At 38.4% G+C, this 144179-nt stretch overlaps 1 long non-coding RNA gene across 1 annotated transcript; it reads left to right on the top strand.

Annotated features, from left to right (window-relative positions):
* Positions 1-54153: 54153 nt before the first annotated feature.
* On the top strand, positions 54154-127331 carry LOC132541312 (uncharacterized). Its single transcript, XR_009552474.1, has 3 exons — positions 54154-54324; positions 121710-121744; positions 126968-127331. It is a non-coding gene; the product is annotated as an uncharacterized LOC132541312 (long non-coding RNA).
* Positions 127332-144179: the final 16848 nt, after the last annotated feature.

The raw sequence follows: 144179 nt of genomic DNA, 5'->3' as shown, positions 1-144179 counted from the left end.
GGCATATTAATATTTTTGTTATTTTACTTATTTTTTTGATAGAGAGAAATTGAGAGGGAGGGAGGAGATGAGAGATAGAGATAGAGATGATAAAGATTTGTAGCATTACTCTACCACTTCTGAAGTATTTCTCCTGCAAGTGGGGACCAGGGACTTGAACCCAGATCCTTGTGAATTGTTAATATACACTCTAATGGGTATACTACTGCCTGACCCACATATTTTAAATTTTTGGCAGAGTATTCAGAAGTGAATTGCTTGATCATACAATAGTTCTATTTCTTTCTTTCTCTCTCCCTTTCTTTCTCTCCCTTTCTTTCTCTCCCTTTCTTTCTCTCCCTTTCTTTCTTTCTTTCTTTCTTTCTTTCTTTCTTTCTTTCTTTCTTTCATTTCTACCAGGGTTATTGTGCTCACATAACAAGTCCCTGCCCCTTTTGGTAATGTTATTTTTTTCCTTTTTTTTTAAATATCATTTGATGGAACAGAGAGAAATTGAAAGGGGAAGGGGAGACAAAGTGGGAGAGAAAAGAGATACACCTGCAGAACTGCTTCACTGCTCATGAAGCTATCCTCCTGCAGATGGGTAGCTGGGGCTAGAACCCTGGTGCTCTCAATTGGATGTGCTGCTGCCCACTCCCTCCATTTCTATTTTTGAGGAACCTCTGTACTGGTTTCTGTAGCATCTATACCAGGTTTATATTCCCACATACTTACAAGTACTTTCTATCCCTTCTCTTTCTTCTATTTAAAAAAATATATATCGGATAGAGACAGCCAGAAACCAAGAAGGTAGAGGGAGACAGAGAAGGAGAAAGAGAGACACCTGAAGCCCTACTTCACCACTCACAAAGCTTTCCCCCTGCAGGTGGGGACCAGGGGACCCAACCAGGGTCCTTGTGCACTGTAACATGCATTCAACACGGTGCGCCACCATCCAGCTGCCTTTCTCTTTCTATTGTAGTCACTCTAACATGAACTGTGGTTTTCATTTCATTTTTGTTATAATTAATGATGCTGGTTGTATTTCTCACTGAAAAAAAAATCTTTTGCATAGTGTATTTTTATTTATTTTCTATTTTTTGCTATTTCTCTGGCTTCACCAGTCTGGGTATTTTCAGATAAAAAGACTGAGAAGGAAATACACTATAGCACTAAAGCTTCCCATAATGCTTTGATAGCCAGTCTCAGGCGTAGGTTGCCTTCATGACCCCATGGCGAGCCATTTTGCTGACCATTCTCTGTTCACTTTTTATTCCATGTTTTGTTTTGCTTTGTTCTTGTATGGATTGTATGAATTCTTTATGCATTTCTGTATGCTATTTTTTAAAATTCTGGATAGTAACTACTTCTCAGCTATATGATTTGCAAAGATTTTTCTCCCACTCTGTAACTTCTCTTTTGATGTTGGTTTACGGATTTCTTTGATCTATAGAATATTTTATTTAGATACTCTGGTTTCTGTTCAGATCACATAGATTTTTTGCCTTTTTTCAGAATATTTTAGTTTAATGTAGTAGACATGGTTAGATGTCAGTAGTAGTCACTGAAGATCAGTTAGGTACAGAAAATTTGAGGGGCATAAAAAACACACCTGGACTCACTGTGCTTGCATTAGTTAGCCCTCCTAAAGTAAAGAAAAAGTGCAATCAAGTTAGATTCTGGCTTTGTTACTTCGAACTGTAGCCCTAGGGCAACTAGGCCTTGGAGCCTGTGTTCTAGAAAGGTCATCAATAAAGTTTACAGCCTCTGTCAGCAGGGGCACAGCTCTTGTTGGTGGACATTCCAAAAGAGGACCATCTGTTTATTCAGCTTTTTCCTGAGGGAACCAGAGAGAGACTGCTTCAGTTTGTAGTAAGTTAAAGATTTCCAATAAGATAACACTTTGTGGTTGAGTCAGAATAGTAAAGTTGATGAAATGATGTCATTGCATATCCTTTTAAAATTCATACTTTTCACCATTATAAACATCTGGTTTTCTGGGCATTTTTCTCCTAGTTCATACAATAGTGATACCTTCTGACACATGAGTTAAGGGTTAAGTCTGAGTCTCCAGCAAGCTCAGTGATTTCACTGAATCCATCAATACTTAGAACAACAATAATAATATAGTATGTAGCAATAATAATAAACTTTTAGACACATACATTCTAAATACAGCTTTTGGTACCAAGAAAGGAAATTTTCCATGTAGACTGGACTACAATAATTCATAAAATTACTTTAAAGTTATGAAATAAAATACTGATAGGACTTATAGTAATAATTTTTGGCATATTATTTATTTATTAGTGATTTAGTAACGATAAACAAGATTGTAAGATAACAGGAGTACAATTCCATATAGTTCCCACCACCAGAGTTCCATGTCCCATCTCCTTTATTGGAAGCTTCCCTATTCTCTGGGACCTCTTTAAATAATCATTCTAACTCATTCCTTAAGTGAATAGCTGAACTGGCATGAATTTTCATCCAGAGGTCCTCAGAGGCAGGGGATGGTTAAAATAATCTATACAAAGAAAATTGTTTTCTTTTGGATAATATATGCTGTCCCTAAGTGTCTTGAAAAGTTAATTGCTTATTCTTTTAAAAATATTTTATTTACTTTATTTTAATGAATGGAGAGAGAGAGAGAGAGAGAGAGAGAGAGAGGGAGAGAGAGGCTGGCCAGAGGACTGCTCAGCTCGGGTTTATGGTGGTGCAGGGGATTGAACCTGAGACTTCAGAGCCTCAGGCATGAAAGTCTTTTATAAAACTAATATGCTGTTTTCCTAGCCCATCAGTGATTTTTAAACTGTATTTCTACTCTATTGGTCTCACAGAATTTGGGGCCCCCAGTGTGTGTGTGTGGTGGGGAGGGCACTTTGTCCTTCTCCTTTTCAAAGGTGGAGATTACTGCCCTAAAATAAACTTTGTGTATATTGAATTTCTACCTCTCAGGGAGGTCAGGATGAAATCATAGTAGCATTTACAACTTGGTGGCTGAAAAGTGGTAAGATATAAAACAGGACAACATATTTAATAAACAAGAACCAAAAAGTAGGGACAGAACAGATGAAATAAGGAATTTTAGAATGGATAGAAGATATGAAGTCTATTTTAGGTATGTTATTAGGGGCCCATGACTCTAGTAATTTTTACTTGAGCTTTATAGCTAGCATACAGTTGACCTAAATCTATTGTCTGGCAAGATGTTGTCAGAGTTGAGAACAAAACTAGAAAGCTCGATTATGGCAGAGAGTAGCTACCAAATTCAAAGAAAATATATAAATACAATGAACTGTTCATCCCATCTATCTGACCCAGTGTCCATATATTTATTTTTTAGCACAGGGGCCTGTACAAGCTCCAAGTTCCTGTCAGTCTGAGCTCACAGTTCATGGTCACAGCTGGGAACTATCTAGACTGCACTCATTTCAGGACCAGTCTTCCTCAAGTGGCAGGGTAAGATGACCCAGCCTCCCTCTGGAGAGTGGGGAAGTCCCTACCATTTTATAGTGAGAGCAAGGTCCTACAGAATCCCAAGAGTGGGTTTATGATAATGTACCTGATGCAAGTGACCAGTGATAGTGGAGAGAGTCTACAAGAGGTCTAGGCCCATATTATCTATGTGGGAATGCAAAGACTCCCTGACTAGTGCCCCAGATGGTGAGGTGGCCAATAATTGCCTTAAATTGCAAATAAAGGGTTGCCACAAGATAGTGTAAGGAGGCAACTTATTTTAAAACATTCAAGGTTGCAGGTAAGGTGGCAATGAACTGATAAATCTTTTCTGTGTCTAAGTAAGAAAGGTGAGCAAGAGGGAATTGTTAAAGGACAATCTAATTATTATTAAGATAAGGCCCATTCAGTTAAACGGTCACAACTGGCTTCTACTGATATCAGTGTACATAATGGAAATAAAAAGGTAAGGCACTGAGTTTGTTGGAATCTCCTGTGATTATTGGACTTATTTCCTCAGTGAGTAAGACTTAGAATGTCAGAGAGATCAATTTATATGAATAAATTAAGAAGGCAATTAAGAAATAGAAGCAGCTTGAGAGGATATTGCCTGATAAGTAATAACCAGCTAGAAAGGATGAGGATCATAGGAAACAGTGAATTAAAGATCAGTATGGACATTTTCAATCAATAGAACAAAAGGTAGAGTTGGTATTAAAGACTATCTGCTAAAAATATAAAGTTTAGATTAAACAAATCTTTGTGAAATTATATGAACTAATATTTTATACCCAATAATTTGATGTCATAGAGATCACAAAGATAGCTAGAATAGGAAGATAGTTCAGAATAGGAACAAAGAAGAGGAGAAGCATCACATATTGAAAGAAACAACTAGAGGCTCCTATAGTTTAATTACAATCCATCTCTTCTAGAACTCCATCTTGGGGGCTCAGTCTCTTTACTAGTATAACAGGTTGATTCAACTCTATGACCTCTAGATAACTTGCAGCTCTGACACTGGAATTATAAACATATTCCCTTAACAACGTCAACTGAAAAAGGAAAAAAAGAAAAAGCTAAAAATTGAACACTTAGTCAGAATAATGAGTCATAGTTATTGCCTGTTCTTTATTTGATATAAACAGAACCAGAATTTTATTTTAATATATATGGTGCCAGAAATTTAACTCATATTCTTCTGCATACAAATCCTGTGATTGACTGTTATACCACATCCCTAGGATGAAGACCCAGATTTTTAAGACAAAAAATAATAATAAAATAAAAATATGAAAGAAGTAATTTTATTTTTAAAACATCCATCTGAAAAGAAAATGAAGTATGGAACTGTGCCTTATTTTTCTATGGGGTTTCTGGTACTTGCAACTAGACAATGTATTATTGTGAGAGTTCTACCTACAATAAAATTCCCTCTCATTAAAAAAATAGCACAGAATATTCTCCTCCAAATTTAATTTCTTCAGTGGCAGTGCTCTCTGGAAACTAAAGTTTAAAAATCTCAGGAATTTGTTCAACTAGAATGTTTCCTTATTACTCAAACACTCTGTAGTTAAGTGAACACTTGTTTGATGATAGACATCAAATATTTTGTGTTCACAGAAGCAAGTGAGAAAACAAATACATGGTTGTCTGTCAGGACCTCAGTTTACCTCTCACTTCTAAAAAAATTACGCAGTGCTTGATAATTACTGAAGCTTCTAGACTGAAGCTAGGTTCTTCGCTGTTGGGTGATGCTAGTGGGAAGAGCTGGAGTTGGCCACATTAGTGGAGGAAGTAAACAGAGAAGTATTTCTTCTAATAAGTCTACCATGTGTACATGTCTGGGGAGTGATAGAACATATAGTTGAGGAAAGTTATCCCTGAGATCTGATGTCATCCACATAACTGTAGAACTGAGGGAAAATACCAATTCTGATTAACTTTTGTTATCTGGAAGCAAACTGAATATTTTTAGAGTAAATAGAATAAAGAATTTAAAAAAGTATTACAAGTATCAGTGTGGGAAGAAGTCATGAGATAAATCGAGGAGTTAAACAACTTTGCCTTTTTCATTGTCCCCTTATCCTTAATCCTCCCTGGACAGATGAGACTTGGATATAGATGGGGATTCATGGTCAGGTCCAAAGTACCTCAATGCTGAGTATTTTCCTATGAGGTATTTTTTTTTTGTCTCCAGGGTTATTGCTGGGGCTCAGTGCCTGAATTATAAATCCACTGCTTCTGAAGGTCTTTTTTTTTTTTTTCCATTTTGTTGCCCCTGTTATTATTGTTGTCATTGCTGGATAGAACAGGGAGAAATAGAGAGAGAAGTGGGAGACAGAGAAGGGGAGAGAAAGGTAGACACCTGCAGACCTGCTTCACTGCTTGTGAGGTGACCCCCCTGCAGGTGGTTGTCTGAGGTCTCGAACTGGGATCCTTAAGTCCTTGTGCTTTACACTATGTGCACTTAACCCAGTGCGCTAGCACCCAACCCCTTCCCATGAGTTTTTAATGATATATTCACTTTCTTCTCTCCTCTAAACTCCTGGATACCAGTAGAAGCAGGGATGAGTGAGTACCTAAGCCAGTTTCCCAAGAGTGAAAATGAGTTACTGGCACCAGAAACCTTGCAAATCAATTAGAGAAGGGCAATGGTTTAGGCTTGATGGAAAGACCACTAGACTCTGGAGTTAGGTGGTACTACTGCTGATATCCTGTGAATGATCATAGTCACTTTTAATACCACTTGGCAAGGTGGTCTCCCCTTCAGACTCACTGCACAGACTGATGGCCACCCTAACATATTTCAGAACCAACCAGAGGACTTCTCAAATCATACTGTAGAATCAACTCAGCTTCAAAGTATCACTTGCATTCTTCTCTTCCTTTTTTTCTATCATTTTTATTTCTTTATTATTGGATAGAGACAGAAAGAAATTGAAAGAAGAGGGAGAGGCAGAGAGAGAGAGGCAAACAAAGAAACATCTGCATCCCAGCTTCACCTCTCCTGAAGCTTTTCCTCTGCAAGTGGGGACCAGGGGCTTGAACCTGGGTCCTTGCACCACTGTACTGTCTGTGCTTAACCAAATGTGCCACCTCCTGGTCCCTTCATTCTTGTTTTCTAATCCGAGCAAGGAGGTATGCTGTATACTGCAAGAATGGATTCCTAAATGAAATAAAGCAGGATGTCCCTTTCTAACTATACTATCAGAAGCTTCCCCATCCTCCTACCCCCAGCCAAAGGCAGTCTATTCTTTCAGGTCCCAAACTAGTATAAAGGTAATTTGGGCAGGTGATTATTCAAGAAAAAAAACAAAACATAAGTTTGTAATGAATTACTTAAAGCCTGTGTGGTTATCGTAAGACATCTGGATAGGGAAACATTGCATAAAACACTTGGCAAGTGGTTTTGTTTTCATGTTTTTCAACAAAGCAATTTAAATGTTGGAGAAGTGAGATAACATATAATGACAATACAGAAATAATTATAACTAACTTGAAGGCACCTAGAAGAACAGCCATGGTCACTGTAATTAAATACACTCATCAGGACACGTGAATGTCATATTTTCTTTATGACTCAAGTGTTTGATGTGTGAGCTATGGATTTGGGCAAAAGTTCTGGCTCAAACTACTAGCTTAGTGAGTGACTTTGGGCAATTGTCTTTCTTGGGACTAAGTTTTCTTGAATACTGTGACCTGTAAAATTGCTTCCAGTATCAATTAATATTCTAGTTATTTTGGATCAATATTATAAAACTCATTCAGTAGAGAAGAAAGTTCCAATCGGATAGGAATTTCAAGACCATAACAAGGTTTGAGAAGTCTTTTCCAGATATTCCCCAGAGTAACACTTTGAACAAAAGAAAAGAGCAGAATTAATGTATTGAAAATTTACAATCTTTTTAAAAAATATTTTTAATTATCTTATTTATTTATTTGGATAGAGACAACCAGATATCAAGAGGGAAGGAGGTGATAGAGAGGGAGAGAGGCAGAGAGACACATGCAGCACTGCTTCACCACTTGTGAAGCTTTCCCCCTGCAAGTGGGGGCCTGGGGCTCGAACCTAGGTCTTTGTGCACTGTAACATGTGTGCTCATCCAGGTGCTCCACCACCTAGCCCCTACAGTATTATTCTTGTTAGTTTGAAAATGCTAATATAGTGGTTAGCTGTCAACTAAGGCTATTTCCATCTCCTACTACAGAATACATTGAACGATGTCTGGAGACATTTTGGGTTGCGATACTGAGGTTGGGTGGGGATGTGGGTGGAAGATATTACTGCATCTTGTAGATAGAGGTCAAGGTCACTGTTAAACAGCTGACAATGTATAGTACAGGCCCTTACTGCAATGTCACTACTGCTATGGTTTATATAATCAGTAGGATGGTAACTCAACATTTCCTTAGTCTTCCAGGGAAAATTGTCAAAGAAAAGATGCGTCCATCTGAGTTACTGTACAAGTCTATATGATTAGTTTGCATAGATGTTGGGATCAGAGACCTGCCCAATTCCAAAAGCAAGAGAATCATGTAGAATGATGATGGGGAGCAACAAATGTAATGCCTGTGTTTCTTCTTGAATTTAGCCTGCATTCATATTTTATTTTGCTTTAATGCCAATTGGATTTCTCCTTGAAGTATATTTAATCCTGTTGCCCCAAATCAGCTCAGATGACAATACAAAAGTCTTCTCAAAACAAACCATGACCTTTAATTGTACTGCCTTTAACCTCAACTTCTTGGATGCTATGATTTTCTCTAGAAGAATAATACAGGATGAGTCTTCCTGACTCATTATGACATAAAAATCTGGAGAATACAGTTTTTTTTTTTTCAATTAATGAAGTCCAGAAAGGTCTCTAACATGTCTGGTAGAAATGAAAGATGTCAACAGCTCTTCATTCATATCATTTGTATCACAAATTATAAAACCTTCTGAAGGTAGCTCAGTGGTAGAGGGTGAGCTTTGCATGTGTGAGGTACTAAGCTAGACCTTCAACACAATTACAAAACAAGAAACACGACAAACATTATATAATGAACCAATGTTCTATCTTTTTTGCTCCCTCCTGTTAAAAATAAAATAGATAAAAGCCATCAAATGGTCATGAGTTTTTTTTTTTTTCTTTTCACTGCCTGCTAATAGAATATTTACCTGCCATTTTCCTGGTTTCAGTCATCTGACTTGGACCCTAGACACCATTTGACACTCAACTTTCTTGAATGGCTGAACACTGATGCAATGATTATGTTTTCTATCACACAACTTCATCTGAAAAATTCTAGAAACCAATGTTTTCAGTAGCTTTGTAGGAAAGGTAACACTTAGTTTCTAAAGCATTTAAGTTCCTCCCACTTTGCTGTCACTTCTATTGTGGCCATAGAACAGCAAATACTCTGTGATGTCAGTGGGTGTAGTCTTATATCCATTTCATAAAAGACACAGTGAACCTTTGATCTATATTATCTTTTCATCTATGAGGCAGGTAGAAGGGCACAGACTGTGGAACAAGATTTCCTGGGTTTAAATCTTAGTGTTGTCCCATATCAACTCTACAATTTTGCATGTGCCAGTTTTTTCTCAGTGTTCCAGTTTTGTTACACTAAAAAAAAATGAGAATAATATTATCTCAAAAGTATCTGGCCTCATAGAGCTGTTGCAATAATTAAATGAGCTAATGTCAAGCACTTAGGAATGGTCTATTCCAAAGTAATAAGTATAATATTAGCTGTCAATATCCTTATTTCCTAGATGGGAAAACCAAAGCACAAAGAACTCAGTGGCTTAGAACCATGGCAGTATTAGTAAGTGCTGAAAACAAGGCACGATGAACTGAATAAGTTCTTCCTACTGCAAGGAAATTGAGCCTATGAAATCTAGGTTTCTTGAATGTAAGTCTTGTATTTTTTCACCTTACTCCATAGCTCTTGCTACATAGCATCATAGCATGTGTGAGACAAGAAAGGAAGATGAAAATATCTATGCAAGTACTTGCTTCTGTCTTAGTATGAATAAAGCTAAGAATGTCTTTATGAGGTGTTTGAGCTACAAGAAGACTATGATCCTCTGGACCCAAGGAGAAAGAACGGAATCACTCTGTCCAGAAATGCTCTTCTTTTTTTTTTAATTTTAATTTTTATTTAGGAAAGGATAAATTAACAAGACCATAGGGTAGGAGGGGTACAATTCCACACAATTCCCACCACCCAATCTCCATATCCCATCCCCTCCCCTGATAGTTTTCCCATTCTCTGGGAGCATGGACCCAGGGTCATTGTGGGTTGCAGAAGGTAGAAGGTCTGGCTTCTGTAATTGCTTCCCCACTGAACATGGGCGTTGACTGGTCGATCCATACTCCCAGTCTGCCTCTCTCTTTCCCTAGTAGGGTGGGTCTCTGGGGAAGCAGAGCTCCAGGACACATTGGTGGGGTCTTCAGTCCAGGGAAGCCTGGCTGGCATCTTATGGCATCTGGAACCTGGTGGCTGAAAAGAGAGTTAACATACAAAGCCAAATTGTTGAGCAATCATGGACCTAAACTTAGCACCAAAAAAGCAAATGACCCCATCCAAAAATGGGCAGAGGATATGAACAAAACATTCACCTCAGAGGAGATCCAAAAGGCTAATAAACATATGAAAAGCTGCTCTAGGTCACTGATTGTCAGAGAAATGCAAATTAAGACAAAACTGAGATACCACCTCACTTCTGTAAGAATGGCATACATCAGAAAGGACAGCAGCAACAAATGCTGGAGAGGCTGTGGGGACAGAGGAACCCTTTTGCATTGCTGGTGGGAATGTAAATTGGTCCAGCCTCTGTGGAGAGCAGTCTGGAGAACTCTCATAAGGCTAGACATGGACCTTCCATATGACCCAGTAATTCCTCTCCTGGGATTATACCCCAAGGATTCCATAACACCCAACCAAAAAGAGGTGTGTACTCCTATGTTCACAGCAGCACAATTCATAATAGCTAAAACCTGGAAGCAACCCAGGTGCCCAACAACAGATGAGTGGCTGAGAAAGCTGTGGTATATATACAGAATGGAATACTATACAGCTATCAAGAACAATGAACCCACCTTCTCTGACCCATCTGGATGGAGCTAGAAGGAATTATGTTAAGTGAGCTAAGTCAGAAAGATAAAGATGAGTATGGGATGATCCCACTCATCAACAGAAGTTGAGAAAGAAGATCTGAAAGGGAAACTAAAAGCAGGATCTGACTAAATTGAAAGTAGGGCACCAAAGTAAAAACCCTGTGGTGAGGGGTAGACATGTGGCTTCCTGGGTCGGTGGGGGTTGGGGGTGGGTGGGTGGGATGGGACACAGTCTTTTGGTGGTGGGAATGGTGTTTATGTACACTCCTAGTAAAGTGTAGTCATATAAATCACTAGTTAATTAATATGAGAGGGGAAAATTAATTGTATGTCTCAAAGGTTTTAAAACACAGACTGAGTCTTTTTAATATATAGGCTGTGTATTTGATATGCGGACTCTCTCAAAAGCCTAGACCAAGTAGATCAGAGGCAACCAGTGGCACAGCTATTTACAAGATACTGGGTACTATACAGCACACCCTAACAAAAGGACTTTTCAAAGTTAACCCAATTACCAAATAATGTGATGATAACATTAACTATCCATTGTCTTTTTGAACCCTAAGACAGCAGGAACCTCACATTTCCACTATAGAGCCTATATTTCTCCCAGTCCTGGAACCTTAGGATAGGGCCCACTTTCCTGCATGCCTCTCCCAATCCATATCAAATAATATTGCATCAGCCGATCGCAACCTAATCAACGCAACAATTGCCACCTCAACATGCTTCAGCTCAGACTGTGTCCAGAGACTTCAGGTGTGGAATGACAAGCCTTCAGCTTCATTACTCAGGTGAGACCTTTCCTTTCAAAGCATTCTCTAATTCTATCCCAGGTGTATCACTTTCTAACAAAGTCCCAAAACCTAGATATAGACCAGGTTCTGTGAGAGAGAGCGTATGTTCACATGTATCCATAAACTAGTGCAAAATATATACCTGAAAGCAGAAGTACACTAGAGTTTGCAGTGAGTAAGCCCCCAACACTTCCTCTCCTGAAATGCTCTTCTTATAGACTCATTGATCTATCACCTCTAAGTTATCTCTATAATGTGTGCTCCCACACACTAGAAAAGGAGTTCTCATTCCCCTCAGGGAGTTCTTTGAATTCAACAAATTGCTGTGCTCTAAGTCCAAGTAATTGCCTGTTCTTGCTCTGGAGAATTTCAAGTATACAGGGTCTTTCTGGGTATCTAGAAATTGCTCACTTCATCAGCAAAAGGGCTAGCCAGAGAGGCAACTTTTTTTACCAGTGATATTAACAGGTAAGAAAATGAATCTGTGTCTTATGTTTACAAATATACATTTGCTGTTCTGACTACTAATCGCTGAGGCTTCTCTTCAAGTTCAGAGGCATAGGTATTTTACTGCAGAAAATGTCAAGCCACTGAGCTGTTATTATAATGACTGACCATGCCATGAAAGCATTTCATGACTGTTTTTGTTCTTATGTGGTCAGCTTTATGGATTTTGAATAAATTTGAGCCATTGCTGATCTGCTTTGCAGCAAGCAGCATTATAGGCACTGAAGAAGGCATTAGCTTTGTAGACTGTGAATGTATATTATGAATAATACTAGGGACAAATGCTACCAAAATTTTATATATGCTCTTTGTTCCCTAATAAAACTCTCTTAAGCTCTTCCAAGGGACCTGCTTCAGCTGAATCTCGGAATTCACTCAGCCTATTAAGTTAATATACTAACGTGCCAAGTCAGTGCTTCTCTGATTGTTGCTGCAAGTAATAGGATGTGATGGTTTTTAGAAGCGGCTTGTTTAAAAGCTTTGCACTTCCTTGGAAGAAAAGCTCATGTAATATGACTAAATAATTATTATAATCAGCATACATATTCATTAAATAACATAATTTTTCAAGTAGATACAGAATAAAATAAGCTAGCATTTAATTTTAAAATAGGATAACACCTCCCTTTTGAATGTATGCCTCATTTTAAGTAAAACAGTGACTTACTGAAAAGCTGAGTTTATGTAAAAGGGTTACCTTTTTACCTAAGCAGGAAGATTCTCTCATTGGGTATTTATTCCCTTACTAGCCTGTGTTATTCAGGGCTTTGTTGACTCTAACTTAATTCCTTCCTTAAGCATCAGGAATGAGACTAGACAACTATTTAAGATCACCTAGATTTGACTACATTTTATTCAACAATCTCTAAACAGGAACCTTGTGTCACAGAAATATGTCAGAAAAAAAACTTTTTTGAGAAGAATCAATGTAAAACTAGCAACATATTTACTTGGCATTTAAGTTAAACAAATATCACTAATTACAGCACATACAACCCAGGTGTGGTTTTATTGTATGTCTCCTCACAAGAGAATTAGTAAAGTCTTTTGGCACTGGGTGGTTTGGGTCTGAGTGTCAGTCCCTTTCTTGCATCATTTGCCTTTGGGATTAAGGGTAAAACTCCTTGTAGGGGGTGTCTCAGAGTCCCTCTGGATTCTATCAGCTTTGCCACTCTACCTGGACAAAAAAAAAAGGAGGAGGAGGAGGAGGAGGAGGAGAAGAAGAAGGAGAAGGAGGAGGAGGAGGAGGAGGAGGAGGAGAAGAAGGAGAAGGAGAAGGAGGAGGAGGAGGAGGAGGAGGAGGAGGAGGAGGAGGAGGAGGAGAAGGAGAAGAAGAAGAAGAAGAAGAAGAAGAAGAAGAAGAAGAAGAAGAAGAAGAAGAAGAAGAAGAAGAAGAAGAAGAAGAAGAAGAAGAAGAAGAAGAAAAGGAGAAAAGAAAAGACATTTTGTTTAAGCAAGTGCTATGTAGGTTATTCAGCTAGGACGTTCTGAACATTTGAGACATATAATCAGTTTTCCCCCTCTCATATTAATGAACATTTAAGGACAGTTTTATCTCATACTAATAGTTTTTCTCTCCCAAATAGTACTTTTCTTTGTATACAGTCCCTGGCTTATACATTTTCTTTTCTTTTCTTTTCTTTTTCATTTGGGATTAATGGTTTCTAGTCAGTAATAAAATACAGTAGTTTGTACATGTGTAACATTTCTCAGCTTTCCACATGACAATTCAACTCCCTTTGGGTCCTCCTCTGCCATCATGTTCCATGACCTGAATGCTCCTCTCCACCCCAGAGTCTTTTGCTTTGGTGCAATGCACCATATACATTTTCTTACTGTTAACCTGCTTCACAATTTACATCTCAGACATGGTCTGCAATCCTTCGCAAATGAACTGTAGAACAGCTCCTGAGATCTGGAATGCTGAGGACTATAAAAGTATAGAAAAGATGGTGCTCAGGACTCCTAACTATGTTTCAGTCAAGAAAGTTTGGCTTTAGGTCCCAAAAGGATGACTGATGACCTAGTGGAGGTTGTATTGTTATATGGAAAACTGGGAAATTTTATGCATGTACAAACTATTGTATTTATTGTCAAATGTAAAACATTAATCTCCCAGTAAAGAAATTAAAAAAAAAATAGAAAGTTTGGCTTTGTGCGCTACTAAATAAATTGCTCTAGATAGGACTTCATTACAAGAAAAGATCTCCTGGGCAAACAAATGAAAAAAGAGAGAGAAGCTTTGAAGACTCAATTATCACAAGCTTTCCTTTCTTAATTAAGTCACTATCAGGTCAGGAAACTTACTGTACTTTGATTTTCAGTTGTGTGTTTTAACGCTGTTTATGTCATGACAACTTAAAATATATAATTACATATCCAGAAGTTACAGATCAGAAACTTGGGTATGGGCTATAACAGTAGGGCTTAATTATTTTATTTTATTTTATTTTTGTTCTATAAGGTGCTAAAAGAGTGCATTCAATGATATTCAGCTTGTAGGTGGATCCTGGAGGTTTCACCATAGACTTACTCTAATATAACTTGATACGTATGGCAGGAAGAATGGGTTTTGTTTTATCTTTCAACACAAGTTCCCACACGTGAACTCTCTAGCATAACAGCGTTAGGGAAGCTAGAATTTTTTGGATGAAACTCACTGCTTCCCCTAAAATATGTTCTCTAAAGAGACAGGAAGGTGTAGTATACATACACAATGGAATTTTAAAACATTTCTTTATTGGGATATTAATGCCTTACATTCGACAGTAAATACAATAGTTTGTACATTCACAACATTTCTCAGTTTTCCACTTAACAATACAACCCCCACTAGGTCCTCTGCCATCCTTTTACAGGACCTGTACTCTCCCTCCTACCTACCACAGAGTCTTTTACTTTGGTGTAATTAACCAACTCCAGTTCAGGTTCTTCTTGTGTTTTCTCTTCTGATATTGTTTTTCAACTTCTGCCTGAGAGTGAGATCATCCCATACTCATCCTTCTGTTTCTGACTTATTTCACTTAACATGATCTTTACAAGCTCCATCCAAGATAGGCTGAAAATGGTGAAGTCACCATTTTTTATAGCTGAGTAGTACTCCATTGTGTATATATACCACAACTTGCTCAGCCACTCATCTGTTGTTGGACACCTGGGTTGTTTCCAGGTTTTGGCTATTACAAATCATGCTGGCAAGAACGTATGTGTACACAGATCTTTTTGGATGGATGTGTTGGGTTCCTTAGGATATATCCCCAGGAAAAGAATTGCAAGATCATAGAGTAGGTCAATTTCTCGGCTTCTGAGAGTTCTCCAGACTGCTCTACACAGAGGTTGGACCAGTTTACATTCCCACCAGCAGTGTAGGAGGGTTCCTTTGACCCCACAACCTCTACAGCATTTGTTGCTGCTGTTACCTTTTCTAATGTATGACATTCTCACAGGAGTGAAGTGGTATCTCATTGTTGTCTTTATTTGCATTTCTCTGACAATCAAAGACTTGGAACATTTTTTCATGTGTTTCTCAGCCTTTTGGATCTCTTCTGTAGTGAATATTCTATCTACACCCTCTCCCCATTTATGGATGGGGTCATTTGTTTTCTTGTTGAGTTTGGCAAGCTCTTTATATGTTTTGGTTATTAGCCTCTTGTCTGATGTATGGCATGTAAAGATCTTCTCCCATTCTGTGAGGGGTCTCTTGGTTTGGGTAGTGGTTTCTTTTGCTGAGCAGAAGCTTTTAATTTGATGCAGTCCCATAGGTTTATACTTGCCTTAGTCTTCTTTGTAATTAGATTTGTTTCATTGAAGATGTCTTTAAAATTTATGCAGAAAAGAATTCTGCCAATATTTTCCTCTAAGTATCTGATAGTTTCTGGTCTAACATCTAAGTCCTTGATCCACTTGGAATTTACTTTTTTAAAAAAATTTAATTATTTATTCCCTTTTTTATTGTTGTAGTTGTTGTTGTTGATGATGTCATCATTGTTGGATAGGACAGAGAGAAATGAAGAGAGGAGGGGAAGACAGAGAGGGAGAGAGAAAGATAGACACCTGCAGACCTGCCTGGCCACTTGTGAAGCAACTCCCCAGCAGGCGGGGAGCTAGGGGCTCGAACTGGGATCCTTATGCCAGTCCTTGCGCTTGGAATTTACTTTTGTGTCTGCTGAAATATAGTGGTTCAGTTTCATTCTTCTGCATGTTTCAACCCATTTTTTCCAACACCATTTGTTGAAGAGACTCATCTTTCCCCATTTAATAGTCAGAGCACCTTTGTCAAAGCTTAGATGTCCATAAGTGTGGGAGCCCTCAATTCTATTCCACTGTCAGTGAATACACAATGGAATATTACTAAACTGTAAGAAATGATGAAATCCTCTTTTTTTTTTTTTTTTTTTGCTTCCAGGGTTATTGTTGGGGCTCGGTGCCTGCAATATGAATCTATTGCTCCTGGAGGCCATTTTTTTCCCATTTCCGTTGCCCTTGTTGTTTGTTATTGTATTAATTGTTGTTGTTGTCATTGCTGTTGTTGGATAGGAAAGAGAGAAATTGAGAGAGATGGGAAGACAGAGGGAGAGAGAAAGATAGACATCTGAAGTTTGTTTCACCACTTATAAAGTGACCCCGCTGCAGGTTTGAAGCTGGGGACTCCACTCAGGATCTTTATGCTGATCCTTACACTTGTGCCATGTGCGCTTAACCCACTGTGCTACCTCCCAGGCCCCCAAAATCCTCTTTCTTGTCTCATCTTGGATAACACTTGAAGGAATCATGATAAGTGTGATACTTAGGAAACAGGAAAGGAACAGCAAAACAAAGCTTGAATTAGAGGGGGCCAAGCAGTGGTATACCCAGTTAAGTACACATAGTACTAAATATAAGGACCTTCACAAGGATCTGGGTTCAAGCCCCTGGCTCCCCATCTGCAGAGGGGACTCTGCAGAAGCAGAGAAGCAGGTCTGTAGGTATCTTTCTCTCTCTCTTTTTCCTACACTGTCTCTTCATTTTCTCTCAGTTTTTCTTAGTATGATATACTCATACTAAGCAAGTTTAGTTACATAGTCCTAACATTTTACTGGCATGGTTCATGACTTCTCTCAGTTTTTGTCCTGAGTCCTAATCTATAAAATGGCAAAAAAAAAAAAAAAATACTGCCAGGAACAATAGATTCATAGTGCCAGCACTAAACCCCAGCATTAATGCTAGAGGCAAAACAAATAATAATTTTAAAAAAAGGTAACTAGACATGGTCTATAGCAGCAAGGCCAAGACCTGGGTGGGGTGTGTGTGGAGGGTGCAGGTAAGCGGGCACTGAGAATGCCGAACACTACATGGATAGGCACTTAAACTGTTGGTTGGTTGTGGGAGTGGTGTACTCATACCTACCATGGTAAGATAATAAATTGTACCCATGTGACAACAAATGTCTTGTAAAGCATTATTTCTCTAATAAAACAATAATTAAAAGAGGAAGTAGAATCTAAGAGGACCTTAAAATCGAGACTCAGAAACTGTCAATGGCACTTCTATTCTTATTCTATTGGACTAAGCAGTTAAAGAGCCCTCACAGATTCAAAGGAAAGGCAGTAAACCTCTCTTATTAATGAAAAGAACTGCATAAAATATGTAGATTTCTGTAACCTGCCTTTTAATGATTAAAATGATCATAGGGTGAGTCTATTGTGTGCATGTCTTGTCTGTCTTCAGTTTTCTCCTGGGCTGGCACCCTATTCTGGTTAAAATAATTATTTAGCTGAATTGACCTATACTGGTCGGTCTAAGGGAATAATGGTCTTAAGATGTCTTTATCTCTGAACTGACTAGTCCTCATCAGTCATTCCACTGTGTAGAGTGAAGAAGAAGTTTAATCTCACTTTGGTTAAAGTTGTCAAAACAGTGGATATCAAGTTAATCTGAACTTCAGATAAACAACAAACTTCTAAAAGTATAAGCATATCCCAAGTATTCCATGAGATATACTCATATTAAGCAAATTTAGTTACATAGTCCTAACATTTTACTGGCATGGTTCAATAAATTGTTTAACATTTTTAGATGCGATAAAAGTCAAAGACTGGGAGTCGGGCTGTAGCGCAGCGGGTTAAGTGCAGGTGGCGCAAAGCACAAGGACCGGCATAAGGATCCCGGTTCGAACCCCGGCTCCCCACCTGCAGGGGAGTCGCTTCACAGGCGGTGAAGCAGGTCTGCAGGTGTCTGTCTTTCTCTCCTCCTCTCTGTCTTCCCCTCCTCTCCATTTCTCTCTGTCCTATCCAACAACGACGACAACAACAATAATAACTACAATAATAAAACAACAAGGGCAACAAAAGGGAATAAATAAATAAAATAAAATATTAAAAAAAAAAAAGTCAAAGACTTCCTTAAGTTCTTTATTTTTTCTTGCCCATTCCATGAGGTTTACAACTACAATGACTGGGTAAGAGTGATAAGGAATTTAGTTCTATCTGAGATCAGTCAAAGCTTACAACCACTACCTTGCCAAACCATGTTTGAAAAGCTTTTACTATGCAAGAATTTCTGCCTACCAGATGCTTCTATCATTAAAATCTCTGCATTTAAATATAACTACATTGCAAATTAAAGAGCCAGTCAAAAATATTTATTGAGTGCATACAAAGTGTTATATAAATAATGATTAACATGGTTCTTGCTTAGAGAAGTTCAGAGTCTAGGAAATCTGAACAGATAATCACAAGGCAATGTAACAGGTTTTCAAACAAAACAAGAGCAGAGTTCAGAGGGTGTGATTACTAAGACTTGAAATTTGGCATCACAAAGAAGATGACTTTTGATACTATCCTGAAGAATGAGTAGAAAAGTCTCAGGCAGAGAAGAAAGGATTTCCCTGATGTGGGGGGTGAGGGAGGGGTGGGAAGTCATGAAGTCATCAAGGAGCACTCATATTTGTATAACAGAGAAGATCTTGGATCTTCTGAAACCTGGAGAGGAGAGACCTGGCCCTGTTAATCATGTTAACATTCATACTACAATTACCAAGGGAGGAAGAGGAATGGCTTCCATCCAAATCAAAATTTGGTAGTGGCAAGAGGAGTAATAAGAGCAAGTGAACACATGGCCCATCAGTTAACCAAGAAAAAGCAGGGCAGGGGTAGATAACATAATAGTTATGCAAACGGACTTTCATGACTGAGGCTCCAAAGTCCCAAGTTTAATCCCCTGTACCACCATCATAAACCAGAGCTGAGCAGTGCTCTAGTAAAAAAAAAAGAAAGAAAAGAAAGAAAAAGGAAGGAAAAATAAAGAAAAGAAAATACTTAATGTCTATAAATTACTGTAGTAGCTCTAACAACTTTCTTTTTTAATTGCCACCTGGGGTATTGCAGGTGGTTGGTACCTGTAGTATGAATCCACCTCTCCTAGTGACTGTCTTCCTCCCCACCTCCTTTTATTTGCTGGGACAGAAATTGAGAAGAAAGGAGGAAATAGAAAGGGAGAAAGAGGGAGAAACACTGCTTCATCACTTTATCACTTGAGATGCTTCTCCCCCTGCAAGTGCGGATAAGTGATTTGAACCCAGGTTCTTGTGTATGGAAATGTGTGCTCTCAGCTGGGTACACCACTATTTGGGCCTACTCTGGCAATTTTTAATGCCCTATCACTTGGGCAATGTCTGTCTATGTTAGGCTGGCTTGACAGGCTACAGAAAATAATTGACTACTTTTCAGTTGTGGAGATGATGAACAAATATATTTTCCTGATAAACACTTTCCTGACACAGTATGAAGTGAAAAGGAACTGAAAGCTTCTAATAATTCTGTTCTAAATCCAGTGGTAGCAGGATCCATCCTGTCTAGAAAGCAAAAACTCTGTGTCTGCTGAAGTTACGTATGTTTGAGTAGTTACAATTACGATTAGTGACATCCAATAGCACAGTATGGGTAGGAGAACAGGGCAAAGAGCCAATATTCAAGGCTAAGTAAATAGTAGAAGCTATTTTTCTGAAGTCTGACAGACCTTCAATTATTTGCTATGTCTTTCATAACTGATTTTATGGAGTTAACTATTAAACTTAAAAGATACAATGAGATGCAAGTATATACCTATTAGAATGGCTCAAATTAACAACTCTATGCATAATGATAATAATAGATACTAATTAAGATGCAAAAAATACACATATTGTTGATGGGAATTTCACTTTGACAAAAAATTGGGGAGATTCTTATGAATCTACATGTAAATTCTTACCTTAGAGGCTGGCGTATGTACACGCACACACATGCACACTGCTTAAAAATTTTTGTAGTAACTCTAGTCATAGAAAATAAAAGCTTAAAAAAAGAATTCCATCAATTTGTGAAAGATAAATTATGTTATATCTACATAGCAATAAGAAAATTTTGAAACGTGGCAGCCTGGGTAAGTTTCTTTCTTTTTTTTTTCTTTCTTTCTTGGGGAATTAATCTGGGTAAGTTTCTAAAGCATTATGTAAGGAGAAAAAAGAGTAAGATTTAAATGTCTACATATTTAATATCTACTTCATAGACTGCGGAAAAGGAAAAATTATCTATAGAAGTAGAAATCAATCTGGTACTGCAGCTACAAGGAGGTAGGAGAAGGAGACTTAACTACAGAGAAACATGAGTAATTGTCTTGATTTTGATAGTAGCTACCTGTTTAATTTGTCAAAATTCAATACACCTAAGGAGAGTGAATTTTGTTGTATGTGAATTATATTGACAATAACAAATTTAATGTTCTGTATAAAACAAATGAAACAACTCAAAAGTTAATGGAGTATTGTCTTCTATATTTATATGAATATCAGTTTGCCGTTTATAGCTATGGATGCTTTTAAATATTAACTAAACTTTTATAGACCATAGGCTATCCTGTAGAACATGAAAAATAGAGTTCAAATGTATTAGCCATTTTAAAAAGAATTAATCCCTACTGACGAGAGTACAAGCTTCTCTTCCAATCAGTTTCCATGTATGTACCATCTTTGAGGGAACTTTGGATATAGCGATTTAAATCACTTTTTGTCTTTTATAGTTTAGATGAGGAACTCTGAGTAAGCCTACACTTTATATAGACTAACTAAAAATGTTTCCCTTTTTTTTTTTGCCTATGTTGTTTTATCGTTGTTGTGGTTATTATTATTGTCGTCATTGTTGGATAGGACAGAGAGAAATGGAGAGAGGAGGGGAAGACAAAGAGGGGGCAGGAAAGATAGACACCTGCAGACCTGCCTCACCACTTGTGAAGCGACTCCCCTGCAGGTGGGAAGCCAGGGGATCAAACCGGGATCCTTATACCACCCCCAGCATCTTTGTGCTGGTCCTTGCACTTTGCGCCATGTGCGTTTAACCTGCTGCTTTACCTACCGCCAGACCCCCGACTAAATAAAATTTTTAAGAAAAGATTACTTAGAAATAATGACATAGCAATAGCCAAGTAAGTCAGAAAAACACAATGAAAAAACATGAGAAGTTCTTTATATTGTTTTTTTCTCAACGTCATCCCTTTTGCTTTCCTGGTTTGAACACAGAGAGAGAGAAATCTAAAACTGCAAAATCAAGACCTGCCTGCCAGCACAATCAGTCTTTCATTTTGACAATATAATTAAAAAATAAATCTTTCTTATTTTTACATTCCTGTGCTAAGATATTCAGTTCCTGAGGTGTTTCCCTCTCCCAACCTCAGAAGACTAGCAGTGCTTCTTTTATGAATATCAAATCTAAATGAATAAAATATGTATCAAAAGAGCAGATAAAAAATAGTCAGTAGGCCTTGAGAAACACAACAAAGGAGCAACCCTTAGATTACTTTTCTACAGTAACATCTGAGAGCTGTCAGGATTCACTTGGCACTTGGTTTTCCACAGTGAGAGCTGGGAGAGAATTATCCTTGAAGACCATGTAGTAATGAAATAATAAATCAAAGTCTTGCAGCCTGGAAGGTAGCACAGTGGATAAAGCTCTAGACTTTTTAATGAATCAACTCCTTATTTGAAACCGGCTAACATTACTTCTATCTAGACCCCTTACTCTATTATTTGGCATTCCAGTTTTGTTGTTGTTGTTGTTTGTTCATTTGCTTTGATTTTTTTTTATTTTCTTAAATTATTTTTTATTTATTGGATAGAGGCAGCCAGAAATTGAGAGGGAAGGGGAAGATAGAGAGGGAAAGGGACAGAGAGACACCTGCATCCCTGCTTCACCACTCACAAAGCTTTCTCCCTGCAGGTGGGGACCAGCGGGGTCGAACCCGGGTCCTTGTACATTGTAACATGTGCATTCAACCAGGTGTGTCACAACCCAGCCCCCCCCCCCAGTTATTTTTTAATGAAAATTTTATCACTCTGAAACATTAATCTACAAATCAAAATCTCTCATCTTTAAACTCAAAGCCAGTGGTTTCTAGAACTCTGTGTATTTATTAAATACAGTTCGACTTGTTACTAAACATGGGGGAAATTATGTTTATATCCCCGAGTTATAATATGACTATCTAAGCTTTGCCATGTGCCTCCGCCTGTCCTAAGTACTCACTTATTTGTACTCACTTTTTCTTACTTCACAACAATCTACAGAAGGAGATACAATTACTTTAATGATGAAAAATCAAGTCATGCATCCTTCCGGCACCCATAGCCTGTCTTAGCCATCCCGTTGAACAATTACCAAACACTTACCCCATATAAGACAAGGAGAAACAAAGACTTCCAAGTAGCAATTCGAAATAAAGATGAATTTATTGGATTGCCTGGCATGAGAGATCTGCATTACTCAGGTACAAGCAGTTCTTACCAAGTAGCAACTGAAAGGACTAGATTGAGAGCCAAAAAAGAAAAAAGGCACTATTCCAAGTGCAGGCCTCTGCACTATGGATTCTTTCATCACTTCTTTGCTAATAGGCACTTGCAAGTTTTCTGTCACGGATACAGAGAAGTCTAATTTCCAAACAAATCTAGAATGAGTTGTGAAAGATTCTAGTGGGTCTCCATTCATTCAGCAAACACGATGGATTCACATGCTCAAAGTGTAGCAAGATCTTTCACTCACATCCAACAAATACTACATAGCAACGCAAGCTGTAGACTGTGATGAGTTTAGCAACTGGCCAGAGTAAAATGTATGTGAATCAGATTCTTCTAAATGTCTCTTATTTTCTGAGGACACAAGAGCATATTTTACTACTGAAAGGACTATCAGAAATGAACCCCATGAATTTTTAACTTGTTCACCAGCTTTTATGTTTGAAGACTGTTGTGCATATAGTGCTTTCCCAGACTGATATAAGAGACCTAGTCAACTGAGAAGAAAAGCTTGTCTACTAGAATTTTGAAAACTTGGAAGCCAGGTGTGGTTCTATCACCAAAAAACAAAGAAGTGTAATAAAAGAAAACAAGATAGTTTGCTTGGGCTACCAGAGTTGAGTTCGATTTTTACTCTTCAATCACCAGAAAAAAAAAAAAAAAGATAGCTTTAACTTTTCTTTCAGGTTCCAGATGCTACCATGATGCCAACCTGACTTCTTTGGGCAGATGACCCCACCGTGTGTCCTGGAGCCCCACTTCCCCAGAGCCCCACCTCACTAGGGAAAGAGTGTAGGAAAAGAGTATCATTTACCTCTCTGGGAGGATGGACCAAAATTCTTTGTGGGGTGCAGAAGGTGGGAGTTCTGGCTCCTGTAATAGCTTCTCTGTTGGACATGAGTATTGGCAGGTGGATCCATACCCCAAGGCTATTTTTATCTTTCCCTGGTGGGGATGGACTTTGGAGAGGTGGGGTTCTGGGGGGAAAAAAAGATAGCTTTAGCTCTTCTTTCTGGGAGTATGAAAAGCTGGGAGTATGGACCAACCTGCTAATGCCCATGTTCGCAGGGAAGCAATTACAGAAGCCAGACCTTCCACCTTCTGCACCCCACAATGTCCCTTGATCCATACTCCCAGAGGAATAAAGAATAGAAAAGCTATCGGGGAGGGGATGGGATTCAGAGTTCTGGTGGTGGGAATTGTATGGAGTTGTACCCCTCTAATCTTACGGTTTCTGTCAGTGTTTCCTTTTTATAAATAAAAAAATTAAAAAATGATTTACTTATTTAATATCATGAAAGAGAAAGTAAACAGAGAGAGCACTGCTCAGACCTGGCATATGACATTCCTGGGGACTGGACATGGCGTCTCTGGGGTCTCAGGCCTATAAGTCCTTTGCTTTAGTACTGAGCTGCCTCTGTTTAGGGTTTTCTCTCTTCCAGGATAGGTGCCTATCTTCCTAGAGTGTGAATATAGAAGTATGTGTAGCAAGTCTAAGAATTAAGTCAACAGATGACACAACTACTGCAAAATGTCACTCTAAGAACCATACTTAATCTCAAACATCAAGTTGGAAGCCCCAACAGAATGCCACAGCACCTACAAAGTAATGACACACACAGACATGAGCACATCTGGTTGGATGTGAAGGAAAAAAAAAAAAAAAAAGACCTCACTCAGAGTAGAAATAGAGCCTTCCATTAGAAAGATCCCTTTTCTAACCACAAAAAGGTTTCTTCTGAGTACTCCTTTATATAAAGACATTGTTTCCTAAATTTCTCTTACAAAAGTAAACATAATATTCCCAGAAAGGACAAGTGCCCAGCGATATTAACTCCCTGCTGAAAAAATTCTGACTGACACTGATTTAAGCCAAGCACAAGTAGCACTGACAATCTTTGGATCATTTTAGTATGTGTATGTTTTTATCAGGCCTTATTAGACAACATTGGCTATCATTCTGTACGTGCAGTCTGGTGTGCGTTTTAATATTTTGAAGCTAACACTTGCCTTGTGTGATGCTGCTTCTAGAACTTTTTTTCTGTTTTGACTTCACTAATGCTATTTTTATTCCAATGTCTGTTATGTTTGGCAAGTGTATCATCTGTGCACAAAAGCCTCAAGAATATGTTGTTTGGAAGAAATAATCTTTGTATGAATGACTCTGCTTGATATTAGCATATGTTGATTTTTTTCTTGTCTGAAATACTCAGAGATGTTTGTGTGAGTAAAGATTTGATATACCCAGGTTCTGTAGCATAATATGGAGCAAATTTCTTCTGGGATTTTAGAGTGTGTTCCTGTTTCACTTAGGAAACTAGAAGTCTTCCCATTAGTGAAAAGACAGATTCTGTATTATTGTCAATGTCATGATCAAGTCTCATTTATGAAAATCTGGGTCACACCAAGGGCATAAAGTCCTCAGTGAACCCATTGGTTTAAAGTGTTGTATTGTGCTACTCTTCAATCATTCTCTAAATAGTGTGACATGGAGCAAAGTCCAGTGTGCCCTCTTCCAAAATCACCTTATCCTATGCATACACAAAAGCCATAGTTCATTTTTTACTACATCTCCGTGGGGGGAGGGATAATTCAAAAGAGTTAACTAAAAAGCATTATCATGTTACATGTGCTATTCAAGATGAAAATTCTTTTTTCTCCTGGAAAAAAACAAAGGTAATATCCGTTATGCATTTGAGTCTTCTATTGGAAATTGTTATCTATAGTTGACTTGGATCAGTATTCACCACAGTAACAGACATAGGAAGTGTCTTTCTACTTTGTAGGGAATGTTCTACAAGTAGAGAAACAGTATTGGAAAATGTTCCCCTATTAACTGAGGAAGCTTTCCCCTGGAGAAGTTCATATGCCCAGCAGCCTAAGCAAAGTGTCATACATACACCAATACTTTCTGCTTTCCTTTCCTTCTGCTTCTGGAAACTTAAGAATAAGTGAAGGAGATGGAGCATTTCAATGTAGGATAAAAAACAAAACAAACAAACAAAAAAAACCCACTCCAGGTGGTGCAGCAGGTTGAGCGCACATAGTGCGAAGTGCAAGGACTGGTGTAAGGATCCCTGTTTGAGGCCCTGGCTCCTCTTCTGCAGGGGAGTTGCTTCACAGGTGGTGAAACAGGTCTGCAGGTGTCTATCTTTCTCTTCCCTTCTCTATCTTCCCCTCCTCTCTTGATTTCTCTCTGTCCTATCCAACAACAACAGCAGCAATAATAACAGGGGCAACAAAACGGGAAAAATGGCCTCCAGGAGTGGATTCGTAGTACAGTCACCAAGCCCCAACAATAAATAACCCTGGAGGCAAACAACAACAACAACAACAAAAAAAAACCTATCTTTAGGAAAGGAGTTATCATTATCAGTGCTGACTATTACCTAGAACTTTTTTCCTTTTTCAAACATGTGTGAGTAAGTGACACTGTTGAAACCTGATAGTTAGAAATGTTCAATGAAAAGCTAGCAGTGTGGAATAATAACTTAGTTTTGTCAAAACAAGAAAATGTTATGTTGCTGATGTTTAACCACCTGAAAAAATATTATGAGATAGAATTTTTCAGAATATAATGTAAATTTTTGTATATTATTTTATTAGGTATTGTGAAAGGAAATTTTCTGAGACTGAAAAATGTCCTTTTTAAAATCTAATTTTATTTTATTTATTTTACTGGATAGAGACAGCCAGAAATGGAGATGGAAGGAGATGAGAGGGGGAGAAACAGAGAGACACCTGCATCCTTGCTTCACCACTCGCAAAGCTTTCCCCCTGCAGATGGGGATGGGGGGCTTGAACTCAGATCCTTATGCACTGTAGCCTGTGCAATCAACCAGGTGTGCCACCACCCGGCCTCTGAAAAAAATGTCCTTTTGCGCATAGCAACGTGTTGCTTTTCTTTAAATAGGGACAAGTGAATCAGATTTTTCTCAACTTTCTGGGCATTTGGTGAGGATTGGTTCAGTTGTACCTATGCCAGTCAAATAAAAGCATCCATATAAAAACAAGTGCAGCAGTGTTGGCAGAATTCTGGGAGAAAACTTCTTAATTCCCAAGGTGACTTATGTTGAGAAATCTTACTTCAAAATGGACCAACAATCCAGTTTCTTCACCATGCTTTATGCTTGTGTTTTTCCAAACCACTACTAAGTTTTAAAGAAGAGGAAGGAAAAGAGGAGGGGGATTAGAAGACTCTTTTAGTGCACACGTTACCATGTTTTAGTCACCGGGTTCCCACATGGGAGCATTATTGCAAAGTAGAAACTTGGAGTGGTGGAACCATGCTGTGGTTTCTCTTCTCTTTCTGTCTCTCATCTTCTATTTAAGAAATAAAAAGAAACTATCCAAAATGGTGGCCTTTTTAGGGCATAAAGTCTCATTGAAAATCCCAGGTAACAACAACAACTAAAAAACAAACAAACAACAACAACAAAAATATATGGAGGAAAATGCCACAAAACAATACAGGTCAATGCATGATTACAGAGCAAGAACTCCTCAATTTAAAAAAAAAAAAAAAAAAAAGGAAGTTTAAATTACTTAAACATTTTACATTCTCAACCCTGAGTCACCATGAGTTGGCTGACTCAGTAAAGAGTATTTTAATAAAATAAAACTTACAATAAAAGCAATTATTTACTGAAATTATGCATTAGCAGAAGATGATAAAGCCTATGCTTCAGAAACACACATATTTTAAGTACTATTTTATCATAAACAAATTAAATGGTTCTTCATTTCTTTGTAAGGAGAGGAAATTGAGTCAAACCCCTGAAACAAAATAGACATCTAAGCAAGCCCACTTTTGGGAAATGGTACTGCATAGTCTAAATGTTCAAAAACTGAAAACTACAGTGTTTCCTAGCTCACCATCACACCCCCCGCCCCACATCCCAGCTGCCTTTTGCTCCATCTTCTGAGGAGCACAACTCATCTTATATTCCACGTGAATGGTGATCATTGGAACTTTACAATAGGACTAAATCTGCTGGGGGCGGTGAGGAGTTGGCTAATATTTGCCATCCTTCCTCATGCATACTTCAGTCTTGATTCAAATATTGATGATTCAAGGGGCCAGGTGGTGTTGTACCTGACTAAACGTACATATTAGCATGTTCAATGACCCAGGTTTGAGTCCCTATGCACCATCTTCAGGGCAGACACTTCACAAGTAGTGAAGCAGATCTGCAAGTATTCTCAAAACCTAGTCTCACACAATGACATTAAAAAAAAAAATCTCCACCATAATTATTGCTGAGGGTCAGTGCCAGCACTAGGAATTCACCCACTGCTCCTAAAAGTCATTTTTTGGCTTCATCTTCTCTCTCTCTCTCTCTCTTTTTCTTTCTATTTTATTTGATAGTAGAAAAAGAAATTGAGAAGGGTGGAGGAGGCGGAGAGGGAGAGAGAAAGACACCTGCAGACCTACTTCACACTTGTGAAATGTCTCCCTACCTGCAGGGAAGGAGTTTGGCTTGAACCTGGGTCCTTGCTCCTGGCAGTGTGTGAACTCACCAGGTGTGTCAGTGACCACCCTGATCACACAACTTTTATTAAAAAACAATCTTGGAGGACTTCCAGAGGTGGGGCTATGTAGCAGCAGCAGCTGTGTTTCTCTCCTCTCCTCTTCTTTCCTTTCTTGGGTCACCTAGGAATACCAAGGAGATCATCTGGGACTATAATGACTTCAGGAACCCACTGGTGAGTACAGAGAGGAGCCTAGGGAAAGATTAAGTGACTGGTAAGAGTCCGGCAGTTTTCCACTTGAGACACCACCTCCAGTCTGATTCACCAACAAAAAAGATGACTGAAAGGAGGAGACGACTCCCCTAAGACTCAAAAATGCAACTTTGAGTCTTCGTTACTATTGCCCTCAGAATCTGGAGCAGCAGGGGGAGACCCTGTGCTGACACCAGGGGACAAAGAACTAACCAGGAAACTCAGCAGAAGATCTATACCTCCGTGGCCTAGGGAGTCTTTTTGCATAACCACTGGATTATCTTTGCCCCACCCTGCTTTATCTCTTAGTCAGGAGTCAGTGATTAAGCTAAGAAGCCAATTTAAGAGTTTAAAAGCCCTCCAGCTCCATAGCCTACAAGGAAGAAAAAGAGCAAAAGAGGCTTTTATTTTAAGCTACTGTACTCCAACTCAGGGATTAAAATAATATTGAAAACTGTCGATTTCCACAACTGTGAACCCTTTAAGTACCTTACACAGACACAAGTCAACCGAGGCAAGAGTGTTAGTAATTTGAAAAGTACTGAGAGATGGACCTCATAACATACTATATAGAATGGCTAAACCAAAAAGAAGAAATATTGGAGAAATTAACCAGAACAAGAGTCCAACTAAAAGCCCCCCAAAGGTTGAAGCACAAAATAATGAGGTCAGTACCCAAACACTGGTTAAGGAAGTAATTACAGGAGTGAGTAAAGAGTTTGAAAGAATTGTCATCAGAAATGCAGAAACAACAAATGAGACTCTAGAAGAAAACACTGATTGTCTCAAGGTTATTAAAGAGCTGAAAGCTGACATAACTGAGCTAGAACACAACTAGCTGAACATGCTAAAACAGTCTTGAGAAGAAAGAACAGAACTGGAGGCATCACACTCCCAGATCTCAAATTGTATTATAGGGCCATTCCTTCCATTCCTCTCCTTCAGACAGAATGTATAAAAGGATGAAACAGAAAAAAGCAGAGAAATCTAAGGGTCTTTCTGTCATTTAATTTAATTTAATTTAAACTAATTTAATTTTTTTATTGCCAACAGGGTTTCTGCTGAGTCTTGGTACCAGTATGGCAAAGCTATTGCTCCTGGTAGTGACTTTTTTTCCTCCCTCCTCCACTTTATTTGATAGGACAGAGAGAAATTGAGAGGGGAGGGGAGGAATGAAAAAGAGACACCTGCATTGCCCTTGAAGCTTCCTTCCTGAAGAAGGAAGGCTTGAAACTTAGATCCTTGCACATGAAAATGTGTTTATTTAATCTAAGTCTGCCACTACCTGGTCCCTGTACTTTGTTTCGGAAATGCCTAAGAATTTACATTAAAAGTATTTAGGGTAAAAGAAAATACTTAAAACAAAGCAAAAAAAAATTGCCTTGAATTGTGACCTCTGCCTCATCCATGAAAAGAATAGAAATAGAGAAATAGCCTTCTCTAGTTGGTGACAATAGTACAGGTTTTGGATGGAGTCATGAGACCATGACAAAGATGGACTGCTCTTTGCAGAGTACATATTTCACAAAATTTGAATCATTCTAGTCTCAAAGGATGCTTAGTATTGGGAGTCGGGTGGTAGTGCTGTGGGTTAAGTGCAGGTGGCACAAATCGCAAGGACCGGCTTAAGGATCCTGGTTCTAGCCCCTGGGGAGTCTCTTCACAAGCTGTGAAGCAGGTCTGCCAGTGTCTATCTTTCTCTTTCCTTCTCTGTCTTCCCCTCTTCTCTCCATTTCTCTCTGTGCTATCAACAACAATGACATCAATAACAACAGTAATAACCACAACAATAAAACAACAAGGGCAACAAAAGGAATAAATAAATACTAAAAAAAAAGGGATAATATTTATTATGAAATGAAAAGCAAAAGCAATGGATTAATGGCAAAGAACATCTACTCATAAGAATGTTTAGATACTTGTGTATGAATTTTAGATTGTTATACGATCAATTATTCCCAAACTTAATGACTAAAAGTAATAACAGCTATTTATTACTTCACATAATTTCTGTGGATTGAGAATGTGGGTGTGACTTGCTATATTACTTTGGTTCAAGCTCACATTAGTTAAAATGTCAGTTGAGACTGCACTCATCTGACCATTTGACAGAGTCTTAAGCTCAGTCAAATCTTGAACTTCCAAGATGTCTCAGTCACAAGACTAGCAAATTTGCCATGCCTACTGTCAGGAGATCATTAGTTCTCTCCTCCATATCCAATCTCCTAAAGAGTCCCAAAAATGTGGTAACGGGTTTAGCCTCCAAAAAAGAGACTCAAGAGAAGGTATGGTGGATGACACAGCATCTCCTATGATCATAATTTAAAAGTTGTTTGTTATCATTTTTTACCAAAATTCTACTGGTTGCTTCTGCCAATTTATTGAGGGAATTAGACAAGCTCAAGTTTGTCAGGAGGTAGAGCTCATTAGGCACTATTTCAAAGAATAAATACCACAGCTTGATGCTTTATAACATTTCCACTAGAGAACAAAGAACACTTGTCTTAAGTGAAAAAGAAAACATGCTAATTAAATGTCATCCTTGCCAATCATCTTCGAAATAAAAGAGGAAGATCAGTCACCTTAACTCTCCAAGGGAAGCAGTGAGCAGCCTTCTGTTTCTTTGAACTTGACTTTGAGTGAACTTCTATTTGTCAGTTTCCCAAATTCAAAACATTGGGTGGATATGAAAAGTCTATTTTTGTTGCCCAAACTGAAGAAAAACAAACAAAATTTTATCAGAAAAACATTGAGAAACTATGATGCATTGACACCTGATTTCTGTTTAATTTTATGTTTATTGGAAAATAAAAGGTCATTGCTATAAAAATTTGTATTAATGTCTGTTTCTTAAAATTCTAAAATGCTTTATGAAAAGCATTGCTTTATGAAAGCAGTTAACTAATTTAGGTCCTGGCAAGTAGAAAAATATCTGTATCTACTCAAGAATTTCTGCCAGTGACTGATATGTACCAGTGACAAAATTGTCACACCCACCACTGTGCCCTAGTGTTGTTTAATTCCCCATATTTATATATTACCCTGAAAAGCTAGGTAAGATCTAAAACGACATAATGAAATCTTGAGTTAAAATTAAAATGCAGAAAAACAATGTAGGCTGTTTCTTCCATACATGTTGAAAATACCCAAATGCCCAAGTATTCTGATAAAAAATTTACATCAATTCTTGAAGTAAAAGACAAAAATATTGCTAAAATTTATCTAGTTAAGACAAGACACTGGGGTCCTCAATTGCAAGAAGACATTTTAAGAGTGGTGGAGCAGTGCTGCAGGTGTCTTTTCTTCTCTCTGTGTCCCTTCATACCTTTCTCTCTCCCTCACTCACTCCCTCTCTGTCTCTTCCCTATATCGAAGTAGAGAGAGAGAAAAAATGTGAGAGAGAAATAATGGGATTACTTAATGCATTTGATTACTCCAATTAATCAACTCAAGTATTTTAGTTTATTAAAGAATGTCTTGAGAAAAATTATATAGCAGAAACTAGCTTTTATAATAATAAAAGTTATCAGAGGTTGGTTGGTGGCACACTAAGTTAAGCATATACATTGCCATGCATGAGAACCCTGGTTGGAGCCTCCATTCCTCACCTGCAGGAGGAAAGCTTCAGCAGTGAAGCAGGTCTGTAGGTTTCTCTGTCTCTCTCCTTCTCTATCTTTCCCTCACCTCCCAATTTCTATCTGCCCTATCAAATAAAACAATCAACAACAACAACAAAAAAAATAGGAAGAGGTATGGAGGGCTAGAGGGATGGAAGGGTAGAAGGAAGGGAGGGACAGAGAGATAGAGAGAGAAAAAGGAAAGTAGACAAATGGCTGCCAGGAGCAGTGGATTTATCTTGCAGGCACTGAGCCCCAGTGATAACCTTGATAGCAGTAAAAAGTGAAAATAGAAATTATCATTTACACGTCAAAGTTACATTAGGCACATTTGTATCAAATTTGTCTCCCAATAAAGCTGAGAATTCTGCATTTTACTTTTAGTTTTCAGATAAGAAATCTGAGAATCACAGAGTTTAAATAATCTATCCAAAGATATTTAGCAAAGTCAGGGACAGAATTCCTGACATCAAACTTAATGCTTCCAATAAAGTAGTCTTCTTTTTAGAACCTAAGGGAAATTTTAAGTACCTTAAGTTAAATATTTATAATAAAAATATCATAGGTACAAAAACAGACTAGAATACATTACATTGGTATCAATTCTTTTTTTTAAGTGAAAAGTAAATTTTTTTTCATTGTCTTTATTTATTTAGTGGATAGAGACCACCAGAAATCGAGAGGGAAGGGTGGGATATAGAGGAAGAGAGACAGAGAGACACTTGCAACACTGTTTCACCACTTGTGAAGCTTTCCTCCTGCAGGTAGGGAACCCGGGACTCAAGCCTGGCTCCTTGCACATTGTAACATGTGCACTCAACCAGTTGTGCCACCACCTGGCCCCTACATTGGTATCAATTCTAACAAGTATCCACTATGTCCAAAGTATTTTGTACATTGAATGTGAAGTTAATATAAATCTACTTATGGTTACATAACTGCCATTTTATCACTTCATACTGTGCAATTTTACCACTACTTAGAAAGTTGTGAGTGTGTGTGTGAGTGTGTGTGTGTGAATGTGTGTGTGTGTGTGTGTGTGTGTGTGTGTGTGAATAGGAAGGAAAGGAAGCCTGAAGTGACCATTTTTCAGTGGTTGTAGTTACTCTGAAAATTATTTATTTTTAGTGTTGCTGTACCTCACCAGTATCACATGGGTATTAGTGAGAAAGCAAAAACTATTATCCAACTATTAACAATTATTATAAATATCTGCATTAAATACTACTCATTTCCCAATAAATAAAAAAATAGTTCATCCTTCTCGTGTACTTTCATTTACAGTATTTGAAGACATGCAAGAAAATTTACATTATTTCAATGTATATCTACTTTTTTTGCTTTTAAGGGTCAAATTCAGTTTAAAAGTAAAAATACTTGCCACAACTGGAAAAAGAATTAATGCCATTTGAAACGCAAAACAGTTAAAGTGATTTTTTTTTAGTTCAGCTTATTTATGCTTCATTTTAGTATTTGAAAACACCAAAACCAGAATTATTGCTCAAAATTCCCTCTACTAGAAATGATTTTCTGTCCCTCAAAAGTAATGAAAATCTCCTTGCAGAATTCTGTCAACAGTTTTCAAAGGAGATAAGGATGATTACACTTGAACTAACAATCTTGCAAATTCTCCAATTATTTTAATTTTTTAACCCACAATCGGCCACTACCTATTATATAAATGTGATTATGTTAGACTTGTCTAGATTTTCTGTAGCATCTACAATAGAGGTAGAATTTCAACTTCCTTATATAAAGTGCTTTCTACCTAAATTCAACAGGGGATTAATAGAGCTCAGGACATCAGGGAACCCCTCAACACCCCAGGGAAGAATCCCAGGGCGTGCATATTGGTTTTTCCCAAACATTTTCTTTGTGGGTTCATTTCACATCGATCTCACACCTTAGGGGGGAAAAATACAGGTTTGAAGGGTCACTTGAATGAGAGATTTTATTCTTTTTAACACAGAATAGAAATCAAGGGCTTTGATATTGTCATGTTAATGACTCTTTGTAAATACCACTGAAAGGCTTATTTCAAGCCAGAATGAACTGGAACAATGTTTTCTTTTTCTTTTCAAATTATGAGATTGGAGTAAGGGTTGAGAGAAGCAAGCGCTGGTCAAGATGGTGGGAGGAGGTGGGTGGGTGGGGGAATGTGCCTGAGAGAGAATTCGGATCACTTACGTGGGCAAATTGTATAGCAAAGCTTTGTTCTAAAAAAGATGTCTGCTTTTTTTCCCCCTCAGGTATGCAAATACACATTCTGTTTACTGGAGAGGAAAAGGTAAGGAAAAGAGAAAAGAAAAGAAGAGAAGGGAAAAAAAGAGAAAAGAAAAGGAAGACTTGATGATCTTTTTTTTTTAATTGGCAATTATAGCATACACACAAACAATAGAAAAAACTCTATTTTGCAAAGAAAATAACTTATTTTTAAGTAGACCTTGAGAAAGAAAGATAATGGTTTAGTAAATGTTTAGATGTCTAATTAAATCACTGTTTGATGTTTGTATCCTATAAAACAATTTACTCTAGCAAACTGCAAATAAATAAAATTTTTAATTCACATTAGTAAACAATAAAATAGACTGAAGACAAGAAAGTGATAATAAGCTATTATTTTAAAATACTCTCATGCTGAAACAGATTCCAAAGTTTATAATCTCATTTTTTATCTTAACTTACAGTGTTTTAATTTTTTTTTTAGCAATTTTCAAAAATAAAAATTCAAGTGTCTTCCCCAATTCAGGTAACTAAGAATTTAATTTTAGAGAAACAAAGCTGGAGAAAAATACCTGACATAGTTAAGATTTAAAGCAATTTAAAGTTAGTGATATTGGTTATCGGTACAAAGTACAATATTTTCCAAAGTCAAGATACAATCAATATTTTTTCTCACTTTAGAGACACAACCTTCTAGAAAACTATTCTAATTTGTGTTTTCTAAGTCCTGGGAGCAAGTGAAGAAGATTTATCTATAGCCTTTGTTCACAAACACCACCCAGTTGACCCCTTCTTGACCTCTGAGAGAAAGGTTAATGTCTTACTGTGGCAAGGCAGACCTAGGAAACATATCTGCAGCTAACTCGTGGGCACCAGAAGCTATCCAAAGAGTATTTTAAATAACTTAGAGTAAGAGGTAATGAACCCTTACTACTGAAAATTAGCAATAAAGATTTTTATTTTAAAGTAGCCTGCTTGATGGCGGGAGTAAATGAATCTGAATTTCATTACTTTGATTTTGCAGAATTGCCATCTTAATGCCCAAGGGCATCTCACAGTATATAGAAACAGTCCTCCCAGTTGGAGTTAGTAGTACTCAGTGTCTTAGGTAAATGTGTGTGTGTGTGTGTGTGTGTGTGTATGTGTGTGTGTGTGTGTGTGTGTGTGTGTGTGTGTGTGTGTGTTTTAAAATGAAATCTGTTACAATGGTCTTCTCAGTCTCAATCTGTAATACAAATGTGCTCACCTCAGTAGAAGCATAGAGTAATTTACTATTCTCTCTATTCAAAGACATGACTTCCACTTAGAGGCACATTCATAAATGTTTGAAAAGTGTGCTTTTAACATTAATCAAGAAATTACATAAAACAAACTGAGTAGATCCACTATTGAAGATTAATATTTAATACATAGCACTTATAAAGATAACATAATTCCATCTTCATTAGGTCTGAGAACAAAACAAAGCACTGAGTAATTCACACTTTAAAAAATGCTGTTATTTTTCTAGAAAAGGAAGAACTTTGCAAAGACCATGATAAAACAGAATGTTGGAATTAGGAGTTAGAAAATAACATACACTCTAGACATTTCTGATTCTGATTAATTATTCTGTATTTTAAAGGACATGAACCCTTTCCCAGAAGCCTTATGCCAGTGTAAGAACTTTAGAAAAGTGGGGTTGTTTTTAAGGAGATTAATCATGTAATCAGCAATAATGGGAATCCCTTTTGTTTGAAAGAATCAAAGCTAAAAGCCTTGAGCTTAAACCTATTAACCAATCAAGCCTAAAATTAGAGCCAGATCTTAAATTTTAGTTCTTTTATAGTATATAAACTTTTCAGAAATATTATTCTGCTCAACTACCTTCTTTTCTTCACAGCACATACCAATATCTCAAAAGTGACACATTTACATATTTATTTTCTTATTGCTAAAATGTAAGCTCAGAAAACAAACAAACAAAACAAGATCTTTTGCCTGCATTGCTTACTCCTCTCCCTTGTCTCCAACACCTAGAACAGTGTTTATCACAGAAAATAGGTGTTTGTCAAACAAATAGGATGAGTAAACAGATAACACTATTTCATTTGAGCCTTGAAACCCAGTGTGTGTATGTGCTTCTGTATGTGGGCGCAGTGGGGTGGGGTGGAGTGGGAGATGCAGATTTGTACTTCTTATGCTCTTTGCAGAAGTGAAAAGCCAATACCTTAAAAACACCAAATTATTCATGATAGTGGTAGTTAACTCCTGTCAGAACTGTGATTACAAATATCTCCTAAGTGAAAGATGGGTATAAGATGATTTTGGCCTTTTGTAGCTCATAGAAAACTGAAACACATAGAAATGGAGAAAAGGAAAGTAGTCAAACTATCTTTAATGCTTGATGAGAAGCTGTGGTAATTATCATGGGGTGGGCGGGGCTGGGGAACGGGAGTGGCTAAGGCAGGAAATTATGATGGTAGCGCAGTAAGCAACTATCCCATAACCTTATTCTACTGCATAAAATTATTAAATCACTAATAAATAAAACATATTTTAAGTCTCCTAAATTTTAGCATTATTTTTCTGATTTATACGAAGGGACTAGTGTGGTCAATGTGCTGTTGTCAGAATCAGTCCCTTTTACTTTTCATGAAAAGGGAAAAGGAATAAATAAATGAGCATCCTCCTCTCAAACTACAGTGTTCAATGTCTCCCAATTTTCTTTTCCTTTTCTTCACTAAATAGTCCTGCTAAGGTGTATGTTATAGATCACCTGCTGAATAACTCCAAGGGATTGGATTGATACAATATTTGCAGCGCAATGGAAAAATAGAGGTCTCATGAATACTCAGACTTGTGCCATATTCAGACATATAAGAGATACGTGTCAGAGAAAGACTTTTGTTTCTATGATATTCTTTTTATTTCCCTTTATGGGGGCAGTAATGACTTATGTACAACCTCTCACTTCCCCGTAATAGACATCTACAAGGCACTCTCTCTCCACCAACCTAGGTCCTTCTCCATCATTATACACCAGGACCCTAGAACCCTCTAACCCCATCCCTTTCTAGTGGGGCTTTTATCATTGTTTTATAATAGGCTGAACCTTAATCACACTCTCTGATCCATATATGTGGACACGTTTCACTTTATTTGTGAAACCAATTGCAGATAATTAAGATGTGATTTTATTAGAGGTAATCCATAGTACTGCACAAGCCTACAATTTAATTAGTAAAGAAAGGACGAGGTATATGAACTGCCAAACTCCACAGCGATGCCAGTGGAGAAAAGAGGACTTCTATTCATAAGGAGGGAGAAGCCACTTCTTCTGGGCCTGGATCTTTGAAAAGTTCTATATGAAGGTTTCTGGACTACGGGTAGAGCCTAGAAAGTATCTTAGCTTTTGTTCTACCTGATGCCCAAACATATACTCAAATATATATATTCTATTTTAGAAATATATTGGGAGTTGGGCAGTAGTGCAGCAGGTTAAGCACACGTGGTATGAAGCACAAGGACCAGAGTAAGGATCTCTGTTCGAGCCCCTGGCTCCCCACCTGCAGGGGAGTCACTTCACAAGCGTGAAGCAGGTCTGCAGGTGTCTTTCTCTCCCCCTCTCTGTCTTCCCCTCTCTGTCTTTCCCTCCTGTCTCCATTTCTCTGTCCTATCCAACAACCATGACATCAATAACAATAATAATAACTACAACAAGGACAACAAATAAATACATAAATAGCCTAAAAAAAGAAATATATTATCAGGACCACCTATGGATTTAATTTAGAATGAGTTGAATTTATATCAGTTGATATTGTGCCCTTGCTTCTTCAGCAAGTCCGTACTTTTGACTGATAAAATATTTGTTCTCTTGTTCCCATTTTTGTATCAGTGCTATGCCACTCTCTTCCTCTTAGTGTTCCCCGTCCACTAGGTTGCTGTCCTACTTGGCCTTTATCTCTTCATCAGCTGGTGTTATTAAGCATCAAATCACATGGTATTCTATTCTGTCAGGATTATTGAAATGTCCATACATATGACATTCACTTGGCAATGGAATTGAATTTTGTCACTAAGATTACATAGAAAAATTAGAATGGTCTTATCCTTAAGCTGCAGATAAATTTGGTAGATAAATCTCTTTTTATATTTATTCAGCATCCATTCCTCTTTTGTCTGATATCATATAAATTCCTTATAACAGTCAGAAAAACAGAACCAATATGGTGTGTGTGTGTGTGTGTGTGTGTGTGTGTGTGTGTGTGTGTAAGAGAGAGAGAGGAAAAAAACACATTTACTTTAGGAATTAACTTATATGACTAAAAAATTTTAAATGTCCTACAGTTTTCCATCTGCAAATATAAAAACCAAGGAAAGCTAGTGGCATAATTTAGTCTGAGTCTGAAGGCCCAAGAACCAGATAAGCAGATGGTGAAACTTCTGGTTAGAATCCAAAGATCTGAAAACCAGGAGTGCCAGGTTCTAAGGGCAGGAGAAGATGGATGTCTCAGTTCAAGCAGAGATGGCAGATTTGCACTTCCTTCATCTCTTTGTTCTATTCATGCCTTCAACAGATTGGATGACACCCACCCATACTGGTGAGAGTAATTTTCTTTACTCAGTTGACTGATTCAAATGACCATCTCTTCCACAAAAACCGTCACCAACACACACAGAAATATTGTTTTACCTGTTGTCTGACTTTGCCCAGTCAAGTGGATAAAATTAGCCATCACATTTTCCCTCTCTCACTTTTTTCCACTCTGTGTAGTTTGTGTATGACTGGTCTGCTCCCAATCCATAGTCCCATGGTAAGGGTCATCTCATAAACAGTTGTTAACAATCAATTAACCCACGAGACAATGACTGATTGATCCATGGATATGTGGCTCAACATGGACCTATTGGAGTGTTGTGAGAAACATCCTTTCAGTAATTCCTGATTAAATTTTGGTCTTGTTATAACAGTTATGGTGCTAATGCAGTGTGTGTTGGGCTATAGCACAGTGCTCTAACGTCTGTTTTGTCTTTTTTCTAAAACAATAAAATTTGCACTTGGTAAGTATGACAAAGTCTTATATTAAAGAATAAAATCTACATTTTCCAGGTTTATTTAATTCTTTTTTTAAAATTTATTTTTTATTTAAGAAAGGATAAATTAACAAAACCATAGGGTAGGAGGGGTACAATTCCACACAATTCCCACCACCCAATCTCCATATCCCATCCCTTCCCCTGATAGCTTTCCCATTCTCTATCCCTCTGGGAGCATGGACCCAGGGTCATTGTGGGTTGCAGAAGGTGGAAGGTCTGGCTTCTGTAGTTGCTTCCCCGCTGAACATGGACGTTGACTGGTCTGTCCATACTCCCAGTCTGCCTCTCTCTTTCCCTAGTAGGGTGTCTCTGGGGAATTGGAGCTCCAGGACACACTGGTGGGGTCTTCAGTCCAGGGAGGCCTGGCTGGCATCCTGATGGCATCTGGAACCTGGTGGCTGAAAAGAGAGTTAACATACAAAGCCAAACAAATTGTTGAGCAATCATGGACCCAAAGGTTGCAATAGTGGAGAGGAAGTGTTGGGGGCTAACTCACTGCAAACTCTAGTGTACTTTTGCTTTCAGGTATATATTTTGCACTAGTTTATGGATACGTGTGAACATATGCTCTCTCTCACAGAACCTGGTCTATATCTAGGTTTTGGGACTTTGTTAGAAAGTGATCCACTGTGAAAGGAAAGGTCTCACCCGAGTAATGAAGCTGAAGGGTTGTCATTCCACACGTGAAGTCTCTGGACACAGTCTGAGCTGAAGCATGTTGAGGTGGCAATCGTTGCTCTGATCAGGTTGCGATCGGCTGATGCAATATTATTTGATATGGATTGGGAGAGGCATGTGGGAAAGTGGGCCCTATCCTAACGTTCCAGGACTGGGAGAAATATAGGCTCTATAGTGGAAATGTGAGGTTCCTGCTGTCTTAGAGTTCAAAAAGACAATGGATAGTTAATGTTATCATCACATTATTTGGTAATTGGGTTAACTTTGAAAAGTCCTTTTGTTAGGGTGTGCTGTATAGTACCCAGTATCTTGTAAATAGCTGTGCCACTGGTTGCCTCTGATCTACTTGGTCTAGGCTTTTGAGAGAGTCCGCATATCAAATACACAGCCTATATATTAAAAAGACTCAGTCTGTGTTTTAAAACCTTTGAGACATACAATTAATTTTCCCCTCTCATATTAATTAACTAGTGATTTATATGACTACACTTTACTAGGAGTGTACATAAACACCATTCCCACCACCAAAAGACTGTGTCCCATCCTACCCACCCACCCCCAACCCCCACCGACCCAGGAAGCCACATGTCTACCCCTCACCACAGGGTTTTTACTTTGGTGCCCTACTTTCAATTTAGTCAGATCCTGCTTTTAGTTTCCCTTTCAGATCTTCTTTCTCAACTTCTGTTGATGAGTGGGATCATCCCATACTCATCTTTATCTTTCTGACTTAGCTCACTTAACATAATTCCTTCTAGCTCCATCCAGATGGGTCAGAGAAGGTGGGTTCATTGTTCTTGATAGCTGTATAGTATTCCATTGTGTATGTATACCACAGCTTTCTCAGCCACTCATCTGTTGTTGGGCACCTGGGTTGCTTCCAGGTTTTAGCTATTAAGAATTGTGCTGCTGTGAACATAGGAGTACACACCTCTTTTTGGTTGGGTATTATGGAGTCCTTGGGGTATAAGCCCAGGAGAAGAATTACTGGATCATATGGAAGGTCCATGTCTAGCCTTGTAAGAGTTTTCCAGACTGCTCTCCACAGAGGCTGGACCAATTTACATTCCCACCAGCAATGCAAAAGGGTTCCTCTGTCCCCACATCCTCTCCAGCATTTGTTGCTGCTGTCATTTTTGTTGTATGCCATTCTTACAGGAGTGAGGTGGTATCTCAATGTTGTCTTAATTTTCATTTCTCTGACAATCAGCGACCTGGAGCAGTTTTTCATATGTTTGTTAGCCTTTTGGATCTCCTCTTTCTTGAATGTTTTGTTCATATCTTCTGCCAATTTTGGATGGGGTCATTTGCTTTTTTGGTGCTAGGTTTCTTTAATTCATCGGATAGCTAGCACACATGCTACAAAACTGAAAATCTAATGTGAAAGATTTTATGACTTTTTTTCCCACCAAAGCACTGGGCAGCTCTGTCTTATGGTGCTGCGGGGAATTGAACCTGGGACTTCAGAACCTCAGGTGGGACTTCAGAGCCTCAGGTATGATAGTCTCTTTGCAAAAAGATGATGTATCTACCGTTCCTCCCCTACCCCTACCCTCATGAATTGTTCTTAAGAGTTATGTGTTTTGAATCTTTTGATCTTTTCTCTTTTTTGCATCAGCTTCTTGGAATATGAAATTAGTGGCAGGTTTCCCATTTGGAACTATGGATGTTAGCCCCACTCTACAAGTGGCTGTTCAGAAAGCGGCAATAATAAGTACCTGAAGATTTCAAGGGATATAGTCATTTCACTAGCCCTAAATGATTTATCTCCAAATCCAGATGTGGGGTGAAATAAACTATCTTGTTTAAACTACTTCTACTACATTTTACCTGAAGATGTTATTGACTGCCAACTAATTTAATTCTGGCAGTCTTCATCGGCACTTCTAGCACAAGGAGATGTCTAAAAGTGAAGAAAACATTAAAAAAAAAAAAAGAGCAAAAATGTAAGAGACCAAGTTCTGTTGATATGATTTAAGTTATTTGATCTATCCATGCCTTAAAGCATACTATTTTCACGTACATAAGCTAATACATTGACTTTTTTCATAATCTATTTTAAGTTCAATATTTTTCCATTTGGGGAAAAAGTGTCAATAAATCCAGCAAACATAAGGAAATATGGCTTCTGTGAAGTGCCATTATTTTGATCAAATCATAGGTTGTAGAATTGAGAGTAGAAATCAATTTAATTAGTTCACAAGTGTCAGAGATCTAAACTGGCATGCAGATTACATCATTATTCACATTATTCCTTTACTATGGTCATGTATTTAGTTTGTTTAAATTTTATGATATTTATTTATTTATTGGGCAGAAACAGCCAGAAACTGAGAGGAAAGGGAGTGATAAAGGGAGAGAGACAGAGACACCTACAACACTGCTTCAGCACTCCAAAGCTTTCCCTCTGCACGTGAAGACCGGGGTGACCATGTTGTTTTAGTTATTTTAAAATACTAGTGAGAAAGTTTTAGGGACCAGGCAGTGGTGTAGCAGGTTAAGCACTCACATTACAATGTTCAAGGACCGAGGATCAAGACCCTGGCCCCACCTGCAGGTGGAAAGTTTCACAAGTGGTGAAGCAGGCCTCCAGGTCTGTCTATCTGTCTGTCTCTGTCTGTTTGTTTATCTCTCTTTTTCTCCCATCCAATCTCCCTCTCCCCTCTCAATTTCTCTCTGTCTCTATGCAGTAATAAATAAATAAAATATTTTTCAAAAAGAAAGGCTTACAAAAATTTAGATGTTTCCCTGGAAAAAATGATCATTTTGGAAGTTTTTTTTTCCTACAAGGAAGAACTAAAATACCTTTGACTGGAGAGAAGAAATCAGTTATATATTGGAGCAGAAATGGAAACCTGACATTTGAATGAAAGTTGAAGAAAAAACTGACATTGCTTTGACATATACTCTTCTTACTAGTATTGAATATAATATTTACAGGAAAGTGCTGGTAGTTCATAAAGTATTTTAACATAAGTTGCCTCATTTGACTATCTCCACAATTTTATAGAAGCGGAAACTGAGGCAGAGTACCATTTATGACTATTACCGAGAGTCACATGGGTATCAATACAGGGACCAAAATTCAGATTTTTCTGATCACTGCCCAGTATGGATATACTGAGTCTCTTGGAACACAGACATCTACCTATAAAGTTTTTCTTTTTCTTTTTTTTTTAAATATTTTTTATATTTGTATGTTTATTTTCCCTTTTGTTGCCCTTGTTGTTTTCCATTGTTGTTGTAGTTATTATTGTTGTTGTTAGATAGGACAGAGAGAAATGGAGAGAGGAGGGGAAGACAGAGGAGGAGAGAAAGATAGACACTTTCAGACTTGCTTCACCACCTGTGAAGAGACTCCCCTGCAGGTGGGGAGCCGGGGGCTCGAACCGGGATCCTTATACTGGTCCTTGCACTCTGCACCACCTGCGCTTAACCTGCTCTGCTACAGCCCGACTCCCCGTTTTTTTTTTCTTTTCTTTTTTGTATTGTATTCTATTGTATGTTATTTTCCTCTGACTCATGACTTTTCCTGGGCAGTGATGTAGTTTAAAAGACAAAGCTTCTACTTGTGATGAATAATCATTGTGATGGTGTATTAGAATCTATTAGAATTGAGGAAAGTGTTTTGTACATTGAAAGGGAGAGGAACTAGCAACAATAACAAAGAACCTTAACCTTGAGCCCAGTAGAATGGGTTTATGCTAATTATTCTGGTATGAGATCATCTCTTACTCATTGTGGAACCAGTAGTCCAGGTAGTTTTAATAATTTCTTATTTTGAGAAGCTATGGAAAGAGAAAGAAATTTGCTTTCAGACAGTGTCTTACTCAAGCAAACGGAAATAGTTTCAGAACCACAGAAAACAAATAAACATGCCTCTCCTTGGAACTTCACGAGTGTTTGCATGCTGTCTGGACCTGAAAGACATGGTTTAAAGTGGTTCACTGTGTTCTTGGAGATTCTGGAGACTACTGGGACTATCAAAACTCTAGATGAGGATGTTGACAATGGCTAGGGATGCTGAACTTGGATGAACTCCCAAATGCTGGTGTGAAACCACGTGCTAAATGGTTTTCAATACATCAGAATGAAATGTTGAATCCTTAATGGCTAGAATGATTTTTACAAATTCCAAAGAAGCATATTATATTATTGTTCCAAATATAATGCTGACCACATTTGAGTCCGATTGCCAGCACATTGTGTATGTGTGTGTGTGTGTGTGTGTGTGTGTGTGAATGTTTGTGTGTGTGTGTGAATGTTTGTGTGTGTGTGTGTGTGTGTGTGTGTGTGTGTGTGTGAATGTTTGTGTGTGTGTAGGGGGAGGTGTGTTTTTTTCCCTGTGGTTCTTTCCCTCTCTCCTTTTATCTGTTTCGCTCTCTTTCTACCTAGGAAAAAGCTGGCTTGGAGTGATGAAACCCTGGGTGATAGCCATGCATGTGCATGTGCGTGCTTGTGTGCATGAGTGTGTGTGTATGTGTGTGTTCTGCATATATACTTGGAGTGAAATAACCATCTTGATATCTATCATTGGTGATTTGGTGACATTGCAAAGTCTACAAAATCATTTTCTATTATCATATCCACCAATGTATTTTTCATCTTTTGCTTGTGAACATAAAAAATGCATAATTGGCTGGGAGTATGGACTGAGCAGTCAACGCCCATGTTCAGTGGGGAAGCAATTACAGAAGCCAGACCTTCCACCTTCTGCATCCCACAATGACCTTGGGTCCATGCTCCCAGAGGGATAAAGAATAGGAAAGCTATCAGGGGAGGGGATGGGATACTGAGATCTGGTGGTGGGAATTATATGGAGTTGTACCCCTCTTGTCCTATGGCTTTGTTAATGTCTCCTTTTTAAAATAAATAAATAAATAAACAAACATTTATGCTTTGCAATTCTTTGAGATCCTTCCAAATTCTTTAGGATCATGGTCAAACATAGTTAATTGGTTATCATTTTCCATAGTGTTTGTCTTTTGCAAAGGAAGGAAAACTGACAGGGTGACTTCTTTCTGCAGTGCAGTGCAGGTTTGGCACAAAATATGAAGCACCAGGGATGCAAATATCTCATCTTCTGATACTTACCAGTCAAGATGCAGGAGGAAACAATTTCCTGACAAAACTCAACAACCTGCAGCATGGTGGACCTCACTCCCTTGGACAGACCCTTGCTCAGATGGTGAAAATTCAAAGTAAATCACTGTGATCTGGCAACCTTCAAATCCGAGAGCAAAATGTGTGATCTCTTCTATTCTTATAGAGATCCTTATTTGACTGGGAGTTTATTCCAGGGACAAATTGTTTCCAGATATTTGCCAAGAAATAAATTCCCTCTTTTCAACTTTCTCTATTTCACTGTTAGAATGCTAACAAGAAAATGTGACTATTAACTACACTTTTACAATAGAAATAGCAGACGTATTGATTTCAGCATTTAATAATGTTAATGGTGGCTACTTAATAAGGTTACTGTAAGAATGCAGCACTCATTTTTCTAAGGTGTAGACTACAATGAGATAGTATAGGACATGCATATATGTTCATATGCACATACATTAGAATATGACATAAAAATAATAAAATATATAAATTTTCTGTCTTCTACTATCCATTCAATAAGAGACCATCTCCCTCTAATCCTATATATACAATACCAAGATTTTTTCTAATTTTTACCAGTGATTTATTAATGATTAGCAAAACTGTAAGACAACAATTCCATATAGTTTCTACCACCAGAGATACATGTCCCACATCCCCTCCACTGGAAACTTCTCTAGTCTTTATCCTTCTGGGGATATGGACAAAAATTCTCTATGGGGTGCAGAAGGTGGAAGGTCTGGATTCTATGATTTCTTCTCCAATGGACACAATGTTAGCAGATCAATTCATATCTACAGCCTGTTTCTATCTTTTCTTATTGAGGTTGGGCTCTGGAGTGGTGAGACTTTTGGACACACTGGTGATATTTTCGGCCTAGGGAAGTCAGGATGGCATCATAGTAGCATCTGTAAGTTGGTGGCTGAAAGGCAGTAAGATATAAAGCAGGGCACATTGTTTAATAAACAGGAATCCAAGAAGTAAACAGATGGGAGCCGGGCGGTAGCGCAGTGGGTTAAGCACACTTGGTGCAAAGCACAAGGACTGGTTCAAGGATACCAGTTCCAACCCCTGGCTCCCCACTGGCCTCAGAAGCGGTGAAGCAGGTCTACCGGTGTCTTTCTCTTCCCTTCTCTGTCTTCTCCTCCTCTCTCGATTTCTCTTTGTCCTATACAACAACGACAGCAATAAGAATAACAATAACAACAATGATAAACAACAAGGGCAACAAAAGGGGAAAAAAATAGCCTCCAGGAGGATTGGATTCATAGTGCAGGCACTGAGCCCCAACAGTAACCCTGGAGGAAATAAGAAGAAGAAGAAGAAGAAATAAGAAATAAAACAGATGAAACTAGGGGTATTCATATGGAGAGAAGCTAGAAAGTCTATTCCAGGTGTGTTTCAAAGGGGCCATAACTCTATTAATTTTTGCCTAGACCTGATAGCTAGCATGCAGGTGAACTAAAACTATTGTCTGGAGACCTCCAAACTTCTGTGCCCCATAGAGATCTTTGGTGTATACTCACAGAGAGATAAAGAATAGGGAATCTTCCAATGGAGGGAATGGGATATGACATTCTGGTGGTGGGAATTGTATAAATTGTACCTCTATTATTCCACAATCTTGCCAATCATTAAATCACTAATAATTTTAAAAGAAGTGGAACAATAAGAAAAGACAAAGTAGAACTTGGACTAGGATTGCTTATCGCACCAAAGTAAAAGACTCTGGGGTGAGGGTGAGGGTGGGGGAGGGGGTGTCCAGAACCTGGAACATGATGACAGAGAAGGACCTGGTGGGGGTTAAATAATTATGTGGAAAACTGAGAAACGTTACACATGTACAAACTACTGTATTTTACTGTTGACTATAAAACATTAATACCCTACAATTAAGAAAAAAATATAGTCTGGGAAGATGCAGTCAGAGTCTAGAATAGGCCTAGAAAGCTGGATTAGGGCAGAGAGTAGCTTCCCAAAATAAGGAAAGTATATAAATACCATTAAATGTCTACCCCATGGATCTGACCCACGACCCATATATATTCCTATTCAGCACAGGAGCCTATATAAACTCTGTGTCCCTGTCAGTCTGAGCTCTCAGTCCATGGTTACAGCTGGGAACATTCTAGGCTGCATTCATTTCAGAACGTCTTTTTCAAGTGGCAGAGTAGGCTGGCCCAGCCTCCCTTCAGGGAGTGAAGCAGTCCCTACCATTGCTACTCTACAATGAGGGCAAGTTAGTGGATAGACCCATGAGAAGACTTATGATAATGTTCCTGATGGAAATGACCAGTGATGGTGGAGATAGGGATTTATTAGAGGACTAGACCCATATTATCTATGTGGGCATCCAAGGATTTCGTGAATAAGCACCCAGATGATGAGGTAGCTTGGTATTTACCAAAAAGGTCGTCATTAAATGAGCTAGTCTTTTGCCCTTCTTCAGCTTTTGTAGTCCTTTTTTTTTTCTTTTTCTTTCTTTCTTTCTTTTTTTTTTCTGCCTTTAGGGTTAGCACTGGGACTCAGTGCCAGCACTATGACTCCACTGCTCCTAGAGGCTATTTTTCCCATCTTGTTGCCCTTGTGGTTGTTGTTGCTATTATTGTTATACCTGTTGTTGTTGTTAGATAGGACAGAGAGAAATTGAGAGAGGTGGGGAAGACAGGAGGCGAGAAAGACATCTGCAAGCCTGCTTCACCACTTGCGAAGATAACCCCCTGCAGGTGGGGAGCCACGGCTGCAACCTGGGTCCTTACACGGTCCTTGGGCTTAATGCCCCACCATGTACCCTTAATGGGCTGCGCTACAGCCCAGCCCCCTGTAGTCCTTTCTTTATCTGACAAGGTTAGACTTTCTCTCAGTTGTTAAATCACTGAGTGTCATTTATTGTATCCAAACTGGTATTGGGTTTATGGGATCTGCCATTGAGTTAGGGAGGATATAGACCTAGGGTTTTTGTGGGATCTAAGTTAATATTAAGTTTTACTGCATTTTACTTGTTTGATGATCATAATAGAGGTCGTCATGGGGGACAATAATTGTCCTTTAGTTAATATACTTTTTCCAGGACAGCTCTTGTCCAATTGTAGACAGTATTTCTTCTAATGTTTATCAAGGGAGTGACATTAGTGCTGTTGCTAACAGGAGAGATTAGGGGATATCTCTTACTTACTTTCTTTTGTGTAGTTCACTGAGTAGATAAAGTGATTGAGGGAAGTGAAGTAGGGGGAAGGAGAGGAGGGTGTCTAGGCCTAAGTAGTAAATATTTGATTAGACACTTTATGGTGTCTTCTTTAGGTCTTTCTACTTATTTGCTGAGCTAATTAAGTGTAAGTCTAATCACAGCAGCCAAGTTTTTTTTTAACATAAGATACAGGAAAAAAGAAATCTTAATATGCATTTTACCTTCAATTATAAATATTTCACACTTTAAGTTCTAAAATACAATCTTGACTCAAAACTAGTATTTCCAGTCAACGTACAAGTCAATGTGGGAGTAGTTAGGATGTTCCTCCATCCCAACACTACTGAAAACTTTCTTGATAACAAAGGAAACATCACCAAAACATAGAGACCCTACAGAATAGGAACTATATCCATTTACTATACATCAGACAAAGGACTAATAACCAACATATATAAAGGACTCACAAAACTCAGCAAAAATTACAAACAACCGTATCTGAAAAAGTAAGGGACAGCAAATCATTATTAGCCCACAAATATAAAAATGTATTTTTTAGAAAAAATAATATAATCAGCTTCTGCTCAAATATTACAAAACACCAAAATGTATATGTAACACAACTGATAAAACAAAAGGTTCTTTGGGAAAGAAAAGAAGGAAGAAAGGAATGGAGAAGGAATAAAGGAAGGAAGGAAAGAAAGAACAGAGGAAGGATAAAGAAAAGACAACAGATGACTAACTGGCGTCTCAACAAAAATGCTCAAAACCACAATTATCAAAGAAATGGACATCAAGACTGCAATGAGATGCTACCTCACCTCTGTGAGAATATCATCCATCATAAAGGATATAAACAAGTACTGGTGAGAATATGGACAGAAAGGATCTCTTCTATACTAGTGCTGAGAACGTAAGTTGGTTTAATCCTTTTAGAAAAATCATGGGTTATCAGAAAAGTCATGAAGCATTTTTGCAGAGAAAAAACATAAAAATACGTCATGAATTTTCTGACAACCCAATAGTTTGAGGATTCCAGAAAACATTAAAAATGTGTATCTCGAGTGCCTGAGCAAGTTGTGGTATATATACACAATGGAATACTACTCAGCTGTAAAAAATGGTGACTTCACCATTTTCAGCCGATCTTGGATGGACCTTGAAAAAATCATGTTGAGTGAAATAAGTCAGAAACAGAAGGATGACTATGGGATGATCTCACTCTCAGGCAGAAGTTGAAAAACAAGATCAGAAAAGAAAACACAAGTAGAACCTGAAATGGAATTGGCGTATCGCACCAAAGTAAAAGACTCTGGGGTGGGGATTGGTGGGTGGGGAGAATACAGGTCCATGAAGGATGATAAATGACATAGTGGGGGTTGTATTGTTAAATGGGAAACTGGGGAATGTTATGCATGTACAAACTATTGTATTTACTGTTGAATGTAAAACATTAATTCCCCAATAAAGAAATAAATTTTTAAAAAAAGAAAAAAAATGTGTATCCCTTTCTCTGTCATGCAATAAATATACAGATGTTTGAATATTTAACAGCTTAGAAATATAAATTCAACAGTGACCCAGTTAAGATCTTGAATAATCATCACTCACCAATGGAACTGGAGGAAGCAGTATAAAAGCTAATAAAACTACTCCTTGGAGATAGTGTGGGAAGAATTTGTAGAGGGAGAACTAATAGTGGGGGTGGGGGGGGACTGGCAGTTACCTTAGATATTAGTAAATGAATAACCAGAAAGAATGAAACTGTACAGGGCACATTAAATTTTTTAGGTATATCATTCAGGCCTAGAGAAATTATCTTGATTGTGGACAGGGAGAACTGCACAAAAAATGTTCTTTGCTCTACTGTTTGAAATAGGAGGGGAGTGAGCAATAAAAAAGAGATGAATAGACTGGGATATTCCTATAGTAGAATATTATACAACTGTTGCATCACCTAGATCTTCATGAATACATTTCAGATACGTATTACTGAAAAAGACAAGGCCTGTCTGAAGTTGCAAGGTGGTATATATGCTTCCACATATGTAAAATATTGAAGTACATTATAGTTTTTTATATATTCATAGACTTGTAAATCTCAAGTAAAAGTCTGAAGAGTTCATGGGGATTTTTGGTGCTTCTTCCTTATGGGAGTGCACAAGAGATGGGAAAGGGAGAGAGAGAGAGAGATAGAGAGAGAGAGTTGGAGACATTCAAGTACTTGTTTATACATGTCCCAACAAAAGGAAGGGTGAGATTTATTAACTCTAAGGAGATAGGTGTGGGGGCCAAGTGGTGGCACACCTGGTTGAGTGCACATGTTACAGTGCACAAGGACCTGTGTTCAAGTCCCCAGTCCCCACCTTCCAGAGCAAAGCTTCACAAGTGGGGAATCAGGGCTGCAGGTGTTTCTCTGTCTCTCTCCCTCTCTGTCACCCCCTTCCTCTCAATTTCTGACTGTCTACGCAAGAACTAAAAAAACAGAATTTTAATAATAATGAGGTAGATATGTGGGTGTCTTGTATTTATTTTCTGTGTTTTTAAAATCTTTAGAAACTGTGGCATGGAGGGGTATTGTCAACTGACTATCAAAAGGCCAGACCTGTTTCTGGTCTTCACTAAAAACAATTGTGTGTTTCCTATTCGAATTTATCATCAGTCTCATTTCTCTTATTTGTAGATGAAAAGCAATCACATGTTTCCAGCTGGCTTCAGTGTTTAGAAAAGGACTAAATGAGATAATGCATGTGAAAATTCACTTTGAAAACTGCTAAGAACTAAATAGTTAAATGATTACTAGTGTTTGCATGTTGACAGATTAAAAATGGGTATCTATAAGAATAATGGTGCTAAATTAGGAGGCTGCTATCAACCAACTGGGCATTGTGGGTTTTCTATTACTTTTTCAAGTCTGCAAAGTTACACTGGTCATCTCATTCTACTCAAGTGTCTTACTTAACAAGGAGAAGAGAAAAGGGAATCTCATTATCCCTCCAGTGTTACTCCTAAATATTTTAAGGAACTGAAAGAGTTAAAGTACGAAATTCAGCAAGCACTGGGATAAAAACACATCACACATGAAGATGGTATTTTAAGAAGTGTCTGCAAAGTAAAGAGGAAAAAGAAAAGTCCATTGGCAAAGAAACAATATATGCTTCTCTGTAGAATAAAACCTTATTTTACATAATTTTGGAGGAAAATAATTTAAAGCAAAGAAAGAACAAAAGGAATTTTTTCATATGTACTTTTTTCAATTGTACTCTACTTAATAAATGAACTGTCAACTCTCCTAGAAAACATTTGTTAGATAGAAATAATTAAGGCTGAGGCTCTCCACTAATTAATCACATCAAATGAGCCTATAATGTGCATCACAACAACTTAATAAGCTGGGCCAAACTGTTTTAGATTCTGCCATTCTATTATTTCATCATTGATGGACTATTTAAATTAAATGAGTGATGTATGAACATAAATGGCTTTTGAATTACCTGTGCCCTTCAAAATAAATTATTTGTCTCAAGAAGATGCACTGTTCATGTGAAATAAGTGAGACCAAAGAATGATGTTATAGAAATGAAGACAGGAAACAAAAAGAAAGGTCAAATATGTGAGCTTAGCCAAATAACCATCTTTAAAAATATAGTCTATGTCCCCTTGCAATGTGTCACACTGGTTAACAGGTTGCTATTCCAATATCCAATTATTTATTGGATAGAGACAGCCAGAAATTGAGGGATGGGGGAGAAAGAGAAAGAGAAAGAGAGACACTTGCAACCCTGATGCACCACTTGTGAAGCTTTCCTGCAGGTGGGGACCGGGGGCTTGAACTCTGGTCTTGCCGCGCTGTAATATATGCACTTAACTAGGTATGCCACCACCCGGACCTGACTCTTTATGTTTTTGTTGCACCTGAATACAATAGCTATATTAATTTCTCCTCTTTTCTGACATCATTAGTTATATTATCAATTTTTGCCTCAAATGTCTAACTAAACCTGGATCAAAGTGTGACTAACACAAGCTCTTTAGTAATGTCTCTACTTTATATGAAACTTTAAAGGCAATGAATGACTCACTGAGCCAATGAATAGACTTGGTACATCTGGGGATAGATTGAAATATGGATTACTGTCAGTGAAAGAGGTAAGGGCCCCAGTCCAGCTATGAATTATCTCAGATGCAATTAGCTAAAATGTTAAAGTCCTATGCTTTTTTGTTTCTGAAGTCAATGAGTCTTTGAGGTAGCAGCTGTCACTACATCAAAGTGTTAATTGACCAACTTCAGCAGAAGTCAAGTGTATCCTCATCTCTCCCTTTTTGAATCATAAAGACTTTACTGTCTCTGTAAGAATAGTAGAGGTATTTTCAGAAAAGACTGAGAAAAGTCACTGATCAGAGAGTACATCAGAGACACACAGAAATATCTATCAGGTGGTCTTTACTATTTGTATCAAGATATTCTAAAACACTCAACCTGAGATTTCTTTTCACTGTAGAATGGAAAAGATGATAGTAGTCTCTTAAAATAATGTTGAAACATGAATTGTTTAAAAACAAAGAGGGATATGACAATTTGGCAGACCAGAAGAAACAAGTAAAGATCAGTAACAAGCAGAATTGATCATTGATTAATTGGTGCCCTTACTTTTTATTGTCATGACCATCATCCTATAATCTATGAAAATAATGAGTAAAATGAGGGACACACACACACACACACACACACACACACACACACACACACACACTTTGTTTCCCCTAAAAGCACTGAATAAGAAATACTCTATTTAAAAACATCCCTTGACGTTTTCTCTAAATATGTTTACCCATAAATTTGTAATGTTCTGGGGTGATGACTTTGGCAATGTGTTCTGAATATAGTCAAGACAGTTAATTTTGGCAATTTGTTCTGAATAGATTTGAGACTATGAAACTGGGACCTCAAACTCATTTCTTCTTCCATAACTTATCAACCACCTCCTCCTCTTCTGCAAGATCTACTGAGCATTTGCTAAGATGTCTAATGATAAAACTTTCAAGTGGGCCCTCTCCCAAATTTGACTGTATTCTTAAAAACCTACTTCAAAACCCCAAAGCCTTCAAAACAATCAAATACAGCAATAATGGTAGAATAACACTCACTGAAATGAGATGGTAGATACACATCTGTTGCAGTTTCCAATGGAGGAAATGGGGCCCGAGAACTTGAGTGGTAAGAATGGTGTGGAATTATACCTGTTATCACAGAATTTTGTAAGTCAATATCGAATCACTAATAATAAGAAAGAAAAAAAGAGAGGAAGGAAGAAGGGAAGAAAGAAAAGAAAAGAGGTTACTGGGGCTGGAGACATTATATAATGGATATGAAAAAGGAATTCATACCTGAAGCTAAAAAGTCCCAGGTATAATCCTGAGGACCACCATAAGCCAGAGCTAAGCAGTGCTCTGGTATTTCTCTGTCAGTATTTCTCAATTTATTTTCTTTCTTTTTTTTAAATTTCTTTATTGGGGAATTAATGCTTTCCATTTGACAGTAAATACAATAGTTTGTATATGCATAACATTTCCCAGTTTTCCATATAACAATACAACACCCACAAGGTCCTCGTCATCCTTTTGGGACCTGTATTCTCCCCCACACCCGCCCCAGATTCTTTTAATTTGGTGTAATATGCCAATTCCAGTTCAGGTTCTACTTGTGTTTTTTCTTCTGATCTTGTTTTTCAACTTCTGCCTGAGAGTGAGATCATCCCATATTCATCCTTCTGTTTCTGACTTATTTCACATAATATGAATTTTTCAAGGTCTATACAAGATTGGCTGAAAATGGTGAAGTCACCATTTTTAATAGCTGAGTAGTATTCCATTGTGTATATATACCACAATTTGCTCAGCCACTCATCTGTTGTTGGACACCTGGGTTGCTTCCAGGTTTTGGCTATTACAAATTGTGCTGCCAAGAACATATGTGTACACAGATCTTTTTGGATGGGTGTGTTGGCTTCTTTAGGATATATCCCCAGGAGAGGAATTGCAGGATCATAGGGTAGGTCCATTTCTAGGCTTCTGAGAATTCTCCAGACTGCTCTACACAGAGGTTGGACCAGTTTACATTCCCAGCAGCAGTGCAGGAGGGTTCCTTTGACCCCACAACCTCTCCAGCATTTGCTGCTGCTACCTTTTCTGATGTGTGACATTCTCACAGGAGTGAAGTGGTATCTTATTGTTGTCTTTATTTGTATTTCTCTGACAAACAAAGACTTGGAACATTTTTTCATGTGTTTCTCGGCTTTTTGTATCTGTTTTGTGGTGAATATTCTGTCCATTTCCTCTCCCCATTTTTGGATGGGGTTATTTTTTTTCTAGTTATTGAGTTTGGCAAGCTCCTTATATATCCGGGATATTACCTCTTGTCTGATGTATGGCATGTAAAGATCTCCCATTCTGTGAGGGGTCTCTCGGCTTGGGTATTGGTTTCTTTTGCTGTGCGGAAGCTTTTTAATTTGATGTAGTCCCATAGGTTTATGCTTGCCTTAGTCTTCTTTGTAATTGGATTTATTTCGTTGACAATGTCTTTAAAATTTATGAGGAAAAGAGTGTTGCCAATATTTTCCTCTGAGTATCTGATAGTTTCTGGTCTAACATTCAAGTCCTTGATCCACTTGGAATTTACTTTAGTATTTGTTGAAATACAGTGATTCAGTTTCATTCTTTGGCATGTTTCAACCCATTTTTTTTCAACACCACTTGTTTAAGAGACTCTGTTTTCCCCATTGAATATTCTGGGCATGTTTGTCAAAGATTAGATGTCTATAGGTGTGGGGGCTTACATCTGGGCTCTCAATTCTATTCCACTGGTGAGTGTGTCTATTCATGTTCTAGTATCAAGCAGTTTTGATTACATGGCCCTATAATACAATTTGAGATCTGGGAGTGTGATGCCTCCAATTCTATTCTTTCTTCTCAAGATCGTTTTAGCAATTCAAGGTCTTTTCTGGTTCCAGATAAACATTTGTAGCATTTGTTCTATCCTCCTAAAAAATATGGTTAGGATCTCGATGTGGATAGCATTAAATTTGTATATGGCTCTGGGTAGTATAGTCATTTTGATAATGTTAATCCTTCCTACCCATGAGCATGGAATATCTTTCCACTTCTTTGTGTCTTTTTCAATTTCATTGAGTAGTGACTCATTATTTTCAGTATACATGTCTTCTGTTTCTTCGGTTAGGTTTATTCCTAGATCTTTTCTTGTTTTTGTTGCTATAGTAAAAGGAATTGATTTCTGGATTTCATCTTCTTCTAACTTAGTGTTTGCAGAGAGGAATGCCACTGACTTTTGAATGTTAATTTTGTAGCCTGACACCTTAGTGTATTGACTGATGATTTCCAAAAGCTTCTTGCTGGATTCCTTTGGTTTTTCTATGTAGACTATCATGTCATCTGCAAATAGAGAGAGTTTGACTTGTTCTCTTCCAATCTGTATCCCTTTAATTCCTTGCTCATGCCTGATTGCTATGGCAAGAATATCCAATACTGTCTTGAATAGTAATAGTGATAGTGGGCAGCCCTGTCTAGTACCTGATCTGAGTGGAAATGCTTCCAGGTTTTCACCATTGAGTATGATGTTGGCTGTAGGTTTGCTATATATAGACTTCACTCTCTTGAGGAATTTTCCATCTATTCCCATTTTTTGTAGTATATTGATCATAAATGGATGTTGTATTTTGTCAACATCTATTGATATGACCTGTTGATGATATGATCTATTGATATGTCTGCATCTATTGATATGACCATGTGGTTTTTGGTCTTGCTTTTATTGATGTAGTGGATCACGTTGGCTGATTTATGTATATTAAACCAAGCTTGGTCATAATGAACAATCTTTTCAATATATACTGCTGTATCTGGTTGGCAAGAATTTTGTTCAATATTTTAGCATCTATGTTCATCAGAGATATTGGTCTGTAATTTTCTTTTCTGGTTGTGTCCCTGTATGCTTTTGGTATCAGAGTGATGTTGGCTTCATAGAAGCTGCAAGGGAGTATTCCAGTGTCTTCAATCTTCTGGAAGACTTTTAAAAGTAGAGGCATTAGTTCTTCTTTGAACGTTTTGTAGAAATCATTTGTAAAACCATCTGGTCCATAACTTTTATTCTTGGGAAGGTTTTTGATAACTGTTTCAATTTCATTACCTGTGATGGGTGTGTTCATGTTATCAAGTTCCTCTTTATTTAATTTAGGAAGTTTGTAAGTTATCTACGAAATTGTCCATTTCTTCCAGGTTCTCTAGCTTGATGGCATATAGTTGTTCACAGAAGTCTCACATGATATGTTGAATTTCTGAGCTGTCTGTTGTGATATCTCCTCTTTCATTTATGATTCAATTTATTTGGGTTTTCACCCTTTTTTGTTTTGTGAGTCTGGCTAAAGGTTTGTCGATTTGTTCACTCTTTCAAAGGACCAACATTTACTTTTGTTGATCTTTTGTATGGTTTTCTTATCCTCAATGTTATTTATTTCTGCCCTAACTTTAGTGATTTCTGTCCTTCTGGTTGCTTTAGGGTTCCTTTGTTCTTCTTTTCCTAGGTCTTTAACATGTGCAATCAGGCTGTTTATTTGTGCTTTTTCTTGTTTCCTTATGTGTGCTTGTATGGCTATGAACTTCCCTCTCAGTACTACCTTAGCTGTGTCCCAAATATTTTGATAGCTTGTGTCTTCATTTTCATTAAACTCTTGAAGCATTTTGATTTCTTCCTTTATTTCTTCTTTGACCCAGTAGTTGTTAAGTAGTGTATTGTTGAGCTTCCACATTTTGGGATTATTACTAATATTTTGTTGATTGTAAAGTGTCAGTTTAATTCCACTGTAGTCTGAGAAAATGTTTGGGATGATTTCAATGTTCTTGAATTAGCTGATGCTGTCTTTGTGGCCTTACATATGGTCTATCCTTGAGAATGACCCATGTGTTTTCTAGTTTCTTGGGATGAGTGACTCTAAAAATGTCCAATAGTTCTAGTTTATCTATCTCTTCATTTAGTTCCCTCATGTCTTTATTGATTTTCTGCCTGGAAGATATGTCAGCTTGACAGTAGGGTGTTGAAGTCTCCTACTATGACTGTGTTGCTGTTAATATACTTCTGTAGCTCTTTCAGTAAATGATGTATTTAGATGTCTTCTCATTGGGTGCATAGATGTTAATAATTGTTAAGTTCTCTTGATTGACTGATCCTCTGAGCATTAAATAATGTCCATCCCTATATTTTAAAATTTTATTTATTTTAAAGTGTATCATGTCAGATTGAGAATAGCTGTTTCTGCCCTTTTATGCGGGCCGTTGGCTTATATGATGGTTTTCCATGCTTGAACTTTTATGTCTTTGATGTTTATTGAACTTTTATGTCTTTGATGTTGTCTAAACTAAAGAAGTTCTCAGCTATTATGTCCTGAAGTATGCTTTCTTCCCCTCTGCTGGGCTAGTGTAGCAGTGCCTCTGCCCAGGCGCGTACTCTCTGGGTTCAAGAGAATGTGACTGGAGCCAGCCTGAGCTGCTACTCTCTCAGTGATGCAAGAGAGTTGACTCATGAACCAAGCTCATGGCAAGGTAATGCAATTCTTTATTGATCAGAGAGCCCAGGTTTTTTAAAGGGCAGACCCAGAAGTGGCAAGTCAGAAATGGAAATAGCTAAGAAAGGTGCAGAGAAAGGCAAAAGGGGGCTGGGAAGGTAGAAACTTCCTTAGCAACTGTTGAGAGGGTTTTAACTGGTAGGATTAACATTACCCTGCAGGCAGGGAGGGTCTCAAGGGTAGAAAGAAGATAGATCAAAGGAATGGAATGGGTGGGGAACTTTCAGGCAAAACAATGACTATATAGATAGGCCATAGTATCAAGAATGCAGGGTGCTTTGTGAGGCTCCTCACAATTTCCCGACACCCCTCCCTCTCTTTCTTCCTCTGATAAGCTAATAATGCATATATTATTTCTTTTGAAGTCATCCCATAGGTCTCTATTGTTGTTTTCAGTATTTCTTAATCTCTTTTTGAGATCTCTTCTTTTTTAGTTATATCTCTAATTTGTCCTCGACTAATTAGACTAATTTTTCCTTGGCTAATTCTGTCTTAATCCTCATTTATTCTATTCTCTCTCTCTCTCCTGTACTGTTTTCTGGAGTTCATCTATTTTGTTACCCTGTTCTGATACTGTTTTAGCTTTTTCAGCTAGTTGTGTTCTTAGCTCAGCTATTTCAGCTTTCAGCTCTCTAGTAACCTTGAGATAATTAGTTCTTCCAGAGTCTCATTTGTTGTCTCTGCATTTCTGATGACAATTCTTTCAAACTCCTTACTCACTCCTGTGATTACTTCTTTATCTAGTGTTTGGATGTTGACGTCATTATTTTGTGCTTCAACTTTTGGGGGGCTTTTAGGTGGACTCTTGTTCTGGTTCATTTCTCCAATATTTCTTCTTGTACATTTAACCATTCTATATAGTATGTTATGAGGTCCCTCTCTCAGTACTTTTCAAATTACTGATCACTCTTGCCTGGATTGATTTGTATCTAAGTAAGGTAATTAAAGGGTTCACTGTTGTGGAAATTGACAGCTGTTTCAGTATTATTTTAATCCCTGAGTTGGAGCACAGTAGCTTAAAAGCCTCTTTTGTTCTTTTTCTTCCCTGTAGCCTGAGGGCTTTTAAACTATAAATTTAAACTACAAAGGGTTCTTAGTTTAATCACTGACTCCTGACCAAGAGATAAAGCAGGGTGGGGCAGAGATAATCCAATGGTTATCCAAAGAGACTCTCATAGCCCCACTTCTAGGCCACTGAGGTATATATCTTTTTCTGAGTTTCCCAGTTAGTTCTCTGTCCCCTGGTGTCAGTAGCAATGGAGACCCACAATTGCATTTGGTGAGTGTTAGGGAAGTCCTTACTTTCTTTCAGCTGTCTTTTTGTTGATGAAACAGACTGGAGGTGGTGACTCAACTGGTAAACTGCCGTACTACTACCAGCCACTTAATCTCTCCCTAGGCTCCTCTCTGTCCAGGAGCCACACGTATTTGCACTCACCTGTGGTTTGCTGAGTTCCTGAAGTTGTTCTAGTCCTGTCTTGTTGTGGTTCTAGGTGGTCTCTCCTAGTTGAACCAGGGGAGTAGAGGAGAGAAACACAGCTGCTGCTGCTCCATAGCCCCACCTCTGGAAGTTCCTTAATTATTTAATTAATTAAAAATAAAGACATGGGGCTTCAGTAACCAATTTTGGGGCAAGTGAAATAGTCTTCTCCAACATGGAGTGCCTGAATGTTTTCTAAAACTTCTTCACTCACTGTCATTTGGTTGTTTTTGCTCAGAATATGAAAATGAGTATAGAGTCAGTTTTGCATAAAATATTTCTGTCTCATCTACTGTTTCTCTAATTTTTATTTCCTCAGCTGCCACACTGAGCAGGTGGTTTTCAGCAACATCCAGTGTGCTCCAATCTGTTAGTTTTATGAGTTTATCAGACTCACCTGTGAAAGTCTTCTGATGGTCTGTGCTTTTGCTAGACCTACTTGACTGCCATAGATTTCAGTAATAGAAAAGGTCTTTTCGATAGTAGCTCATCTTATTTAAATTAAATTTATCAATAACCTCAAGTTCAGAACAATATCATCATTTAGGAAGCAAACCCATCAGAAAAAATGTGTTTTAAACTTTTTGTCTCAGCACGAATGTTGACTGTTTTTTGAGGAAGACATAGTTGATATAAAAATGTATTATCTAAAGAATTATTAGTTGCTCAGATTTCAAAGTGATGGTGCATATTTTCCTTTAAATATGTTCTCATTTACTAAATATTAAATAATTTTACTTTAGTAAAATTTCCCTTTTTGCCCTAAGAGTTGAAATCTGTTATTTACCATGTAAATAAATAGTTAAATAAAAATGATCTCATTCATTTGCCTGATAAGTAAAGATTTGATTTCTTCATTATATTATGACAAAAAGTTATTAAAATAATTTGTAAAAAGTAGTTTTTCTATGTGCTAATGAAGTAACCATGTTCAAAAAAGCACCAAACATTGTTTGTAGATGATCAACAAATGTGAGTAAATGCTTAATCTTACAATATGATAGTATACACAGAAAACTCTAAAGGTTTCAGCAGGAAACTCTTAGAAATTATTAAGTAATGTAGTAAAGTGGCATTTTACAAAAATTAATACATTCCTCTATGCAAAAATTAAATTATCTTATACTGATGAACTTGAAAAAAAAAAAGAAGAAGAAGCAAGCAAACCAATCCCCAAGACTTGTGAGAGCTATGGTGTTTATCTTTGGGAGGTGGGATGGTAGGGATATGGAACTTTGGTGGTGGGAGTGGTATAGAACTGTAATCTTACAATTTTGCAACCTACTATTAATTGCAAATTAAAAATGAAAAAAAATAGTCTGGAGAATTCTCAGAACACTAGAAGTTGGCCTACCCTAAGACCTAGAAATTCATCTCATGGGGATTTATCCTACGGAAACAAACACACCCATCTGAAGAGATTTATGTGCACAATTTATAATAGATCAACCTTGGAAACAACCCAGATGTCCAAAAACAGATGAGTAATTAAGAAAATACTGTTAAAAATTATAGAGACATTTGCTTTGTCTTACACAGAACTTGAAGGCATTATGTTAAGTGATATAAGTCAAAAAGAGAAGAAAAATACCAGATGATCTTACTAGAAGGTGGAACTAAAGAAAAAAATCAGAAAAGGAAAACACAAAGCAAAAACTAGACTGGCCAGGGTGTACTAGACCACTAGACCAAAACAAAAGACTCTGGGAAGGGAAAGGATGATAAGATGTGAAAGAGGTCTTGGGGTATTGATATGCCCATATGGCAACAATCATATAGCAAGCCACTAACCTCCTTCCATTGAAATTAAAAAAAAAAGAAGAAGCTTAATCTTAATAGTTACCAAAGTGCAAATTAAATCTACAGTGTTATTTTTTCACGTATACCAGAATGTCTAAAATAAAAAGATGAAAAATATTGAAATGAAAGCACCAGAACTTTCAGATATTACTGGTGGAAGAGAAAATCAGTTAAACTACTTTGGAAATATATTATGCAGTGTCCATTTAAGTTGATTATGTACATACAGTGTTACCAAATAATTCCACTTTCAGATATATTCCTAAAAGAATATATATGCACTTGACTCCATGTACCAGACCATTTATGATAGCAATTGCAATAGCCTTAAGCTGAAATGTTCTCAAGTGTGCAACAGTTGAACTGATAAATACATCAGATTTATTCACAATATATGAAATTCCATAGCTACAAAAGTAAATTATACAAGACTACATGCTATATGAGTAGTGTTTTGCCCAACTCAAAAGCTTACAAACACTATAACTCCATTTATACAAAGTACAAAGACAGATAAAACTAATTTATACCATGCTTATTCTACTTGTTTGGAAAACCTGAAGAAGTCAGATGCCCAGAGGACAGCAGTGTTTAACATCCTTTAAGTTTCTTCTTTCTCCTTTGGGAGGTCTCCAGCCCAAGATCTACACACATGAAAAAAATTAAGATAGTTTCTCAAGTTAATGTTGGTATTAAAATACATGACAAACAGACACATTGTGATGGAAACATACTTGATGTTGCTTCTGGGAAAGAGGACAGGTCCTACTTCCCAGAACACACAACTCCTGTGACCTTGATTATAAACAAAGGTTTTCTTTAATTCTGTCATTTAAATCACCATCAAAGCATAGAAGGTACACAGATTAAGACTATGGGTGGAAATGGAAACTTGTTAGTTATGATCTGGTAGAGAGAACAGGTGAGCATGCATTTGCCAAAATGTATCACGAATATTTACTTTACATATAATACTTATGGACAAAGTTGCTGGTAGATATTTCAGTTAGATTCCTTTCAGTTTGTTTGAATTATACAGAGACCACCTGAAAGCTAAGGAGGTGTAAACAGAGAATACTGCTGCAATTGAATACAGTATATGATAAAATCAACCATGGAGCTAGCGACTTAGCTCATTTGGATAGTGTACTCTTGCCATCCACAACTCAGCTTGCAGCCCTGACCCCTCCACACTAAAGAAAGTTTCTCTGTTGTGTTGCCTTCTCCACATTCTCTCCCTCTGTCTCTCTTCCCGTCTACTTTTCTGTCTTTATCAATAATAATAATAATAATAATAATAATAATAATAATAATAAGACTATAACAGCTAATTGTGTTGGGTATAATTACACATAGGGCAATGCTTACTTGATCAAGAAAATGTTTCTCTGTGTATTGCTTATTCCTTATAATGCAACTTGTGTCACAACAGGCCCCTTTTCCTTCTTTACTCTCTGTGTGCACTTACAGCAAAGGCTATCTAGGCTTATGCAAAGGTTTTCAACAAATGATGTTGAATGGAAGAAATGTCAAAGTTAATAAATGCACTCAAAATATCTCTTCTATCAGGCATTTTTTTAATTTCATTTATTCCCTTTTGTTGCCCTTGTTGTTTTACTGTTGTAGTTATTATTAGTATTGATGTCATTGTTGGGTAGGACAGAGAGAAATGAAGAGAGGAGGGGAAGATAGAGAGGAGGAGAGAAAGATAGACACCTGCAGACCTGCTTCACAACTTGTGAAGTGGCTTCCCTGCAGGTGGGGAGCCGGGGGCTCGAACAGCAATCCTTACACTGGTCCTTGAGCTTTGCGCCACCTGCACTTAACCTGTTGCGCTACTGCCCAACTCCCAGGGATTTTTTTTTTTGTCTTCTTCCCCTCCATAATGATTTTCCCTTACTATCTCTCTCTCTCTCTCTTTCTCTCTCTCTTTCAGTTTCAGACTCCCTGAAATGTTTATCCAACTGCTTATTATTTGCCATACACAACATTATCCCTTTCCACCTGCAATATTTACTTTCCTCATGCCCTGTGCTCAAAAAGTTCAAAAGCAGGATTTGGGGATATATATGCAGATGGTTAACTAGTGAAGACTATATTCCTCAGGTCTGCCTGTGTAAGAGAGTCACTTGAGCAACCTTTTCAGCATACTCATATCCAGAATTCCCTCTCAGAAATTTGAGACAGAGGTTTTGGGTTGGGGGGGGTTGTTTGTTTGTTTGTTGTTGTCATTTGTTAGTTTTCTGGTAAAGTTGTTTCCTGGCAGCTGGATATCCACAAGTGCATCAGTTAATTCTGATGCAGTCAGGGCAGAGAGGCACCATTGCCTAAAGAACATATTCACTAGCTGTGGGGAGGAACCATGGACAAAGTAGGGCACAAAAGAGTTACATTGTAGATTGGGCATCTTAAAGTATAAAGGAGGATAGAGAATGTGATTAGGAGAGAACCAGTTTATAAAATTCATTGTGACTTAATGGAAAAAGCTAAAATTTTTCAGACAAGGAACTTGAGGTTATGTGTACATATTACCATGAGCACGGATATGGATTCAAGCCCACAGTCTGCACCTGCAGAGGGATGCTTCAGGAGCAGTGAATCAGCCTGCATGCCTATCTATCTATCTATCTATCTATCTATCTATCTATCTATCTATCTATCTTTCTTGAGTGCCTGTCTGGAGGTTCTAGCAGGTGAGCGCTGCTACTCATATACCCTCGACCTAAGACCAGTCCATCTCTATCTGGGGAAGGCTGTCCTCTTCCACCCAGCGTGCAGCTTCGGGAGGGAAGCACATGGAGTGGTGAGGGAGGAAGGGGACATCCGCCTAGCTAGCCAGATCAGCCGAATCAACCCTGGCGATCAATGGGGTGACAGATGTTGCAGCCAGATCGTCCTCACATCTTTTTTATCAAATAAAATAAATAAAGTAAAATAAATAAAACTGAGAGTCAGGCGGTAGCGCGGCGGGTTAAGCACGGGTGGCACAAAGTACAAGGATCAGCCTAAGGATCCTGGTTCAATCCCCTGGCTCCCCACCTGCAGGGGAGTCACTTCTCAGGTGGTGAAGCAGGTCTGCAGGTGTCTATCTTTTTCTCCCCCTCTCTGTCTTCCCCTCCTCTCTCCATTTCTCTCTGTCCTAACAAGGATGACATCAATAACAACAACAGTAATAACTACAACAACAATAAAAAAGGGCAGCAAAAGGGAAACAAATAAATAAATATTAAAATATAAATAAATAAATAAATAAAATTAAAATACAAAATTCCCAGACATACCTCTACTTAGCTTAGTGCATCTATTAAACATGTGAGGTTTTATTCATTTGTTTTGTGATTCTATTCAGGGTACTTAAACTCAATGTTATATGATAAAGAAAGGAACTAGTTGGGGCCGGGTGGTGGTGCACCTGGTCGAGCGCACATGTTACAGTGCACAAGGACCCAGGTCCGAGTCCCCAGTGCCCACCTGCAGGGGGAATACTTTGCAAGTGGTGAAGCAGTGTTGCAGGTGTTTCTCTGTCTTTCTCTCTCGATTTCTGGCTGTCTCTATCCAGTAAATAAAATTAAACTAATTAAAAAATTAAAAGAAAAATTTTTTAAAGAAAGGAACTAGTTAGTAAGGGCCTAGCACATGGCTTTGGTTATATGAAAAGTTGAAAATGCCAAATGAGGACAATCTGTTTTTCCCCAGCTGAGTGGTCTCAGCACCCTCCAACATTCTCCACACCAGAGTTCACCAGCACACTCCAATGTCACACTCGTGTTTAACTGTGCTATGTCTGCATTGGACCACACATTCTCAACTCACTCTTTCCTGGAAATTCTTTTTTAACATACAGTAATAACTAATGGGAACATTTTGGCATTTGCCATTATTACTTCTATTATGAATTTAGTTTCTGACTCCTCATCGTAAAGTCTGCTTGCCCAAGAAAACTCCAAACTCAGTCATTAGGATCAAAAATTTAAGAGTTGTTTTAATAGCTTTTTAAATTGCTAATATGTTTATCACTGGGGATCAGTGCCTACAAGACAAGCCCACCGCTCCCTGTGGGTCTTTTGAGAAGGGAGATATGGAAAGGCAGAAAGGGAGACACCTGCAGCACTGCTGTGAAGTTTCCCCCTTACAAATGGAGGTTGGAGGTTTGAACCCAGGTCCTTGTACATAGTAATGTGTACACTTCATGAGTTTTGCCATTATTCCTACCCCTTGATATTTTATTAGCCATGGGGCTTCAGGCAACTGATTCTTTGAGCTTCAGATATATTTATATAATATGGATAATGAACTTGCCTTGAAAGGTTTTGGAACGATTTAGATTATAAAGAGAAATGTTCCTGACAGTTGAAAGACACACAGAAAATATACCTCCCTCACCCTCTTAATAAGAGATATTTTTCAGACCCATATTGTTCAACATGGTAGTCATTCAACATGAATAGTATTTAAATTTACATGAATTAAAAGTATTCAAAATCAGAAATTCAGTTCCTCATTTTCCGTAGCTACATTTCAAGTATTCAACTGTCACACATAGGACACATATGTATAGCGGGCAGTACAAATTATAAACTATTTCTGTTATAGCAGACAGTCCTAGCAATAGTTTAGCTATACCACCAGATAATTCTCATATAAAGATGCAATGAAAACAGCCTTCTATGGAACTCAACAGTCAGGCAGGGAAGTATAAGGTTAAGTCTTTCTATTAGAATAGTCCATGTGGGGCTGATGGAATAACTTCCTCGAATAGTCTGCTGCTTTGTACTATGCACCACCCAGGCTTGAACTTGGGCCCCCACTACACTGAAGGAAGGTTTGATGCTGTAGGCTCTTTCTTTCTCTCTCTGCCTCTCTGTCTTTTTCTTAAATCAAACTAACAAAAATAGTCTAACTATAACCTACCAGTCTCCTTTTACTATTTATTTCTAGAAAGAAATAATTAAAAGAAAAATGCTGAGCCATCTGAAAACAAACAGCTTAATCAGCAAATTTTGCCAAAGTTGAACAGGTTATGTTAGTCTTTGACTCTTCCTAAAGAAACATAGCCAGTCAAGGTAGTCAAACAAAGTCATATTTGCTATTAATTTTATTATTCTAGACACTGACTTAGTCAACTTTGAACTCATTTCCCTAGCAACCTGGCCTCAATTAAGAAACATAGTAGAGCCATGAGGGAATCTTTTGAAAACAACTCAACCCATCATCGCAGACTTTGAAGTTTTCTTTTATCTTAGTTGCTACACCTAAGCCAGCTTGCCAGCAATTGTCATCTGAGGTTTGAAGCCTTCAGGTCAAGAGTTCAGGTCATGACTTGCTTAAACAAAAATAATGAGAATATGATGGGTCACCGGGTGTGGTTGTGCAAGCTATGCACTACACAAACCCATGGTGGACCATTTACAAAGTTAGCATTGAATCATATTTATTCTGACAAGTTTCCAGAATGTGGCACTAAGTATTTTAAATGAGGGATGACTCTCTCGCTTTCTCAGAGGGACACTGGGTCACACTGATGCTACAAAGCAGAAAACAGACAACAATATCAAAATATTTAATAAAGGGCCAATTCAGCTTTGGAGACCAATCATTTGTATATGCACAGCAGTCTTAGTTTCAACAACTACTGGAGAAAATTTGCCTCATGAGTCACAAAATTTGTCTTCTAGATTTAAACACTGTTATATTCTGACTAGGTTTTAATGCTGGCACAGTGGTTTGCAAGCCTTGATCTACAGTCAACGGGGGAGTTTAGCTAAAACCTGTCTCGGAATCCTACTTGAGACCAATAAAATAGAATCTCGATAGGTGAGGCCTGAGCACCATATTTTGTAACTGCTCCTTCAAAAACAAAAAGGGCAGAAAGAAGGGGAATATGAAGTTCCAAGTCTCGGGGGAGAAATGAAATAAGATGTCTTAAAAGTACTTGCATGGGACTTTAAAGACCAACAGTAGGCAGGAAATAGGAAGAAAAGAAAAAAAAAGACAATATGATCTCATACTTGTGATGGCAGAATTTATCTCTGTTACTTGATTTAAAAACTTAGATTGCCACAGTCTGAAGTGAAGCATGCTGCGGTGGCACTCGTTGCGTTGATTAGGTTGTGATCCGCGGATGCAATATTATTTGATTTGAATTGAGAGCAGCATGCAGAAAAGGGGGCTCCACCCTAAGGTTCCAGGACTGGGGGAAATACAGGCTCTATAGTGGAAATGTGAGGTTCCTGTTGTCTTAGGGTTCAAGAAGACAATGGATAGTTATTGTTATCGTCACATTATTTGGTGATAGGGTTAACTTTGGAAAGTCCCTTTGTTAGGGTTTGGGGTATAATACCCAGCATCTTGTATATAGCTGTGCTACAGGTTGCTTCTGTTCTCCTTGGTCTAGGCTTTTGGGAGAGACAACATATCAAAGACAGCCTATGTATTAAAAAGACTCAGTCTGTGTTTTAAGAAGTTCTAGACATATGGTCAATTTTTCCCCTGTCATATTAATTAAATAGTGGTTTATATGTTTACACTTTAATAGGAGTGTACATAAACACCACTCCCACCACCAAAAGACTGTGTCCCTTCCACACCCCCCCACCCCCCGCCGTGCCGGGAAGCCCAATGGCCACCCTCCCCTTCACCACAGTGTTTTTACATTGGTGCCCTGCTCTCAATTTAATCAGATCCTGCTTTTAGTTTCCCTTTCTGTTCTTCTTTCTCAACTTCTGTTGATGAGTGGGGCCATCCCATACTCATCTTTGTCTTTCTGACTTAGCTCACTTAACATAATTCCTTCTAGCTCTGTCCAAGATGGGTCAGATAAGGTGGGTTCATTGTTCTTAATAGCTGTATAGTATTCCACTGTGTATATGTGCCACAACTTTCTCAGCCACTCATCTGCTGTTGGGCACCTGGGTTGCTTCCAGGTTTTAGCTATTATGAATTGTGCTGCTATGAACGTGACCAGAGACTTCTGGTGTGGAATGACAACCCTTCAGCTCCATCACTCGGGTGAGACCTTTTCTTTCATAGTATTCTCTAACTCCATTCCAGGTGGTCCACACCTCAATAAAGTCCCCAAACCTAGATATAGTCCAGGTCCCCTGAGATAGGGCATAGGTTCACCGGTGCCCATAAACTAGGGGAAAAATATATACCTGAAAGCAGAAGTATACAAGAGCATGCAGGGAATACCCCCCAACACTTTATCTGTACTATTCCAGTCTTTGGGTCCATGATTGTTCAACAATTTGTTTGGCTTTGTATGTTTACTCTCTTTTCAGCCACCAGTTTCCGAATGCCAGCAAGATGCTGGCCAGACTTCGCTGGACAGACAACCCCATTAATGTGTCCTGGAGCTCCACTTCCTCAGAAAGCCACTCTACTAGGGAAAGAGAGAGGCAGACTGGGAGTATGGATCGACCAGTCAACGCCCATGTTCAGCGGGGAAGCAATTACAGAAGCCAGACCTTCCACCCTCTGCAACCCACAAAGACCCTGGATCCATACTCCCAGAGAGATAGAGAATGTGAAGGCTATCAGGGGAGGGGATGGGATATGGAGATTTGGTTATGGGAATTGTGTGGAATTGTACCCCTCTTATTCTATGGTTTTGTTAATGTCTCCTTTCTTAAATAAAAATAAATTAATTAAAAAAGCCCTCTATTCCAGGAATATATGTATATTAAATAAAAATATTATGTGCAAAAAAAAAAAACTTAGATTGCAGGGGATGGGGGCTGGACAGGCGGTAGTGCAGCAGGTTAAGCGCACATGGCAAAAAGCTCAAGTACCTGCATAAGGATCCTGGTTCAAGCTCCCAGCTCCCCACCTGCAGAGAGGTTGCTTCAAAGTGGTGAAGCAGGTCTGCAGGTGTCTATCTTTCTCTTCCCCTCCTCTCTCGATTTCTCTCATCGTTGTATCCAACAACAACAGCAATAACAACAATAACAACAGCAAGGGAAACAGAAATGGAAAAAAATGGCCTCCAGGAGCAGTGAATTAGTAGTGCAGGCACCGAGCCCCAGTGATAATCCTGGAGCCAAAATAATAATAATAATAATAATAAACTTAGAATGGTGCAAAGTAATAACAAAATAACATCAAACTTTATGGACCAGTTGTCCTTGAATTGTCAAATAGACTTTTAAGGCATGTTATGAAGAAAAAAAAAAAAGGAAGTGCATGAAAAGAGAGTAGCAAGTCTATTTAAGAATGAAAATGAGTCCTTAACTTGCATGTAGCAACCCAGTCACCCCATAGGCCAAGCTTAGAAAGATGGAACTCACTATGATTTGAAACATAAGTGGCATAACCACAAGGGGAACCAACATTATCTTCCCAAATTGGGCCTTGTTAATTTAGAATGCCTCATAATCACCTGCTGAATAAACTAAGTGTGGCCTACTGGAGCTTGTTTCAGGTAAGAAAAGCTTCATCATCTTTGAAGTGTGCTCAGTGAGACACAGATTCTACTCACTTGGCTCTCAGGTCTAAGAGAGTCAGTTTCTTGAGGTCTCCCTGGAGTGATCTTCCTGGCTTAGCCTCCCTGGACTATTTCACACATGAGTCAGTGCTTCGCTGTCATGTTTTGCCACCCCAAGGTAGTGAAAATTGTTCAAATTTCCCAGAAAAGCAGAGGTATTCTAATTGGTTCTTAGAAAAATAGCCAATCTCCTAAGTGTCTCTTGTAATTTTCAACTGCATGTTCAGAGCCTAAAAATATGCATTGAATTTGAATGCATCTGTGGCTGTGTCTACTGAAAATAGATGTAAAAAATTTAGAGAAGTGAACATATTTTCCCTCTTTCTCATTGCTACTCATCCAGATCCTTTATGGCTTCAAAATCCAGTTCATCTCCTATGTTTTCCACTAACAATCCCCAATCTAGCATAACCTATTTCCTCCTGAGATTCATATTGACTATCTGACACTGTCATTTAGTACTTACTCCAATCTTGTGTTACTGTACCTCTCATAGTCATTTAAAGTATGTGGAATATGTATACATACATATATATATATGTATGTATATATATTACCTGTTGTGTTCTTCAAATATGAGTATAGTACATAGTGGAAGAATATGTACTTTGCAGCACTCACTTAATATTAGACCATTCTTTGTGAAACAATTCAAATACCTGAGCCAATTTTAGCCTCATGCCTACCTATACTATTCATTCTTTATCATTAGAGAACACAATACTGTATTAAGGAAAGATGAGTTGACCTGGCTTCCTAAAAAATTGAAGCACCCAAATATGACTTCCTGAATCTTCTTGATGTGTCATATACCAAAAGTAGGGTCTTCAGTACATCTCCAGTAGAGGGCTATGTTCTTCTTCTTCTAGCGTTTGCCCTTCTTCCATAGCCAGACAACAGCATCAGGTTGAGCCTGATGTAAAGTTTCAAGACCTCCTTTGAATCTGGAGAGGTGGCAGTTGTTGACTATGTGGGTCATAGTCTGTCTGTAGCTGCAGGCACAGTTCGGGTAGTCTCTGGCTCCCCAGCAATGGAACATAGCGGCGCACCAGCCATGGCCTGTTCGATAGCAATTGAGGAGGGCCCAATCATAACGTGCTAGGTCAAAGCCGGGTTGACGCTTGCAGGGGTCTGTGATGAGGTGTTTGTTCTTTACCTCAGCTGACTGCCAGCTCTGTTTCCAAGAGACTGGAACAGAGAAGTTCAGTGTAGGCGTAGGGGACCAGATTGGGTGACGAGACGTCAAGCGTTGGACAGGGTGGGCGAAGATATCCGAGTATATTGGCAGGTCCGGTCAAGCGTAGACGTGGGAAATGAACTTAGATGATGCCGCATCCCGACAAATATCTGGCGGGGCGATGTTGCTAAGAACTGGCAGCCATGGAACTGGGGTGGAACGGATGATTCCAGAAATTATCCTCATGGAGGAATATAATTTGGAGTAGACCAAGTGGACTTGGGGGCTACGGAACCATCCTGGGGCACAGTATTCTGCAGTGGAATAGCATAATGCCAAAGATGATGATCGTAGTGTGGAAGCTCTCGCGCCCCATGAGGAGCTGGCCAGTCTTGCAATGATGTGATTCCTCGCGCCCACCTTTGCTGCAGTTTTTATGAGATGTTCGTGAAATGACAGAGTGCGATCGAGAGTAAGGCCAAGATAGGCTGGCTGGGCTTCATGCCGGATTCTCGTATTGCCAAGCTGCACATTAAGCTCACGCGAGGCCGAGGCATGGTGTAGATGGAAAACAGATGATACCGTTTTTGCAGTGCTAGGGATTAGTCGCCATTTTTTACAGTAATCAAATATCAGAGACATGTCTATGTTCATAGAGAAGATTTCAAAGAATGAGGAAGAATGATACTAGCTAAGGGCTAATTATAAAATATGCCTTAGGGTCAACTAGGAATATTAAAGGAGATCACCATCTACTGCTTATCTTATGGGTTTTCCTCTGTAGATGAGTCTGGTTTTTCTCTTGCAGCCTTCAGGATCCTTTCTTTATCCTTATTCCTTTTGATTATAAATATGAAGTGTCTTGGTGTCTTTAAGTTTGGGCTAATTCTGTTTGGGACACTCTGGGCTTCTTGAACCTTTATGTCTTTTATGTTTTCTAGTCTGGAGAAGTTGTTAGCTATTATGTCATGTAGAATGCTTTCTTCCCCTCCCTCTCTTTCTCCCACTGGTAAGCCAATAATGTGTATATTATTTCTTTTGAAGTCATCCCATAGGTCTCTGTTGTTGTTTTCAGTATCTTTTAGTCTCTTTTTGAGATCTCTTACTTCTTTCTTAGTTTTCTCTAATTCATCCTCGATCTTGCTAATTCTGTTTTCTGCCTCATTTATTCTAGTCTCTCTCCACTCTGTAGTTTTCTGTAGCTCAGTTATTTCATTACCCTGTTCTGATACTGTATTAGCTTGTTCATCTAGTTATGTTCTTCGCTCAGCTATTTCAGCTTTCAGCTCTTTAATTACCTCCAGAGAGTGCTTTCTTTCTGAGTCTTATTTGTTGTTTCCCCATTTCTGATGGCGTTACTTTCAAACTCTTTCCTCTATCCTATGACTAATTCCACAATTAGCATCTGTTTCTTTTCTTCATTCTTATGTCATTCTACCTTTTGGGGGCTTTTATGTATCTACTGTGGACTGTAAAATATTAATCCCCTAATAAAGGGGAAAATTTTAAAATATATGTCTTAATTTCAAAAAGGGTAAAAAAGCCGTGCCTTAAAAATTAATGGTATAAGGGGCTGAGCAGTAGGGCAGCAGGTTATGCACACATGGCACAAAGCACAAGGACATGTGTAAGGATCCCAGTTCTGGGGGTCACTTCACAAGCGGTGAAGCAGGTCTGCCGGTGTCTATCTTTCTCTCCTCCTCTCTATCTTCTTCCCCTGTCCTCTCAATTTCTCTCTTCCCTATCCAACAATAACAGCAATAACAACAATAATAACAAGGGCAACAAAATGGGAAAAATAGCCTCCAGACACAGTAGGTTTCTAGTGCAGGCACCGAGTCCCAGTAATAATGTTAGAGGCAAAATAACAACAACAACAATATAATGGTATATAATAAATGGTTATATATATATTTAAAATAAGATCTCATCTCCTATATTTTTACCTTTAGGTTCCTGATTATTAAACAATTTTTCTGCTTGATACCTTAATTCTTTTCAGCTACCAAGTTGCAGATACTACCATGACACCAACCTGACCTCCCTGGGTAGAGATAACCTCACTGCTGTGTGCTCAAACCCCACCTCCCCAGAGCCCTGCCCCACTAGGGAAAGGTAAAAATAGGCTGTGGGCATGGCAGAACTGTCAATGCCTATGTCCAGTGGAGAAGAAATTAACAGAAGCCAGACCTCCAACCTTCTGTACCCCATAAAAAAATTTGTTGCATATTCCCAGAGGGATAAAGACCAGGTTCCCTTCCAATGGAGAGGGGGGTATATGGATCTCTGGTGATAGGAATTGTATCCCTCTTCTCCCACAATCTTGTCAATCACTAATAAATGTATAAATAAATAAATAGGTAACAAAGCAAATTCAAAACTTTATTAAAATCTTAAAAATACTATCATAAATTAAAGGATACCTTTAATTTATAAATTAAAGGATATAAATTAAAAATTAAAGGAGGTCGGACTTCCGGAGGCGGAGCTACGAGCAGCAGATCGCTTTCTCTCCTCTCCTCTCCTCTCCCGGATCAACTAGGAATACCAAAGGAGACCACCCGGACCGAAACAAGACAGGACTAGAATGACCACAGAAACCCAGTAAATCACCCATGAGTACAAACACGCGTGGCTGGTGACAGAGAGGAGAGAGGGGCCTAAGGAGAGACTAAGTAACTGCTAATAGTTCAACAGTTTGTCAGTGGAGACACCACCTCCAGTCTGTTCCACCAACAAGGGGACAGCTGAAGGGAGGAAAGGACTCCCCAGAGACTCACCAAGTGCAACTCTGATTCTCCATTGCTACTACCCTCAGAATCTGGAGCAGCAACAGGGAGGGACACCAGGGGACAGAGATCTAACCGGGAAACTCAGGAGAAGACATATACCTCGGTGGCATAGCTGAGGGGCTGTGAAAGTCTCTTTGCATAACCACTGGATTATCTCTGCCACACCCTGCTTTATCTCTTGGTCAGGAGTCAGTGATTAAGCTAAGAAGCCTATTGATAGTTTAAAAGCCCTCAGGCTCCCATAGCCTACAGGGGGAAAAAAAAGGCTTTTACACCACTGAACTCCAACTCAGGGATTGAAAAAACTGTTAACTTATATAAAATGGTTAAAACAACAAGAAAGAATATTGGAGACTCGAACCAGGACAAGAGTCCAGCTAAAAGTCCTCCAGAGGGTGAAACACAAAACAACGAGTTCAACATCCAAACATTAGCTAAGGAAATAATAACAGGAGTGAGTAAAGAATTTGAAAAAATTGTAATCAGAAATGCAGGAACAACAAATGAGAAAATGGAAGAAAATTCTAATTATCTCATGGTTATTAGAGAGCTGAAAGCTGAAATCGCTGAGCTAAGAAGGCAACTAGCTGAACAAGCTAAAACAGTATCAGAGCAGGGCAACAAAATAGATGAACTCCAGAAAGCAGTAGAGTGCAGAGAGAATAGAATCAATGAGGCTGAAGACAGAATTAGCAAGATTGAGGATGAATTAGAGACAACTAAAAAAGAAGTAAGAGATCTCAAAAAGAGATTAAGAGATGCTGAAAACAACAATAGAGTCCTATGGGATGACTTCAAAAGAAACAATATACGCATTATTGGCTTACCAGAGGAAGAAAGAGAAGGAGAGGAAGAAAGCATTCTCCAGGCCATAATAGCTGAAAATTTCTCTAGTCTAGACAACACCAAAGACATAAAGATTCAAGAAGCCCAGAGGGTCCCAAACAGAATTAACCCAGACCTAAAGACACCAAGACATGTCATACTTAGAATGGAAAGGAATAAGGATAAAGAAAGGATCCTCAAGGCTGCAAGAGAAAAACAAAGAGTCACCTACAAAGGAAAACCCATAAGATTAGCAGCAGACTTCTCCATACAAACACTACAGGCCAGAAGAGAATGGCAAGATATCTATCGAGTGCTCAATGAGAAAGGCTTTCAGCCAAGAATACTATATCCTGCTAGATTGTCATTCAGACTAGATGGAAGCATCAAAACCTTCTCAGACAAGCAACAGTTGAAGGAAGCAACCATCATCAAGCCTGCCCTGAAAGAAGTTCTGAAAGGTCTCCTATAAACAACCAGACAACCACAAATAGGACATATATCAAAACACTCTAAAACTCTACAAGAATGGCATTAAAATATCTTCAATCTTTGATATCAATAAATGTCAATGGCCTGAATTCACCTATTAAAAGATACAGAGTAGGAAGATGGATCAGAAAACACAACCCAACAATATGTTGTCTACAGGAAACTCACCTAATGCAACAAGACAAACACAGACTTAAAGTGAAAGGATGGAAAACTATCATTCAAGCCAATGGCCCACAAAAAAGGGCAGGAACAGCTATTCTCATATCTGACATGATAGACTTTAAAATAGATAAGATAAAAAAAGATAGGAATGGACACTACTTAATGCTCAGAGGATCAGTCAATCAAGAGGACTTAACAATTATTAGTATCTATGCACCCAATGAAAAGCCATCTAAATACATCAAACTTCTACTGAAAGAGCTACAGCAATATATTAACAGTAACACAATCATAGTAGGGGACTTCAACACCCCACTATCTCAACTTGACAGATCATCCAGGAAGAAAATCAGTAAAGACATAAGGGAGCTAAATGAAGAGATAGATAAACTAGAACTATTGGACATTTTCAGAGTCATTCATCCCAAGAAACTGGAATACACATTTTACTCAAATCCACATGGATAATTCTCAAGGATAGACCATATGTTAGGCCACAAAGACAGCATCAGCCTATTCAAGAGCACTGAAATCATCCCAAGCATCTTCTCAGACCACAGTGGAATTAAACTAACACTTAGCAATCAACAAAAGACTAGTAACAGTGCCAAAATGTGGAAGCTCAACAGTACACTTCTTAACAACTTCTGGGTCAAAGAGGAAATCAAGGAAGAAATCAAAATGTTTTGAGAGTTCAATGAAAATGAAGACACAAGCTATCAAAATATTTGGGACACAGCTAAAGCAGTCCTAAGAGGGAAGTTCATAGCTATACAAGCACACATTAGGAAACAAGAAAAGGCACAAATAAACAGCCTGATTGCACATTTTAAAGACCTAGAAGAAGAACAACAAAGGAATCCAAAAGCAACCAGAAGGACAGAAATTACTAAAGTTAGGGCAGAAATAAATAACATTGAGAATAGGAAAACCATACAAAAGATCAATGAAAGTAAATGTTGGTTCTTCGAAAGAGTAAACAAAATCCACAAACCTTTAGCCAGACTCACAAATCAAAAAAGGGAGAAGACCCAAATAAATCGGATAGTAAATGAAAGAGGAGAAATCACAACAGACACTGCAGAAATTCAACATATCATGTGAGGCTTCTATGAACAACTATATGCCACCAAGCTAGAGAACCTGGAAGAAATGAATGATTTCCTAGATACCTACCAACTTCCAAAACTAAGTAAAGAGGAAGTGGATAACATGAACAGGCCCATCACAGCTAATGAAATTGAAACAGTTATCAAAACTGTCCCCAAAAATAAAAGTCCTGGACCAGATGGTTTTACAAATGAATTCTACAAAACTTTCAAAGAAGAACTAATACCTCTACTTTTAAAAGTCTTCCAGAAGATTGAAGACACTGGAATACTCCCTGCCAGCTTCTATGAAGCCAACATCACCCTGATACCAAAAGCAGACAGGGACACAACCAAAAAAGAAAACTACAGACCAATATCTCTGATGAACATAGATGCGAAAATATTGAACAAAATTCTAGACAAATGGATACAGCAGTATATCAAAAAGATTGTTCATCATGACCAAGTGGGGTTTATCCCAGGCATGCAAGGTTGGTTTAATATACGTAAATCAATCAATGTGATCCACCACATCAACAAAAGCAAGACCAAAAACCACATGGTCATATCAATAGATGCAGAGAAAGCCTTTGACAAAATACAACATCCCTTTATGATCAAAACACTACAAAAAATAGGAATAGATGGAAAATTCCTGAAGATAGTGGAGTCTATATATAGCAAACGTACAGCCAACATCATACTCAATGGTGAAAAACTGGAAGCATTTCCCCTCAGATCAGGTACTAGACAGGGCTGCCCACTATCACCATTACTATTCAACATAGTGTTGGAAGTTCTTGCCATAGCAATCAGGCAGGAGCAAGGAATTAAAGGGATACAGATTGGAAGAGAAGAAGTCAAACTCTCCTTATTTGCAGATGACATGATAGTAAACAAGGAAAAACCTAAGGAATCCAGCAAGAAGCTTTTGGAAATCATCAGGCAATACAGTAATGTGTCAGGCTATAAAATTAACATTCAAAAGTCAGTGGCATTCCTCTATGCAAACACTAAGTTAGAAGAAATTGAAATCCAGAAATCAGTTCCTTTTTCTATAGCAACAAAAACAATAAAATATCTAGGAATAAACCTAACCAAAGAAGTGAAAGACTTGTATACTGAAAATTATGAGTCACTACTCAAAGAAATTGAAAAAGACACAAAGAAGTGGAAAGATATTCCATGCTCATGGGTTGGAAGAATTAACATCATCAAAATGAATATATTACCCAGAGCCATCTACAAATTTAATGCTATCCCCATCAAGATCCCAAGCACATTTTTTAGGAGAATAGAAAAAATGCTACAAATGTTTATCTGGAACCAGAAAAGACCTAGAATTGCCAAAACAATCTTGAGAAAAAAGAACAGAACCGGAGGCATCACACTGCCAGATCTCAAACTGTATTATAGGGCCATTGTCATCAAAACTGCTTGGTACTGGAACATGAACAGACACACTGATCAGTGGAATAGAATTGAGAGCCCAGAAATGAGGCCCCACACATATGGACATCTAATCTTTGACAAAGGGGCCCAGACTATTATATGGGGGAAGCAGAGTCTCTTCAACAAATGGTGTTGGAAACAATGGGTTGAAACATGCAGAAGAATGAAACTGAATCACTGTATTTCACCAAATACAAAAGTAAATTCCAAGTGGATCAAGGACTTTGATGTTAGACCAGAAACTATCAGATACTTAGGGGAAAATATTGGCAGAACTTTTTTCCACATAAATTTTAAAGACATTTTCAATGAAACGAATCCAATTACAAGGAAGACTAAGGCAAGTATAAACCTATGGGACTACATCAAATTAAAAAGCTTCTTCACAGGAAAAGAAACCACTACCCAAATCAAGAGACCCCTCACAGAATGGGAGAAGATCTTTACATGCCATACATCAGATAAGAGTTTAATAACCAACATATATAAAGAGCTTGCCAGACTCAACAACAAGACAACAAATAACCCCATCCAAAAATGGGGGGAGGACTTGGACAGAATATTCACCACAGAAGAGATCCAAAAGGCTGAGAAACACATGAAAAAATGCTCCAAGTCTCTGATTGTCAGAGAAATGCAAATCAAGACAACAATGAGATATCACTTCACTCCTGTGAGAATGTCACACATCAGAAAAGGTAACAGCAGCAAATGCTGGAGAGGGTGTGGGGTCAAAGGAACCCTCCTGCACTGCTGGTGGGAATGTCAATTGGTCCAACCTCTGTGGAGAACAGTCTGGAGAACTCTCAGAAGGCTAGAAATGGACCTACCCTATGACCCTACAATTCCCCTCCTGGGGATATATACTAAGGAACCCAACACATCCATCCAAAAAGATCTGTGTACACATATGTTCTTGGCAGCACAATTTGTAATAGCCAAAACCTGGAAGCAACCCAGGTGTCCAACAACAGATGAGTGGCTGAGCAAGTTGTGGTATATATACACAATGGAATACTACTCAGCTGTAAAAAATGGTGACTTCACTGTTTTCAGCCGATCTTGGATGGACCTTGAAAAAATCATGTTGAGTGAAATAAGTCAGAAACAGAAGGATGAATACGGGATGATCTCACTCTCAGGCCGAAGTTGAAAAACAAGATTAGAAAAGAAAACACAAGTCGAACCTGAAATGGAATTGGAGTATTACACCAAAGTAAAAGACTCTGGGGTGGGTGGGTGGGTGGGGAGAATACAGGTCCATGAAAAATGATGAATGAAATAGTGGGGGTTGTATTGTTAAATGGGAATATGGGGAATGTTATGCATGTAAAAAAAAACAAAATAAGAAGTAGAAACACAAAGCAGAAATTGACTGAGTTTGGAGTATGGCACCAAAGTAAGAAAGCAGAAGTACACTAGAGTTTGCAGTGAGTACCTCCCTAATACTTCCTCTCCACTTTTCCAAGCTTTGGGTCCATGATTGCTCAACAATTTGTTTGGCTTTGTATGTTAACTCTCTTTTCAGTCACCAGGTTCCAGGTGTCATCAGGATGCCGGCCAGACTTCCCTGGATTGAAGACCCCACCAATATGTCCTGGAGCTCAGCTTCCCCAGAGACCCACCCTACTAGGGAAAGAGAGAGGCAGACTGGGAGTATGGACCGACCAGTCAACGCCCATGTTCAGAGGGGAAGCAATTACAGAAGCCAGACCTTCTACCTTCTGCAACCCACAATGACCCTGGGTCCATGCTCCCAGAGGGATAGAGAATGGGAAAGCTATCGGGGGAGGGGGTGGGATATGGAGATTGGGCGGTGGGAATTGTGTGGAGTTGTACCCCTCCTACCCCATGGTTTTGTTAATTAATCCTTTCTTAAATTAAAAAAAAATTTAAAAAAATTAAAGGATACCTTAATTAAAAATTAAAAATTTAAAAATTAAAAATTAAAGGATACCTTAATCATAAATTAAAGGATACCTTTTCTTAAAGTGTGGCATATTTGTTCCTAGGGTCTATAATATACTGATGGTCTATAATGTCAAGATTGTATTGACATTCCCGGTAGGTGAAGTGTCCAAATAAAATAGAAGCCGTGGTGTTATTTGTTTCAAGGATGAAAGGAATTACAAAATTCCATCCTAAAAGAATACTATAATATTTTAAATTTTTTATATTTATTTATTTGTTTTCCCTTTTGTTGCCCTTGTTTTTTTATTGTTGCTGTAGTTATTATTGTTGTTATTAATGTCGTCGCCACTGTTAGATAGGACAGAGAGAAATGGAGAGAGGAGGGGAACAGAGAGGGGGAGAGAAAGATAAACACCTGCAGACCTGCTTCACTGCCTGTGAAGAAACTCCTCTGCGGGTGGAGAGCCAGGGGCTCGAACCCGTATCCTTATGTCAGTTCTTGTGCTTTGTGCCACCTGCGCTTAACCCGATGTGCTACTGCCCGACTCCCTATAATATAACATTTTTTAATGGATATGACACCCTCTAGTTTCATACATTTTTATTTTTGAAACAAATCATGGGTAAATACAGAATAAGTAAGACATTAAGTAAGACTGTGCTCTATTTCAGTAGATTTACGGATTCAAAAGGAGGAATTGAGGGGGAGTGGAAGAGAGTTAGGAGCCCGTCCTCTCTGGTGGGGGAAGATGGCACCTTGGAGGTTGGTGTGGGGTACTTGTACCTATTTGAAGGAGATATGAAACTAGCCCTTGTGACAACAGTTTTGTAAAACAATATTTCCTAATTTAAAAAAATGATAGTGAGGTTCAAACTAACCAAATATATAAATTATTTCTCAAGTTTTGAAGGATTTGAGCCTCATCCTCCATCCCACCCAAACCCCTACACCCCCCACCCTGTCACCACCACCACTGCCAAAATGTGGTTGCTACAATCTTTTTCAAGGTCAGTATACAGGTAAACTGGTCCACACTGACCCATCACTCACAGGGACCTTCCTGCTTGTGTTCATATTCTACAAAGCTGTTCCACTTCCTTGACACCACTTTGTACAAATTGTATCCATACATGCTTTGTCTGATATTTTGTTGTGTCCATGTCAGTAGGCGGCAGGGAGCATGTGATATGGAGAGATGAATTTCCCCAGGGTGCATTATTTGGGGCTGTTAAAGTAGTAAAAAAAAAAAAAAAAAAAAGTGCTCCAGGGACAGCAAAGAACTGATCAAAAGAAAAGCTGTTACACAATGAAGCAATAAAGGACAATGCATGTGGCTGTTGTTTTACAGAATGATTACCAAAAGGAAGATGACTGGTGGTGTTCTGAGGAGATGACCCGGGGAAAGTGCTTTCTGCTTTCCCCATGTATTAACTCTCACTGGCTATGGTATCAAAAAAAAAAAAAAAAAATGGCCACAAGAACAGTAGATTCATAGTGTAGTAGTGTATTAAGCCCCAGCGATAACCTGCAACCAAAAAAAAAAAAAAAAAAAAAAATCCTAAAAAGCCAAACAAACAAAAAGGGTAGTTCTAGATTTAAACAATACCTTATAAAGCACACAGAAACATCTGATTAAGTACTGTTTAACTTTAAGAACCAGGGGAAAAGCGTGTTTATGTTTGTATCCCAGTGACCTGATATGGTACTCACTACATAAAAGGCATCCAAAACTGCTTGCTGGTTAAATGAATGGATGAATAAATATCTTCCACGAAGACAAATGCCATCTGACACAGTAGTACTTAAAACTTGACTACTTGTCAAAATTTCCATCTGAGGAAAAGCAGCAGTAAAACTCTATTATTTGAGCCACTTCTTTTTAAAATAAAGCAATCTTTAAAGAAAATTATATTACCTTTATTTATTTATTGTGTAGAAACAGTCAGAAATTGCGAGGGAAGGGAATGATTGGGAGAGAGACAGAGACATCTGTAGCATTGCTTCACCACTTGCAAAGCTTCCCCTTCATCAACACTACAAAAATTTTAATAAAAAAATTTTTAATCAATGGCCCAAATGTCTTTTTTTTTCTTGCCTCCAGGGTTTGATAGCTGAGGCTTGGTGCCTGCGCAGGGAATCCCCCACCCTTGGAGGCCATTTTTTCCATTTTTTTTTAACTGGATAGAACAGAGAGAAATTGAGAGAGGAGGGGAAAACAAAGGGGGAGAGAAAGAGAGATACCTGCAGACCTGCTTCACAGCTTGAGAAGCAACCTCCCTGCAACTGGGGAGCTGGGGGCTCAAACTGGGAATCTTGAGCAGGTTCTTGAGCTTTGTACTATATGCACTTAACGTGATACACTACTTCCCAGGCCCCCAAATATCTTTACTTAGCAGCACGCTTTAACTGTGAAAGTATAGCAAAGATTCTTGACAGAGGAATAGTGCCCTAAAGTGACCTGGATGTAGCTCTTTTCTCATAACCTAAGTATGTCTAACTAAAGTATTGCCTTAATTATGGAGCTAATAAAATTTATCCACAGGAAATAAGTCTTCATCTTGTGAAAATAGAGTCACAGACTCAATATTAGACCATATCCTTTTCTACAACACAGTTACTCAAAATGTAATATGAGTCAAAAGTTTGGGTTCCAATTTTTTTGAAACTTTATGACTTCATTCAGGAATCTTAAAAAACAACTGTGATCATCATCTGTTAGAAATGTAACTTTCACAGTGCTCTACAGAGAGGGCAATAAAAGATCTTTGGGCAGATTTGTTTTTCATTTGTGACTTATCAATAAACATGTAAACAAGTTGAAGCTAGACAAACACATATGCAAAGCATAGTCAAACCTATCATAACTGCTGTTCCATCAAGGAAAAAAACACAATTCTGAGTAACTTGTCCAATAAATAAATGATCTATGCCTTTTCTTGTCACTTTTCTTCTCTTCAGTTAAGTTTAATAAATAAAATTGATGGCTTTGGAAAGTTTTAGTTCAGTTCTTCCAGTTGTAACATTCCTTCACTTAAATATCAGTTACCACAGCATTCCAAACTTTAAAGCAAAAGCTGTTTCCTGCATTTATTTTGACACGAATCATAAAACAACATCGATAAAATTTAGCCTTTCTGTTCAAGCTGAAGTTTTTCCTGGTCAATGCCTTTATTTTTTTTCTTTTCACCTTCCTTCGTTTCTTCCTCAGACTAATCCCCACTCTACCGTAGAGTATAACTTGTTAAGCTCATGTGTAGGAAAGGGGACATTATTTTATTTTTATCTATTTCCGTATTTTAATAACTTGTTTATTTATTTATTTATTTATTGGATGGAGACAGAAAAATTGAGAGGAAAGGGGAGATAAAGGAAGAAAGAACTTGCAAAACTGTTGCAGTGTTTGTGACGAATTCCTCCTGTAGATGGGGACTAAAGGCTTGATCATCAGTCAGAAGCATTATAATATGTGTGCTCTATCAAGTGCTCAACTGCCTGGCCCTGAGGACTTACTATTTTTTCCTCATGATTTTGAGAGTTACTGGGTGGTAGTGTGCCTGGCTGAGAGCACACATTACAGTGCACAAGGACCTGGATCCAAGCCCTCAGTCTCCACCTACAAGAGGGAAGCTTCACAAACTGTGAAACAGTGCTGCAGGTCTCTCTCTCTCTCTCTCTCTACCTATCTACCTATCTCCCCTTCCTCTCAATTTCTCTATGTCTCTATCTAAAATAAATAAAGGAAAATATTTTTAAAGTTTTCTGTCTGCAACATAAACAGAAAATGCACTTTAATCTGTCTAAATCTAATCAGCATCACCTTAAAAAGAGCTAGCAATGAGCAAATATGCCTTACATAGTTGAGAAGAAGTAAGACTGGGCTCTAATAGTTACAGAAATGCAAAACTCCAGGTCTGATAAGATAAAATAATTTATTTTACATATGCTCAGCTTCTTATGCAGAAGTGAAGTTACCACAAAGGAATGGGGATAAAATTGCCAAGGTGGAAGAGGTCCAGCACTTCTGTGGTGGGAATGGGGGTGGTACCACACAGTCTGAAGAGATGTAAAATTGTATCCTGAAAACATACACAGTTTGGGAGCAGCAAAATACCAATAATTTACTTGGATAATTTGCTGCTTTGCCATGTTATTGAGGCAGATTTGAGCGTTGTCCCCATCATACTGGAGGAAGATTTGATGTTATGGTTCCTCTCTCTCTTTCTCTGTCTCTTTCTCTTTCTCTCCCTACTTCATTGTCTCAGTCTCTATCTGAAAAAAAAGGCATTCCAGGTGAAGTCCCACTGATGACAAAAGAATATATATGCAGTCAACTGAGAAATGTTATGCATGTACAAACTATTGTCCTTACTGTTGAATGTAAAACATTAATTCCTCAATTAAAAAAAAAAAAGAATACCTATGCAGTCATTTATATCAACATTACAATTAAAATAAAGGTTTTACTAGAATAATTATTAAAATGAGAAATGATTTTTAAAAATCACATTATTTTTCTTTCTTTAAGTAGTGCCTGTGAAATAAATCCACCATTCTGGATAGGCTTTTATTTTCCCTCTTTTTTTTTTTCCTTTCCTTGGATAAAGACAGAACTTGAGAAGGAGAAGGGAAGCTAGAGAGGGAGAAAGTGACCTGCAGCATTATTTCACCATTTATCTGTCCTGCCGAGGGCTTGAACCTGGGCCTTTGCACATGGTAACATGTTCACACTACTGAGTATACCACAACCACCTGACCTCATTTTTTATCAGCTCCCAAAATAAAATAGACTATTTCTGAAATTAGACATTCTGGTACTGTCATGTATCAATCAATTCCTACTTTTGTAAGTAACAGAATTATTCTGTGTAAGATTTTGACTACTGGACGAGGAATAAAAATTGAAACAAATTTAGTAGCAGAAGGAAAAGAGAAACACAAAAACCATGTAGATGGATGAAAATTATAGGCCAAAAAGGAAACAAAAATGTGGGGAACTTAATTTTTACTCTCATCCTTTGTTTTAATATCTGTTTTAATATCTAAATTACTTTAATACTTACCAGAAAATTAATATATTATTGTTTCAATGTACATTTTTGTTTCTAAAATGAGTGATGATATAAAGTTACCTAAATATTTCCCTTAGATCATAATAAAAGAATAAAAGAGATCAAGCTATTATCCTTCCTTTTTAAAAAAATTTTTGCTTATAAAAAGGAAACACTGACAAACCTTTAGGGTAAGAGGAGTACAATTCCACACAATTCCCACCATCAGAACTTCGTATCTGACCCCTCCCTTAACAGCTTTCCTATTCTTTTCTTTTCTAGGAGTATGGATCCAGTGTCATTATGGGATGCAGAAGGTGGAAGGTCTGACTTCTGTAAATGCTACCCCGCTGAACATGGGCATTGGCAGGTCAGTCTGTACTCCCAGCCTGTCTCTCTCTTTCCCTAGTAAGGCAGGGTTCTGGTGAAGAGGGGCTCCAGGACACATTGGTGGTGTCATCTGCCCTAGGAAGTTCGGTTGGCATCATGGTAGCATCTGGAACCTGGTGGCTGAAAAGAGAGTTAACATATAAAGCCAAACAATTTGTTGACTAATCATGAACCTAAAGACTAGAATATTGCAGATGAAGATTTTCTATCTCTGTTTTGTAGATAGTTAGTAGGCCTATTTTAGTTATATTCCAAGGGGCCCATGACTATACTAGTTTTTTTGTTTTGTTTCCTGTGTCTGACCTCTGATATGAAGATGGATCTAAGTTATTGTCTGGGGAGATGATGTCATGGCTGGAAAGGACCAAAAAGCTGTATCAGGGGATAGAGTAACTCCCAAATATGGGAAAAGTGTAAAAACATTGCTGGCTATAGATTTTTAGAGTGTTCTGATATATGGCATATTTACAGTGGTCTGACTGTTTATAGGAGACCTTTCAGAGCTTCTTTCAGGACAGGCTTGCTGATAGTTGATTCTCTCTCAACTATTGCTTGTCTGAGAAGGCTTTTATGCCTCCATCTAATCTGAATGACAGTTTAGCAGGATGCAGTAGTCTTGGTTGAAAGCCTTTCTCATTGAGCACTTGATAGATATCTTGTCATTCTCTTCTGGCCTGTAGTGTTTGTGTGGGGAAATCTGCTGCTAATCTTATGGGTTTTCCTCTGTAGGTGACTCTTTGTTTTCCTCTTGCAGCCTTCAGGATTCTTTCTTTACCCTTAGTCCTTTCCATTCTAAATAGGATGTGTCTTAGTGTCTTTAGGTCTGGGTTAATTCTTTTTGGGACTCTCTGGGTTTCTTGAACCTTTATATCTTTGATGTTGTCTAGACTAGAGAAGTTCTCAGCTATTATGGCCTGAAGAATGCTTTCTTCCCCCTCCCTCTCTTTCTTCCTCTGTTAAGACAATAATACATATATTATTTCTTTTGAAGTCATCCCATAGGTCTTTGTTTTTTTCAGTATCTCTTAATCTCTTTCTGAGATCTCTTAGTTCTTTTTTAGTTGTCTCTAGTTCATCCATGATCTTGCTAATTCTGTCTTCAGCCTCATTTATTCTATTCTCTTTTCCCTTTACTGTTTTCTGGAGTTCATCTATTTTGTTACCCTGTTCTGATACTGTTTTAGCTTATTCAGCTAGTTGTGTTCTAGCTCAGCTATTTCAGCTTTAAGCTCTCTAATAACCTTGAGATAATCAGTGTTTTCTTCCAGAGTCTCATTTGTTGTCTCTGCATTTCTGATGACAATTCTTTCAAACTCCTTACTCACTCCTGTGATTATTTCCTTATCTAGTGTTTGAATGTTGACCTCATTATTTTGTGCTTCACTGTTTGGGGGGCTTTTAGCTGGACTCTTGTCCTGGTTCATTTGTCTAATATTTTTTCTTGTAGGTTTAGCCATTCTATATAGTATATTATGAGGTCCCTCTCTCAGTACTTTTCAAATTATTGATTACTCTTGCCTGGATTGATTTGTGTCTAAGTAAGATACTTAAAGGGTTCACAGTTGTGGAAATTGAAAGTTGTTTCAATATTATTTTAATCCCTGAGTTGGAGCACAGTGGCTTAAAAAAGCCTCTTTTGTTTTTTTTCTTCCCTATAGGCTATGGGAGCCAGAGGGTTTTTAAACTACAGGTAGGCTTCTTATCTTAATCCCTCACTCCAAAACAAGAGATAAAGCAGGGTGAGGAGAAATAATACAGTGGTTATTCAAAGAGATTCTCACATCCCAAAGACCCAAAGCTCCAGGCTCAATTCAGCTTCTCTGCCAAGCCCGGGCAGCACTGCTGGGCCCTATGAATTTCTAAACAAGTCCCATTTATAGTCTGTAGGTTCTGAGGCAACTATTTACTATTCACTATGTTATCATCAGGAGAACAATATGTAAAGGCTCCCACCACACAGCCCCACTGCTAGGCCACCTGGGTGTAGCTCTTTTCCTAAGTTTCCTGGTCAGTTCTCTGTTCTCTGGTGTCAGCACAGGGCTTCCCCCTGCTGCTCAAGCTTCTGAGGGCAGTAGCAATGGAAATTCACAGTTGCATTTGGTAAGTTTTAGGGGAAGCCTCTCCTCCCTTCAGAAGTTTTTTGGTAAGACACTGGAGGCGGTGCCTCGAAAGGTAAACCAGCCACTTAATCTCTCCCTAGGCTCCTCTCTGTCCACTATCCACACGTATTTGCACTCACTGGTGATTTGGTGGGTTCCTGAAGTTGTTCTAGTCCTGCCTTGTTGTGGTCCCAGATGATCTCCTTAATCAACATAATGAGTACCACTTTGGCATGCTTCACTTCAGACTGTGTGCAAAGACATCAGGCATGGAATGTCAACCCTTCAGCCTCATTACTCGGGTGAGATCTTTTCTTTCATAGGAATATATAATTCAATTTTGGGTATTCCACTTCCTAAAAAAGTCCCAAAACCTAAATATAGACCAGGTCCCATGAGATATGGCATATATGTTTACATGTATCCATAAATTAGGGCAAAATATATACCTGAAAGCAAAAGTGCACAATATTCTGCAGTAAGTCAATATATGCAACAAGGAAGTAGAAAGACCTAAAAATACACCATAAAGTTCCAAATGAAATAGTGTCTACTTAGACTTAGATAGCCTCCTTACCTACTTCCTATTACACTTCCCTTGATTACTTCAAAGCTCACCTTATCAAAGTAAAGACTACAAAAGCTGAATAAGGGCAAGAGACTGGCATAGTTTAACAATGACACTTTAGTCACTATCAGGCAACCCCATCACCTGGGGCCCTAGTCGGAGAGTTCTGAGATTCCCAAACAGACATGATGGGCCTAGACCTAGAATAAATCCCTTTTTCTATTGTTACTGATCATTGCTATCAGGAACAACACAATAGACCCCTTTGTGGGCCCCCATAGAGCCTTGCCCTCAACTTGTGTCAACAATGTTAGAGAATGTTCCATCCTCTGAAAGGAGGCTGGACAACATACTCTATGTTCCATCTGAGGAAGATGGGTCCTGAAACTGGGACAGCTTGGAACATTCCTACACATGATCACAGAATGTGAGCTCAGATCTACAGGGACACAGAGGTCACATAGGCTCCTGTCCTTCCTATTTTACACACTATGAAACTGAGGAAAGGTAAATTATTTTTTCTAAGGGAAGTTGAAGCAGGATATAAATTCTTATTGGCCCACCTTGGCCACGTATCTTACACTGAAATTTTTTTATTTACTTTTTAGTACCATCAGGGTTATCACTGAGGCTCAATGCCAGCACTACAAAACCACCGGTCCTGGCAGCTATGTTTTTCTTTTCTTTTTTTTTCTTTCTATTTTTATTTGCTAAGACAAAGAGAAATTGAAAGGGGAGGGGAACAATAGCAGGCATAGAGAAAGAGAGACACATACAGACTTGCTTCACCACTCTTGAAGCATGCCTTCAGGTGAGAGGCAGAAGTTGAAGCAAGCTCCTTGCATATGGTAACATGTTTGCTCAGTTTGATGTGCCACTGCCTGGCCCAATTGAAATTTTTTATAAATATAATAAACTAGATACAGAAGACTCTACATTTTCCACCCTTATCTGAATGTCTTCATTACATATGTTTAAACCAGAATTGTGATTAGATACTGAGTTAGGGGATAATAATCTGATAATATGTTTAACAAAATTAACTGAGCATATCCATATATTCCATGTTATCAATATGAGTCAGATTAAGTTCCCACACACAAGGCACTGTTAAAAGACATAGAAGCTACTGGAAAAACCTACTTTTTTTTTTTTTGCCTCCACAGATTTTGCTGGGGCTTGATGCCTGCACCACGAATCTACTGCTCCTGGAGGCCATTTTTCCCATTTTGTTGCCCTTGTTGGATAAGCCAAAGATAAATCAAGGGAGGAAGGGAAGACAAAGATAGACACCTGCAAACCTGCTTCACCACTTGTGAAATGACCCCCTGCAGGTGGTGAGCCAGGAATTCAGTCCGGGATCTTTACTCTAGTCCTGGTGTGTTGTGCCATGTGTACTTAACCCTCTGCACTACCACCTAGCCCCCCACAAAACCTACTTTTAATTGAAAAATGAAAGATATATGGAAAGAATATTAAGAGGAAAAAGGAAAAAAAGGGATTATGTTTGGTTATTAAAGAAGTGTTACTTATCTGAGTCATTTAGAACACAGAATACATGTTCTGCTTAATCTGCTTAAAAATTAATCCCTGCTTAAACTTTGCATTAGTCCAATATCTTTACCAAGTTCATGAAACTGGTATATAATAGGAGTAAAACTTTAAATATCTGACTCCAGTCATTCTGATAATATAATTTTAGGCTATGAAATAAATTCAATACCCAACAAATCCAACAGCTATTTCTTTAAAATATTTTTATTTTTGGAATTAACAGTTTATAGTAGATAGTAAATATAGTTGTTACACATGTAATATTTCTCAGTTTGATGCAGAAGCATGCTAACCTCCTAAGGCTTAGGTCCTCCTCCACCATCTTGCACTAGGATATGAACCCCTAACTCCCTCTTCCAAAGTCCCTTACTTTGATGCAATACACATAGCCCAGTCTAAGTTCTGCTTTGTGTTTCCCTTACTTTTTTTTTCTTTAAGAAAGGATTAATTAACAAAACCATAAGGTAGGAGGGGTACAACTCCACACAATTCCCACCACCCAATCTCCATATCCCACCCCCTCCCCCGATAGCTTTCCCATTCTCTATCCCTCTGGGAGCATGGACCCAGGGTCATTGAGGGTTGCAGAAGGTAGAAGGTCTGGCTTCTGTAATTGCTTCCCCGCTGAACATGGGCGTTGACTGGTCGGTCCATACTCCCAGTCTGCCTCTCTCTTTCCCTAGTAGGATGGGTCTCTGGGGAAGCTGAGCTCTAGGACCTCTCTCTTTCCCTAGTAGGGTGTGTCTCTGGGGAAGCTGAGCTCCAGGACACATTCAATTCAGGGGCCTGGCCAGCATCCTGGTGGCATCTGGAACCTGGTGACTGAAAAGAGAGTTAACATACGAGGCCAAACAAATTGTTGAGCAGTCATGGACCCAAAGCTTGGAATACTGGAGAGGAAGTGTTAGGGAGGTACTCACTGAAAACTCTAGTGTACTTCTGCTTTCAGGTATATATTTTGCAGTAGTATATGGATACGAGTGAACATAAGCTCTCTCTCACAGAAACTGGTGTATATCTAGGTTATGGGACTTTGTTAGAAAGTGAACCATCTGAGATGCAATTAGAGTGTACTATAAAAGGAAAGGTCTCACCCGAGTAATGAAGCTGAAGGGTTGTCATTCCACACGTGAAGTCTCTGGACACAGTCTGAGGTGAAGCATGTTGAGGTGGCAATCGTTGCGTTGGTTAGGTTGTGATCGGCGGTTGCAATATTATTTGGTATGGATTGGGAGAGGCATACGGGAAAGTGGGCCCTATCCAAGGGTTCCAGGACTGGGGGAAGTAGGGGCTCTCTCAAAAGCCTAGACCAAGTAGATTAGAAGCATCCAATAGCACAGCTATATACAAGATACTGGATACTGTACAGCAAACCATAACAAAAGGACTTTTCAAAGTTAACCCAATTACCAAATAATGTGATGATAACATTAACTATCCATTGTCTTTTTGAACCCTAAGACAGCAGGAACCTCACATCTCCACTATAGAGCCCCTATTTCCCCCAGTCCTGTGTTTCCCTTTCTATTATTAATTCTCAACTTCTGTCTATAAGTAAGACCATCCCATATTCATTCTTCTATTTCTGGCTTATCTCACTTAACATGACTCCTTCAAGCTCAATCCAAGAAGAGGTAAATTTATCATTTTTAATAGCTGAATAGTATATCCCATTGTGTATATATACCACAGCTTTCTCAGCCACTCAGTTGGACACCTGGGTTGCTTCCAGGTTTTGGCTATTACAAACTGTGCTGCTATGAACACATCTTTTTGGATGGATGTGTTTGATTCCTTAGGATATATATATCCACAGGAGAGGGATTTCAGTGTTATAGGGTAGGTCTATTTCTAGCTTTCTGAGAGTTCTCCAGGCTGCTCTCCACAGGGGTTGGCCCAATTTACATTCTCACCATCAGTGCAGGAAGGTTCCTTTGTCCCCACAACTTCTTCAGCATTTGTTGTTGCTACCATTTTGATATCTGATATCTCATTGTTGTCTTTATTTGCATTTCTTTGAGAATCAATGACTTGGAACATTTTTTCATATGCCTGTTGGCTTTCCTCTTATTTTTTAAAAGTATTTTATTTATAAAATAAAAAATATTGACAAGCCAGAGGATAAGAGGGATTCAATTCCACACAATTTACGCTACCAGAGTTTCATATCCCTTCCTCTTACTTTTTCTCTTCTTTGGTGAATATTCTGTTCATATCCTCTGCCCATTTTTGGATGGGATCATTTTATTTTTCTGAGTTTAGTGAGCTCTTTATATATGTTGGTTATTAGCCTTTTGTCTAATGTATAGCATGTAAAAAATCTATTATGTAAGGAGTCTCTTGAATGGTAATTTCTTTTGCTATGCAGAAAATTTTAATTTTCTGTAGTTCTATTGGTTTATTTTTGTTTTAGTCTTCCTAGAAATTTAATTTGTATCATTGAAGATGCCTTTAGCTGGAAAAGAGTTCTAACAATATTTTCCTCTAAGCATTTGATAGTTTATGGTCTAACATCTAAGTCCTTGATTTGTTTGTAGTTTACTTTTGTACATTATGAAATATATTGGTTCAGTTTCATTCTTCAGCATGTTCCACCCCAGTTTCTCCAACACCCTTTGTTGAAAAGGCTCTCCTTTACTCTACTTAATAGTTTAGGCCCCTTTGTAAAAAATTAGATGTCCATAGATGTGGGGGCTTACTTCTGGGCTCTCTGTTCTATTCCAATGGTCAGTGTGTCTATCTTTGTCCACGCAGTTTTCATTACGATGGCTGTGTAGTAGCATTTGAAATCTAGGATTGTAATACCTCCAGCTCTGTTACTTTTTTTATTAAGGTTGTTTTGGTGATTCTAGGTATTTTATGGTTCCAGACAAACTTTTTAAAAATACTTATTTATTCCCTTTTGTTGCCCTTGTTTTTTATTGTTGTTGTTATTGATGCCATTGTTGTTGGATAGGACAGAGATAAATGGAAATAAGAGGGGAAAACAGGGGGAGAGAAAGACAGATACTTGCAGACCTGCTTCACCGCCTGTGAAGCGATTCCCCTGCAGGTGGGGAGCTGGGGGCTCGAACCGGGATCCTTATGCTTATGCTCGTCCTTGCACTTTGTGCCACATGTGCTTAACTACCACCTGACTCCCCCAGACAAACTTTTTATAGCTTTTCTTCTATTATCTTTTTAAAAAATTAGTGGAATCTTGATGAAGATTGCACTAAATTTATAGGTAGCTCAGATTCATATAAATTTTGATGATGTTAATTCTTCCAATCCATGAACATGGAATATCTCTCTATTGTTTTCTTTGTGTCTTTGTCTTTTTCCTTGAATAATGATACATAATTTTCAATTTAGAAGTCTTTCACTTTTTTTGTTTGGTTTATTCTTAGATATTTTTAAAAAAATTTTATTTATAAAAAGGAAACACTGACAAAAACATAGGATAAGAGGGGTACAACTCCACACATTTCCCACCACCAGAACTCCATATCCCATCCCCTCCCCCTGATAGCTTTCCCATTCTTTACCATTATGGGACACAGAAGGTGGAAGGTCTGACTTTTGTATTGCTTCCCTGCTGAACATGGGCATTGACAGGTCGGTCCATACTTTCAGCCTGTCTCTCTCTTTCCCTAGTGGGGTGGGGCTCTGGAGGAGTGGGACTCCAGGACACATTGGTGGGGTCGTCTGCCCAGGGAAGTCCAGTTAGCATGATAGGCTGCATATCAGATGTCAGGCTCAGAAAAAAACATAGGCCCTTTGGAATATAACTAAAATAGGCCTACTAGCTATCTTCAAAATGGAGACCCCAAATCTTCATCTGCAATATTCCAGCCTTTAGGTTCGTGATTAGTCAACAATTTGTTTGGCTTTATATGTTAACTCTCTTTCTCAATCACCAGGTTCCAGCTGCTACTATTCTTAGATTTTTTTTTTTGCTGATATACCAAATGGGACTGATTTCTGGATTTCTTCTATTTCTGGCTTACTGTTTGCATAAATAAATGACACAGACTTTGTATGTGAACTTTGTATGTTAAGTTTGTAGCAAGGAATTAAAGAGATGCAGATTGAAATAGAAGTCAAGCTATCACTATATGCAGATGATATTACAGTATACACAGAAAAATCTAATGAATTCAGCAAGAAACTTGGGGAAACTATCAAGCAATACAGTAAGGTGCCAGGCTATAAAATTAGCATACAGAAGTTGGTGCTATTTCTTTTAAATATATTTTATCAATAGTTCATATCTGTAATGCATGAATCAACCTGGATAAATTAATGTGTATTTCAGGAATGTAAGTCAGAAATTTGTTATTACTAAATGATGTTAAAACATATACCAAACTTTACCCCAGGTTCTTATAATAATATCTTATGCATTACTCATTAGGTTAAGATGTTACACTTACCAAAAATTAGCATTTTATTTTCTACTATTAACTTCCTATTTGATGCATGTAAATTGCTTATGTTTTGCCAGAGTCAGTTTCTTCAGTTCTAAAATGGCACTATTATTATTTCTCTTACTTTCCTTGAAATTCTATTAAAGGATCTTGTTCGCACCTGTGCACTTGAAGAACACTGAAATGTAATACCACAGCAAATTATTGGTACTCATCTACCCCTAAGCTTTTCATCTAATCATAAGCTGTGTGAAGGTAGAAACAAATTTTCAATTCCTCAGAACTCTCGCAAAGCCAAGTATATAGCATGCACTAAGTAAATGAGTTAATGTTTATTATTCTTTTTTAAAAATAAGCAAAATAATCATTAAGTGGAAACCTTAGAGCAACTGGGTTAATAACTGTAAGTTAAAGACAAATTCATTCTTTAACTTTTTCCTTTCACTATCTAAGTTTGCCATTGCCTTGAAATCAGTACCCACATTTTCACTCATAGTTTTGTTTCTTCCTTAGTACTGGCATGATCACTGCTGAATGGGAAGTCTTCAGTGAGTATCAGATATCCACCTGTAAGAATCAAATAAGATGCAGATAAATACCAGATACAACTTTCAACTCATCCACACATTTCCTAGATTACAATCTTCACTACACTCCCACCTATTTCATGAAGACAGGTACTCATTCGAGGAAATTGGGTAGAAAATAGATTATACGATTTTGTTTTTTTAACAAGAAAATAAAGAAGATAAGATAAAAGGTATGTTCTTTAGGTTGAACGCATAAATGATTAACAGCATTCTTGATGCTGAAAGCATTCCCACTCTAAAGAGCAATTAACTGAGACTTTTCTTTGGATTCTTTTAAAAATTTGTTTATTTATTTAGTACAGAGACAAATTGAGAGGGAAGGGGAAGACACAGAAAGACTGAGAGAAAGAAAGATGCCTGCAACCCTACTTCACTGCTTGTAAATCTTTCCCCTTGCAGGGGACTGGAGGCTTAAACCCAGGCCCATGTGCATTGTAGCATGGGCATTCAACAAGGTGATCCACTGTCCAGATTCTTTTCTTATATTCTTTTATTTTTTTCATTAGTGATTTAATAATGATTGACAAGATTGTGGGATAAGAGGGGTACGACTTCATAGAAATCAATTCCCACCACCAGAGTTCCATATCCTTCCCCCACCCTTCATTAGAAGTTTTCCTATTTTCTTATCCCTCTAGGAGTATGGGCCAAAGACCTTTATGAGGCGCAGAAAGTGGAAAGTCTAGCTTCTCTGATTGCTTCTCCACTGGACATGGGCATTGACAGGTCGATGCATAACCCTATACCCCTTTTCTATCTTTCCCTAGTGAAGTAGGACCTTTTGAAGGTGGGTTTCCAAGACACACTGGTGAGATCATCTGCCAAGGGAAGTCAGGTTGGCCTCATGGTAACATTTGCCACTTGGTGGCACCTGCTCCTTTTGTCCTATTCAGCACCATTTTGCCAATTTATAATTGAGCTATTATAATCCACTGTGGTTCCTTAATGTCCCTTCTATAGTTTCTGTCCTACTGGCTTGGAAATCCTGCTCTCAATTGGAATTCCCAAGTTTAAATCAGTTTTTTAAATACTTATTTATTTATTCCCCTTTTTTGTCCTTGTTATTTTATTGTTGCAGTTATTATTATTGTTGTTATTCATGTTGTTGATGTCATCGTTGTTGGATAGGATAGAGAGAAATGGAGAGCGGAGGGGATGACAAAGAGGGGGAGAAAGATAGACACCTGCAGTCCTCTGTTTCACCACATGTGAAGCAACTCCCCTGAAGGTGGGAAACTGGGGGCTCAAACACGGATCCTTAAGGCAGTCCTTGTGGTTTGTGCTACATGTGCTTAACCCACTGAGCTACTGCTCAACTCCCTAAATCAGTTTTTGTGAGGAGAGTCAGCCAGATGTTATCTTCAAGATGCTATCTCGACTCTGCCCCCTTCTCTCTCTAGATTCTAATAAGATAAGATTAGCTACCTATGAAGTAATAGTATAGGTATAGGTAATAGTCATTGCCTATATTCATAAGACTCAGTCAAGAAGAAGGTCCTTGATTGTTTCTGCCACTGTCATTTGGTTAGCTGGATAGTTCTGGACTTCTCTATAGGCAGAATATGTATATTGGTTGACATCTGCAATATAACCATTAATTTTCTGACTTTATGTTTTTTCACTTCCAGAGACCAGCTGTAAATTTTGGGGACTCTTTCTAGTGTGTGCATTTAACCAACTGTGCCACCGCCTGGCCCCACTTGGGGACTCTTTCTATGATAAGTTTCTATTTTCTTGTGTTTTACTTCTTTATTTGCAGAACACTACTTTCTTTTCTATACTGCCCTTTCCTCTTTCCAGTGAGCTCTGGGATCCTTTGGACAGAAACAAAAATTAAAAATAAAGTGATTAGATGAATTTTATAGGTGTCATACTTTTAGGTAAGACAACACTCTGGAATAATTTAAGGTATTACTGCCACTTACACATGTCATAAAGGATTTCATTCACTAACTTACACTTTCCTAAAATGACTTCACAACTAAGCCACAAAGTCACTGAAGCATTTTTAGCATATCACACTCACATGGAATTAACTCATCTGGAGACTGATTTATGAACCGACTGCATTTGTACATTACAATTCTAGTGTAGTTCAGGAAAGTGCAGGCTTTAACTTTCAGTGGGTAAAAAGACTTGGTAAACACTAAGATCATTGGCTCTGAGCTTAAATGAGTCATATAAACACTGTTCTGCCCACATAGGGGTTACTCTGTGATTTTTATGCTATTTTAATTAATCAGTGCCATTTTCAGAAGTCAGATTTCCAGTGACAAGACAGCATCCCATTCTACTCTTCCCGGTCATCTCTTATCCAGACTGTTGTAAGGCAACTGCATTTCAGAAAGAATTGTGCTAAGACGAAATCCCCATGCAGCTGCCAGTTGCCTGCCTTATATCTGGTGCCCCCTCCCTCTTTTAGACTTAAAGAACCTCACTTTTATTCAGGGTAGTTATGAAACCTTGATTAAAAACTGCAAGTCCCTACCCCTGCCCCTCACATTAGAGTTGAGCTCATGGCACAACTGACATAATTCTGGTCAGTAAGAATTACAAATTGTTGTCAGTATCTCCAAAATAGCTTCTTAAAAAGGGAGAGAGACTCAGGACTAGGTCCCCTCTGGCCCATTTCCCCCCCCTGGATTGGGAACACAATGGTTGTAGCCATGATAGTTACTTCCAGATGGAGAGAATGAAATTCCCACCTCAGGAGGTGAGAAAAGTGACTAGAAGATCCTGAATCCCGAATAAGTTTGCTGTGTCATCATGTTGCCTCTGATGGCAGGATTTCTTTTATGTGGAAAAAAGAAAAAGCTTTCTTTGTTTGAACTTCCAGCTTGGTGGTTTCTGTTACATTCAACTATATACAGTTGGCTGAAAGAAAGTTTATCTATCACAACATAACAGGAGAACATTGAAATCATGTTTCATAAAAGGTTGAAGGAATGGGAAGTTTATGTTGGGGGTTGAAAGAAGTGAGAAATATAGAAAGCGGATATATTCAGATATATGAGGGTAAAGATTTCACTCCAACCTCACAAACTCTTCTTGGAATCAGAGCAAGCTCTTTGTGGATAGATAATTATTACTGGAAAGGTTCAAATATTAGGGTGATGGTCTAGTCCATAGCAATATGGTAGCAGAGACACACCACTAAGGTGATTATAAAAGGTGACATTTATTTAAGTTTCCACACACAACTCCAATGGTCTATGAAAATGTGAGTTCCTAATGCATAATACTCACTTCTCTTTAATTAAACAAATATTTACTCAGTGCCCGTGAAGTGAACAATATTGCTTTTCTTTGTTTATTGTGCTTGATTGACCCAAGTTTTACGTCATTTGCAAATCTCTTTCAAGGGCAATTGACTCTTCAGTTTCCAATTAATTTTAGGCCTATCAGTTTGTCAGAATTGGTACAGAAATGTATATGCAGCTAGGACTACCTAAGCAGAAGTTGTGGACATTTATTGTTTCTTTATTACATGCCAGGCATTAAGCTACATGCTTTCAGTCGTTTATCTCTATTTTATGCAACAAACCTAGGAGAAAAACAAAATTATCATTTTCTTACTCTTTCCTTTCCTCTGCTTTTCTTGTTTTGCCAGTTGGGTTTTACTGCTCCCAGAAGACTTTTTTTTTTTTCATTTTAATTTCAGATAAAATGAGAAAGAGAGGTGACAGAGTGAAGGAGACACACCACTTTCCACCCTCATGGAATCTTCCCTTGTTGCTGAGCATGATGCTCTCAGCTGGTGCTGGGGATTACAGGCCACATCTTTGTGCATGGTGAGATGTGAGAATCTCCCAGCCCATCATTTTTTAAAGGGAACAAATAAGATACAGAGTGTTTGAATATTTTTCCTTTTCTTACCACCAAGATTTCATGGGGAATTTGGGCCTGAACAATCCTACCCACTCCCAGTAGACTATATATATTTTTCCATGTAGATGGTGAAAGGTAGAGAAAGAATGATATAGAACAAGAATGAGGACAGGGAGCTGGGTGGTAGCGCAGTGGTTAAGCACAGGTGGTACAAAGCACAAGGACTGGCTTAAGGATCCTGGTAGGAAGCCCCAGCTCCCCATCTGCAAGGGAATTGCTTCACAAGCAGTGAAGCAGGTCTGCAGGTGTCTATCTTTCTCTGCCCCTCTCTGTCTTCCCCTCTTCTCTCCATTTCTCTCTGTCCTATCCAATAATGAAAACATCAATAATGACAACAATAGAACAGCAAGGGCAAAATAAAGGGAATAAATAAATATTTAAAAAAAAAAAAAAGAATGAGGAGAGAAATTACAGCCCTGCTTCACCACTCATGGAACTCCTCCTTTGTGTAGTGTTTTTGTGGTAGTCACTTCCTCATGTGTGGTAACCTCATGTGTGGTAAAGTGTGCATTCTACACTGTGAGTCATCTCTCAGTCCCTGAGAGTTTAAATACATTTTCAAGTTCATAATTAAAGGTACTATCTAAATGGAATTTAGCAATCAAGACACCAAACTACCATGATGAACACACATACACACACACACACACACACACACACACACACACACACACACTCACACACACACATACACACATACACACAATCTCTCTCTCTCTCTTTCTCTCTCCTTTTGACTAGTGCACTGCTCAGCTCTAGCTTATGGTGGTACAGGGGATTGAATATAGGACCTGGTAGCCTCAGGCATGAGAGTCTGTTTGCATAACGATTATGCTATGTTCCCTACCATGAACCTTCTCTATGTATATTTTACATATGGCCTCAAAAAGGCATATTGACCCAGGGAACATAATAAATTGCAAATGCATTATAGATGTTATAAGATTAAATTATAAATTTGAAGGCAACTAGCCTATGAATTTTCATTATTACTTTGCCAGTGCTTTCATTTTTTTCAGAATTCAGTATAATTTTATCCTTGCCTTTAAACCTCAACATATGATAAACAAGTCTGGAATAATATCAGTTTAAATTACAAATGGCAGACAGCGGTCACTATTTAGTCCCTGGATAATTTAGGGAGGTGTTATTTCAAGCCTGTTGCACACACTGCTACAACTACCTTTAAAAAGCAGAGAAGTCTCAGCAGGAATGTGCATCTTCTTCCACAAATAAACTAGTGCAAATATACAGCTTAGGAAAATATTAAAACTGAAAAAAAAACCAGTCATTTTCCACAATAAATGTGACAACACAAAAGTGTTTGGAAATAAAATATATCTTGCAAAAGGTTCCAATTTTCCTCTTAAAAGATTGCTAATACAAGAATATAAGTGAGTAAAAGTTAGCACATTATAATTATTTTATTATGAATTATCATCTATGGTCTTTTTAGGATTTTTTTTTATTAAAGAAAGGATTAATTAACAAAACCATAGGGTAGGAGGGGTACAACTCCACAGAATTCCCGCCACCCAATCTCCATAACCCACCCCCTCCCCTGATAGCTTTCCCATTCTCTATCTCTCTGGGAGCATGGACCCAGGGTCATTGAGGGTTGCAGAAGGTAGAAGGTCTGGCTTCTGTAATTGCTTCCTCGCTGAACATGGGCGTTGACTGGTCGGTCCATACTCCCAGTCTGCCTCTCTCTTTCCCTAGTAGGATGGGTCTCTGGGGAAGCTGAGCTCCAGGACACATTGGTGGTGTCTTCAATCCAGGGAAGTCTGGCCGGCATCCTGATGACACCTGGAACCTGGTGACTGAAAAGAGAGTTAACATACAAAGCCAAACAAATTGTTGAGCAATCATGGACCCAAAGCTTGGAAAAGTGGAGAGGAAGTATTAGGGAGGTACTCACTGCAAACTCTAGTATACTTCTGCTTTCTTACTTTGGTGCCATACTCCAAACTCAGTCAATTTCTGCTTTGCGTTTCTACTTCTTTTTTTTTTTTTTTACATGCATAACATTCCCCAGATTCCCATTTAGCAATACAACCCCCACTATTTCATTCATCATTTTTCATGAACCTGTATTCTCCCTACCCACCCACCCACCCCAGAGTCTTTTACTTTGGTGTAATACTCCAATTCCATTTCAGGTTCGACTTGTGTTTTCTTTTCTAATCTTGTTTTTCAACTTCGGCCTGAGAGTGAGATCATCCCATATTCATCCTTCTGTTTCTGACTTATTTCACTCAACATGATTTTTTCAAGGTCCATCCAAGATCGGCTGAAAACAGTGAAGTCACCATTTTTTACAGCTGAGTAGTATTCCATTGTGTATATATACCACAACTTGCTCAGCCACTCATCTGTTGTTGGACACCTGGGTTGCTTCCAGGTTTTGGCTATTACAAATTGTGCTGCCAAGAACATATGTGTACACAGATCTTTTTGGATGGATGTGTTGGGTTCCTTAGGATATATCCCCAGGAGGGGAATTGCAGGGTCATAGGGTAGGTCCATTTCTAGCCTTCTGAGAGTTCTCCAGACTGTTCTCCACAGAGGTTGGACCAATTGACATTCCCACCAGCAGTGCAGGAGGGTTCCTTTGACCCCACACCCTCTCCAGCATTTGCTGCTGTTACCTTTTCTGATGTGTGACATTCTCACAGGAGTGAAGTGATATCTCATTGTTGTCTTGATTTGCATTTCTCTGACAATCAGAGACTTGGAGCATTTTTTCATGTGTTTCTCAGCCTTTTGGATCTCTTCTGTGGTGAATATTCTGTCCAATTCCTCCCCCCACTTTTGGATGGGGTTATTTGTTGTCTTGTTGTTGAGTCTGGCAAGCTCTTTATATATGTTGGTTATTAAACTCTTATCTGATGTATGGCATGTAAAGATCTTCTCCCATTCTGTGAGGGGTCTCTTGATTTGGGTAGTGGTTTCTTTTCCTGTGAAGAAGCTTTTTAATTTGATGTAGTCCCATAGGTTTATACTTGCCTTAGTCTTCCTTGTAATTGGATTCGTTTCATTGAAAATGTCTTTAAAATTTATGCGGAAAAAAGTTCTTCCAATATTTTCCTCTAAGTATCTGATAGTTTCTGGTCTAACATCCAAGTCCTTGATCCACTTGGAATTTACTTTTGTATTTGGTGCAATACAGTGATTCAGCTTCATTCTTCTGCATGTTTCAACCCATTGTTTCCAACACCATTTGTTGAAGAGACTCTGCTTCCCCCATATAATAGTCTGGGCCCCTTTGTCAAAGATTAGATGTCCATACGTGTGGGGCCTCATTTCTGGGCTCTCAATTCTATTCCACTGGTCAGTGTGTCTGTTCATGTTCCAGTACCAAGCAGTTTTGATGACAATGGCCCTATAATATAGTTTGAGATCTGGCAGTGTGATGCCTCCGGTTCTGTTCTTTTTTCTCAAGATTGTTTTGGCAATTCTAGGTCTTTTCTGGTTCCAGATAAACATTTGTAGCATTTTTTCTATTCTCCTAAAAAATGTGCTTGGGATCTTGATGGGGATAGCATTAAATTTGTAGATGGCTCTGGGTAATATATTCATTTTGATGATGTTAATTCTTCCAACCCATGAGCATGGAATATCTTTCCACTTCTTTGTGTCTTTTTCAATTTCTTTGAGTAGTGACTCATAATTTTCAGTATACAAGTCTTTCACTTCTTTGGTTAGGTTTATTCCTAGATATTTTATTGTTTTTGTTGCTATAGAAAAAGGAACTGATTTCTGGATTTCAATTTCTTCTAACTTAGTGTTTGCATAGAGGAATGCCACTGACTTTTGAATGTTAATTTTATAGCCTGACACATTACTATATTACCTGATGGATTTCCAAAAGCTTCTTGCTAGATTCCTTAGGTTTTTCCATGTATACTATCATGTCATCTGCAAATAAGGAGAGTTTGACTTCTTCTCTTCCAATCTGTATTCCTTTAATTCCTTGCTCCTGCCTGATTGCTATGGCAAGAACTTCCAACACTATGTTGAATAGTAATGGTGATAGTGGGCAGCCCTGTCTAGTACCTGATCTGAGGGGAAATGCTTCCAGTTTTTCACCATTGAGTATGATGCTGGCTGTAGGTTTGCTATATATAGACTCCACTATCTTCAGGAATTTTCCATCTATTCCTATTTTTTGTAGTGTTTTGATCATAAAGGGATGTTGTATTTTGTCAAAGGCTTTCTCTGCATCTATTGATATGACCATGTGGTTTTTGGTCTTGCTTTTGTTGATGTGGTGGATCACATTGATTGATTTACGTATATTAAACCAACCTTGCATGCCTGGGATAAACCCCACTTGGTCATGATGAACAATCTTTTTGATATACTGCTGTATCCGGTTGGCTAGAATTTTGTTCAATATTTTCGCATCTATGTTCATCAGAGATATTGGTCTGTAGTTTTCTTTTTTGGTTGTGTCCCTGTCTGCTTTTGGTATCAGGGTGATGTTGGCTTCATAGAAGCTGGCAGGGAGTATTCCAGTGTCTTCAATCTTCTGGAAGACTTTTAAAAGTAGAGGTATTAGTTCTTCTTTGAAGGTTTTGTAGAATTCATTTGTAAAACCATCTGGTCCAGGACTTTTATTTTTGGGAAGATTTTTGATAACTGTTTCAATTTCATTAGCTGTGATGGGCCTGTTCATGTTATCCACTTCCTCTTTACTTAGTTTTGGACGTTGGTAGGTATCTAGGAAATCATTCATTTCTTCCAGGTTCTCTAACTTGGTGGCATATAGTTGTTCATAGAAGCCTCGCATGATATGTTGAATTTCTGCGGTGTCTGTTGTGATATCTCCTCTTTCATTTACTATCCGATTTATTTGGGTCTTCTCCCTTTTTTGTTTTGTGAGTCTGGCTAAAGGTTTGTGGATTTTGTTTACTCTTTCGAAGAACCAACATTTACTTTCATTGATCTTTTGTATGTTTTTCCTATTCTCAATGTTATTTATTTCTGCCCTAACTTTAGTAATTTCTGTCCTTCTGGTTGCTTTAGGGTTTAGGATTTTTTTTAAAATTTTTTTTTCTTTTAGAGACTGAAATATATACTTATTTTCAAAAGCAACAGTCATTACAGCTATAATAAATTAAACAATTTTACTATTAAACAACTTTTTACTCTACTTTCTATCTGATTTTTTTCCCTCTCTTTTTGGAGTTTTATTTCATTTTGCCATTTTTTTCCCTGACATACTCTGTCTTGTAAGCTGATCAGTAATGATAAACTAAAGATCAGAACTTTAAAATCACCGGCTCCAAACATGTTTAAATATACCACAGGTGCTTCATCTCTCTTTGGCACAGACATCTGGTGCATTCCACTCCTCTCACCATGGATACAATTCTATTTAGTTCAGTCTGAGCCTTGCTGACTGGAGACGCTGAAAATCCAATGGGTCATTAAGACAGTTTTTACTGTCGTCACAGTCAGTGAATGTGCCCCAAGTGACCAAGGGCTTGATTAAAATATAGTCTCAGAACAGATCCAAATGGGTTAAGGATTAAAAGAGAGAGAAGTAGCAGGAGAAAGGGGACTGGGGAATAAAAAGATCTGTAGAAACTAATAAAATTACAAAAGATCATAAATACTTGCTGATAGCTGTTATGTTTGGCAGGGTGTGGATGCAAAGAGGGGACAATCAGGAGAAGCCTTCCCTCTGATCTCAAGGGTGTGGAGTATGGACTATGGAGTATGAAGATATTTGTTAGTTTGCTTCTTTGTTTTTCCACCAGAGCAATGCTGGTGCTGGGGAATGAACCTGGAACTTTGGAATCTCATGCATGAAAGTCTTTTTGCAAAACCACTATGTTCTCTCTCCAGTCCCTATGGCGTAGGGATATTTGACTTGGGTGAATATGTCATCATGGAGACTCCTATGGTCTGAGCCTATAAGCCAGGGACATCTTTCCTTTTGTACCCAAGTAGTATCTGTGGCACCAAACACCTTGCCCAAGATTAGAGCCAGCACATTGGTGGTTTTTCCTGGAGATTGGTTATTAGCATGTCTTTCCTCCCATAAAATAATCTTGCAGGTGCTCTTATTTGCTCTGATTATCAGCACAAAGAAAACAGAGTATTTTCTAAAGCTACCAAGCAGCCACTTGGCTGTGATAGCTGCCAGATGATTTTCTGCTGGTGGAAGAATATGGTGGGGAAGGAATTATGTCAAATGCATTCCCACTGCAGCCCATAACTTACTGAACATCCTGAGAAGGAAAGAAAATAAATGTTATTTTTGCTTAACATCACCATTGGGCATTGCATCCTTTATATCTCTAGTTTGATTATACTTAAACACAATTATGCTGACATTTGTACATAAATGTTCACTCGAAGTTTTATGCAGTGGACAAGCTTGGTTGTTCAGAAACAAACACCCCAACAATTTGGAGTTCTCTAAAACATGATCATACTCCAGTAAATAAAGCAAACACAGCCTTCAGGTCAGGATATTGATCTCCCAAAGCTGGGATAGTTATCCTAGTGAAAAATAGCTAGATCTTTGCCCAAAATTTAGCTAACTCTTATTGAAACTTAGTTCTGAAGAGTTAGACTATGTGATGCCACATCCCGAAAAGGTTTGAAACAGAAAATGAAGGTGAGTGTGCTGCCCCGGTAGATGCACTAACAGCAGTGGAGACACAAAGGGCCCTCAGGAGAGGTGGAGTTCAAGGTACCACAGTAGCAAAGTGAGACTGGTAACAACCGCACCGAATTAAAGGTACAAAAAAAGTGGTCTGGGAGGTGGCACAGTGGCTAAGGCACTAGATTCTCAAGCATGAAGTCCTGAGTTTGATCCCGGGCAGCACATGTACCAGAGTGACGGCTGGTTCTTTCTCTCCTCCTGTCTTTTTCATGAGTAAATAAATAAATTCTTTTAAAAATTTCTTTCTTTCTTTCTTTCTTTCTTTCTTTCTTTCTTTCTTTCTTTCTTTCTTTCTTTCTTTCTTTCTTTCTTTCTTTCTTTTTAAAAGGAGACATTAACAAGACCATAGGACAAAAGGGGTACAACTCCACACAGTTTCCACCACCAGATCTCCATATCCCATCCCCTCCCCTGAAAGCTTTTCTATTCTTTATCCCTCTGGGAGTATGGACCCAAGGTCATTGTGGGATGCAGAAGGTGGAAGATCTGGCTTTCCCGCTGAACATGGGTATTGACAGGTTGGTCCATACTCCCAGCCTGCCTCTCTCTTTCCCTACTATGGTGGGTCTCTGGGGTAGTGGAGCTCCAGGACATTGGTGAGGTTGTCTGTCCAGGGAAGTCTGGCTGGCATCATACTGGCATCTGGAACCTGGTGGCTGAAGTCTCTGGACACAGTCTGAAGTAAAGCATGCTGAGGTGGTAAATGTTGTGTTGATTAGGTTGGGATCGGTGGATGCAATATTATTTGGTATGAATTAAGAGAAACATGCAGGAGTGCACCCCACCCTAAGGTTCCAGGACTGGGGGAAATATAGGCTCTATAGTGGAAATGTGAGGTTCCTGCTGTCTTAGGGTTCAAGAAAACAATAGATAGTTATTGTTATCATCACATTGTTTGGTAATTGGGTTAACTTTGAAAAATCCCTTTGTTAGGATTTGCTGTATAATACCCAATATCACCATAATTTATGTCCTTTGACATTATTTGTATATAGCTGTGCCAAATAAATTCTTTAAAAAAAAAGGTGAAAAAATAATATAGCTATTTCAATAATGCCTTCCAAATATTGAAGAACACAATGAAATAAAAGATATTTGTGATGGCAACTTGAAACATTATGAAAAACGGGGAGCTAGGTTGTTGGCACACCTGATTGAGCACACACATTACCATGCTCAAGGATTCGGGTTCAAGCCTCTGGTCCCCACTTGCAGGAGGGAAACTTTAGGTACAGTGCAGCAAGTACTTCAGGTGTTTCTCTGTCTCTCCCTCTTTATCTCCCCTCCCCTCTCAATCCCTCTCTATCCTGTCAAGTAAAAATAAATTGAAAATAATTTTCAAAAGAAAAATCACTATGTTCAATGTTTCATTTCTGAAAACAGAAGAGTTTTAATACCTTTTAAAAACATGTTGTAGGGAGTCGGGCTGTAGCGCAGCGGGTTAAGCGCAGGTGGCGCTAAGCACAAGGACCGGCATAAGGATCCCGGTTCGAACCCGGCTCCCCACCTGCAGGGGGTCACTTCACAGGCGGTGAAGCAGGTGTGCAGGTGTCTCTCTCTCTCCTCCTCTCTGTCTTCCCCTCCTCTCTCCATTTCTCTCTGTCCTATCCAACAACGACGACAACAACAACAATAACTACAACAATAAAACAACAAGGGCAACAAAAGGGAATAAATAAATAAAATAAAATATTTAAAAAAAAAAAAAAACATGTTGTAGGGCTAGTGAACTAGCACATTTGGGAAGGTTTTTGCTTCATCATGTGTGTGACCCAGGTTTGAACCTCCAGTACCTGTAGCTCTGTGACACCTTGGGTGCTCTGAGCTGGATCTCTCTTTCTTTCTCTCTCTCTCTCTCTCTCTCTCTCTTTCTCCCTCCTTCTCTCTCTGAGGAGAAAAAGAAATATTTTAAAATAAATAAAATTTTGCCACTTCAATGGTTCCCATTTGCTGGAATCTCTACTAATACCTGAAAATGCATGCCAGTATTTAGAGTGCATGACCACTATTCTAACCACCTAAAATTTGACCAAGATAAAGTTAAGTCAGAACATCTGAAAGTGAATGAAATGTGTTGAATTCAGCTTATTACACAGTATAGCTGGTAATTTGGGAGAGACAGAGTATTAAAAATAAAAGAGTGACTATACTAAGAAGTTTGTCCCATACAACAGCCTTACTCCTCTAGGACATGGTGGCGCTGTCAGTGTGGGATCTTGTGAGATTCACAACAGCAACTGTGGCAGTGAAAGTAAGCAGGAGAACTTAGAATTTAGTAGTTCAGACTAGCTGATCTTCAGATTATTTCTCAAGGAGGCAGATTTCCAGGATTCACTCTTGGATATACTAGCTTGGAATGTTTGGCTGGGACCCCAGAGTCTGCATTTTTAAGATCTCAGTCAAGTTGTAACCACTGACCTGGAATGCTGTGGTTTGGGGAGGTGCACTGAGGGCCTGGACTGCCCAGTTTAGCTCCCTTCACCTTGAGAGGTATTTAATTTTAAGTAATAGGTGTTATTTCTTTTTCTCCTTTTTAAAAGAGATTTATTTACTTACCTTAATGGGGGGGGGGGTGTGGAGAGATAGATCAAAGCACTGCTCAGCTCTAGCTTATGGTGGTACAGGGGTTGAATCTGGGCCCTCTGAGCCTTATGCATGAGAGTCTTGTGTGCTACTACTGAGACTATCTCTCCAGCTCCGATTCATTCTTCATATTCAGTCTGGTCCCAACTAAGTACACACAGAACTCTCATTCTCCCACATGGGTACAGGAAATCTCCTAGCTAGAACCCTTGGGAATTCAAAAAGATTAAAACAGAATGAGGAAAGTAAGACTAACCATAGCTTGCTTTACTGTACCAGAAAATCAGTGTCCACTCACTACCATCAAAAGATATGAAAATAAATTTTAAAAAAGAGACTAATTATTTGACTATATGAAACCAGTCATGAGAGAAATAAAGCTGTTTTGTCTTTTAAAGTTTATTCAGGCAGCTGACAACGATAGTCAGAACTTCCCCATTCCAACCACTCTTTAACCTTTTGCTACTCTGCTTAATAGTAAAAGCTCACACTTAACTGCCACTTAGACTACTTCATCCTGAATGACTTATTCAGACATCACACTCTCTCTCGCTTTATGCTTTTCACCAATATAATTTTCTACAGAAATACTACTGTACCCCATATGCAGATTTTTCAAATACAGTCTCACAAATATCAATTCTTTAAAGTAAACTGAATCATTAGTAGTGAATTTGTATATGTGTATCTCACCGGTCTGGCTAGAATCAATGCCTGGCTGGGCTTCTTTGGCATTTTAGCTGCCAGAGTGTCTACTCATTTCCTTTATGGTTTTTTCCATTACATGAAAAGCAAACATTGATATCTCTGAGCACACAGAAAATTTCTTCTGCACAAACTAAGTAAACTCTGTTGTCAACAGGGCAACTTGTTTAACCTCTTCCCTTCTGCTGCTGAACAGGGGGATATTAACAGTGTGGTACTGAGGAAAAAGGAAAGATTAAAATATATAATGATCTGAACCTTCCGGCAAGATACCATTTATAAGAGCTAACAAAGGTGTTTGCTAGAGTTAGTTACAGATGTTATAAAAACGTAGGGAAAGATAGAAACAGGCTGGGGGTATGGACCAACCTATCAATGCCTATGTCCAGTGGAGAACCAATTATAGAAGCCAGACCTTCCACATTCTGTACCCCATGAGGAATTTAGATCCATACCCCTAGAAGGATAAAGAATAGGGAAGCTTACAATGAAAGGCATGGGATATAGAACTTTGGTGGTGAGAATTGTGTGGAATTGTATCCCTCTTATCCCACAATCTTGTCAATCATTATTAAATCACTAATAAGTAAAAAGCTTTTCACAATCATTTTATTCTAACTTCTTAGAATTTGAGTTTGTAATTACTTATCTCCAGCCCTATACAGGTGCGCCTAAAACCTTAGAAGTAGTATTAATATATTTGGAGCTCTATTGATTTTCTAGAAATATCTTTATCAGGTGGAACTCTTTACATTTCTACTTCATTACCGTGTCCTAAAATTAAGTTCACTAAATTTCTGTAGAATTAAGAACTAAGTTTAGGAACTTAATTCTAAGTTCTATGTTATGACCATATGCTAGATAATTAGATTGGTCAGAATTAAGAGAACAAAGAGAATCAGAATAGTCTGTAGTTAAATAAATTGTAAATGGATTGTCTGAACAGAAATAAGCAATAGTTGATATCCTTACCTTTGTCTACAAGACATATTTTTTTAAATTTTTTTTGTTTATTTAAGAAAGGAGACATTAACAAAACCATAGAATAAGAGGGGTACAATTCTGCACAATTCCCATAACCCGATCTCCACATCCCACCCCCTCCCCTAATAGCCTTCCCATTCTCTATCTCTCTGGAAGTATGGATCCAGGGTCCTTGTGGGTTGCAGAAGGTGGAAGGTCTGGCTTCTGTAATTGTTTCCCCGCTGAACATGGGTGTTGACTGGTCGATCCATACTCCCAGTCTGCAAGACATATTTTAGATATAATCTTTTCGTTCTTTGTCATCAACGTAGTTTCACCTTGCCCTGCTGATTTTTTTTTCTTAAATAATGATTTACAAGATTATAAGATAGTGGGGATGTAATTCCACATCACTCCTACCACCAAGTCCCCAGTCCCCTCTAGCAATAATCACCGTAGTTCTCTCCAGGTCATAGGTTTAGGTTGAATATACATATACATATATTATTTTAAAGTTCCTGTGTTTCAATTCTCTATATTCCACTTATGAGTGAAATTATCCTATAATTGTCCCTCACTTCCTTACTTACTTCACTAATCACAGTCACTGCCAGTCCTATATATTTAGTCCCAAAAGACACGTTATAGTCTTTTTTAACTGTAGAGTAGTGCTCCACTGACTTCTTTTTCATATTTATGAGACTCAAATTAGTGATTTTATTCCATTGTTAAAGGTATAGGAACTAGAGACAATGTCTGAGAGCAGCATGGATAAGATGTTTCAATACTAAAGATTTTCTTTTCTTTTTTTAAATTTCATTATTTGGGAATTAATGCTTTACATTTGACAGTAAATACAATAGTTTGTACATGCATAAAATTATCCAGTTTTTCATATAACACTGCAACCCCCATTAGGTACTCTGGCATCCTTTATGGACCTGTATACCCCCACTCCCCATGCCACCCACAAAAGAGTCTTTTACTTTGGTGCAATTTGCCAATTCCAGTTCAGGTTCTACTTGTGTTTTTTCTTCTAATCTTATTTTTTAACTTCTGAGAGTGAGATCATCCCACATTCATCCTTCTGTTTCTGACTTATTTCACTTAACATGAATTTTTCAAGGTCCATCCAAGATTGGCTTAAAACAGTTACAGCACCATTTTTTTATAGCTAAGAAGTATTCCATTGTGTATATATACCACAACTTGCTCAGCCACTCATCTGTTGTTGGACACCTGGGTTGCTTCCAGGTTTTGGCTATTACAAATAGTGCTGCCAAGAATGTGTGTGTATACAGATCTTTCTGGATGGGTGTGTTGGGTTCCTTGGGATATATCCCCAGAGGAATTGCAGGATCATAAGCTAGGTCCACTTCTAGCCTTCTGAGAGTTCTCCAGAAGGTTCTCCACAGAGGTTGGACCAACTGATATTCCCAGCAGCAATGCAGGAGGATTCCTTTGACCCCATACCCTCTCCAGCATTTGTTGCTGTTACCTTTTCTGATGTATGTATGACATTCTCACAGGAATGAAGTGATATCTCATTATCATCTTTATTTGCATTTCTCTAACAATCAAAGGCTTAGAGCATTTTTTCATGTGTTTCCCAGACTTTTGGATCTCTTCTGTGGTGAATATTCTGTCCATTTCCTCTCCCCATTTTGGGGTGGGGTTATTTGTTTTATGGTTGTTGAGTTTGGCAAACTCTTGATATATTTTGGTTATTAAACTCTTGCCTCATGTATAGCATGTAAAGATCTTCTCCCATTCTGTGAGGGGTCTCTTGGTTTGGGTAGTGATTTCTTTTGATGTACAGAAGCATTTCAATTTGATGTGGTCCCATAGGTTTATGCTTGCTTTATTCTTCTTTGTAATTGGATTCATTTTCTTGAAGATGTCTTTAAATTTATGTGGAAAAGAGTTCGCCCAATATTTCCTCTAAGTATCTGATAGTTTCTGGTCTAACATTCAAGTCCATGATTCATGTGGAATTTATTTTTGGTTTTGGTGAAATATAGTGGTTCAGTTTCATTCTTCTGCATGTTTCAACCCATTTTTTTCAACATCATTTGTTGAAGAGACTCCGTTTTTCCCACTTAATAGTCTGGGCACTTTTGTCAAAGATTAGATGTCCATAGATGTGGGGGCTTACTTCCGATCTCTCAGTTCAATTCCACTGGTCAGTGTGTCTATTCATGTTCCAGTATCAAGCAGTTTTGGTTACAAAGGCCTTATAGTACAATTTGAGATCTGAGAATGTGATGCCACCAGTTGTGTTCTTTCTTCTCAAGATTGTTTTGGCAATTTTAGTTTTTTTCTGGTTCCAGATAAACATTTGTAGCATTTGTTCTATTCTCCTAAAAAAATGTGGTTGGGATCTTGATGGGGATAGCATTAAATTTGTATATGGTTCTGGGTAGTATGTTCATTTTGATTATGTTAATTCTGCCAACCATGAACATGGAATAATTTTCCACTTCTTTGTGTCTTTTTTAATTTCCTTGAGTAGTGACTCATAATTTTCAGTATACAAGTCTTTCACTCTTTGGTTAGGTTTATTCCTAGATATTTTATTGTTTTTGTTGCTATATTAAAAGGAATTACTTTCTGGATTTCAAGTTCTTTCTTCTTTTTAGTGTTTGCATAGAGGAATGCCACTGACTTTTGAATGTTAATTTTGTAGCCCAACACATTATTGTATTGCCTGGTGATTTCCAAAAGCTTCTTGCTGGATTCCTTATGTTTTTCTATGTATACTATCGTGTCATCTGCAAATTAGGGAGAGTTTGACTTAAACCCCACTTGGTCATGATGAACAATATTTTTAATATATTACTGTATCCAGTTGGCTAGAATTTTGTTCAATATTTTAGCATCTATGTTCATCAGAGATATTGGCCTGTAGTTAGTTTTCTTTTCTGGTTGTATCCATGTCTACTTTTGATATCAGAGTGATGTTGGCCTCATAGAAGCTGGAAGGGAGTATTCCAGTGTCTTCAATCTTCTGGAAGACTTTTAAAAGTAGAGGCATTAGTTCTTCTTTGAACGTTTTGTAGAAATCATTTGTAAAACCATCTGGTCCAGAACTTTTATTCTTGGGAAGGTTTTTGGTAACTGTTTCAATTTCATTACCTGTGATGGGTGTGTTCATGTTATCAAGTTCCTCTTTATTTAATTTAGGAAGTTTGTAAGTTATCTTTGAAATTGTCCATTTCTTCCAGGTTCTCTAGCTTGGTGGCATATAGTTGTTCACAGAAGTCTCACATGATATGTTGAATTTCTGAGCTGTCTGTTGTGATATCTCCTCTTTCATTTATGATTCAATTTATTTGGGTTTTCACCCTTTTTTGTTTTGTGAGTCTGGCTAAAGGTGTGTCGATTTTGTTCACTCTTTCAAAGAACCAACATTTACTTTTGTTCATCTTTTGTATGGTTTTCTTATCCTCAATGTTATTGATTTCTGCCCTAACTTTAGTGATTTCTGTCCTTCTGGTTGCTTTAGGGTTCCTTTGTTCTTCTTTTCCTAGGTCTTTAACATGTGCAATCAGGCTGTTTATTTGTGCTTTTTCTTGTTTCCTTATGTGTGCTTGTATGGCTATGAACTTCCCTCTCAGTACTACCTTAGCTGTGTCCCAAATATTTTGATAGCTTGTGTCTTCATTTTCATTAAATTCTTGAAGCATTTTGATTTCTTCCTTTATTTCTTCTTTGACCCAGTAGTTGTTAAGTAGTGTACTGTTGAGCTTCCACATTTTGGGACTATTACTAATATTTTGTTGATTGTAAAGTGTCAGTTTAATTCCACTGTAGTCTGAGAAAATGTTTGGGATGATTTCAATGTTCTTGAATTAGCTGATGCTGTCTTTGTGGCCTAACATATGGTCTATCCTTGAGAATGACCCATGTGTTTTCTAGTTTCTTGGGATGAAAGACTCTAAATATGTCCAATAGTTCTAGTTTATCTATCTCTTCATTTAGTTCCCTCATGTCTTTATTGATTTTCTGCCTGGAAGATCTGTCAGCTTGACAGTGTAGGGTGTTGAAGTCTCCTACTATGACTGTGTTGCTGTTAATATACTTCTGTAGCTCTTTCAGTAAATGATGTATTTAGATGGCTTCTCATTGGGTGCATAGATGTTAATAGTTGTTAAGTCCTCTTGATTGACTGATTCTCTGAGCATTAAGTAGTTTCCATCCCTATCTTTTATAATTTTATTTATTTCAAAGTCTATCATGTCAGATATGAGAATAGCTGTTCCTGCCCTTTTTTGTGGGCCATTGGCATGTATGATAGTTTTCCATCCTTTCACTTTGAGTCTGTGTTTGTCTTGTTGAGTTAGGTGGGTTTCCTGTAGACAGCATATTGTTGGATTGTGTTTTCTGATCCATTTTCCTACTCTGTGCCTTTTAATTGGTGAATTCAGGCAATTGACATTTACTGATATCAAAGACTGAAGGTATTTTAGTGCCATTTTTGTAGATTTCAGAGTGTTCTGAGAGATGGCATATTTATAGTGGTCTGACTGTTTATAGGAGACCTTTCAAAACTTCTTTCATGGCAGGCTTGGTGATAGTTGATTCTTTCAACTGTTGCTTGTCTGAGAAGGATCTTATGCCTCCATCTAGTCTGAATGACAGTCTAGTGGGATACAGTAGTCTTGCTCCATACAATGTGTGCTTAACCAGGTGTGTACCTGCCCCCACTTCTCAGATTTCCACTGAAATATTCAGTGGACCATAAAACACAAGAAGAATTCACCTTCAAATTGGAAGGCAGGGATATATAATTCACAAAGTAGAAAATTGAGATTCAGTCATAGAATAGTCTAGTCAGCAAGAAATGATTCTCAAATTTTCCAGTGAAGAGTGCCCTTTGTGGAGAGACAAGATCTGTTGAATGAGAAGTTTTAAGTCAGCCAAGAGTGGATATATGACTTAAACTTCAATTTATTGAGGTTCATTAACAGAATTTGGAAAGATGTCTTGAAGTTCCTGAATTTTTACAGAAGTCATGCCAAGCGGTAAGATTGCAGGTGGGAAGGAAGCTGGGCACAGTTGCAGCTTATATAAAGCATGAAGCAAACTGGCTAAGAGACAGGTTATAAAATAAGCAAGAACCAGAAATCTGAAACCTGTAAGCACTTCACCAAATATGGAGAGAAAACATTTCACCATCAACATTCCTTGGCTGGACTGCTCAGGTGCCTACCTCCCTTTTCCTTTTCTACAGATTGCAGGAGATGGATCTGTAAGATGACAGGAAAAGGGGTATTAAGCTATAGTCAAGCTTAGGAGAAGACAGCTCTAGTCTAGCCTGTTTATGGGCAAACAAGAAACATAAATTATTCCCTCCTCACTCATAAATGAAAAGCAAGGAAGAACAGTGCATAAGGACTCCAGTTCAAGACCCCAGTTTTCTCTTGCTTGGGAAGGGGGATTTTATGAGCGATGAAGCAAGTCTGCTGGTGTCTCTCTTTCTCTCTCCTCTATTTCCCCCTCCTCTGTCAATTTCTTCTGTCTCTATCCAAAATTAATGAATAAAATAAAAATATGTATAAAAAACAGAGACAATACCGGTATTAACTAACACACACATCTCAGCTGCAGTAAAGTCTTTTCAAAAAAAAAAAGAAAAGCAAGGAAGAAAAAAAAAGAGTAAGACTGATGTATAGAAATGTTCTACGGGGAGGCTGGGTGGTTGAGTGCACACATTACAGTGCGAAACGACCAACATTCAAGCCTCTAGTCCTCATCTACAAAGGGAAGGTTTCATGCGTGATGAAACTAAACTGCAAGCCCCCCCCCTCGGGATTTAATACTGATTTTAAAATAGAGCTTCATTCAGTAATGGTTTATAGTATAGTCTTTTTTTTTTCTACCACTCACATTACTAAAGGGCTGTGTTCCCATCCCCACCGTCATAGATAACCACTATAGTTTGATATTTTTTTCACATTTATATGTTCAATTCTCTATATTCCACACATGAGTGAAACAATTCTGTAGTTTCTTTTACCTCCATACTTGCTTAACTAAGCATAATCTCCTTTAGTTCCATCCACTTTATCCCAAGGGACGCAGTTTTAGCCCCTTTATCATATATAATATGCCTACAAATATGTTTAGTTCTGGGCTCTCTATCCTGTTCCATTGGTCCATATGTCCATTTTTGTTCCAGTACCATACTATTTTAAATACTTTTGCTTTATAATATTGCTTTGAAGTCAGGAATTGTGATGCCTCACATTTTTCTTCCTTTTTCCTCAGGAGATCTTTTGCTATTTGTGTGTGTGTGTGTGTGTGTGTGTGTGTGTGTGTGTGTGTGTGTCTTAATATGTAGTTTTACATGAATTTTTGGATGTTGTTCAGTTTCTTTGAAATATGTTCTTGGGATTTTAATAGGGATTGCACTGAGTCTATGGATTGCTTTTGATAGGATTGTATTTTAATATTTATTCTTCTAATCTATGAACAGGGGATTTCTTCCATTTTTATGTGTATGTGTTCATATATTTCTTTTTTTTAATATTTATTTTATTTATTCCCTTTTGTTGTCCTTGTTGTTTTGTTGTTGTAGTTATTATTGTTGTTGTCATTGTTGGATAGGACAGAGAGAAATGGAGAGAGGAGGGGAAGACAGAGAGGAGGAGAGAAAGATAGACACCTGCAGACCTGCTTCACCGCCTGTGAAGTGACTCCCCTGCAGGTGGGGAGCCGGGGGTTCGAACCGGGATCCTTTGCCGGTCCTTGTGCTTTGCGCCACCTGCGCTTAAGCCGCTGTGCTACCGCCCGACTCCCTCATATATTTCTTTTAACAATGATTTACCACTAATGTTGAAGAGGTCCTTTACCTCCTTTATTATCTTTGTGGATTCAATTATAAATGAGATTGCTTCCTTAAGTTCCCTTTCCTCTGGATTTTTTTTTTTTTTTTTTACCAGATACTGCTCAGCTCTGGCTTATGGTGGTGCAGAGGATAGAACCTGGGTCTATGGAGTTTCAGGCATGAGAGTCTGTTTGCAAAACCATTATGCTATCTACCACCCTGGCCCATTTTTTGTTTAAAGAAATGCCACAGGTTTATGAGTACTGATTTTTGTAACCTGCTATTTTACTGATTTTACTGATGATTTATAGTAGTTTTTTGGAAGAATTTCTGGATCCTTGTAGGTATAACAGCAAATAATGATGTTTTAACTTTATCCTTTCTAATCTGAATTCCTTTGATATATCTTTCTTGCCTGATTGAAATGGCAAGGATTTACGTTGATTATGTTGAATAGCAGTGATAAGAGGTGTCTCCTAACAAAGTTAAAGATACTAGATACAGGCTAGGGTTTAGGGTGCTCAGTAAAGGTGTACATGTAGCCACAAAGGGCAATTATATAACTCAAAGTAAAAGTGCTTAATAATTCTCTGTGATAATACTTAGACCTAATAATCCTGGAATCCTAATAAAATTGCCTAAAGAAGTTATCATAATTCTTACTACAAATCAGACTTAAAACAAACTAGCTTGGATATATAAGAGACAGTCCCAAAGAAGACAGATACCGAAAACCTAATTCTGGTTGGGAACAACAAATGACACTCCATCCTTAAATGATTGAGGAAAAGTCCAAGATTGTCAGATAGAGAGGGCTACAAAAGTTGGATAAGGGTAAGAGACTAGCTTACTTAATAATGGTCTTTTTGGTTAGTACCACATTCCCCCATCATCTGGGGCCCCTAGTTATGGGATTTTTGGATTCCCACACAAATATTATGGGCTGGGACCTCTAATGGATCCCTCTCTCCATCATCAATGGACACTTCCATCAGGAACATCATCATAAACCCTCTTGAGGACCTTCCCAGGATCTTGTACTCACCATAAAGCATCAATGGTGGGGACTGCTCCAGTTTTCCTGAGGGAGGCTGGGTCTTCCTGCCCTGCCACTCAAGGAAGACTGATTCTGAAATTAGTGCAGCCTGCTGTTCCCAGCTGTGGCCATAAACATTGAGGTCAGACCAATAGAGACTCAGAAATAACACAGACTCTTGTGATATATATATCCTTGAACAAATGGATGAGGTAAACAGTTAATATTATTTATGGAGGTTTTTTTTTTTTTCAAGAATTAGAGCTACTCTCTGTCCTAATCCAACTTTCTCGCCATTTTCTTTACTCTGACACCATCTTCTCAGACAATATTTTTGTTCAACTCCTGGTGAGCTATCAAACTCAAGCAAAGTACTAAGATAGTCATGGTCTTCTTGGAACATGCCTAGAATGTACTTGCTAGTTTCTTTCCACCAAAGATACCTATTCTCATCTGCTCTACTTCTACCTTTTGTTTCCTGTCCGTTAATCATTTTGTCCCACTTTGTATCTTTCCTCCTTTCAGCCATCAAGTTGCAGACATTATCATGATTCCATGTGGACTTCCCTGAGCAGATGACCTCACCAGTGTGTGTCTTGGAATGTCACCACTTCATAGCCCTGTCCCACTAGGGAAAGATAGAAACAGGCTAGGGTGGGGGGTGGGAAGCTATGGCTCCACCTGCCAAAAACCATGTCCAGTGAATAAGCAATTACAGAAGTCAGAACTCCCACCTTCTGTACCCCAAAAAGAATTTTGATCCATACTCTCAGTGAGGGAGAAACACTTGGGGGAAGATGACCAGAAAGCTCTGAACTCCAATTCCATCAGAAACTGGAGAGAGAAGATGAAGAAAGGAGGGACATTTGGGCATAATAATAGGTGTCACACTAAGAGGTATGGCAACAATTTCCAGTTATAGTTTTACTAATTAATTATTCAGCAAAGATAGTATTATTGGAAGCAAGAAACAGCATCAGCATTTATAATTGTGGATAACTTATGATATATTCAAACTTTGGAAAACTATCCAGCTATTAAAATAGCAGATTTGCATTTTATGACATTAATATATTATCTCAAAATAAATGTATGATTTCATATCTAGTATGATGGCATTTAAAAAATTAACATGCATAGAGAGAAAAGAGCTCAAGGAGAGAATAATCTAAAGGGATATGTCCCCCAGTGTTTTAAATTTGTTAAACATGTAATTTAGGTCACAAATAGTTTGTATTTTCTTGCTTATTTGTGTGGAACTGGAACCTATTGTTCTAGGGGTGTGTGTGTGTGTGTGTGTGTGTGTGTGTGTGTGTGTGTGTGTGTTTGGGGGTGGGAAAGGTAGTTTGATTTTCAAACACCATTGCACCGAAGAGTCACCAAAGCCATAGGGTGTCCAATTTATTGCTACAGCTTGAACTCGGTCTAGTGCACAGTAATATTGGCATCCTACCCAGTGAGCTACCATCCACACTAAGGCTTGTACTTTTGTTTTTACCTTTTAAAAGATCATTCTCAAAAATATAATATTGTGTCTTATTTTTCTTTAGTTATGGAAGATGGTCTAATTGGTTTAGGTAAAACATTTTGTCATTATTGTTGCCAGAGCACTGTTCAACTCTTGTCTTACGGTGGTACAGGGGCTTGAACCTGGGCCTTTTGGTGCTTCAGACATAAAAGTCTTTTTGCATAGCTATTGTGCTATTTTTCTATTCTGGAAATAGTCTTCAACTTTTTTGTTTCTTTGTTTGTTTTATTTATTTATTTTTTTTACCAGAGCACTGTTCAGCTCTGGCTTGTGGTGGTATGTAGGATTGAACCTGGGACTTGAGATCCTCAGGCATGAAAATATCTTTGCATAACCATTATGATATACCCCCACCCTCAGATTTTCGTTATTAGTGGAAATAACAATGAAAATGAAAAAAGGGATAAGCATAAAATTCAATTAATGAAAGGACTGGGGTAAATAGAACTTGATGGGTTGGATTTATAGCTCTCCAAGTAGGGTAAGGCTCTTGCAATGCACATGGCCTAGGTTTGAGCTCTGGAGACACATGGGAGAGTCACAGAACTGGGGGAAGCTCTAGCCCTGCATTTCTCCCTCTCTCTTACTGTCTTAAATGATCCTGGGTCCATATTCCCAGAGGGATAAAGAATAGGAAAGCTATCGGGAGGGGATGGGATACAGAGTTATGGTGGTGGGAACTGTGTGGAGTTGTACCCCTTTTATCCTCTGGTTTTTGTCAGTGTTTCCTTTTTATAAATAAAAATTTTAAAAGTGAAAGAAAGAAAGAAACTCAGCCCAGGAGTAGTGAACTCACAAATGTGGGAAAAAAATCTAAAATAATTTTTAATAAAACCAAAAATAACAACTAAAGGTAAATATGTATTTCAGTAAATTATGAAATGGGAAAGAAACAGACTAAAAATAAACTAAAAACAACTCTGGGTAAAACCAAGCATTATGAAAGTTGACTCGACCTCAAACCTATAGATATCTGGTTCCCACACTATTAAATGGGGAAAGGAGATTCTCTTTAACAAATGATGCTGGAAAATTGAGTTAAAACATGCAGAAGGATGAAACTGAATCACTACATTTCACCAAACACAAAAGTTAATTTCAAATGGATCAAGGACTTAGATGTTAGAGCAGAAACTATCAAATACTTAGAGGAAAATATTGTTGGGGCTCTTTTCCATCTAAATTTCATAGGAATCTTCAATGATACAAATCCAACTACAGGGAAGACTAAGACAAAAATAAACCAATGGCACTACATCAAATTGAAAAACTTCTTCACAGCATGGTCCAGGAGGTGGTACAGTGGCTAGGACACTGGACTATCAAGCATGAGGTTCTGAATTCAATCCCCAGCAATACCAGAGTGATGTCTGGTTCTTTCTTTCTCTCCCCCTATCTTTCTCATAAATAAATAAATAAATAAATAAATAAATAAATAAATAAATAAATAAATAAATAAGGAGTCGGGCATTAGCACAGCGGGTTAAGCACATGTGGTGCAAAGTCCAAGGGCCGGTGTATGGATTCCGGTTTGAGCCCTCGGCTCCCCAACTTCAGGGGAGTTGCTTCACCGGTAGTGAAGCGGGTCTGCAGGTGTCTTTCTCTCCCCCTCTCTGTCTTCCACTCCTCTCTCCATTTCTCTCCATCCTATCCAACAATGACAAAATAATAATAACTACAACAATAAAGCAAAAAAGGGAATAAATATTTAAAAATAAATAAATAAATAAATAATCTTTTAAAAATTGCACAGAAAAAAAAAAAAAACACCACCAAAAAACACCCATTACAAAATGGGAAAAGATCTTTACATAGCAGCACAATTTTTAATATCCCAAACCTGGAAGCAACTTAAGTAGGTGTCCAACAATAGATGAGTGGCTGAGTAAGTTGTGGTGTATATACACAATGGAATACTATTTAGCTATTAAAAATGGTGAGTTCACCTTGTTTACCTCATCTTGGATGGAGCTTGAAGGAGTCCTATTATGTATAATAAGCCAGAAAGAGAAGGATGACTATGGGATGATCTTACTAGTAGACAGAATTTGAAAATTAAAACATAAGGGAAAACACAAGGCAGAACTTGGGCTGGATTTGGTGTATTGCACCAAAGTAAAGGACTCTAGGGTAGTCCTAGAATATGATGGTGGAGGAGGACCTGGGGGGGGGGGTTAGAGTGTTATGTGGAAAACTGAGAAATGTTACACATGTACTGACTGCTATAATTTATTGTTGACTGTAAACCACTACCCCCCCCCAATAAAGGGGAAAAAAATTTAAAAATTGAGCTGGGCACACATTACAATGCACAAGGTTCCAGATCCTGGTCCTCATCTGCAGGGGAAAGCTTCATAAATGGTGAAGCAGGGCTGCAGGTGTCTCCCTGTTTCCTCTCTATCTCCCCCTCTCCTTTCAATTTCTCTCTCTCTAGCCAATAATTAATAAATAAATAAATAAATAAATAAATAAATAAATAAGAGTTGGGAGACAGATGAATCAACACAAAGGATTTTTTTCTTTCAGTTGTTAAAATATGGACATTCAATTTTATAAAGACAAGTTTAAAGTATGAATAAAATTATGTTTACAAAAATGTAAGTTTCCAATGTTGAGTAGAAAGATGTTAACAACCTGAATAGGTCAATTACTCAGAAAAGAATCCCTCTGTTGTGTGCCTGAGGGATGGTGGTTTACCTGGCAAATGGTTGCTGCCCAGTGCATGCACTCTTGAAACCAAATCATTTAAAGTCACATATTATTGGAGAGAACTGGAGCTATAACCCTGGTCTTACTAAAAATCACATTTGCCTCTAAGTCATATTACCAGCTAAGGTTGAATAGGCAGAAACTAGGACATATAGTTCATTGCATCTCACATATCTTTTTTTTTTCACATTGCCCTGGCTTAAAGAACTTTTGTTTATTCAGGTGGCAAAGTTCCCACTCAAAAAAAATATGTACATCCTCAAGGTATTTATTTTCTTAACTATGGCAATGTTTAATTAATGACCACATATGTTGAAACTCATTAGATTGTACTATTTATTGTCTGCAAAATATCTATCAGTAAAGCAGTAAAACATACATTCAGATCACGTACACACAACATACATCGTCCTACAATTCCTGGAGTTACCTTTGATCAGAGGTAAAAGCTTAATTCTACTATGTGGGGCTTCCATCCAAGCTATTACACTGTTATAAAAAGGGAAGCTGGATGGAATGACGTTTCTCTTTTGAGTTTCCCTTTCTTTCTTCCTAGAGGAAGAACAACCATCCAATGAGAATGAGGACAAGGTTTGTGAAAGAGAAAGGGAGAAGAAATGTGAATCCTTGATGACCATCAAGAGCCTCTTCCATGTTTGTCTTGTTTCCTGATTTCCAGTTTCATCAGCAACTAAGTCTCTATAAGTTTAGCCAGCTGTAACATGGTTGCTTCATATTCTGATAATAAGTCTGGAATGGCATTACTTCCAAGAAAAACCTAAAGCAGCTGCCCTGAAATATTTTTCAAAAAGCTTTAGCTGTTGCAGAGAAAAATCTACCTCCAAAATCTCGTCTCCTATTACATCATTCTGTGAACCTGTCTTTCCAGCCCCATTAGACTCTACCATGTTCTTAACAAGCAGAGTATTGTTAAGATTAATGCTGTTCTCTCAATGTGATATATATTTTTTCCATAATCTTTTATGAATCCTGGGAGAGTCAAGTAATTGAGGCAGGACACAGCCAGTGGAAGACTGAATATATGCTAGACACACTTTGTCCTGAATACCCAATTCTGCAAAAGGAAAATCAATTATTTTTTCAGAGCACTGATTAGCTTTTACTAATGGTGGTGTATGGGACTGAACCTGGGACTTCAGAGTCTCCGGCCTAAGAGTCTTTTTTTTCATAGCCACTATGATATCTTCCCCACCCGCAAATGTTCTCACAGGAGGGATGATTTATTTTTGAGTTTTCAGGAACACCCAGATCTTTCACTTTAAATATGATTAATGATTTATTATTTATTTGGAACCATTTCAGAATGGAAAAGCTTATTTACCACAGCAATGCTGAAAAAAACTAAATTCTAAGCGTTTTTTTTTTCTGTCCTATAGGGTCTTACTATGCATATAGACTTAGGTTTTCTGTTTATATATAGAATAGGACATTTGTGTATCTTCGTTATGATGTCTCGCAATGAAAGGCAAACGAGCTAAACATTGTGCTCTGACATTCTGTGTGATGATCAAAATTTAAGTTATTGACTAAAACATTTTATGTCCAGAGCTACTTATTATGTAGCTAAGAGAAAGTAATTAAAGCTTCCAGTTCACCCATCTGTCAAGGAGAAAAAAATATGTTTACTCTCTGCCCAGCTTTGAGGTATGGCAAGTAATGAGAGGATTAAAACTAAGCAGAGGGCTATATGTCAACTCATTAGAGAGTTTATTGTGATTGAAAAACTCTTCAAGCCAAGTTTTGCCTATTTGACTTTTGAAGTACCCCAAATATATAAAAAACTAATTGTTTGCTATCCAGATCTGACACATGTTATTAATCTATTCTGTTTTACATTTACTTATTTTTTAATCAAGTATTACGGATACAGCTCTAATCCCATCCCCAATATTTTCTCCTTCCTCCTTCCTCCTTCCCCAGAAATCCTGAAGTAAAATTTTAGTCAATTAGTTAGTTCCATGTAGGGTGGCATAATTTTATTATACATGTGTACTTGAATTAATAGATAATATTATCTTGGTTTTAATTGTATAATATTACATCTTATGTACATACCATTTAATAATTTTCTTATTGAATTCCTAATTTGCTTTTCAAATATACTCATATTGATGCTTACAGATTGATGTAAGTGCTTCATATTAACTGCCAAATAGGAATTATGGAGTTAATTATGCATTCTATCTTAATGGATAAAAGAGTTATTTCTCTTTTCCAAGCAAAGCAATCACGAATGTCTGTCTACGCACTTGTAAATATTTCTCTAAAACATGTACTTGTAATTGAAGTAGTATGACTATTCACTCCTGTGCTTTGGAAGGAGGTGAGCTATCTTGACTGCTTTGCCATTTTCACAATCCAGGTTCAAGCTTGACCCTCATAGCACTGAGGGAAGCTTCTGTCCTGTGGTATCTCTCTCTCTCTCTCTCTCTCTTCTGAAAAAGTCAAACTTGGGGGGCCAGCTGGTGGTGTACCTGGTTGAGCGCACATGTTACAATGTTCAAGGGCCCAAGTTCGAGCCCCCAGTCCCCACCTGCAGGGGAAAAGCTTCATGAATGGTGAAGCAGGGCTACAGGTGTCTCTCTGTCTCCCTCTCTACCTCCCCCTTCCCTCTTGATCTGGCTGTCTCTATCCAATAAATATATATATATATATATTTAAAAAGTTTAAAAGGAAGTCAAACTTGTAATGGCACACCCTTAGTGATTGGGCCCTCCTCAATCGCTATCGAACAGGCCATGGCCGGTGCGCCGCTATGTTCCGTCGCTGGGGAGCCTGAGACGACCCGAACTGCCCCTGTGGCTACAGACAATGACCCACATAGTCAATGACTGCCACCTCTCCAGATTCAAAGGAGGTCTCGAAACTTTACATCAGGCTCAACCTGATGCTGTTGACTGGCTACGGAAGAAGGGCAAACGCTAGAAGAAGTGATGACAATAAATAAGAGCCCAGATTATCCATTGCAATATATTTTCCCCCAATGTCCTAATTTTATTCTCAACGTTTTAACAAAGGGATTTAAAATTTGATTAATTAAATAGCTAGGCTTACTAGGTCTCAGTGCCAGCACATGAAATCCATCACTCTTGACAGCCACTTTTTTCCTCCTTTCTTTTTCTGTTGGTAAAGACAGAGAAATTGAGAGGGAAGTGGGAGACAGAGAGGGAGAAAGAGAGACCCATGCAGCTCTGCTTTATGGTTCCTGAAGCTTCCTTCCTGTAGATGGGCCTAGTGGCTTGAATTCAGTGAGTGTACTCACTCTAACAGAAGTGCCAACACCCAGCCCCTATTGTCAAAATTTAAAAATATTTTTTATTTATTATTGTAAAGAGGCAGAAATAAATTGAGAGTGGGTGGGGAGATTGGGAGGGAAAGAGACAAAGAAATACCTGCAGCCGTGCTTCACCATTTGTGAAGCTTTCTCCATGCAGGTAGAGACCATGGGCTTGAACCTAGGACCCTGCATACTGTAGTGTGTGCGCTTAACCAGGTGCACCACCACCTGGCCTCCATTCTATTGTCAATCTTATAGTCAGTAAATTTCCTAATCTCTAAATGATTCCAAAGTCTTCTTTGTTTTCATAGCAAGTCGGGGTCAATTCTGCTTTGTTTAGGTAGACCTTTTGTAAAATTTTTTTTTCAATTTTTCCAACTTCAATATCACTTTATTGAGAAAATGTTGATTTACAGTATTTTTGTTGTCTCAAGGGTAAATTTCCACAAGATACATTTCACCCCTAACCAAACCACCATCTTTTCCCATCAAAGAACACAACAATTTCTAAAGGTTCTCATATCTATCCACATTTCTGGAATTGCAAAATATCCTTGGTTTAGAAGGCTGTAGTTGCCTCAGGAGAACAGTTTTACATTTCCCCAAAATACGTGCCAACACACTTCTAATGCTTCCTTGATGGCTAGTGACCTTTATTAGGTGGTTTCATGTGTATAGTGCTTGCTGCTAATTTTTATCTCTTTTCTTGAGAAATGTCTATGGCTGATTGTCTACTTAAATGGCAACCTGAGGGGGAATGCAGCATTCTATACTGACACTGATTGCCTCAATATCAGTGTTTTGGTTGCAGTAGGTACTAGAACATCACAAAAATCTAATCTCTGCATTATTTCTTATATATACACCACTATTAATTTCCAAATAAGAAAAAATAATTAAAAATAGGTTGTTCATTTTACTATGGAGCTATAAGAATTCTTTATCACTTCTTTTCTTTCTTTCTTTCTTTTTTTAAATCTAATTGTGTCCTCTAAAGCACAAAACTTTTTAGAATTGGTAAACTCTAAGCTTTTGGTGAAGACTAAGCTCAATGCTTTTATCTGTGCTTTTGTTCTAGTTTCTAAGACATCATTGCCTAACCAAAGGTCAAGAAGATTTACTCATTTGTTTTAGACCTATTATTTACTTATTATTCATTAATGTACTTATTTTTGTGGAATTAAATTTGCAAATGCTTGGTTTCATCACTGGCAGCTGACATTTTCATTCAAGAAAGAACACTGTAGCATGAAATTTTCTCTCAGAACCTCTGTAGTACTCCAATTTGGTGCCAGGACTTGAATTTGGACTATATGCGTGGCAAGACACTTGACCTATCAGGTGAGCTTCCCCCGGCCATACCATCCTCACCCCTGTAGATGTGAATAAATAGGAAGTGGAATGTAAGTTGGTATTATCACAAAACTGTCAAGAGAAAAATACTCCAAGAATTTAATCTTATGGATAACAATCATTGCATTTATGGAATAATGGATGGGTATTAACTACAGATAAATTGGTAAAAAGATGACAGTACCAATAAAGAAAAAACTGCCAATTCATGTTGGACATACAGAACTTAAGGAGTAGGAAGGAAACCTGGACTAGTAAGAAGTCTTAGAAAGACTTTTGTTTCTATGCCCAGAATAACTTTTGGGGACATCCCAGGGACGTTCTGACAGGTTCCAGTCAAAGGTGAGAGTCAGGGATCTGAACTCATACATCATATTGCAAAATATCAGCTTGGAGGAATGGAAACACTTGTTGGCTCTATAAGAAGTTCTTCCAGATCACCTTAGTAGTTCATCTGTCTCTGTGAAAATGGGAATGCTAATCCTTCGACCGATGCAGAGAATTGTGGTTGAGCACAACAAAATGTCTGCTTTGTCACCACCCCTGGCATTGTAGCACATGAATTCAAGGTTGCATTCTAGCACATGAATTCAGGGTTCTGAAATATAATCAATTCTGCAAGTATGTTGAAACAATAAGTTCTCCAGGCATTTAATATGACTCAGGATAGCGACCTCTTTTTCTCAGATCAAGGCTTTCAGCATGGAAATGAATCATCCCATAATCCTGAAATTACTTTATCAAGTCTTTCTATGCAAGGATGGATTATAAAATTCATGAAAACAGACCGGCATAAGGATCCCGGTTTGAATCCCGGTTCGAACCCTGGCTCCCCACCTGCAGGGGAGTCACTTCACAGGTGGTGAAGCAGGTCTGCAGGTGTCTATCTTTCTCTCCTCCTCTCTGTCTTCCCCTCCTCTCTCCATTTCTCTCTGTCCTATCCAACAATGACAACAACAATAATAACTACAACAATAAAACAACAAGGGCAACAAAAGGGAATAAATAAATATAAAAAAAATTCATGAAAACACCTGGAGTATACCTAAAATAGACTTCCTAGCTCTTTCCAAGATGAAGACCTCAAATTTCAGCTGTTATACTCTTACCTTTAAGTTCTTGATTATTAAACAAATTGTTCTTTATATCTTAATGCTTTTCAGCCATCAAGTTGCAGATGCTACCATGATGCCAACCTGACTTTCCTGGGCAGATGACCTCACCATTTTGTCCTGGAACCTCACCTCCCCAGAGCCCAGCCCAACTAGGGAAAGATAGAAACTGGTTGGAACTATGAATTAACCTGTCAATACCCATGTCCAGTGGAGAAGCAAATACAGAAGCCAGACTGTCCATCCACTGCTCCCAATAAAGATCTTTGGTCCATATTCCCAGAGGGTTAAAGATATGGGAAACTTCTGATGGAAAAGAGGAAATATGGAACTCTGGTGGTGGGAATTGTATGGAATCATCACCCTCTTATACCACAATCTAGTCAATCATTATTAAATCACTAAAAAAACTTTTAACAAAATATATTGAACAATAAAAACTGCAGCAAAGGTGGGCGCGAGGAATAACATCATTGCAAGACTGGCCAGCTCCTCATGGGGCGCGAGCGCTTCCACACTCCGATCATCATCTCTGGCATTATGCTATTCCACTGCAGAATACTGTGCCCCAGTATGGTTCCGTAGCCCCCATGTCCACTTGGTCGACTCCAAATTATATTCCTCCATGAGGATAATTTCTGGAACCATCCGTTCCACCCCAGTTCCATGGCTGCCAGTTCTTAGCAACATCGCCCCACCAGATATTCGTCGGGATGCGGCATCATCTAAGTTCATTTCCCACGTCTACGCTCGACCGGACCTGCCAATATACGCGGATATCTTCGCCCACCCTGTCCAACGCTTGACGTCTCATCATTCAATCTGGTCCCCTACGCCTACACTGAACTTCTCTGTTCCAGACTCTTGGAAACAGAGTTGGCAGTCAGCTGAGGTAAAGAACAAACACCTCATCACAGACCCCTGCAAGCGTCAACCCGGCTTTGACCTAGCACGTTATGATCGGGCCCTCCTCAATCGCTATCAAACAGGCCATGGCCGGTGCGCCGCTATGTTCCATCGCTGGGGAGCCAGAGACGACCCGAACTGCCCCTGTGGCTACAGACAGACTATGACCCACATAGTCAACGACTGCCACCTCTCCAGATTCAAAGGAGGTCTCGAAACTTTACATCAGGCTCAACCTGACACTGCTGACTGGCTACGGAAGAAGGGCAAACGCTAGAAGAAGAAGAACTTTAGCAGATTAATTTCTCAGGTGTATTAATTAAGAATGTGCAAGGTATGAATAAAAGAAAAAAACTGACTAAAAGTGGTTTAAGAAATGCAGTTACTTGAGTCACATACATGGAAATCCAGAGATTAAAATGTTCCAAATTTGGTATGAAGTCACAACCCCAAAAAATGACAGGATTATTTGTCATAATCTTAGAGGGTCAAGGCAACATGACATGAATTAATTGTGTTAGATAAATGACTATGACTCTCCTGCAATCTGTTAACAGGAAGTATTTCACAAAGGTAGTAATATGAATTTTCAAAGAGAAAAATAACAACCAGAAACTCACGTCCACCCATCTGCTCCTGTTTGCCTTTTGCTTTCAGGTCAAACAGCAGAGCTTAAAACCTGTTAGAAGGAAGAAAAGCACTGAAAACACATCGTCATCCAGGAAGCTAGATAAGCTGATAAATTCAAGGCCCCGTCTGATCTATCCTGAAATCTACCTCTTGTTTTTCCAAGAAGCAGGTAAGACAGAAGTTTCTGAACCATCATTCTACCCTTGTAAGTATTCTCTGAAACTGTGGGGCAGGGAAGTAGAGCTGAAAATGGATTCCATTTTATTATCCCCTTCTTGCAAAAGCCAATGTGACAATGTTAGACCTCCTGGGGGCCAGGTGGTGGCACACCTGGTTGAGTGCACATGTTACAATGTTCAAGGACCTGGGTTTGAGTCCCTGGTCCCCACCTGCAGGGGGAAAGCTTCACAAATGGTGGAGCAGGGCTGCAAGTATCTCTCTCCTTCTCTATCTCCCTCTTCCCTCTCAATTTCTGGCCATCTCTACTATCCAATAAGCAAATAAAAATAATAAAAAATCTTTAAAGAAAGACCTCTTAGGACTCCAAGCAGCAGGTCCACATTTGGCATAAGATATAATGTTTGGATGCAGTAATCAAAGATCTCACCTTCCCATCTTCCTTCTCTGTTGTCCTTCCATATTTATTCGTACTACCAAGATGACCTCCAAGCTTCTAGTATCATACTTTCATTCAAACACATGAAGCGAATGGAAGGCTGAAAAAGATATTAATCCAATTTTTTTCTTTTTCTTTTTTAACAATGAAAGGGATTTTTTTCCTGAATCAGGAGAAGTCCAGAAAATTAGCCCTTATATATTGTTGGCCAAGAATGGTCATGTGGAAGCTGCGGGGGGGTGGGGGTGGGGGGGGGTAGTAGGTACAGCATTGAACTTGGTTCCAAGTAAGAGTTTGGTCACCAGTGTTGTGTATGACAGAGTAATGCTCTGGTGATCTCTCTCTCTCTCTCTCTCTCTCTCTCTCTCCTCTCCCTCTTTACTTGTAAAGTTAAAAAAAAAAAATTAATAGCCTAGGAGGTGGTGTAGTGATTAAAGCTTTTGACTTAAAAGCATGAAGTCCCAAGTCTGATCTCTATCATAGCCATGTGTCAGTGATGTTTTAGTTTGTTCTCTCTCTCTCTCTCTCTCTCTCCCACTGTCTCATTAATACAACTTTTTAAAAAGTCACATATGCTATTATCACTATAAGCCAGAGAGGAAGATCTCCTTTAACCAGCTTCTGTAGACAGAGATAAAGGAGAAGGAACTTCATGACTATGTCCTTGCAATTGAGAGCTGGGTAAATTGTTGTTTTCATATAACTCTAAACTAATGGGTACTTTTTTTGGGGTGGGGGGTCAGGGCCTCTCCCATGTGCAATTTAACCACCCCTGGAATGATTTTTTTTTTTTTTCCATTCAGACACAGATAAAGAGAGAGGGTTGAAGATCAAAGCAGTGCAATTTCCCCTGGTGCTCTGACACTCTCATGTGGTACCAGGACTCGAACCTGGGCCATGTGCATGGTAAGACACATGCTTCATCCAGTGACCTCTACTTTATGTATATTTTTAAGAGGCTTTGGTTTTCATGCATATTTCATGTGGTGGCAATTCCCTCTCTCTAAAAACAAAACAAATTTCTTCATCCATGATCCTGAATTTCTAAAGTTAACAATTTCTCCCCTCCTCTAATTAGAGAAAGGGGAAAAAAAAAAAAAAAAAACAACCTTCTGAGTGGTCCAGACACTGAGTCATTCAATTTAACTTTGATGGGCTGCATCTATTTTTGAGGTTTTGCCATTGTGGTTTAAGAACACGGACTGTCTGCAGACACTTTGGATCTTTTTCCCAGCACCTCTCTGAGTTTATGCTGCACTAAATTTAAAATGGAAAATTAACGATGTAAAAGGCTAGGTAAATAATTCTTTTGGAAAAAGTACATGTGGCCATCTGTTATGAAGAATCCAAATCATCCAGAGTATATTGAATTTGTCCAACTGATATTGCATTTATGGGATGGAATACACTTTCACGTAATTTTGTGATATATTTCGGCTTCATTTTTTATAGCGAATTTACACAGTTGCCCCATGTTGTTCAAAGGTATCCACCACCACTGAATAAATATGTGTTCTGAAGTTAAAACAAGACATTACACAAGAAAAATGTAAGCCAGAGTGTCGCCAGCTGTGAATGCCAGATATGATTATAGAGTGACAGGGAACAATGCTACAACCAGCCTATTGGTTAGCCAGAAACTGTGGACACCCAGAGTTCTGTCTGAATACATGTTCAATAGTGTATTCAAAACTGCCATGCAAAAATGCTTGTTTTACTGAGATACTCTATGGGAATATTCAGCTGTAACATTGTAAATGCTGTTATTTTGGTTTCTAAAAATGTCATGACAGGAAATGATTCCAGGGAGGAGTTGCCAAGATGGCTGTTGGGCAAAAGCAAGGGGAAAAATAAAGTTAAACGTAGAGAACAGAAACTGGAAAAGGTGAAAGCATCAATTACTATCTGCAATAAAATAGATTTCTTAGAATCCAAAAGAAATTGGCTCCACCACCACCCCTGCCCCCGCCTCCCCACCATTTCATTTGTCATAGTTGCAAAGGTCGGTTATGTTTGAAAGAATCCTTACTGCTCATTGTCAGAAGGTTCTAAAGTTTTGCTCCCTGCCTTGGATCAGCCCCCAGCTTGACAAATCGACTAAGGGAAAACATCCAACTGAAATAGAGGTAGTGACGATTTTCTACTGTTTCCTAGCTGCTATAGGCATTGAACAGTTGAGACCTTTGTCATGGATTTCTACAAGTTCAGAACTGCCCAGGAATGCTTTTTAAAATCTTTTTTAAAAATTCTCTCCCTGTCTGAGAATTACAAGATGGAAACTGGTACATAGAGGCCAGCCAGAAAATAACTACAGTTAATGCCAGATAGGGAGTTTAACTTGCCTTAAGGATGCTAACATAAGTAGTTTTGTAGCTGATGGGCTGTAGAAATTAAGCAAGGAAGACAGAAAAGAAGGAGGAGGAGTGGGAAACTAAATTAGTTGTTCTTCCTGAATAACTTCATGTTGTGGACCAACTAATTCTCTCCAAGTATGAGGTCTTGGCCTGGTCAACTAAAAAAAAAAAAAAATTAAGCTAGAGCCTCATGAGTGTGCAATTCCACCATTCATAGGCCAGCATTGAATAAAAAGATGGGGGTGGGAGAGTGAATGGGTTGAAGGCTTGCTGGTGGCGCACCCAGTAGAGGGCACAATTCACTAAGCTCAAGACTCAGGTTCAGGTCACTCTCCCCCTTCTGCTGGAGAAAATCTTCATGAAGGGGAAAGCAGTACTTCCTGTCTCTCCCTCTCTCTGTCTTTCACTCTTTATCAAAGAAAAGGAGACTAAAAAGAATGTCCACTGGGAACAGACATTGAACTTCAGCAATAGCCCTGCTTTCAAAAAAGAAGTTAGGAAAGAAGGGAGTAAGGACAGAAGGACGGAAAGAAAGAAGGAAAGGAGAGAAAAAGGAAAGAAAGGAGGAACAGAAGGAAGGAAGGACAGACAGAAGGAAAGACACTATCACCTCATTAACTCCCTGATTCCATGACACTTCCACATAGGGCCAGAACCTGGGGTTACATGCATGGTGAGGCATAAACTCTGCATTGTGATGATCTCTCTGGCCACCTATCCTACTTCTCATTAATGATATTGAGTGTGCCTCTCTATAGGTAATAATTTGTCTTACATTACTACTATTTCTGTTAGATTTACAAATCTTCTGAAACCATAATGGCATCCTAAGAAAAATCACTTCAGATAAGATAATAACTGGCATCAGGCAGTGGTGTACCTGGTTGAGTGCACATGTTATAATGCACAAGGATTGGATGGAGAAGATAACATAATGGTTATGCAGATAGACTCGTATGTCTGAGGATATCCCTAGCACCACCATAAGACCGAGATGAGCAGGACTCTGGTAAAAACAGAACAATGCACAAGGACGTGGGTTCAAGCCCTCTGTGATGAAGCAGTGCTGCTAGCCGCACCCCTTTATCTCCCCTTTCCTTTTCAACGTCTATATTTGTATGCCTCTAGTAAATAAATATATATTTAAAATAAAATAACTGTCTAAATATATATATTTATAAGGTTGGTTTGCCATAATTCCTAAGCAAAAAATGGCAGAACATTTCCAACATGTCTAGAATTTCACTTTTCCTGTTTTTCAAATAAATTCAATGACCTCTCTTTGTAACCACAGAAATGAGCTTCTTCTACAGTTTGTTTTTAGGCTCCCATTTGACCCTAATACTTGTATGTTCCTCATATATATAAATATATTTTTTAATATTTATTTCCTTTTGTTGTCCTTGTTTTATTGCTGTAGTTATTATGGTTGTATGTTACTTTTGACTTGAGATTTTACATTTTATAATTGTATTTTTCTGAGGAAATACTGTTTTATAAGACTATTTTTGCCAAGGGGCAGAGTTTGACATCTCTCCAAGGTAGGTGTCGGCACACCTAGACCACCACCAAACTCCCTTAGAGTCCATTCATCTCGTGTATATGATGGGGTTTAAGTTGAGAGTCATCTGTGAGATCCAAATCAGAGTGATCGCTATGCTATTAACATTCAAGGTCAGCAACTAAGCCCCCTCCCATTCTTCTCAGACTCTAGATGTGCTTGGACAGTTAGACTGGCACCCTCTGTAAGGAAAGCATTTCCTTCCTTATTTATGCCTTCCTCTCAAAAAAGATATGAATGTGCAAGCTTTATACTCTAAAAAGAAAAATGAAGCACTCATGATCACTAAACTTAACAATTAGGACTTCACGCTATGAATAGCATGTTTGCCTAATTATGTGTTCATGTATTCCTATATAAGAATTAATTTTATTTAAAAAAACCTTTCAAGAAATAAACACAACTGATTTCAATCAATGTGTTAAAAGAGAGCACTCATATTTCCACTTAAGTAAATATTTTAGTATATTGATAACTTAAACATATGAAAGAAAATGCAGTTCTAAACTATGTGTTGCAAAGGAGAATATAATTTAAATAGATCTGGAACTTGATTTTTCAATTTCTTCTCTGGATTAACATTGTTGTTTTTTTTTTAATTCTTTCTTTTTTTAGTCATTGTGATTCCTCTGCTGTTTGATCTACTTTCAAATCTGTCACACATCCCTTGTAAAAATGCCTTCTCATATATCAGTTAACAATCTAGACAAATGTCAAGTTCTCATATCTAGGGGAAGAAAAGGGTTCATAACAGCCTCTTCTTATCAGGAAGAACAGAGTTTTCTGCCATTTAAATGCTAAAGAGCACAGTTCAAATGTCTCAGAAGACTCAAATAATAAATTTATATTTCCTGAGTTAATTATAATTCAAACCTTAGAGGTCAGAGTAATAAGAACTATGAAGATAGTTACTTAACCACTAGGGCTCAGAAATCAAGAAAAATTTTAGGTATGGTAGCTAAAGAAAAATGCAATTCAACAGAGGAGGTAGAGAACAGAAAATGTGGACTATAAATTAAGTGTGAAATTGACAAAATATTCCAGATCTGAATTGAGTGACCCCAAATGTATCCTACCTGTATTCTTGGTAGATTTGCTATTGCAGTGCAATATTTAGCATTCTAACACTATAATTCATGGGTATTAATTTAACATTAAGTTAAGTTCAACAACATAACAAGAAAAATATTATGTGCAATTTGGGCCATCTGCTAAAAATAAAACAAGCCACTAACCTCCAGGAATTTATAATCTAGCAAAAAAAAAAAAAAGCATATAAACAAAACTACCCATAGTGTAGTATTTTAATTGACTAGTCTATAAAGCACAGTACTATGAAAAGAGTGACATCACAACATAAAAGAACTCTGATGAAGATCTTATGATGGATTCTTGCTGGGTTTTGGAAAAATAGGCCTCAGTGACATGTAAACCAGGTGAACCTTCATCCCTAAATATAGGGCAATCACCACATGACCTAGATCTGACCAATTACAGCGCCCCAGACACACCAGTGGATTTAGGAGCAGACATGCCAACCAAATCTGCCCTTTTAGAGTGATATGTACTTACTACTTGTGTTTGAGTAGCAATAGCAAGTGTTCTTCAGTATGAGTATAACACTATGTAAAGAGCTAGTACAGAGCCTGACAAATAATATAGTAAATGTTAATGTTCCTTCTGTTACTTTGCCTTAACTAAAGTTTGCACTCCTCTTTCTAAGAAAAAGAAAAGCCTTGATTTAATTAAGTTAAATTAATTATATATAGCCTCTTACACACACACACACACACACACACACACACACACACTTATCCCTGACATACTTCTTTTTTTTTTTAATTTTTTATTTAAGAAAGGATTAGTGAACAAAAACATAAGGTAGGAGGGGTACAACTCCACACAATTCCCACCACCCAATCCCCATAACCCACCCCCTCCCATGGTAGCTTTCCCATTCTCTAGCCCTCTGGGAGCATGGACCCAGGGTCGTTGAGGGTTGCAGAAGGTAGAGGGTCTGGCTTCTGTAATTGCTTCCCCGCTGAACATGGGCATTGACTGGTCGGTCCATACTCCCAGTCTGCCTCTCTCTTTCCCTAGTAAGGTATGTCTCTGGGGAAGCTGAGCTCCAGGACACATTGGTGGGGTCTTCAATCCAGGGAAGCCTAGCCAGCATCCTGGTGGCATCTGGAACCTGGTGATTGAAAAGAGAGTTAACATATGAAGCCAAACAATTTGTTGAGCAATCATGGATCCCAAGCTTGGAATAGTGGAGAGGAAGTGTTAGGGAGGTACTCACTGCAAACTCTAGTGTACTTCTGCTTTCAGGTATATATTTTGCAGTAGTTTATGGATACGTGTGCACATAAGCTCTCTCTCACAGAAACTGGTGTATATCTAGATTTTGGGACTTTGTTAGAAAGTGAACTACCTGAGATGAAATTAGAGTGTACTATAAAAGGAAAGGTCTCACCCGAGTAATGAAGTTGAAGGGTTGTCATTCCACACGTGAAGTCTCTGGACACAGTCTGAGGTGAAGTATGTTGAGGTGACAATCATTGCTTTGGTTAGGTTGTGATCGGCGGATACAATATTATTTGGTTTGGATTGGGAGATGCATAAGGGAAAGTGGGCCCTATCCAAGGGTGCCAGGACTGGGGGAAGTAGGGGCTCTATAGTGAAGATGTGAGGTTCCTGCTGTCTTAGGGTTCAAAAAGACAATCGATAGTTAATATTATCATCACATTATTTGTTAATTGGGTTAACTTTGAAAAGTCCCTTTGTTATGGTTTGCTGTACAGTACCCAGTATCTTGTATATAGCTGTGCTATTGGATGCTTCTAATCTACTTGGTCTAGGCTTTTGAGAGCGTCCGCATATCAAATACGTAGCCTATATATTAAAAAGATTCAGTTTGTCTTTTGAGAAACTTTGAGACATACAATTGATTTCCCCCTCTCATATTAATTAACTACTGATTTATATGTCTACATTTTGCTAGGAGTGTACATAAACACCATTCCCACCACCAAAGGACTGAGACCCATCCCTCCCGCCCACTCCCACCCCCCACCTGACATACTTCTTAGGAAGTGCGTAGGACATGGGTGATAGTACACAAGGCAGAATACCCACCATGCATAAGGATATTCAAGTCTCTTGTCCCTATCTGCAGAGGGGAATCTTTACTAGAGCAGTCCTGGGACAGTCTCTCTTTCTAGGTCCCTATGTCTCTATCATAAAAGAAAGGAAAAATTTTTAAATGATCATCTGAAACAGTGATGTCATTGTGCAGTCAAGTTCTAACCTTGATGACAAAAATGAAAATTGTGCTTGTGCCAATGGGAACATCGTGATAAGCCCTTTTGTAGGTTTCTTCAGGACCATGCCCTTACTGGGAACTAGAAATGGTAGGGACTGCCACTCTCTGAAGAGAAGCTGGGTCATCATATTCTGCTACTGGAGGAAGACTGGTTCTGAAATGAGTGCAAGCTAGAATATTCCCAGCTGTGACTGGAGACTATGAGCTCAGCTTGACAGGGACTAGTAGGTTGTACCATCTACTGTGCTAAATATGAATGATATTGGTCCCAGGTTAAATCATTTCAGTAAACAGTTCATTGCATTTCTATACCTCCTTCAAGTTTGCAGGCAACTCTCTGTCCTAATCCTGCTTTCTAGTTCTACTCTCAACACTGACACCATCTTCCCCAACAATATTTCTAGCCCACTTCCTTGTTAGCTATCAAATTCAAACAAATTATTAAGACGCAGGCTCCTAGGAACATTCTTAAAATAGACTTTCTAGCTTCCTTCTACCCTAAGGCCCCTACTTTCATCTGCTCTATTCCCACTTTATAGTTCCTGTTTATTAAACATTTATCATGCTTTACATCTTACTGCCTTTCAGCCTCCTACTTGCAGATGACACTATGATTTCATCATGACTTCCCTGGCTAGACACCTTCAACAGTGCTTCCTGAAACCTCACCTCTCCAGAGCCCTACCCCAATAAGGAAAGAAAGAAACAAACTGGGTTTACCTCCTAATGCCCATGCCAGCAAAACAGCCAGAACTCCCACTTTCTACAACCCAAAAAGAACTTTGGTCCATATTCCCAAAGGGGTAAACAATAGGGAAAGTTCCACTGGAGGGGATGGGGCACAGAACTTTGATGGTGGGAACTGTAGGGAATTATACCCTTATTACATTACAGTCTTGCAAACCAATATTAAATATCTAATAAAATTGTGTTTGTGTAAACAATCTTTGTTTTTTCTCTATATAAGAATCCACTGGAGGAAAAAAAAATCCACTGAAAGTGTAAAAGTGCAGTGAAGTCAAAAACTCCATGAACACCTTGCATATAACCACATTTACTGGATTTAAAAAATCTAGTAGGGAGGTTTGGAAGGTGGTACAGTGATTAAAGCATTGAATTCTCAAGCATGAGGGCCTGAGTTTGATCCTTGGCATCACATATATCAGAGATATGCTCTGGTTCTTTCTCTCTTAAACAAATATATATATACATATATATATTTGTTTAAGTATATATATATGTATATAAAAGTATATATACATATATATATACTTTTAAATAATTAGGACAATGCTAATATTCACAATTTAGGTAGTCAAGTATATATTACTGTAAAAAAGTGTATAAGATGGGAGAGTGGGGACACAGAACTTTGGTGGTGGGTGTGGTACTGAAGTATACACTGTAAGCTTACAATCTTGTAACCCACTGTTAATCACAAATAAGAAAAATGGGGCAAAGTGTATACGGAACAACAGATGACAAAAAAAAAAAAGTTAAAAATCACATACTGACACCAAACAATGCACATTAGAGTCTTGTTTTATGCCCTTAATGTGGAACAACAATGGTAGGGACTGCCCCACTCTCCAAAGCGAAGCTAGGTCGGTCTACTCTGCCACTCAAGGAAGACGGGTCCTGCAATGAGTGTAGCCTAGAACGTCCCAAGCTATGACCATGGAATGTGAGTTCAGAGCTACAGGACTGCAGAGGCTACACAGGTTCCTGTTCTGAATATGAGCCCCAGATTGATGGGGTAGTTAATGGTATTTATATACTTTTCCCATATTGAGAGCTACTCTCTTCCCTGATCCAGCTTTCTAGACCTATTTCCAACTCTGACACCATCTCCCCAGACCTGCATGTTGGCTGTTGGATTCAGGCAAAAATTAGTAAAGTCATGGCCCCTTGAAATACACCTATAATGGACTTCTTAGCTTGTTCCAAAATGGAGACCCTAAATCTCATCTACTATAGTTTTACCTTTAGATTCCTGATTATCAAACAATTTATTTGTTCTGCTTTATGTCTTAATTTTTTTCAGTCACCAAGTTGCAGATGTTACCATGATGCCAACCTGACTCCCTAAGCAGACAACCTCACCAGTGTGTGTCCTAGAACCCCACCTCTCCAGACCCTTGCCCCACTAGGGAAAGATAGAAACAGGCTGGGGGTATGGATCAATCTGTCAACACCCATGTCCAGCAGAGAATCAATTATGGAAGCCAGAGCTCTCACCTTCTACACCCCGTAGTGATCCTGGATCCATGTTCCCAGAGGGTAAAGAATAGGAAAGCTTCCAATGGAGGGAAAGGGATCTGGAATTCTGGTGGTGAGAACAGTGTGGAATGGTACCCCTCTTATCCTATGGTCTTGTCAAGCATTATTAAATAAATAATAACAATAAAAGAAATTAAGTGATATTTACTCTTCTCTCTTTCAATCTGTTCTGACAGGGCATCAGTAATATGTCACCACTTGACAATCCTTAGAAGAAACACTGTATATGGGGGCGGGCAGTAGTACAACGAAGAGCAAGGACTGGCCGGCTCTCCATCTGCAGAGGGGTCGCTTCACAAGCGGTGAAGCAGGTCTGGAGGTGTCTTTCTACCCTTCCCCTCTGTCTCCCCCTCCTCTCTCAATTTCTCTCTGTTCTATCCAACATCATCAATAACAACAATAACAAGAACAACAAAATGGAAAAAATGGCCTCGGAGAGCCATGGATTTGTACTGTAGGCACCAAGCCCCAGTGATAACACTGGAGGCAAAAGAAAAGAAAGGAAGGAAGGAAGGAAGGAAGGAAGGAAGGAAGGAAGGAAGGAAGGGAGGGAGGGAGGGAGGGAGGGAGGAAGGAAGGAAGGAAAAAAGAAAGTATATGTATACAACCGGCCAAGAGGTATACTACCAAAATATATACTGGCTCACATAAAGATGTCCCTTTTGGGCAACGCCAAGCCACCTCATCACCTGGGGTTCTAGTCAGGGAATCCTTGGATTCTCTGATAATATCATATGTGGCAAGACCTCTGATGGATCCCTCTCTCTACCTTTCCTCAGGAATGTCATCATGAGACCTTTTCTGGGCCTCCACAGAACCTTGTCCTCACTGTGAACTAGCAATAGTAAGGACTTCCCTATTCTCTGAAAGAAGGCGAGGTCATCCTACTCTGCCACTAGGGAAGTCTGGTCTATAATGAGTGCAGCCTAGAATGTTCCCAGTTGTAGCCATGGTCTATGAGCTCAGTCTGAATGAACTCAGAGGTTATACAGGATGCTGTGCTAAATATTAAAATATTACTGTATATAAATATTAATATATCTTTACTGTAAATAAATATATACTCATTGTATTTATATGTTTTCTTCAAGTATTGGAGTTACTCTCTGCTCAGATCTGCTTTCTAGTTCTATTCTCATTTCTGACACCATCTTACCAGACAATATTTATAGGCCACTTCATGTTAGTTATAAGTTCAAGGAAAGATTACTAATGTCATGGGCCCCTAGGAGCATAACTAGTCTTCTTAGCTTCTTTCCACCCTAAGATCCCTATTCTCATCTGCTCTATTTCTACTTTTTGGCTCCTATTTATTAAACACTTTGGCCTGCTTTGTATCTTGCTACCTTTCAGCTACCAAGTTGCAGATGTTGCTATGATTTCATCCTGACCTTCCTGGGCAGATGACCTCACCAATGTGTTCTGGAACCTCATCTCTCCAGAGCCCTACCCCATGAAGAAAATATGGAAACATACTGTGGGTATGGATCAACTTGCCAACATCCATGTCCAGTGGAGAAGCAATTACAGAAGACAGGACTCCCACCTTCTGTACCCCCAATAGTCCATAATTCCAGGAGGGGTGAATGATAGGGAAAGATGACCAGAGAGCTCTAAACCCCAATTCCACCAGGACAAAAAGAGTTTGTCACCACAAACCTTGTTTTTAAACTATGACTGAGAGGAAAGTGAATCTGGAAAACACCAGGGGAAGTCAGGCTCTTATCTGTGAGAGAAGAGAGAAAAAAAAAGGATACTAAGAAGTAGTAATAGAGAGGAATGGAGTAATAGAATGGAAGTGAAGGCAGGACAATAGAAAAGTGAGCAAAAAAGAATAATAATAATGTAGATAAATAGTTATAGATATAGAGTCAACCCACATCTCTGACCTTGGAAGAAATACTATAGTTTCCAGTGGAGGGGATGGGGGACACAGAACTCTGGTGGTGGGAACTATATGGAATTATATCCCTACTATCTTATAATTTTGTAAATCAATATTAAATTACTAATATTAAAATAAAATTTTTGCTGATCAAATTCAGAATCCATGTTACAACTAACTTTTGTGTTTTGCTTTTTTTTTTTTTTTTTTTGCCTCAGGGTTATTGCTGGGGCTCAGTGTCGGCACTACGAATCCACTGCTCCTAGAAGCTATTTTTTTCCCTTTTGTTGCCCTGTTGCTTACCATTGTTGTTGCTATTGCATTCTCTGCTGTTAGATAGGACAGAGATAAATTGAGAGAGGAAGGGAAGACGGGGGGGGGGGGGTGTGTGAGAAAGATAGACACCTGCAGACCTGCTTCACCACCTGTGCCAGGCCCCTCAAATAACTTTTAAGATACTGCAACTTGTCACATTTTAATGTAGTACCAAAGAAAGCTATCTGTATTTACCAAACAGACCTGCATAAGGCAGGATTCTCTTCATATGCCAATAGATCAAATAAAGGCATTAACATGATAAAGCAGGTATAATAGCTGTTGAAGAGACTGCAAATGCAGAACAATGTCTCTATTTTTTCTGTTTCTGGAAAATCTATTTTATAAAAATTTGTTATTTATATCAACGTATGTTGAATTGAGCATTATTTTCAAATGAATACATACGTAAGCATATTAATTTCTCAATTTTAAATTATAAATACAACACATATAGATATCTGCAATCCACAAAAATCTCTGCAGTACTCAGTAATTTTTAAGTCTCAGACTAAAAAGCTAGTGTGGGGCCTTGCATAAGCCGAGGTCTAGCTTGATGCGGACCATGGTGGGGGGGGGTGACCCCTGGATGCCTGGGAGGCACAGGCATTAATCAGTCTCCCCAGGGGCTTTTCCCCTCTATGGGTTGAGCAGGAAGGAACCTGCCTAACAGGACCCAGTGCCCCTATGAGTCTCCCTCTTGCAGAAACCCACCTCCCCTCTCTGTGCTAGCTGGCTTCCTCCTTCCCCAAACTAGCTCCACCACTTACCCAATGGTTACTGGAAAGACCCTCACCATTTCCCTGTTTCCTGCTCTACTGACCTTATATGGTGTAAATAAGTAACTGTCTCTGAAAACCTCCAGCGGCCCCCTCCTCCCTTAACATTCCTGACCATATAAGGCTAGGCCGCAGCCTCCTTGTTCTTCCCCCTACCTCAACCTATAAAAACCCTTGCTTGCCATACAATAAAGGCACTATTCATAGGCAAATAGTGTCCTGGATGATCCTTGGCTTCCTCTCTTGGCAAGGAGATCCCCAGGGAAAGACCCCAGAGTAGTCACCCCCTGCTGCCCTTGGGCCTTTTAGGTCCCCTCCTCTGGTGGGCAACAGAGTGGGCCAGACACTTGACTAACAAGCAGGGTTCCCGTCAGGATCCCGACAGCTAGAGAATTACTATACAGTATTCTGTTGAGAATGTGGGTTGGATTTTAATAGTAATTGATGGGGATATTCTTGAGATAGCATATATTTAACTTAATTTCAACATCAGCCCTTTCTGGCTTGTGGTCTCTTTTTTTCTCAGGCCTTTTTTCACTGAGCCAATCAGGTCATTCTTCAGTCCAGCCTTTACAGTGGCTTTTACATCAGGTGCACTTTCTTCTTCCTGGCAGAAATATCCCAGAAAGCTTTACCAAGAATGTGGGACTGCGGTGTGGCTTTAAGGATTTGGCCAGAAGGTCAGAGGAGGACAGTGCAAACTAGAGCAATGTAAGCCAATGACTTTTGCTTGGGTTATGGATATGGTTTCCTGGACTTCTCAGTTTAACAGCATCTACTGACACCAAACATAACACAATCTCCCTGTCTCTGTAACACATAACCCAGTTTTGTTCTCATTAAAACACCTATCTACACCTGGCTTTTTGCTTGGCTTTATTCCGTGACTTTCCTTCTTTCTTCTCCATCCTCACAAGCTTTTTTTTTTTTTTTTTTTTTTTTTTACTAGAGCACTGTTCAGCTCTGGGCTCTGGTTTATGGTGGTGCGGGTGTTTGAAATTGGAACTTTAAGGAACTTCAGAGCCTCAGGCATGAAAGCATAACCATTAAGCTATCTACCCCCACCCTGATTTTCTTTCTGAGTTATCCTCAGAATGTGAACTCTTAAGACTGCAGAAACCTTGTCTATCTACTTCATTGACTCAAACTGTGTCTGAAACTCCATAGGTAAATAACATATTTGTTAAATAGATTTACCCCCTCTTCAGAAATACTTATTTTGCAATTTATATAAGACAAAGGAAATCTTTGAGTCAACGTAATTCTGTCTTATTTTATGGGATATTTGTCTTTTTTTTCTATTTAGGTATGTAGACATATAAAATTTCCAGAAGCTGTATTTTTACTTAAAATAGTGTCTTTCCTTTCCTGGTTTTATTCCATTATTTTTAGCAGCCAGGCAGTTGATATTAATAACTTCACAGCTCTCAACATTTTATGACTTGTAGTCCATTTTTACCATACTCCTTCAAAATTATCATTCAAGTGCTTTACATTTAGCAATGTATGCATTTTGTTATAAATTAATTTCTCCATTCTGGAACATACTTTGTCCTTATTTGTGTTTTCTCCTTTTTGGTTTCTGTTTTGTTTATGTTTTTTATTTGTTTGTTTTTGCCTCCAGAATTATCCACTAATCTTGGAGGCCGTCTTTTTCTTTTTCTTTCTTTTTTTTTTTTCTGTTTTATTGTGTCAGACAGAGAGAAATTGAGAGTGGAGGGGAAGATAGAGAGAGTGAAAGACAGACCCCTGCAGACCTGCTTCACCACCTGTAAAGTGACTGGTTTCCTTGAGCTGGTCCTTGCGCTTCTTACTTTGTGTGTTTAAACTGCTGTGTTACCACCTGGCCCCACCTGTTTATGTTTTGTTTTTAGATAGAGATAAAGAAAGCAAAGAGAGAGTGAAAGAGACCACATCACTGAAACTTCTTTCTTTCTTTTTTATTTTTTAATTTCTTTTTTTTTAATTTTTTTATTGGGGAATTAATGTTTAACATTCAACAGTAAATACAATAGTTTGTACATGCATAACATTCCCCAGTTTTCCATATAACAACACAACCCCCACAAGGTCCTTTGTCATCCTTCCTGGATCTGTATTCTCCCCACCCACCCAACCCAGAGTCTTTTACTTTGGTGCAATACGCCAATTCTAGTTCAGGTTCTACTTGTGTTTTCTTTTCTGATCTTGTTTTTCAACTTTTGCCTGAGAATGAGATCATCCCATATTCATCCTTCTGTTTCTGACTTATTTCACTTAACATGAATTTTTCAAGGTCCATCCAAGATTGGCTTAAAACAGTTACAACACCATTTTTTATAGCTGAGTAGTATTCCATTATACATACCACAATTTGCTCAGTCACTCATCTGTTGTTGGACACCTGGGTTGCATACAGGTTTGGGCTATTACAAATTGTGCTGCCAAGAACATATGTGTACACAGATCTTTTTGGATGGGTGTGTTGGGTTCCTTAGGATATATCCCCAGGAGAGGAATGGCAGGATCATAGGGTAGGTCCATTTCTAGCCTTCTGAGAGTTCTCCAGAAGGTTCTCCACAGAGGTTGGACCAAGTGACATTCCCAGCAGCAGTGCAGGAGGGTTCCTTTGACCC

This window comes from Erinaceus europaeus, chromosome 11 (genome assembly GCF_950295315.1).
Source record: "Erinaceus europaeus chromosome 11, mEriEur2.1, whole genome shotgun sequence".
Taxonomy (NCBI): Eukaryota; Metazoa; Chordata; class Mammalia; order Eulipotyphla; family Erinaceidae; genus Erinaceus; species Erinaceus europaeus.
The sequence above is the reverse complement of the archived record's forward strand: the minus strand, read 5'-3'. Positions and strand labels throughout refer to the sequence as shown.